This window comes from Gallinula chloropus (assembly GCF_964237585.1).
Source record: "Gallinula chloropus genome assembly, chromosome: 2".
Taxonomy (NCBI): domain Eukaryota; kingdom Metazoa; phylum Chordata; class Aves; order Gruiformes; family Rallidae; genus Gallinula; species Gallinula chloropus.
In genome coordinates, this window is record NC_140086.1 from 116,459,003 (window position 1) to 116,602,707 (window position 143,705).

A 143,705-nucleotide genomic window follows, 5' to 3' on the forward strand; every position below is an offset into this window, starting at 1 on the left:
TTAATGCCTGGGGAGCTCCTGGGTTGGGCCTCCCCCGCTCTCATTTTGCTAAGGGGAAATGATGCACACCCTGCTCACCACTGAAGGGATCTTGCACAGCACAGAAACCCCACTGCGACAACGGAAATCAGTGGGAGGGGAGGACTGGGAAGAGCGATGGTAAGCGAGGTGTGGCAGCTGGTACCACTGCTTGTTGGAGTCATGTACATTTTGAACCCATCACTCAACCTGGCTTGGCTCAGAGGCTGCTACGGGCTGGGTCTTGGCTGTGTCAGCCTCTTCATTTTTGGAGCAAGAAGCTCCAAGTCCATCAGGTCCCCTTTGATGAGCCTCGATGTGCTCTCCACGCGTGTGCGCAGCCTGAGCATCAGCCAGGGCTTCAAACCCAATTAAGGCCGGGCTTAGGAAAAAATGAGCACTTAGGAAAAAATGAGCAGTGCCTCAGGGAAGGATGAGGCATTACCAATTCTGTGTTTCCTGCTGCCAAGCTACTGTTTCCTAATCCAGAGAGGAGGTATTTCAAATGACTCGCTCCTTTCAGGACACTCCTGAGTTAGGCAACTCACAGGCATGACTCTGCCATGGACCGAAAACCCTTCCTAAGAGATCCTGGTGGGTGGGCATGGAGCTGCTCCATCTGCCTGCCAAACTGAGAGCATCTGGTGCTGCTGTGAAGGGCAAGTGTTGCGAAGAGGGGAAATGGGAATATACTGCCATGGTTGCATTTAGGAAAAATGACCATGGATCCCTGCCCCTGGTCAATCCCACCACACCAAGGGGGCTACCACGCATGACATCTGCACGTCCAGGGGTGGGCCAAACAGTGCAACCACCACGCTTTGGGTCTGTTCCCCTGCAGCTCATGAGCAGGGTATCCAGCACCAGGCAAGACTGGCTCCTCTCTGCAAGTCCTCCTGATGCAGGAAGGTTCTCCCTCCCCACCACACAGGCATTTCAGTCACGCTGCTGGCTGGTGGGGATGCAGCATGACATAATCTGACCCGTAGTCTCTAGACTGTGTACATCTATATGTATATAGACACACACACACACCCACACAGACAGATGGGAAAAGCTGTCGCACCACCCCTGCAGAAAGAAATGTTACTTGAAGACACTGGCATGCGAGTTTCTGTTTTCTCACTTAGACATGTGCAACCAAACACATATCCTGTAGGTGGGAAGGTATTCTGTCAGTGTTTTCCTTGTTCTCTGAAGCTGTTTTTAATGTATGGATAAACTATTTTATCCCTGATTCAATATTTGCACTATTGATTTCCTTGCCCTTACCTGTTCTTTTTTTTTTTCCTTTCTGCAGCCCTCGTTTGCTTTAGTTTTCCTCGTACCTTTTCATAGTGTTTGCTTTAGGTGTAGTCTGGGGATATGTGTCCACACTGCAATCAGTCAGTGTGGTCATACATGCACACTCGAAGCTAGTTCATGGGTCAGTGGCAGTAGGGTGGATACGGCCCTGGAGTAACTGCACCCAACCCCTTTGGACCTTTTCCAGGCACACTGCGAGCTGCAGGATTGCCTGGAGGTGGTGGTGGTGGTGGTGGGGTCCTTCTCCCTTATCTTGGGTCCCTTGATGTGGGTGGGATGAAGGTTCAGGGAGCAAGTTAGGCGGCTAGGACCGTTCTGTGTGGAAAAGAGAGAGTGGTGGTTTGTAACGGGCTGAGAAGACCATGAGTTGCATGGAGAAAGTAAGGCAGCATAGCTGTTGACTGTCTCCTCTACCACAAGGATGGGGGCTGCGAGGGAAGCGGCTGGCAATCAGCAGCTTCAAAGCCAGAGAACTTCCTTCTCCTACGGTGCGTCATTTCGCTGAGGAGCCCTTGGCCGTGGGATGCCGCAGATGCTGGCAGCTTCCTCAGGTTCAAAAAAAAGGCTATTTTATTGGAAAAATTAGTGCTGCTGTCTGGTGGAAGTGAAACGGGGGAGGTCCTTTTTGTCACTTCTTACACGAAATCCTCAAGTTTTTGCTGGGAAGCAGAAGGAACTTACTGTGAGTCATTTTAGTCCAGCGTATGGCATAATCTTCTCCCCACTGGAGCATGCTTATTTTGGTGTTGCCAGTGCACCAGTTGTACCAGAGTTAAGGGTCAAGCAGTCATAGTACCAAGTTCAACCTTTACACTTCCTATGTCTGAACTGATTTTGCAACTTTGCTGCTTGCATCTCAGCCAAGGAAAGAGAACGGGATCTCGAAAAATAATCAGAAATATATTTTAACGTGCAACATGAACATCTTAGCATTGCACTGTTTTGGCTTCTTGTTAAAGCAGCCCTCTATTTTTCCAAGATAGCCTGGCCTAAACCCTCCATTTCCTGTGATGAGCACAGGAATTTTCTTTCAGGGCAGGGAACGTGCTGCATGACAGTGTTTTGCCTGAGTAGGGTTTGCAAGGCCAAGAGCCCATATTTGGTGTTCTTGTAGCTGTGGTCTCTGTTTTATCTTTTTGCCTTCTTCAGAAGCAGACTCCCTGGGTGGTGCTGGGTTGGGCACAGAGGCATATGATTTTGATACCTCCTGCTTGTAAATGTCCAAAGCTAATTACTTGCATCCTTAACTTTAGGCCCCAAACCCCTTTTTCAGTGTTAAGTGAGAAGGAAACAATGGAATTTCTGTAATATTTTTATTGGTATCAATCACTTCTCTGGTATTTGCCTGTGAGAAACTCATTACCGGGTAGTTGGGGCCAGATGACTTGGAATCAGTTAAGATCTGGGCTTGGTCATCTTGCATCAACCCTTGACATCCAATTGCCTGCCACAAGTTGGCTCATGTAAGATTAGAAGAGAATCTGCCTGCTGGGAACGTGGGATGCCCATGGGGCATAGCTGACAGGTCCGTGTCATGGCCCACGGTTGGTGCACATGAGTGAGAAGTGATCAGATCAACTCTCCTTTCAGCGTAACAGCAGCACAACATGTCAGGGTCATTACGTGGATGAGACATGTCTCACTAGGAGGAAATTCTTTATGACCAAGATAAAAGCATAATGAAATAGAGAGGGGAGGACTAAGGTAGCACCCTGAATAAGGTCCAGCATGAAAGAGATGGACCAAACCCTCAGCTTTTCTCCATCTGTGTGCTTTCATACTTTTTATCCCCCCCAAAACTTCTCAGACTTATTGTTCCCTAGGTTGTGATTCAGGAAGGACTCAGCAGCTACCAGATGGTACACGTGGGAGCAATCCTGCTGTGGTCAATGGAAGGCACCTTCTCACCACGGTGTCCCTCAGGACCCCAGACACGGGTTATATGTGTCTGTACCTTGGCAGATGCACCACTCACCCCTTGGCACCTTGAAGCAGCTTTGCAGGGCAACTGGAAGGATTAGTTCAGCTTTACAGAGCATCAAAAAGGAATCCTGGGGTGCTTTTGATCTGTTACTCTGACAGGACATATTAAAAATTAAATAAATAAAATGACAAAACAGAAGATGTGTAAGCCTTAGATGATATAAAAAGCACGTTATGGTTATAGGAGGCCTCTTCTTCATAGCAAGACATGAGGTCGCAGGTGAATAAAACTATAAAGCTAAGGACTGGGTTTCACTTCGTGTCCTTCCTACTTGGCATCAGTATCTGTGGGCATGCTCTGGAAGTTTGACTTGTCATTTTTGGAACGCAAAATAAACAAAGCCTGAGACAAAGGGCAAGCTTGTAAACAGGGGAGCAGCCTCTGGGGAATTCTGATTTTTCTTGTTTGCGTTTTATTACCTTATTATGCCAGCTAATAAGGTGACTTACCTTTCAGCTGAGAGATGTAGATAAGACCGATAGCCTCTGGTGTCTGATTTTGCAAGCTGGGAAGTGAGTCGCTGAAGTTAGTGGTAATAGGCTGGAGGCTGCTCCTGAAAAAAAGAGCTCATCCCCTGTTTCTGTTAATTGGAAGAGTAGGGTCTTGTGGGGCAGGTCGAAAGGATGAGCTTTTCTAACCCGTTGGGGAAAGAAAAATTGGGAAGAATTGGTGTCTTTCATGGCTTCAGCAAGGAGAAGGGAAAAAAGCCACTCTGCTGAACCACAGCCGGCCACTCTGGCCAGCCTTGCCAGCAAAGGCAAAAGGAGATTTGCCTGTAGGAAGAGCAGAGTCCACCCATTGACAGCATGAAACAAGCTGAAACTATGCCTTTGAAAAGCGTTCCTGAAGTTTTAAGTCAAAATCCCTTTCCTCAGACCTTGCCAACAGCTGTCTCAGTGGGTATTACAGCTCAGAGGCCTTTCCTGGCAGGGCCAACTTGCATGAGCCAGATGAGGAAACTCATGTGGGCACGCTGTACCCTGTGCCAGGTTTAGCACCCTTGAACTGAGATGCTAAAGCTAAAAAGGAAGGCAGATAGATATTAGATATTAGGGGGAAGTTCTTTACAGAGAGAGTGGTGAGCTGCTGGAACAGGCTGCCCAGAGAGGTGGTGGATGCCCCGTCCCCGGAGGTGTTCAAGGCCAGGTTGGATGGGGCCCTGAGCAATCTTGTATAGATCCAGGCCTGGAGGTTGGTGTCCCTCCCTTGGCAAGAGGGTTGGAACTCTCTGATCCTTGGGGTCCCTTCCAGCCCACACCATTCTATGATTCTATGCTGCCTGTGCATAGAGAAAGATAATGGCAGCAGGCAAGGCTGGCAGCTGCACGAAGTGAAAGGAGAACTGAGAGTTAGATGCTGGCTACTGGCATAAACCAAAAATTCCTGTAGACAGCAAAAAAGGGTGACCATCTTCCAAGGTTCGTGGTAGGGCAGAACCCACACCCATCTAACTTCTACACTCTTTCCTTGAACACTGAAGTTCAAAGTAAGGGTCAGAACATGCACAGTGTTGAAACCAGCCTTTTGCAAGACCCTATAAGACTGGAAATGTGACTGTCCCTGGTGAATGCTTGCCCTGCCTCCAGTGATGACTCTGTAGCACGCACCTACACAGAATTTTTTTCAGGAATAACGCATTACCAACATCAACCCGTTCCTGTCTGCAGAAATCTGTAGGTTTTGCTGTGGGACGACTACATCAACACAATTAAAGCTGCCTCCAGCCAAGCATGAATGATAGATAAGTACAGCAGGTTGAGACTGGACTAGAAAGCTACTCTTGGAGCCTCCAGATGAAGTGGATTACTCTACAATTGAATAGAAACTGGCAATATACGTTGTTAATGTACCGATTACATGTATTATCGGTTATGTTATTGTACCAAACATTCCACGTATACTTTACTTCATCTCATGCTGGTTCTAAACAAACAAGTCTTTCACCTTCCAGGAGGAAAGAAATGCAGCGCAAAAGGAACGCTGAAAGGTAAATCGGGGTTGTAGTGGTTCTTTTCTCAATAGTGAAATATGTCCTTGCCAGCACATTGTCTGGTGCTGAATGGTGAGTGATGCTCCATCTGCTGAGAACATTGGCGGTTCTAGACGTTCATACAGATGTCCTGCGAGATTATGGATGTGTACTGAACCCTCCGTGCCCTGGGATGCGCTAGTCATGCTCTCAAGTAAGGACACCCAACATACACCTGCCAGCAAGCAGGGACATGCCCGAAGGGTGGGATCTGCTAACGCAGCACCTGGCTTGCACTGACATTTCAGCACCAAATGAAACAGTGCTCCTGAGGTGAATCCCAGCTACCCGAAGTGATGGAGAAATGCTGGTGCCTTTGAAGGTTTCCACAGGGAGATCTTGTTTCGGGGGTGCCTACATTTCAATGGCTGAATCCCACCTTGCTGAACCTTGGGCTGCTGCCATCAAGGGAGGCAGTGGGGGACGGGTCCCGCAGCTGAGTCACCTCTTCACATTCAGGTGTTTAGGGACACCTCTTTGGCTCATGTCATCATTGACCAGTGACACCAGCTCTCCCCGCTGTGGGGTAGACTCATGCCTCCATCTTTGGTCACCCCAAGGACCAAGATGGCAGTGAGACCCATGGCATCGAGCCGACCCCTGGGCAGAACCTTTGATACAGCGATCAGCAAAGAGCAGCCAGCGAATGGCTTCTGATCTACCTACCACATTTCTTGCTCCTTCTAGAGATGGCCTGTTTCCCTGTTTCTTCTCATTCCCAGCCAGTGCTCCCACTGGGATATCACTCCTGGCCCTGCGGCAAATGGGCCAGCACCAGGGCCCTTGGGCATTCCAACCTGCACATGTAAATGCTGGAATTTAGCCCAGATCTTAAAGTGCTTCTGTCCTAAACACAACGACAAACATCTCATTGACCTCAAAGGCAGTTAGAAGGGTCCTGATGAGGAACTCCCTTTCCCTAAGGTTTACAAGTTTGTGTGCTGCCTTGTAAAGCTAGCCCTTGAGCTGCAGTCCCAGTAACCTGGATGTTAGGGCATAGGTGCATTCCTGTTACTCATCCAGCCCATGATTTTACTGTTTGTCAGTGAAGGGTCTGTCCACTTGTCATCTGATTGTGCAAATCCACCTTCCATGTGAGGCGGGATTTAGTGTCACTGTTTTCAGGCAGGGTCTGACTATGTGCAGAGGGAGTTGTAACCTTCCTTCTTTTTTTTTTTTTTTTTTTTTTTTTTTTTTTTTTTTTTTTCCACGGGAACTTCCTTTCTCTAAACACCACCCCTTGGCAGTGGACCTGCTGACACCTCAGAGCAAGCCACCGATAAAAAGGGCAGCTCGTCTTCCTTCTCCATGCTCAGGAGCAAGTGGCTCAGGCTACTGAGGAGCTCAGAAGCTACTGGCAGCAGAGGCATCTCGGGTCGAAACGCTGACAAGAACCATGAGTGGCAACGCTGGTGAGTTTGTAACGCTCGATGCGGTAGCCTGTGTGTTAGATGTGTGGGTTGGCAGGTCTCCTGTGGGGAGGATGGCAGGTCTCCTGTGGGGAGGATGGCAGCTCCAGCAGAGGTGGAGGGTTTCTTCTCCAATCACTGTGGGTGATGCCGTGGGGAAAGGTGTTTCAGTGCCACCAGGGACAGGTTTGCCCTGGCTGTGCGAATTCCGGGTTTGATCGGTCGGTAAACCAACTGGAAAGTGCAGCCTGCTTTTCATCACTCTTCATCAGCCTGTAGATAACTGGCTCTGTCAGTGGTAATAGGGAAGAAATGCAGCTTTTCTGAAGTTCTTCTGTGCCAAGGAGAAAGCGGTGTCATCCTTTCAGGCTATCTAATCATGTAGATTATTGCTTTGTAGTGATGGCTGACACCATCTGACGGAAGCTTCAAAATAACTGAAAAGGGATGTATTTGGACTTGATCTTCATCCCACGGGTGTCCTGCCTGCCCCATTGTCAGAAGATCCTGTACCTAGCTAGAAAGGTGCCTGAGTCACTCCTGTAGCAGCTGCTGAACCACCACTGCTGGCGGTGCTCCTGGGGCCAGCCCAACCCCAGGATGCCCCAAAGCCTTGCGGCTTTGGGGTGTAGCTGTGTGTGGGGGCTGGTGGTGCCTGCACTGGGGCTAGGAGCAGGTCTCCACAGCCATCAGGAGGGGAAGGGTGTCCTAACAACACTCTGAGCCCCTCCGCTTCACACTTCTGTATTCTGCATGTGAATGAGCTGAAATTTTCCAGGAAGCTTTGGACAGCAGCATCTCTGGGATGTGATCTCACATCTTCAGGAGGCTGGAGGAGTAAATGCAGGTGTCCAAATTTTGCTCTATCTTGAAAAGCTGCAGTTCCCATCCCACTTCCCCCCAGCCCTTATTCCCACTGAAGCCAGGTGTGCTATAAACATTCTGCTCTGCATTAGTTGTAGAAGTTTTATAAGCTGCATCACCTCATCCTCATGGAAAAAAGGCCCCAGGTCCTTATCGGTTTTATTCTGGTCAATTGCTGTGCTCTCAAAGCCCTGAATACCTTCCAAGGAAGGTACCATGCAATGGGGTCAGCAGGCCAGCTTAGGAAGGAGCTCTAGAGAGGGTAAATCATGGAACAACTGGGAGATAAAGTAAAAAACACTGCCTTGAAGCTTCTTCCAAAATAAAATTTAAAAAATCATCTGGCAATACTGGGGTTTGTGTCTGGCCTGTCCCAGGAGCGAGCACAGCCAACGCTACCTGGGGGGCTGGACTCGAATGATGTTTTGAGGTCCCTTCCAGCCTCTGTGATTCTGTGATACCTGTTGCAGCCCGAGCCTCCCATCCCACCAGCGGGAGCATCGTTGGTGTGCTCAGCTCTGCTCTAAACCATTAATTCCCATGACAAGCTGGGGTGCCTGCAGGCAGCTGGGCACAGGACACGCGGGCAGCTGGCCCCAGGCCTGGGCAGGAGGCAGAGCAGGATGCCGAAAGCGGCGCACAGGGGCTGCCCGGGGAGGGCGGGCTGCAGTCAGACTCCCTCAGATGCGGTGATGGGCAGGCTGCCAGCCCACATGTCTTGGCGTGGGACACTGCACCAGCCGGATCACAGGGTATCACAGATGTGTTTGCACAGGAATAAGCACAGTAAGACTGACAGGCAGCGTCGCCGCGCTGTCAGGGTGTATTCCGAGGCATCTGCTCACTGATGGTTTTCTCTGTGCGTCCGCAACACCAGTGATTTCCAGAAGCATGGGGTGGAAATGCAGTCCTTGAGCTAGAAAATGCAGGAAGGACAGATTCTCCAGGGCCCTTTCCCACAGCCATCCTATGCATTCAGGTCCCACATCCTTCCAAAGCCCTCTCCCATCACCAGGACTAGCTTCTCAGCCTGGCACAGGGGTTTCTGGAAAGGACCAAGGTCGAGCAGCTTTGGCAGCTGGAGATTTGTTAACATTGAGGGAGGCACACTTTCCCTCCATCCTTCCCAAAGGGGTGAAGCAATTTCAGCTGAAACTTTTTGCCACGCACCGTTGCGCAAAGCGTCAGCCTGATGTTGGCATCTGGCAGGCAGCAATCAAACAAAAAGCACTCAAAAATGAAATCAGTGAACGAGAGGTGATTGTCAATTTTAAATCCATTTACTGTACCACTGATAGCTGTTATGCAATTAAGATAAATACGGTTTATATAGTTAGTAAGAAGAAACAGACGGAAGTAGTAATCTGGTGGGGATCCATGGGCGGCCAGTTCAGTTTACTCAAGGCTGTAGTCGCTGCCTGGCACAGGGCTCTGTGGGAAGCGTGCCACTGATTTCGTCTTGCCCTGGTCCCGGCCATGCTTGTGGCATCTCTCGTGCCACAGCAGCTACCAGAAGATTTCAGTTTCTTTAATACTAGGGATGGCTCTTGTTGATGCTCAGGTTATCACAGTTGCCTGGTACCGTGTGAATCTGTCAAGGCGTTTTGTGAACTAATCCCTTCAACCATTATGCCTTTGACTCGCTAATTTCTAATTTACCATAAGCGGTTTTAAATTTCCTGACTCTCCCATATCTCTGACTGAATCACTCATGAGCCAGGTGCTTTTGAGGTATTGTTACTCCGTACTGTTTACTCGGAATTTATCCTCTAAGGATACTTAATGGGCAGGTAAGGAGACGTTGCCGCGTTCTGGCATGCTCCGTCTTCCCCTGTCACGCCTGGGCAGCCCGCCAAAGCCTGACACAGTAACCCCCCCAAAATCCCCGTCTCTATTGAAAGCTGAGGGCTTGCTTTATGCTCAAGCTTTGCTGAAAAGGTGCTCTGCTCTGCTCAAGCGTAGGGCTGAGCTGTCCCTCCCACAGCCCCGCACCCTTTCACCCGGCCCCGTTTCTGCCCGGAGTTGCAGGAAGGGGGAGCAGTCCAGAATACAGGGGGTTTAAATGACGTGGACTACAAAATCAGCTGCAGTGTTGGGAATGAAGGGGAGGGAGGCACCTGGCAGGGTCTCTTCCAGGAGTCCAAAGCTGCACTGAATTTGATCAGCAAAAGCAGCATGAAGAGGAACAAGGTGCTGCCCACCCAACACATTTAGCATCCCCCCCCGGACAGGTAGCATCTCTGCAGCACAGGTGGCTCCCAGCCCCAGCCCTTCCTTTGGTACTTGGGTTGTAGGAGAAACCAAGTCCTCAAAAAAATAGGAAACCCACAAAACAATCTTGCAAAGATTCACATGTGCTGACTTCTGTAAGGGGCTGATTGCCGGCAATTGTATTATTTAGGACTAATTTTTGAGGGGAAAATACAAAAAACCCAATTTGAGAGTCTTGCAGAATCCCATTTCCAAGGCTTATGGCATCCCAGAGACAGTGGTAACCTCAGCAATGGAGGAAAGCCAAATTTCAGCACGTCCGCTTCCAGCTTGACTGAGCATGCTACATTTTATTAGTAAAAAATATTGCTAAATATTTAAATTGCTAAATATTGACAGTTAAAGCCACTATAGTTACTAGTTGATAACACGAAGGATGTGTTTGATGCTAATATAAGGCCAGTCTTTGACCAGAAAGAAGCCTCCTGAGATAAAATCCTGACAGCAAGGTTTAATTTTTAAGCTTCCTCATGTTGGCTGGGGACTGCCTGGGCATCACCTCTGAGCGTGCCTTGGCAAGCAGTGCTCTCTTCACCGGTCTGCATTGATACTACTACCACTGCTGCTACTATTACTAGTACTACTGTTGTATAAGACCTGGAACAGCAAAGAAACATTCGTCATGCTCAAGGAGCTGATGCGCTGTGCAATCAAACAGGAGTTGCTGTCACAGCCTTGACTTGGGGTGCCAACCAGCAAAGCAGCTGAGCAGATGGGGGCAGGGAGGAGAGGGCTCAGAGGCATGACAGGACCATGGGGATGCTGCGGTGTTCAGGACCTTTGGTGGGCTCCCTTGCGAGATGCTCAGGGGAAGATCAGGAGCTGTGGTGATGGGATACAGATGTGCTGTGCCCACTGCACTTTCGAGGAGCAAGCAAGACTTTTGCAGAGGAAAGACTTTCACTATTGCAACAAAACTTGCAGTCATGCTGTCTTCCTGGCCCATGGCAGGCTGTAGAGCTGGCTCATGGCTGCTGGTCCCCCAGCCAGCTGGCAGCATGTAAGTGCAGGCAATGGGCCAGCAGACATGGATTTCCAAACCAGTGACATCCCATTTGCAGCCTTTTGGCTGCTGAGGAAGCAGCCCCAGGGGCATGCGGGGGTCAGCTGCCCATGCGCAGAGGTGCCGGGATGCTGGCTGGATGCCTGTCTGCCAGCAGACACCCCCACACTACAAACATCCCCATACTACATCTCCTGCTGCTCCTGCCTCCCTCGAGCTGCTCATTCCTCACTCACCCAGGGCCACCTCAGAGGTCAAACATCCCTCAGACCCCCTGGGTGGGGAGGGAGCAAGGCAGAGGCATGTCCTAGCAACCCAGGGCCAAATAATTGGAGGACAAAGCAGATGTTTGTCCCTGATATGGGCAGATTGTTGCAGCACACTCACCACCACCAGCCTCCATAACCCATCACAACAATATGACTCTATACCGCAATATATATATACACTAAGTATTTATATTTATTATATTACATTATATTACATTATTAATATATTATATATGTGATACTATGCTATAGTTTTTACACACACACATATATATAAAACCCCAGTTGTACCATCCATCAGCTTTGGTGATCTTTGGTGTGATTCCCTGTGCTGGATCACTGGACAACTCAGTGGTTTGATGACCCACAGGGCTCCACTAAGAAGAAGAAAACTGTCTTTCCTGAGCAACGTACCATCAACCCCCTTTTCTTCTTTCTTTCTTTCTCCTTTGCTGCCAACGACTTCCCAGGGAGCGACCTGCAGGTCACTGGGATTGACTTTCTCAAGAGCGAGAACACCCGCCAGCACCACACGGATGGGTACAACATCAACAACCTGGTGGTGCGGCGTGGGCAGGCCTTTCAGCTGCAGCTCAGCCTCAGCAGGGAGCTGAAGGCCGCTGACAAGCTGCAGCTGCGTTTCGGCATCGGTAAGCAGGTTGTCCCTCTGCCACCATGGGGCGATGCGGGAGAGCCCTGGCTGCCTGTGCCCGCCGCCCGGCACTGTGCCCATCACTGCAGACCTGTGCAACCCTCCTGCATCTCATGTTGGGTTTGTTTCCAGGTGAAAAGCCAATGAAAATCAGGGAGACCCTGATGTCGCTGAACCCAAGGCGGGAGCAGGACCTCGGCGGGTGGCACATCACCATTGTCAAGAACAACGGCAAAGAGGTAGAACCCGTGCGCATGGGGCAGTGGTGGAGGGCGACAACACTGAGCTCATTGGGAGTGCAGAGCAAATCCTCATACCCCTGCTTTTCTGTGTTCCCATAGCCCTGTAATTTTAGGTGGGCAGCAGCCTTGCCCTGTTTAATTCATTGCTCCCCCACTGCACACCCAGAATGCACCCCATCCCTCTTCTGCCAGAGCATAGCCACCACCTTCAGTGCTTGCGCTGTCCTTATGCCATGCCCCTGGCCATGGTTCATCGTGCCATCTCTCCTTGTCACCTCCCCAGTGCCTGCTGTCTGTCACCAGCTCTCCCAGGGCCCCAGTGGGAATATACACCCTGAACGTGAAGACTGGGACTAACATTTACAAGCCGGAAAACAATGCTATCTACCTGTTGTTCAACCCTTGGTGTGAAGGTGAGTGGTCCCACAACTGGGGGTCATAATTACAGCTGCCAGTGATTGTCCCTTGGAGAGCTTCTCCTCACATTTTTCCTCCTCTCTTTCCCACACACATCACTTTTTCTCCCTAAACCACCACAAGCCGCATCCTCGCGGAGCCGGCAGGAAGCTGGGCAGTAGCAATGAGCCAGCTCCTCACCAGGGACCACCCAGTACGAGGTTAAGGGATGTCTCTCTCTGTCACCTCTTTCTCACCTCTGTGTCACCCCTTGCTGTTCCCCTGGGCTGCTGCAAAGGTTAGCTGGGTTGTCTTAAAATCCAGCCTAAAAAAAAATAACCAGACACCAAAACCCTGCGTGTATTGGTTGGCATCAGTTGCCCAGTTCTGTCTGCTGTCTGCCCAGTCCACTGAAGTGTTTGTTCAGAAAGATGTGTTTAGCTAAAATAAAACAGTGGTCATATAGCAACAGACCTACAGGGGTAAAATAAAGCTTTGTCTTAGGAAGTTCTTCTGTAATAGGAAAAAAACCCCATCTTAGTGCTTCAGTCATCATTTGGTGTGAATTTGTAGACCACCAGCTCCCCCAGTTTAGCGTTCCAAGGAAAATTTTGTATAGCAAGTGTGCAAACCACCTGACACCTGAGGGATGGGGTTGCTTTTTGTTCCAGGTGATGTTGTCTTCCTGCCTGATGAGGCACAGAGGAAGGAGTATGTGCTCAATGATACCGGCTGCATCTATGTTGGATCGGCATACAACATATACGATAGACCCTGGAATTTTGGGCAGGTAAAGCACAGTGTCTTGTTGGTGCTACTCTCCTTATCCATTCTTCCTTCTCTCAGCGTTCATTCCAGGCATAAAACCAGTTTATGTCTGTGAGTAGCTCAGAGCAACTGAGTAATCCTGCCAGCTCCACTGCGGGGAAGGGGGGGGGGAGGGATGTCACCTGCCTAGAGTAATCTGCGTACTCACGTGTTTTCCCCAGCCACAGCTTTAGAACAGGGTTTTATCACATGTTTATAACCAGATCATGAGACCCCTGGCATGGGATGTGGAAATATGGGGTTCTGGTTGAAAAGGTTCCCGTAAGGAGCCCACACACAACTGTCGGTAACATGAGCCATGGAGAGGGCTGATGGAGAAAAAAAAAACCCCATCCAATTATTTACCTATTCCATCACAATCAGGAAAGAAATAGGGGGAAAGCACCGGTAGAGGTTGTCATTGTTCAGGTGGTGCCTTCACTGGCTGCGAGGTGAAGTGCTGGGTGCAGGACACAATCAGCCCGCCCTCTCAGGAAGGGTGTTCCTCCACGCTGCCTCTGAGATAACTCCAGTGAAGTGGAACGACAAACTTCTCTGAGCTAGAGATAAGAGGTGGATGCCAGAGCAGGTTTATTTGCACCCTGTAGAAAGCATACAAGCACCCAAATGGAGCATCCTGCATCTTATCCTGACAGAATTTCCCAACAAAACATGTTGGAATTTGTTTTGGGATTGGGGTTTTTTTTTTTTTGGCTTTGGTTTGTTTTGTAAGTCCGCAGCTTCAAGCTGCCAGATGCAGCTAGCCCAGCAGAGGTGCTCATGCTGATGCCTTTGCCACAAAGGGGCCAAAGGGCTGTTCCTGTCCTAATATTTATTCTGCCATTAAGCAATGAGAATTGGTATTGATATTCTGCCAGACTTTGTTGGATCGGATGTTTGACATCTCTGGGTATTGGACCTCAGGCAGCTTTATCAGCAGTTGCTTATTATGAAACTTTTGCAGTAATAATCTGCATCTCTGTACCTTTTTTCCCCCCAGAGTTCATTTTGCACCTATGTCAATAGACTGAGTATCTGCAGCGCTCTTAAATATTCATTACTTCTGTGAGTAATTTGCAGGGCTGCAGGGAGATGACGCAGGTGACTTAGAACTGCTCCACAGGAGTAAAGATTGCTGGGTCAGGGTCCAACTGTGTTTGCAAGACACACGAGACAGGCTTTTGTCTTCTAAGGTGTGTTTCCATTTCAGCCCTTCTTTGACGAGAACAGCCCCACAGGCTGAAGAATTCAATACCATAAGGAAGTTCAGGAGTTAGGACTAGTCAGAGAGTATTCTCTGAGTTGTTAGATAGACTTTGTAGTGCTTGAGCAAATTCTGTTTTAGGGCGGTGTATACAAATGTCTCCATTTTCTCTCCAAAACAGTTTGAAGAATTCGTCTTGGATGCCTGCATGTATCTGCTGGACAAAAGTAATCTCAAGCTGAGCAATAGAAGAGATCCTGTGTTTGTGTCCAGAGCCATGTCTGCTTTGGTACGCCTCTCTCAGAGAAGTGCTTTGCCCCTCAAGCTTCCCCTCCTCCTTTTTACTTGCTCTTCTTTTCCCGGGGCCTTAAACACTGTTTCAGGATGCATCTGAAATGGGTTCCTTTGGGAACCTTAAGGAAAGGGCCAGAGGCATTGGGGGTAGAGGGAAGAGGTGATTGAATTGCAACATCTCCCCACATCTGGGGGAGCTTGCAGATGCCTTGGTGGCTGCCCTTCCTCAGCAATTGTGTCAGCCAGGTCAACACAAGCGTTGTGTTTCAGGGGGCAACTGCTCTCTCTGGTGGGACCCTTCTTGCAGCGCTGAGGTTTAAGATAACAAGATGCAGAGTGTATTTTGGCTGCCCCAAGCAACAGTGCCACCTCCCTTTAAATATCCAGGTGGAGGTTTTCCAACCAGAAGAGCCCCCATCCAGCACCAGGAATCTCTCTGGGTGCCACAGGGCTGTGGAGCACCTGGGGAGCCACAGTGTGGGCAGAGACCCCAGGGTTTAAGCCTCATTTGGCCTCATGGCTGTGTTTTTCTCCTTTCCACGTGTGTGTGGCTGCAGGTTAATGCCAATGATGACAACGGCGTGCTGCTGGGGAACTGGTCAGGGAATTACAAGAACGGGACCTCTCCCATGGATTGGATCGGGAGCGTCTCCATTTTGCAGAAGTATTACAAAACAAAGAAGCCAGTCTCCTATGGTCAATGTTGGGTCTTCGCAGGAGTCCTCACCACAGGTAAACAGGGAACTGCCTCCCTTCGCTGATACCCTCCTTTTACCATGGTAGAAAGACAAATCACCGTGCCTCTGAGCACTGGAGGTGGCAGGGTCTGTTGTGTAAGGAGAGGCTGAGGGAGCCAGGACTGCTCAGCCTGGAGAGGAGAAGGCTCAGGGGGTCTTAGCCATGTGTATAAACACCCAACGGGAGGGAGTTGGGCAAAGAGAGAGAGGTTCTTCTCAGTAGTGCCCAGTGACAGGACTGGAGGGGATGGGCACAGCCTGAAACTCTTCTGTCCTGATTTTCACTGTGAAGGTGACCGAATACAAGTTGCCCAGAGAGGTTGTGGAGTCTCCACCCTTGGAGATACTCAAAAGCTGTCTGGACACTGTCTTGGGCACCTGATCTAGAGAGCCCTGGGTGGACAGAGGAGTCAGAGACGAGGTGTCTGCCAACCTGAGTGATTTTGTGACTCTGTGTCTTGTCTGTCTGTGCCACAGTCATGCGCTGCCTGGGAATCCCATCCCGCTGCGTGAGCAACTTCAACTCAGCACACGATACAGAGGAGAACCTGAGAGTTGACGTTTACCTGAACGAACGTGGGGAGAAGATGAACTCAATGTCCCTCGACTCCGTCTGGTACTGCCAAGGGGGTCCCAATGCTTCCTACCCCCCACACCGTGTTTCCCAGCCCCAACAGCCTTTCCTTTGAGAATTTCCCTAGCACTTCAGGTTTGCTGCCCAGGAGAGAGAGAGAAAGCCTGGGGTTTCACAGGGTTACACGCAAATCTCCATTAAACCTGCCCTTACTTAGGGATTAAGAGAGGAGATGGTGACTCTTCTGGCTCTAACAGCTCACTCTTTTTCTTTCCAACCTAAATGCATGCAGGAACTTTCATGTGTGGAATGATGTCTGGATGAAGCGGGAGGATCTGCCAGGGGGATTTCATGGCTGGCAGGCAATCGATTCAACCCCTCAGGAGCAAAGTCAAGGTAGGATTTGCTAGAAAGGCTCTTCTGCAGCTCCCAAGGGAGGCAGGGACATTTTGAATGAAAACCAAAGCACAAACTCCCCAGGCACATCACCAAACACCTGGACAGAGGTTAGAGCACACAGATGGAAATCAGAGCTGATTTCTCTTTCCATTATCCTCTGATTTCTTTGGTGAAGCTGAGGACTCCAAGCAGTCTGTAGTGAGAGGTGCTATTGTTTTCCCAGTAAAGATGCTTTGTGTAGAGCTTTTCTGAGGAAGTCATGAGCCCATTCATTGGTAAATGAGGAGTGACTGCCAAAATTGGCAACTACCCTCCCTGCACAGATGCAGGAAAAGAAAACATTATTCCTCAAGTCTCTGCTGAAGGTGGGGTATGGCCAGGAGATAGAACACAGGTTGCTGGACTCAGTTGACTCCATCACTGAGCCATGACTTCAAAACCTTAAAATTATTTAAGTGAGGTGAAACACCTAAAAGCTCTTACAAGTCCTTGGTTGTCTATAAAAAAAGCCCAAACAGTTATGGGATATATGAGAGGTTTTAGAGTTGGAGGAATATTTACTACTAAGAGTCATCTTGGCCAGAGATTCCTGCTTGGGCAGGTCTAAGAGTCAAAGAAAAATCGGATGCCCTGTTTGTATTTGGAAAAGCAAATGGGATTGAATGTGTTTTCCAGGTGCTTTCCAGTGTGGCCCGTGCTCGCTGAAGGCCATCCGAGAAGGGGATGTGTACCTGCCCTTCGACGGCAAGTTTGTGTACGCGGAGGTGAACGCTGACAAAGTCTACTGGCTTGTCAAGAAGGTGAACGGCAGGGACAAGTTCATCAGGCTCAGCACCGAGACCCAGGGCATCGGCGTGAACATGAGCACGAAAGCCGTGGGGGAGAACAAGCGGGAGGACGTCACCTTGCAGTACAAGTTCCCTGAAGGTGACTACCACCACAGAATCATAGAATCATAGGGTGGCATGGGTTGGAAGGGACCCCAAGGATCATAGAGCTCCAACCCCCCCTGGCACAGGCAGGGCCACCAACCTCAGGCCTGGATCTACACAAGGTTGCACCATGATCGAAAGTAGTGCCAAAGAGGAGATTTTTTCCCCCCCGGCCATGTAGGTCATCCCACAACACGTTTTCTCCAGGAGAAAACTGCAAGGGTAGCAGCAGTAGCAAACTCCATGGACGGCCTGGAGGCCTGGGGGAGGCAGCAGAGCTCCTGGGCATCTCCGTGCCCGCAGTGACACCTGTAGGCTGCTCTTTAGGGACAGGCACAAGCAGGCTTGCAGGCAGTGGCAGAAACGTGCAAAGCAGCCAGCCTCGTGGTTGGGCTCACCATTACTGTGTTTCTTCATTCTGCTTTTTGTCTTTCCGTCCCCCAGACCGTATTCAAAACAAAAAATCCCCACGTTCCCCCCTCCACAGTTCCCAGATCCAGCCATGTTGTGCTACACTGTTAGACCCTTCCCAGTGAGAAAGGGAAAATTTTAGGCTGAAAAATATAAGAGCATCCATCTTCTAAAAGTGTCTCTTCCCATCCAAAATGCTAGAGTCATAATCCTAGAACAACTGAGGTTGGAAACAACCTTGAAGATCACTGAGTCTAGTGGTTGACCTAACACTGTCAAGTCCACCACTAAACCTCGTCCCTAAACACCACATCTACAGTCTTTTCAATACCTCCAGGGATGGTGACTTAACCACTCCCCTGGGCTTTGGTGAAGAATTTTTTCCTAACATCCAATCTAAATCTCCCCTGGCGCAACTGGAGGCCATTTCCTCTTGTCCTGTCACTTGCTACTTGGGAGAAGAGACCAACACTCACCTCCTTTCATGTAGTTGTAGACAGTAAGGTCTCTCCCCAGCCTCCCTTTCTCCCGGCTAGACAACCCTAGTTCTGAGCCTCAGCCACTTCTCCTAAGACTTGTTCTTGGTTGGATCTGCCAGTTGTGTAAACCAAGAGATGCTGGAGGCATCCTGACATCCTCTCTGCTCAGCAGCAGAGGCATAAATAGAGGGAAGGTGGCTCTGCTATCACCATCTTTTTTTCTTCATCCAGGCTCTCCAGAGGAAAGGAAGTCCATGCAGACCGCTTCCTCCTTCATACGGCCTTCTGGATTGATACCTCGATCACACTTTGCTGCAAGTGTGACCATGGATAATGTGGACTCCAAGCTTGAGGTCCTGCATGAGACAGTCTCCAAGACTGGGCTCCACCTTGAGATAACCAAAAAAGCAGCTTTGTATCCTGGCAACCCTCTTGAACTGGCCATCACAGTGAAGACCGCTGCTCCTGGGAACTGGACCATTGATTTTACTGGCTCCTGCCAGCTGCAGTCCTACACTGGGAAAGTTAAGGCCAACCTTGGGCATATCAAGAAGACCATCAATCTTGACGGCGCATCTGGTAGGCACAGAAAGCTTGCTGTGCTCCATGGGCTGTTCGCTGCAGCAGCCTGGGGTTTCGCTTGAGCTGGTTGGTAACAGCTCCTCTGTAGGTCAGGGCATGGCTCCGTATGGTGTGCAGAGCAGAAATTGCTGCCTGCTACCTTCCTCTCCTCTCACTGCTTTTGGGAGTCTCAGTTATGGACTGGGATCCCACCATAGCAGGCACCAAACCCTGAAGGCCCTGGTCCTGCTGCAGCTCCAGCGAGGTGGTTAGGAGTACCTCGGTGGTGCGGGCAGACAGATGTTTTCACCATGCAAGCGAGGTGTGTGGGGGCAGCTCCCTCCTGTACTCACCACATGTAAACCAAAGATGCTGCCACAGATTTTGGGTGCATCTGTATGTGTCAGATCCTGTACAGGATTTAGGTGGCTGGAAATTTCAGCCTCTTGTTTTTTTCTTCTGTGCTTGCCACTGACATCCATCAGTTGGGTGGTGATGCTGGTGAGTGTTACTTTCTGATTTCTTTGCCCCCAGGCAAATTTCAAGCTCATGGCCGCCCGCCTGGGGGATCCCCAGAGCTGTGTGCTGCTCAGTGCCTATCTTTGAGCAACCCAGATAGCACTTCTGATCCCCAGCAGTAACGTGACTGAAATCTGCTAAATGAGAGCCTAATGAGTGATGAATAATTAAGAGCACTTGCTTATGCCAAGCAGGAGGTACTCTAGCAAAGAAACCATCTCTGCTGATGGTGATCACAGAGTGTCCTCACACGCATGCTGTGGCTGTCACAATGTGGCAGGATAGGACAGAAGGGTGGCCACAGGCATTTAGAGATAAGGATGAGCTTTAGACAAGCTTTTTTTTTTTTTAGGATTCCCAGAAGCTCAGGCTCCAGTGATGCTGACTCTGGGGCTTTTCCCAAGTCACTGCAAGTTTGTCCAGGCAATTACGGATAAAATCTGAAAGCAGCTAATTTTATAGCACGTGGTGGCTCCGAGAAACCCCAGGGAATGCAGGCTTAAATGTACCCAACCTCCAGCTCTTCAGCCTCCTCCTGAGTGCTGGGGCAGCCAGGGATGAGCCCTGCTGAGACGCTGGACAGGAACCAGAGCCAGCAGCTGGCTTGGTGGGAAGGTGGTGTGGGCTCCACCGCAATTCCCATGGGCTGCGTGTGCTGGGTACCACTCATGGAGCTGGGGTGCCCCTGCACAGGGCCCTCAGGTCTGGCCAAAGGGAGGATGGGCTTGGTAAATACACCTTATTCTGCACCATGGGGGACCAGCCACCAGAGCCAAACTTGCCACCTGGTTTGTGGGTATGTGATGAAGAAACAAGTTGTGTTTTCTCTCCCACAGAGATAGAGGTCCCTCTGAATATTGCACCTGATGCCTACATGAATACGCTGTCCACAGTGGAAGATGAAGTGTACATCCTCATCACTGCCATTGCTGAGGTCCAGGGAATGAATGACAAACTCACCAAGGAGACGACAATGAGCTTTGAGTACCCCCCCATCACCGTCCAGGTGAGGCAGCCGCCAGCCCAGGCTCCTCAGGGACAAGGGTTAAAGCACTGCTCACTGTAACACCAAGGTGGTCTTCAGGGTGGGGGGGTCTCCCAGACAGCTATCTCCTGGGAATTTCAGTCCCTAGTGTTTTATTTGGCTTTTCAACCTCTATTTGAGGCTGAAAGCAGCCATGAAATGAAGATTTTATTGCCCCATCTAAAATGAGCAGGCGGGGGCTGCTGGAGGGAAGGGATGGAAGAGAATGGTTTGTATAGGACGCATCTCTGACCCCATGATTCCACCTCCCAGCAGAAAAAAAGTGTTGAGAAACCAGAGAGAAGACCTGGGAAAACAGACAGTGGGACAGAGCACCTGGTGCTGTAGAAGGGTGGAAAAGATTGGGGAGGGGAGAGGGTTGTCCCCCACCATGCCAGTGGTGAGGAGCAAACTGGCAGCAGCTCTGGTGTCTTTATGACCTCTCTGATCCCCAGCATTTGGGTTTTCCTCTTTTCTCCTCTGCCAGATGCCAGAAACAGCCAGACTGAACGAGGACTTCACCTGTGCCTTCATCTTCAAGAACAAGCTGAACATGCCCCTGGACAACTGCAAGCTGCGAGTGGAGGGCTTGGGCATATTTAAGATGTCGACATTTGATCAGGGGTAAGGAGATGAGCCCAGTACGAAGTGAGCTTGGTGGGACTCTGCTTTGTTCCTTTGTCTTTTTTGGGGGACGGTCCACACAGGAGAAAGACCCACATAGAGGCGGGCATGCTCAGGGCATCTGGGCACAACAGCTCTCCCTGTGCTCCTGCTGTGATGCTGGGTGCTCCCTCTAGAGCCAAATTTATTGTCTCAGCAGCATGAGGGAGTCTGGAAAAGGTTCCCTGGGATCGCCAGGACCACCAGCCAGTGCCACTGTGCCAAGCCCTGCTTGCTGCACGTTGGTCACAGGAGGGGGGAAACACCCACCCTAAACACATGCAGTGGCTATTTCATTAAGCAGAGCGATTCAGAAGTGGCAAATGAGACCTGTCACTCATACTGGGGCTGTTTGGGGTCTTTTCCTTTCTCCTTAGGGATGTAAAGCCTGGCAGGATCATGAAGTCTGAAATAATATGCACTCCGACGAGGCTAGGAGAGAAGAAGATAGTAGCCAAGCTGACCTCGACCCAGATCAAAGGGATCTCTGTGGAGAAGGGCATCACCATCGTGGAGTAGGATCGCCGCCCCGGCGGGGTGTGAATGATGGCCCGGCTAAACACCGGGCACCACTGTGTATCTGGGGCTCTTCTCCCCTCCTTGACTGCTGGATAGTAATCGCAAAGTAGAGAGCAAAAATCCCATTAAGCTAAGGGAATCAAACTGACTTAAAGGGCACAGCTATGTTGATTGCAGTTAATTGTGATTCAATAAAGGTGTTAAAATCAACTGGCACGACTGGGTTGTGTGGTATGTATGGGTTGGGATGGCTTTGAGCCCACAGGGGGGCAGGGGGGTGCTCCCACCTCAGGCCAGGGCCCGGAGCTCACAAAGCTGTGGGCTCCAGACAGTGATGGCTGTGAGCCTGGGAACTGCTTGGCCGCCCAGGCTGTGGTCCCACCTGAGAGGCCACCTAGAGACCTCATCGCACCACAGATCAGGAAAGGTGTCAAACAAATTCCTCCTGGGCCATTCCCTCTCCCTCCCCGCTGGGGAGCATACTGGTGTACACTGGTTTTTGCCTTTTTTTAGGCAACAGAAATAGCAAACCCGGTACAGCCTCCCCAAACACCACTTTTCATACCTCTCCCTTTCCTCCCACCTCATTTCTTTTTGGGGGCTTTGAGCGTTTTTGGAAGAAGTACCATTTCCAGCACCATTACCAGTGCTTCCCTGGAAATGTACAACCCCTATCCTTCCTCTTCCACTCTGAACGCTGCTGGATTACGCATTGGACCCCAATGTTGATGTACATCTGAAGCTCTTCCAGCCATAGTCACATCGAAGCAGATGACAGCTGTGCACAGCTGGAGCCTCCCCTCTCCCCTCAAACCACTGAGCTGCACACTCCAGCACCTCCTAACCCCACCAGTTGCAAGGGGTGGCTCTGGTCCGCAGCACTGCTCTGCCATGGCCAGCGGCAGCCAGGCACTGGGGTTTCCAGCGTTTCCATGAGGAAAGAGGAAATCGAGCCACGTGGTAGCACAGGGCTTCATTTATTTGCTTAATTAAAAGGCAAAATGCTCAAGCATTAGGGCTGCAGTGTGAGAAGTGGCAACTGCACCTGGTTATGTGCCAGCCCATTAAAAGGGATGGGAGGGGGGAAAAGGGGTGGGGCGGGGGGGGCGGGGAAGGGAGGAAAAAAAATAAAGGGGGGAGGGGCAGAAAAGAGGAAATAGGAAAAAGACAGGGAAAAAAGGTTTTGACAATCTTTGTACATTGAGGCAACACCCTGAGGAGCACCCAGGCGGCAGCTGGGCCACAAAAGGAGGTAAGGCTTCCCAGCCCCTGCCACCCCTCTGCCTGCAGTGTCCCTGTGCCCCACGGCAGCGCCAGGTCCCAGCCTCTGGTGGTGGCATGGCCGGGAGCAGGAGCCCTTCTCCCGAGGCAGAGAGGGCGCAGAGTCCACGCACGGTGACGGCAGGGAAGACAGGAGCCAGAGGTCCTTGGCCAATGAATTATTAGTTCTTTAATAAGTAGAACAGTGACCAGAGGCACGGAAAGGAGTTCCAAACAACAAAACAGATGCATTTTTTCCAAGAGGTGTGAATTCTTTACTTGCATAGAAAACCTGCTGCAGAAGACACCAGGTAAGAAGTAGGAGAGCGCTTCCCACAGCTGCAGCGACTGTGGCTGTCACACATCGGCGCCTCACACCAGAGCAGCGACGGGCTCCCCAGGAGAATCCCGCACGCTGAGCACTCCCGAGGAGTGCCTTCCCCAGGACCAGAGAGCTGCGCTGCGTGGCAATGATGAAGGCACGAGTGAACAATGAGGCAAGCGGTGCACAGAGGGAAGGGAAAGAAGATGTTTGGTTTGGTGTCGATTTCATGGAAAATCACATTTGGTCTCCAGCTACTCTTACCTTTCCTCCTTCAACATCCCCATGGGGAATCCCTTACAGATCTGTGTACATCCCTGATGTCCCTTTCCTGGGGGAGCCTGACAGAGAAGAACGTAGGCTGGTGGCGCAGGAGCGGGAGAGCATCTTCCCTCCCAATCACACTGCTGCACAGAGCAATGACGTTCAAGACTGTGTCTAAATGACATGAGGACATCTCAATCCCCACCGCCTGCCCTGCCAAACATTTCCCTTTACTGAAAAGGTTTCTATAAATACACAGGTCCTAACAATTTTTTTGGTAAATCACTTTTCCAACAGAAACATTCAGAGAGCATAGGGGATGGGACAACTCTTTGGGAATACCCCCTGGGTTTTAGCCAAGCCATGCTTCCAATGGTTATGGAACTCTGTTCCCAGGCCCTTTGCCAGAAAAAAGGACTTCTGTTGCAGAGGACAAGTCCAGGGGAGAATCTCATGCCTCCCCAGTAGCCCTGAATGTCCCACCATTAATACATATTAAGATGGGTTTGGGTTTTTTTTTGGGGGGGGAGGGGTGGAGAAAAAATCCCTCATACAACTTCTATTTCGTGTTGCTTCTATAAATAATAAAAACGTCATCTGGGTCTTTCACAATACCATGCTTTCATCCCCAAAACTACTCCTTCTTACTTTCGAGAGGAAGCAAGCAATTATCTTTGGTCCATGTTACAGGGGAGGAGGAGATGACAAAGTCAAGCACATCCTCTGCGGGAAAACTAGGAGCACATCTCCAATACCCTTCAAAATTTATTGACAATTAAGCTAAGAGTGGCAACAAGAAGAAAAAAATAAATTAAAAAGGGTCTAGATTAAAAGGACACAAAGTGATGCCTGGAGCATGTCAGGTGTTTGTGGCATGTTTGAACACAGCAGCTGGCATCACCTCTGCGTGACTCTGATGCCACTGCTGGCACCTGCAGCGATGCCTGCCTTGAGTGCATCCCTTAGACTAATAGGACAATGTTAAACCCTGGTGAGATTAAGAAGCAATATTCATTCTCAACTAACTATGGCTATGGGGGTGGGGGTGGGAAGAGAAAGAATGAGACCTGTAAATGAGGCAAGTAGGATGGAGAGAGCCAGTACCTCCCTCAGCAGGGTGCTCACGCCTCTCTCTCTTCTTTGACTGCATAAATTCCCCCACTGCCTGGTCTCAACCTGCTTTCTGGGCCGCCAAGTTTGGCCAGGCAGCTCCTGCCCTGCGTGCCCTACATGCTAACGAACCACAGCCCCTGGGTGAAAGCCTCCCCCCACCAGCACCCACTTTTGGCTGCACCCAGCCCCACCAGCAGCTCACTGGCCCTGATGCCGCTCAGCCCAGCGCCACCAAGCTTGGGTAGCCCCATGAGCGCATTGGGTTAAAACTTAGCCCCTTATATTTTGGGGTTCGAAGGAATTACACCCAGGGTGAGCTCACCCATCTTCTGTGTCTGTAGCCCGGTACCCCACCTCTGCTGAGACCTGAACACCAGCAGCTTTCCTAAACCAGAGGCAGCATCCATGGGATGAGCTACGAAGGATGCATTTTTCAAGAAAAACTAATCTGGGCTGATCTGGCCATTGCACAGGGCTTGTCCCTTAGCCCTCCAAAAGGCTCTAAGAACAAAAGATGAGCCAGGCTCCTTCGGACTGCACATTTCCAGGAGCTGGGACCCACCTATCCCACAACTACAAACCTTCCTCAAAGGCTGAGTAAGAAAAGCTCAACAGAGCAGTTGTCGTAGGTCCAAAAAGGAGCTTATGAACCTCATCGCTTACAAAGCTTCCTCTGGAGATTTGTGTTGCTTCTGCTAGTGCTGTACCTGGCTCCCAGATAAATAATCCTGAACTTTTAAATGCACCAAAAGCATGTTAAAAAACAACCCCTTAAATCTCCAGAACAGGTAATTATTTTAAAAAAGAAACAAACTGAAAGCTGCTCTTTACATCCTGGAGCAGGCTTTGCTTATTCATGTAACACTTGGACGGCAACATCTCGAGCGAGAAACTGCTCGATTTCTTCTTGGGTCATTATTTCAGACACGGGAGCTGCCGCCACGGCTTCGGCCGGCGCTGGGCTCTTGCAGTCCAGGTTCGAAAAGGGATTGAACCAACCCAAGGAGAAGGCACCACCGAATGCCAGCTTCATTCCTTCCCAGCCACTGATCTTCTCCCAGGTTGGCTTCTGATTTTTAAGGCGCTCAATACCCTGCAAGAAGAGAAGAGTTTTGGGTTGTCTCACATTTACCGCAGGTATTTGTGCACCAACCGCCACAGCACGTGCAAAACTGCCTGCCTACAGCCAGGACGCGATGCGAGTTTTAGATAAGGATGGAGGTGTTTACAAAAAGAGTAGGTGTTGTACTTGGTGACATGGTCTAGTGTTGGACCTAGTAGGGCTGGATAGATGGTTGGACTCGATGATCTTGAAGATCTTTTCCAACCAAAACCATTCTATGGTTCTGTGAAGCCAGATGACCTGCGCTCCTGAGAGTGGCATCCCTGAATTTAACAACAAAAGCCCAGACCCAGTTCACACCCATGGGCAACCTGAATCTTGGTGACTTATGTTGGTACAAGTTGCTATCAACCTTTGTGGTAAAGGGATGGATTCTAAAAAGCTCTTGCAAACACGACTCTCTTATCCAGATGCTTTTTGAATCCCTTCAAGTAGTAATAAAATAAAACAAAACGTAATAAAATTTCACCTTATTTGGGCACTGTTACAGTAGCTCAGGTAAAGGCAAATTACCACAGCTTTTTCCAGAGATCAGGAATTTACCATGGCCACATCTAGGCTTGTCACTAGAAGCTGACATAAGAACAAGCTTACTCTGCACCAATTAAGAGCCGATATTTAAGAACACAATTTCCATTTAACAAACTGTCACAAGACTGATCACAGTGCAAAGCAGGTACCCGCCAGGAGGTGAAGAAATCTGGAGAGCTGGAAGAAGAGGTCTCAAAGCAGGGCTGGAGCCTTGGTCAGTCAATATTCTGATTCATTCTCCCTTGAAGAGCATTGCTTTTAGTTAAGCAAGCATTTTGATTGCATTTAAATAACAGGTCCATCAAATTTAGGCAGAGGTCTTCTTTCTCCATGTAGAAAGAAGGAACTATGATTTTTTAAAAATTTAATTTAATCTTTTTTATGGGTCCTGCTGTATGAACCAGGACACTATTTTTAATACCCATCTTCTGTACCATGTAAGGAAGGAGTCAGGTCTACAGCTGTGCATGATATGCTCAGGACGATGTTAGAAGTGACCACGTAGAAACTGTCCTTAGAGAAGCAAGAACACCGGATCCAAGTTTTGAGACACTCAAGGGAAGGAAAAATGAGGAAATACAGTTAAGAGGATTTAGAAGAGCAGGCTTAGATGGGATAGATGAAAAGCACACCTTGTACATTGTAATTATACAGACTTTCCCTAACGCCCCACAAAACGTCTCGAAGTGGGGAGGGGGAAATGAATCCACACAACAGCTCAGCGGCACCACAGCGGCACTCGCGGTTGGCCTCATAAATAACCCACCATTTCAATAGAGCAGCAGCTTGGCTTTGCAATAACATTGAGTCAGTATGAGCAGGCCTCCTGGGAGAAAACAGACCAGAGACCGAAGAATTGCGTGCAAAGCTTTTTGTGAGCTTCATTTACGCCACGTTTCTCATGCTGGTTTAGAAGCAATCCAGCAGCAAACGTGCAGAAAGGAAGGACATGATGAAGCATTCAGGGTTGCAGTTTTGGGGGAAATTCAAGCCCTGAAGCACAATCACACATCTTGCAACACTGAGCACAGGCACACTCCCCTTCACTCTGCTCACTTGCAAACCCCTGGCCTCAGCTGTTCCAAGGAAAATCCCTTGCAACCTCCAGCCCCTTGGGATGAGGCACTTGGTGTTGTGGTGGACAGTGTCCGTCCTTCCCTCCCTATGCAGTGGTCCAGGAGGGTGGCAGTGCTCACACAGGGCAGAGCCTTACAAAGCGTTTTCACACTGACACACACTTTTCCAGCAGGATACTCGGGTTCCACTGCCTCACAGCCGCGCAACCACAGAGCAAGGAGACACTTCTGCAGTTTAAAACTGCAGAAACCCTTTGGTTGTGGGCTGCTCCTAAGGAAACTGCAGAGGTTTCTAATGCAATGGTAACAAACCATCACGGTGTCTGCAGCGTTTGTTGAGCAGGTATCCACACAGAAGGAAAGCAAGTAGCACAGGGCAGGAGGAGAGGCATATGCCAGGCCTCGAAACCCTCCCCCAGCAGCACAAACTGTAATCCTACCCTTGACCACGTGTGTAATCCAGTTCAATCCAGTCTAAATCAGGAATAAGGATTGTTGAACATTTCTGGGCAGAAACCCTTCTCTTGCCTCTCTCCCCCTCCCCCAGAAAAAATAATCCCCACCATGGTTGACCAGCTCTTGAACGGTATCTGCTAACCAAGGCGATAAACAAGGTCAGGCTGAGGTCGTACTAATGCCAGATTAGGGAGCAGTTAATCGGAGCAGTCAGGGGCACACTTTCGCTCTCCCAACCCAACCTCACTAATCCCTTCAGGGCACGTATGGCAAATGAGCAGTTTTAAAAATTGTATCCTGGTCTAATTTTGGTTGCCTGCCCCACAGTCAGTAGGGCACAAGGGTTTTGCCTTAAAAAAAAATAAAAAAAAAATTAAGGGAGAAGGAAGGAAAGCATAACTACTTTGTGTTTAATCATTTTTTTTAAAGTATATTTACCCCAAATCTCTCACCATTATTTTATAAAGTGAGAATTTTTCATTCAAATTAAACAGGTATTTCCTCTTCCAATAACGTAGCTATTTCATTTTTTAAAGAAGAAACTAGTTCTCCAAAAGCACCACCCATCGTTATTCCAAATCAGGTAATTTTGAACAAATTACCAAAAAGAGAATACATAGGTAAATATAAAATGCTGGACACTCCCATCTCAGTAAGAGGCACAACTTTGCAAATGCGGGGACAGTAAGACAAAGTTGAGCTGTTCCTGCTGGGGTGGATGCTGTAGAAAGCAAGCAGTTTGCCTGAAAATATCAGTACCATACATTACTGTTCAACAATTTGCATTTGTCTGAAACAAGGAAAAAAAGGAGAATTATACATATTTTTTACCCCCACAATGGTCAAAACCCCAGAACAACGTAACCCATCTCCCTCCAAAATGCGGAGTGAGTAAGGGTAATTCAAATCAACCCAAACTGGAATGCACACCACTGGAATTTACAATCAAGCAAACTAATAAAGCAGTGAACTGTACAAAGAGATGCATTCTTTTGTTAATTGCCCAGAAGACTAAAATCTCCTTCCCTGTTTGATTTTGCCTCAAGACATTTTCTTCTCTGTCCAACTGAAAAGGGAAGTGATAGGCCTACTTCGGTGGGCATCTGGCCTCCAGCCAGGCCTAAACCACCACAACATTTTTAGGGACATATTTCTCTCCCAGTTCCAAGCTACCACCTGCACATTGTCTCCAAAGCACAGAATCACTAGGTTAGAAAAGACCTTTAAGATCATCGAGTCCAAGCGTTCCGATCCTATGCTAAACCATATGCCTAAGTACCTGATCTACCCTTTTTTTAAACACATCCAGGGATGGTGACCCAGCCACCTCCCTGGGCAGCCTGTTCCAGGCCCTGACAACTCTTTCAGTGAAAAATTTTTTCCTAACATGTAATCTGAACCTGCCCTGGCACAGCTTTGCACATTTTCCCCTTGTCCCATCTCCTGTCACCTGGCTGAAGAGACCATCGCCCACTTCTCTACAACCTCCTCTCAGGTAATTGTAGGTGGTGATAAGGCCTCCCCTCAGCCTCCTCTTCTCCAAGCTAAACATCCCCAGCTCCCTCAGCCGCTCCTCATATGATTTGCCCTCCAGCCCCTTCACCAGGCTGGTTGCCCTTCTCTCGACATGGTTGAGGACCTCAATGTCCTTTTTATGGTGAGGAGCCCAGAACAGCACTTGAGGTGCGGCCTCACCAATGCCAAGTACAGAGGCAAAAAGCTCCAGCCCTTAAGTTTTAAGCTGGAAGCCTTCTCTGAAAAACACCACTGCACACTAAAATCAAAGCTACATATTTATGTAGAAAAGCTTTCCACTGCTGGCACTATAAACCCAAAACCTAACCTTTGCTTAAACTTTTTTTTCATTAAGGAAATGTGCAGGCAAAGGCCGCGTTTCCTTTGCAGAGCCTCTCCACTGAGCTACGAGTGCGGCCTGCAGTTCCCTCCACGCAGTCCCGCAGTGGACACCGCAACCTAACACTGCCGGTGATGGAACCCCAGGCAAGCAGGATTGCAGGAACAGCCTGACACACAGCAGAGCAGTTACTGACAGCCACCTCCCAGTGGGGAAATAAAAGCCACCAATTATTACTGATTAACTCCTTTTTAACCTCAAAAGTGGAGCATTCGGTCAATAAACCTTTAGATGCTTCTGCCTGCTTGCATACAGAAGTGAAAGGTCAGAAAGCCACCACAGCATTGTTTTCCCCAGCCTCTGAAGTGAAGAAAGAAAATCAGAGCAGCAAAGTTTTTGGAAAAGTTTTATTGCATTTGTTTTCCATATGGAAGCATTGACAGATTGAAAAGATGCAGCATTCACATTACTTCCAAAACGAGACAACCATTAAATTTCTTCTTCCCTGATTGCCTTCCCTTCCCCCCATGGCTTTGAAGCAATCTAAACAGGTCATTTAAAAAAAAAAAAAACAAACAAAAAAACAAAACAGAAAACTAAAACAAAGAAAAAAAACCAAACCAACCAACCAACCAACCAAAAAAACCCCACGCAGCAAAACCAACCCATTTTATTTTGAACCAAGGAAAGAAAAGATTCCTTGGAAGTCCTGGGCACAGCTGACTTGCATTTTTCCCTTGTTTGCAATTCATCTGAGGAGCCCATGGGAGTTATGATCCAAAAATCTACTAAAATCCCTGCCTGGACACGAGATGTCAATGGTTTAGCTCTACCAATTTCTGGAATGCCTTCTGTCCCTCCCACCTGCATCCCCACACAGTTCGTAACGGCATGGGTGCTCCTTACCACCAGTATTTCCCACTTTAAGTCACTTACATGCACATGTGTGCTTTACACACACACACAGATGCAGAAGTATGAGAAATGATTTACAAAGCTCTAAGCCAGGGCAATGCTAAGAGCATAGAATCAATCACCCTGGGAACATCTACACACCCCGTCAGTATTAGTCTTTTGAGTAGTCCAGGCATTCATGTCAGTTTTCCATGTTAACACTGCTCAGCAGGCATCGCTCTAACAACTCATTTACCAAAACACACGTGAACAAGATGATTCTGCTATTCTAAACACTGGAAAAAATCAGATTTCTTTCTTTCTTGCAAGTGTAAGGCATTTAATAATCCAACAAGTCTTCTAAATCTGCCACACTTACCCTAAAAGGGCAACAATTTCCTGCCCAGGAGGGAGGGAACAGACAAAATAATGCCAGAAAGATGGAATCAGTGGCTGGAAGGAAAAAGGAGGGTGAGGTGCGAATTGGTGTTGGCAACATTTGTTTTAAGTACTTTAAGTGATCACCAGGTCAACTGGCTCTCTTGCTGTGTCGCGTTCTTTGTCTTGCACCTTTAGGTAGGTGAAGTGTCTGCTTCCCCATTCAAGTTCACTTATGAAAGAGCAACGTGCTCTTTCAGGAAGTCCAAAGGTGTCTGTGTAGGGCTGTTGGCACTCATATGTCTTCCACAGAGCTCATCATCACAGTCAGGAGACAGCATGAGAATCTACTCAGAAGAGGTGGGTCACAACAGAGAAAAGAAGATCCCCCTTCACATTAGTTATGCCATACAGGAAGCGGAGAGGAACAAAGGCCAGTGAAGTTAACAAGATTAAAAAAAAAATTTAAAAATAAAGAAAAAAGAAAAAAAAGAAAAAGAAAAGAAAAAAAAAAGCAGCAGCAGTGTCAGCCAGAGATATAGAATTATCTAAAACTGTGGAATACAGGGCTTTTTTTTTTCTCTGCAATTATCAGCCATTTGATAGACATAAAAAAAGTTTGTTTTGCTTTTTGCTTTAAACATTCATGGAAAATTTGTAACAGTAGTGCTGTAATATGGTTCTATTTTAGTGGAAATGCTGGTCAAGAACTCCTCAGACCACATACTGGTACGGGTCTGCTTTTCCTTGGTCTGGTGTTGCGAATGGGCTAAGCCATGCTATAGAGAACGGATGCCCAAATACTGCTTTCATGTTCATCCATTTTGTTTTTTTAGCCCATCTTCTCTCTTCCTTTTTCAACTGTTCTATTCCCTGAAAACAGAAATATTAGATTTTCAGTCAAACACTCAGACTTTGTAGTTCTGGATTTGGGGGTAAGGTTTACCCTCAGTTACTCCTTTTCCAAAGGGTGGAGTGAAAAAAATAAAAATGTATCTATACTGCATTTCTTTTCCTTCTCACAGTTTTAAACTAAAAAAACTAAATAAATATTTAACAATAGAAAGTATTCCTTGGGAAGAAAATTACTTTCATATTGACCAGGCCTACATATTTCATAAATCTTTTAAGACCTGCCCTCCAATTGCTTCCTACATCAATTAAAAAAAAACCCCACCACCTAAAACCAAACAAAAAGCATGTGCTTTAATGGCTGAAAGCATTATGTGCTAACCAGATGGAAAAGCTTTAGGAGAAAACCATTGTCAGCTTGCAGACAAAAAACCCAACCAACCAACCCATGAACCCAGAGATGATCTCTATAACACTCCCAGATTCACCAAGCAAGTTCAGGAGGTGCCCATGGCTCAGTGTAGCTGAGTCTACCCGGTGCCTCTTCATGTTTTCATTAGAATCACCACTAAAACATGCGTGGGCTGACAGCGGGGGAGAAAGGGTTAAACAAGATACTGATTTGAGAGAAATTGTTGGCATTGTTTAGTAAAGGTTAGAGGGAGAACAAAAATAAGCCATCAAGCAATCAATCAGCTGAAACATTCACTAGTCGATCATTAAACAAAACAAGAAAAAACAGAAAAAAGAAAAAAAAAAAAAGAATCTGTATTGTGTGTGTAAAACCCACAAAGTGAATTTGGGCTTTCAGGAAAGCTACCCCTGGCTGCCACCGAAGCAGAAAGGATGAGTGCAGTCACCAGAGAGCATTACTCTGCCATGGACAGGCTGATGTCTCTGTTCTTTAACTTTGGATCTTTTGCAAAGTAAGCTGCTCCTGACCTGCACGTCCCTCCCGTGCTATGGATTAACACAGTGTGGTGCATCTGCGTGTCTCAAATTACTGATGCTGGGAGCTCTGCAGAACACGACCTGGGGCAGCTGCAAGAGCTGTGCTGATCCCTGCTAAGTGTCACCTCCAGAGATGGCATCAAAATACTGGGGTTCTGAGTCCCTTCAGGCAGAAAGGGACCATCCCGGTGGGACAGCATACACAAGACGGGGAATTAAAGTCTCCCAGCGTCTGGAAGAGGAAGGTGAGAAAGGGACAGATGGCTCTAAAAGTAAAACACTGCAAGAGACTGCACCAGGAAGAATTTCACCTGCAAGTATTCCTCTGCTCCACACAGCTTGCTTGCCAGATACAGCTAGCTCAGTGCTAGCAAATCAACAAAAGGCGTTCCACAGAGCAAAATCCTTACTGGTACATACAAAACCACCCAAAATTTAACCCCCCCTGACTGAACAGGGAGAGATCATATTTCATTTTTTATTTCAGATCTGGCATTGTTCCTGTAACATCTGTGAATTCCCAGAATTTGAGGGGAAGGGAAAATCAGGGGACTTACTTGGGTGCCCAGCTGTAGGAAGCAGCTCCTCAACATTCTTGAAAGATTTCAAAGATTGAGAAATTCAGGTGATGATTTCAGAGGCAGCATTGCTAATTTAGGCACATATAGATAAACTCAAGCTCAGCAGGTTCTTGTCCTATACAACCCTGTACTTCTTCCAGGGACTCTCCCCAGCAGAAAAAAACCCCAACCAGCTGAAGTCTCCCTCTGAACACAGAACAGCCACAGTGTGAACATCAGCAGCCTCTTGCAGAAGCCAAATATTGAGGGAAAAAACGTATGGCAAAAACAACTCGGGAGCAATGGGTTCTTACAGACCCATAGCCAGCCATAGCTCTCCAACAGCAGCAAAAACACATATTCCAGCTCCTACTGGCCATGGGCAAACAAGCGAAGGGGAAAGAAAACTAAAGGAGGCAGGGGAAGAAAAAGAGTCGCTGCTCTTTTAAGACTATAATTTCTCTTCAACCACTCCAGTTAATTCAGGTATCTGAGCATGCTTGGTGAAGGCCAGCAGTGTTCACAAGTGTGGGGGCATCCCCAGGAGTCACCAGCTCCCATTTTACAGACAAACACAGTGTAGGTGATGGACTGCAACATAACCTCTATGATGCCATCTTGGAACTGGGTGGCTTTGCAGCAGACTGTACCCAACAGGTTTCCATAAGCCTATTCCATTCCCTTTTCCTTCTCCCTCTGGCAAGAGTCTTTGAACTGTTTAACAAACAGCTACAACTGGGAATCTTCTAGACCAAAACAAGAGTGGTGTGTATATAGATAGATGTGTATGTTTCCCCCACTTACTCATCTTGTCTTTCCAGCGCATAAAGCTGTCAACAGTGACATCAGGGGACACACTGCTGAATTTCAGATAACATCAATGTAAAAACACTTAATTAAAGAAAAGAGGTTCTCAAATCCACGGGGACAAATACTCTCCACAGAGATACTGTCAGCGAAGCACCCTAGCTGAAACACAGGTGTAACCTACTTCCCAGAGTAACCTTCAGAGAGCACAGCCCAGCACTGTACCAGGCTGGTTTACTCCACGGTGTCTTTCCTCAGCGGGCACATATACACCAACTCCCCGTGCACTGAGGTAAAGCCCTTCGCTGTTCATAGGAAGGGTGAGAGCGCCGGGGTAAAGGAGAGAACGTGTGAGACACCCACCGTTTCGTCAGTGCAGATGGAGTGTACTTGGGTCCCAAACATAACTGAGGTGAAGATGAGAAACAGGAGAGCCTCGAAACACAAGAGGATGAGAAGAATCACTGTAGTTGGTGGAGAGAAGGAACTGCATTCTGTGAAGACAAAACAGGGAGGTTGGAGGGGGAGCGGACAGGTAATGCAGCGTCTGCAAAACACCTCCTAAGCCACGAGACTTCCACACTCAAACTGTCAGAGTAAGTTACATGATCACCATTCTCAAAAAGGTACACAGGCAAGCTCTGACATTCTTGAGGGTAGTCAGCAATAAAGTGATTGTTCCTGCAAGTTTAGAAAAGTAATAAAACCAAAAAAGCCCTACGACACTTCAAGAACGCAACTTTCTCTTCCACTTGGGTGTTTCCCCAGCACACCAGCTAGGGCTTCACTCCATTTCACCTGCAGCTCCTCTCTTAAACCTTAGCAATCTCCACAGGGATAAAGTCCCATTAGAAATCTCAAGCTGGTGGTCAGTACACAAGGTTCATTATAAAACCAGCGTATGTTTCCATTCATAACTGCTCTAAAGCATAACATAAAGAAGGGCAGGTTAAGGCAAATTCTTATTTTTCCTCATACTCTACAGTGCAAACCCAGGCAAGAGCTGAAAAAAAACATCTGAGGATTTTGTATCTGGGGATTTGAGAGAGGAACAGAAAAAAGAAGGTGGAAAATGTTATAGGGTAAAAATCAGTGTTGAGTGTCAGACCATCTCCAGTTTTTCTGTGAAATCCAGGAACAAGTATCACTGAAAACCCCTATTTTTGTCATGACATATAAAGCTTTAACAGATACACCATAATGGGGTTGCTAACACAGTCAGTACAAATCCAAGACAGCTGGAACAAGAGATCCATCTCATCTAACTCTTCTGCTCTGCCACCTGAACATGGGACAGCTTGGGACAGTGCTTCCCCCACAGATACAGGCACTGAGAAAGCTGGCAGAGGAAACTATCTTTTGAAGTATCCTTGCCCTACTGCCCTGGCAACTGCAGTCACTGAGAACACCTGGACTTGACAGTTGGCAGCAGGTTTACAAAGTTCTGAACTGCAGAACAACCTTGTCAAATTCAGTTCATAGTGTAAGCGTACCCATCCTATTCAGTATGATAAAATAAAACCCCTCATTACACTGAATGACACAACTGAAATTCCAAGAAAAACAAAGGCTAATACTCTTCCAAAAAATCCACAAGCACCATGTAGATCTGTATATTTGTTTGTTAACAGCTTGCTGCTTGACTCAGCATTACCTAGAGGATTTCCTATATCTATTTGTGTTTTTAAAGAACCCTTCTCAACTGGCTTTGTGAAAACGCACTCCCTGGCTGCTCCACAGCGAGGGCTGGGATTTTCTGTTTGGTTGTTTGTGGGTATTTTTTTTCTGTGGAAAGGAATTGTTTGTTCTTGTGAGGGTGGATTTTTTGGATCTGAGTTAGCATGTTTTCCTGGCAGTCTTGCAAGAATGATTCACATTACCCTTTCAAAAAAGCATACACATTCTTTTTATCTTGCACTGGCATTCAGGAAATTAGTGCTGCGTTCATGTCAACAGTAGATTACTGTACACATATTATCTAGGTCTCTTTACATCTTAGCTTCTCCCTAGGTAGTGTCAGGCTTAAGCTGAAACAGGAACCTTCAGGACAGAGATCCCAGCAGGTCAAAAAGAACTATGAAGTTCCAGGATTAATTTAAAAAAACAAACAAACAAACAAAAAAACCCTACAAAAAATCCCAGAGATAGCACAGCAGAGCCCTTATAGCTTTCTTCTGAAACCCCAGCAAAAAAAGGTGTTGCCTTACAAGCAACTACATGATAAAGTCTTATTCCATAGGTTAATCTGATATTTCAATGAGATATTTTGTTAGTACTCACTTGTCCAGTCTTCTTCAAAGCAATACAAAAAGTGAAATCCCACCATGATTAGAGCATGCAGGGAAATCAGTGCTATATACATCTGAAAAATAAAGGATGTAATATAGGTATCAGGTAAGTTTAAAGACCAAATGCTACATCTTCCAAATCCTTGAAACAAAGCAAATTATTAACACATAAAAAAACCCCCCAAACCCCAAACAAAAAAACCCCAACACTCAAAAACCAAAATGCCAAACCCAAAACACCCCCAGCAGTCCCATCCCCCCCAAACCAGAACCCTGAAGCTAACAAACGCTAAGACTACACAGACTTACTCTGTCCTTAATAACAGCTCTGAGGGCACAGGACAGAGGCTGTTTAATTCAAAGCCAGCTGGACAAAAACCCTGGCCTCCTGTGCCCCAGCGTGCCCTTCCACACAGCTTACTGTCCTTTTCTCCCCTGAGCACAGCACAACTTTCAGAGGACAGCAACTCCCTGACATCGTGCTGTCAAAGCTTACATCTTTGCTCTTGAGAGCACTACAGGCTCCCAGAGAAACAACAGCTAACTTGTTTTAACCACAAAAAGCACTTTATCTATTTTCCAGCATGACTTTCAGGAAAAAAATGTTATATTTAAAGTAAGTATCTTTCCCTGAGGCAGACACAGGCATGGAAAGCTTCTCTCAAGCTTTAGCACTTTGTATTTCATCCTTTTTGTTTTAAATTAGGTCTTAGCTTTGTAACAAAAAGCTTTAAGGTATATGCAATGCTACACATATACTATAAATTACCAATACAGGGCTAAAAAGACAACCTTCCTGAACCTACACTTTGACAAAGGTTGGCAGATTCTGGAAGTGAGAGAGATTTTGTCACAAAATCCCCTGTGGGAGCAGTAAAAGGTGACAGGATTTAGTTTTTTCCTTGCAAGCTGAGCATGTTGCTGTGTTCTTTCACCTCCCCAGGTCCAAAAAGAGTAGCCAAGAACAAACTCAGCAGCTCTTATTTTGTTTCTCTCTCAACTACCATAAGTGTTTAATACAGTCTGCTTGGAAGTAGATCATAGAATCATCGAATGGTCTGGGTTAGAAGGGACCCCAAGGGTCATATAGTTCCAACCCCCCTGCCACAGGCAGGGCCATCAACCTCCAGGCCTGCATCTACACAAAGCTGCCCAGGGCCACATCCAACCTGGCCTTGAACACCTCCAGGGATGGGGCGTTTACCACCTCTCTGGGCAGCCCATTCCAGCACCTCACACACTCTCTGTAAAGAACTCTACCCTAACATCTAATCTAACCCCTCCTTTAGTTTTAATCCATCCCCCCTTGTCCTGCCATTATCTATCCTTTCAAAAAGTTGATTTCCCCTTCCGTTTGTATGCTCCCTTCAGGTACTGGAAGGCTGCAATGAGGTCCCCCCACAGCCTTCTCTTCCCTAGGCTGAACAAGCCCAGCTCCCTCAGCCTCTCTTCATAGGGGAAGTGCTCCATTCCTCTAATCATCTTTGTGGCCTCCTCTGAACCCTCTCCAACATTTCCATGTCTTCCTTGTACTGGAGGCCCCAGATCTGGACACAGCACTCCAGATGGGGCCTCACAAGGGCAGAGTAGAGAGAGACAATCACCTCACCTGTCCTGCTGGCCACCCCTCTTCTGATGGAGCCCAGGATACCATTGGCTTTGCGAGCTGCTAGAGCACACTGCTGGCTCATGTTAAGTTTCTCATCCACCAGAACCCCCAGGTCCTTCTCAGCAGGGCTACTCTCAAGGGGCTCTTCTCCCAGTCTGTATCTATGTCTGGGATTCTTCTGGCCCAAGCGCAACACCTTACACTTCACAGGGTTGAATCTCATTAAGTTCACCCAGGCCCACCTTTGAAGCCTGGGATGTCAGTTCTAACAGAAACAGAAATGCTTTTTATAGAATTAAAACACCTAGCTCGCTCCTCACGGTGAAAAAAACCCTTGCTCAAGGGAAAGCATCAAGATTTGTTTTAATCCACCTTGTACTGAAGTACCTACACCACAGAAGTTTAGCAGTAAGCCTTTCTGTTTAGCTGAAAGCCTCCCCCTTTTTACTTGGGAATATGAGAACATTTTTCCTTGAACCTACAGATGTCTCAAGAGATTTATTAATAAAACAGAGCATCACTGAAACTCAGCCTTGTCACGCTACTCCCACAGGATACTTGCAGTCTGCTTTGATGAAACAGATTTCAACCCTTCCATAAATACATAGTATTTGAGTTTGCACTCCCGTTCTGTTACTCACGATGCCTCAGATATAGTACAAAAAGTCAAACACCTCCTTGGCTTCCAGGTACAGAAATAAACCACTTGGAAGTGAAAGGGGAGTAACTCTCGCCAAAGGGGAGGCAAACTTCCTTAAGATGTTATACGATCCCACACAGGTGGCATCCCATACAACAACATTTAGGAACCCTGCATGCAGCCTGGGACCTTACCAGTCACAGTATGGCGTAAAAGGATGGCCCAGGCCTCAAAGAGCTCAGCACCACAGTGAACTACTTATGTTATGAAATAACATGCTGAACAACCGTCAACACAACCCTCACAAACCCCTGGCAAATAGCTCCCCTGGTGCCTTTTCCCGCGTGGCTGTGTGGTGTGTCATGGTTTTGCCAAACCCAGGACAATGTATTTCACCTCATTAGCAAAACAAAGTCTGCAACAGTTCCCTGAAGTAAGATATTTTAAAAAAACCCCAAACAAAGCAAAAAAATACCCCAAACCAAGCCAGCCTTTGGAACTGCTTCATACACAGCATTTCAGTGTTGCTCACTGGACAACCTCAAGCACCACTTGCAAAATACTTACTGTAAACAGTACAAAGTACTTCTGGTTATTCTCTCCTACACAGTTATTGACCCACGGGCAGTGATGGTCCATTTTCCGAATACACCTCTTGCAAACACTGAAAGAATACAGGTCTTTGTTTACAGCACATCTCATTCCAGGAACACAAGATTTCACAGGGGTTTGGGGGGGCACAGAAATTAAAGGAAAGAATCAAGAGGTAAAATCTGAACCTAAATACATTTACTGGTCACCATGTTTATATTTGTGGTTTGCTCACTTGACTGCATCTGTTCAAAATGAACCACACAATAGCACATCACCCCTGTAAAAAATTAATGCCACAACAGACACAGCAGCACAACATTCACATCAGTGGTTCTGCCAAAATATGGCTTGAACAATACATTCAGGCAGACAAAAAAAAAAAAAAAATCTGTGATTCAGTTTTGTTTTGACCTATTTGGTCTGGGAAAACATCCACAGATATAAAAACCAAACAAAACCCAGGAAGACACGAAAAGCAGCAATGGATAGAGGAATTTTTTCAGAGTTGCTAATAACAGACTAAAGGTTTATTTACTAACATCAGCTGGCAGCAGGGACTTGTAAAAAAAAAAAAAAAAGGAAGATGAAATAAAGCATTAGTAAAAGTTTCTTGACATCAAGGAAAGCCACATACCAGCATAAAAAGAGCTGTGGCAGTCGGTCAGGAACACAGTACCACAATATACATTCAAGGAAAAATGATAAAGCACTTCACAAAACCAGACTAATAAAAATCAAATTTCAAATTCTTGCCAGCATGGACGTTGTGGCTACAATTCAAATAATTAAAAGATTATTACTTTGACTGAACATCATTCTCTTGCTTAGTCAGTAACAGCTTCGACTCACATAATAAAGGAAGTCTTTTTCTCTGCCGCTTTCTCATATGATGGGAGACGAAAGGCAGCCTCCTGATACCACATTGCACAAACAAGCACAGAAATCAAATATGAAAAAACACAAAACCCCCAAAAACAAATGAACAATGGACCCAGAAAGGAAACAGCCGCTCCAGAACAATTCTGGCAGCGAGGAAACAGAAAGGATCGAGGGCTCTGCTCATTTTATTTTCCTTCTTCTAACAGAATAATATCTTGACCTTAATATAAACAATAAACTTCCAACGCCTAAATGTTTAAGGGAAGCTCAAACAAAACCATGAGCACGTTCTTATGAGCATGTATGAATAAATAATGGAAAACCTCTCCATCAGAACAGCCTTGCACTCACTCTTCAGGGTAGGAGGGGGTAATCCCCAAGGATACATGCCGAGCCTGAAAAACAAATGGCTTGCTACAGCCCTGATCCTAAATGAGAGGCTGGTCAGGCAGACCCCAGACAGATGAAGAGCTGCTCTGCTCAGGCAGGCACCAGTACCCCGTTACCTGCCAGCCCCAGGAGCATTGGACAACAGGAAAAGCCTCATTCTGCTAAAATAAGCAGCTTGAAATTATTTTTGAGCTACGTGAGGCCTAAAATCAGCTGTCAGGGTAAAACCAAATTTATCTGCCAGGTAACATCACACTTCATACAAGTGTTGATTACTGGTTTTAAAAAAAAGAGGGAGGGGGAAGGCGGGGCAGGTGGTGTAAGGCAGGAGTATGCCTCCCTGTGGTATAATTTACTTCGTGCAGATAAGCACGCACTTCCCTTGGGTTCTGAAACGAGTAAGTGCCAGAGCAACCTCCTCCATCGCTCCTAGGTCCTACTTCCCCAGAAAGACAAGCTGAAGCAGCCAAGCCAAAGACAGCCTCTGAAAAGGAGGTAGTAGAGGCTGAAAGGGCAGTTTCTACTCCATGTATACATACCAAAAGCAGCTGAATGAGAGGCAGAATGTGAAACTAGCTGGTGGAAAAGGAAACTCAGGAATGTGAAACTAGCTGGTGAAAAGGGAAACTCAGAAACTGAGACTAAAACCTATAGGCAACAAGGACTGCCCATACCCTGACATGCTCCCCGCTGCTCAATCAGCCAGATTCCAAATGCTGGAAGGAGTAGTTTGCTGGGAATGGGGGACTTACAGAATAGCATATGAATCAAAAAGCTCGCTAGTCCCTCAGGCATACAGCTAGCCTTACCTTCTGCTGGTGCATAATCTCAACCTCGATGTGTCAAGTCCAATAAAACCCCCTACCCAACAAAAAATTGACTGAGTGAAGATGCTCAATAGCATCAGTGCTCAGTTTCTCAAATCTCATTGTCTATGAAGTTATCCTAAAGCATAGAAACAAGGACCATGGAGAAGAAGTTGTGTGTTTAGTGAAAGAGTCTTTTTCATTTACCTGATCTGTGAGTCATCAAGACAGCATTTTAGATGTAAAGTTCATTCATAATTGAAGAAGTGTCAGAGGGTATTTTACGGTAACATTACCAAGTGATGGGGACGATCACATTGCTCCCTCTAAATAACCAACCCCTGGTTTTTATTAAAATTTTAAAAAACTAACAGCATTTTTTTTCAAAGGAAAGGGCTGAAAATTAAGTATGAAAAGAGCAAACAGCAGAACAAGTTTGTTCAGCTCAGTACCACGTCTTCCCCTCCCAGACCCTGGCATGAATCAGCAGTAACCATGATAAGAGTTCTCTCAGTACGCACTGGTTTTTGAGTAGGTAAGGAAGGGACACCAGTGAAAACTCATTAACTGCTTACTGGAAAGCAGGTTCACTTGTTTTCACAGCAGGAGGGAATTTCAGGAAGTAGTTATTTTTCTGCTCACTGCCTTTAGTACGAAAATCTTCACTCCCAGGTTATTTCCTTCAGGGAAGTTTATCCCACCAGAAAAAGAAAGGACATGACCAATCAGTAGGCATACTGATCTAGCACAACACAAAGTCACAGGACTCACAGCAAATGTGTAGGTTGGAGCACTTTAAAAATACATACAGTTACCTGAACTTCAATTTTAACATTACTTTTAATAAAATCTACAGTTAGACAAATGCACCTGTGAATAGAACAGAAAAAATCAGAAGGACACCAATCTTCTGAGAGACATTACATTTCATGGATTTCTATGCATCCTGGTATATAATGTCTCTTTTTAAGTCACATTTACATGAAAATTTATGAATGTCAGCTACAGGTTTGATGTGAGGCCGCATTCATTTGAAGCACTTCTCACTTTCAATAAGTAGCCCCAGCCTGTTACAGATGAAAACTTGTCAGAAAAGGCCTGAAAGTTTTTCCAGAGAAGCTTTAAGTGTCTTGTGCTATTTGCAACAGACTTTGGATGCTGGTATCTCAATTTAATCACTCAAGTCTCTGATTCCAGTAACAATTTGGATCAACACTGGCTAATTCTTGAGGTCTTGATAAAAGAGCGATCCGCAGAGGAAACTTTACCTGCAGTGATGTGCTCTGTCAGGTTTGATGCTACAACACTTTGGGCACTTGTAAACCACCTGTCCTGGCTTTAACTGTAAACTCTCGATGAACTCCTTTGTGGCATTACCTTTGGGTACAGCACCCTGCAGAAAAAGAAACAAACCACAAGATTAACCTGTGGACATTAAAAGTGCTATGAACAATAGAAGGACTTAAAACCATGGGAGGGGAGGGAAGAGAAAGAAATAAAAACTTCCTTAAGATCAAGAGAGTTTCAGGAAGAGCAAGGAGATTCAGGAAAAAAAAAAAAGTAAAATGAGGTCCCAATATATGAAACCACAAACTTACATGTAAATTTGGTGGCTTCTGCTTTTTTAAACATCAGCACATCCTCACTTCAGCAATGAGTCTTTTGTAATTCTATTATAACCTCAAAGTACTTAAGAATTCTCCTCCCTCTCTTCACTTCTATCAACAAATTTATCATTCCAGTGTCTCATACCACAAACTGGAAACCACAGGAGGAGCTACTTGTGAAGTATCACTGTGTACATTAAGAGTTGCTGGTAAATGCCCCATGTATTCATAGCTACGCTCCCATTTTGTATTTGTCATTTAAATCAGGGTTAAACATTCCAATAGTAAACATTAAGAATCCTCCCACCTGAATAACACTAGGCAAAACATTTTTAACAGTGCAATTTCCACTTTAAAATATGTGTCTTCAAACAGGTAATGTATGGCTGCCGCAGGAGCCTCAGTTCAAGAGTTTCCAGCTTTTCTAGGGTCCAAACCCCTCCTCCCTCCCCCAAACCGGTCATGAAACATGCTGTATGAAATCAATGCTGGTACACTGGCATATATCCTCTGTGAGTATAAGGCTTCTATACTTAAATAGAAACAGGGATGTGATATTTTAACAGATTTCCAATAGAACAGCCTCTTTTAAACACATCTATACCACCTCCCAACAGCAATAAGCAGGAACTGCACGTTAATACAGTACTGTAAGGACTTCCTGCGCTGTCTTTGGGCTTTTCCACAGGCACCTCCCAACAGGTCTGACCAATTTAAAAATTACAAGACCAACTCCCACAACATGGCACAACCCACATACTCTCTCTCTCTCTCGTGCACAGCTAAGTTGAAAACCTTAGGAATGTTTTTTAGCAAGAACCCACACCACGCAGTTTCTAAAAAGCATGACATGCGCCATCAATTCTGAAGGATGCGGGTGTTCATTTATTTCTAATAAGGATTCTGTTTGCTTCAGCAGTTCTTTCTGTTTCTGATCCCAGGCTGCCCCTGGTTCTCCATATCCTGGCAGCTTCCTTCATCCTCAACTCCCACTCTTTGCCAGATGTTGCTGCATCTTCATCCCCTCACTTTGTTTTCCCACCTCCATTCTGTTTAGCTGATTTCCTTATTAAAAAAACCAAAACAACAACCCAAGAGACTCCCACTGGCTGTAGCCATCCACTCAGAAAAATCCTACCACACATGGATAATTAACATCTCTTTTCCCCAGCTACTCTGCACAGAGATTTTATCTGCTCCTCCAACACTGCCTGCCCAGCCTGCTTCAAAATACTGCTTTTGTTTCAGAAGAGTTCCTGCTAACTCTGCAAAATAATTCCGGTGACCTGAAGGTCTCCAGGCATTAAAGCCACACAACATACAATAATTAACAACAACAACAACCACCCCTAGGATATATAAACTATATAACAAATTGATGCAACCTTCTATTCCAGAGTCCAATGACCAGATGTTTCAGAGCCTCAACTACTGCTCACAGTTCTGCCCAGCAGCAGCAGCACACAATGCATCACTTACTATAAACAGTGAAATTACCCCAAATGAAGCTATTTCTGCAGTGCTGTGGCTTCTGGGAGAGCTGGAGGCTAAGAAATAGAGATTTAAAACTGAAGTTTTAATCGCAGCTAACAAGGTTTCAAGTAGGAAATGACATCTGGAAGGAATACATAGCACATCAGAGTCTCATTGCCATTCTCAGCAGCAATAAGACCACTCAGGAGTAAGGGGCCAAGAGGACTCTAATCTTGCTTTTCCTTCCACTCATCAGTGGAGAAGGGATGTTGTGGTTTTTTTTTCATTGAAACTGTTCATAAGTTATTAAGCAAAATAAACCACCACAGGCCACTCAGAATAAGCATCATGGTAACTAAACTCTTGTTTTCACGCTAGCTGAAAGACAAGACAGGAGACCAGATCTCCCATAAAGCAACATCCTATGGAGACATACAAGAGGGTCTAACCATTCTGAGACTTCCTGCCTGCCTAAGATGTGTCAGCTCTTAGCATGCTCACATAGTATTTATTTCAGGGCGGTTCAATAAATCCAACAGGCTCACTAGTACGAGACATTGTAACATGGCTTTTCAAAACAAGGCACCCTCTGCTCCATTCTGCAATTACTTGCCAAGGCAGACAATCAAAACCAGCTTTTCCAGCTTTCCTGTTTGTCAAGAAACAACAAGCCACAAACACAAGATCTGCCATTGGGGAGAAAACGGCGTCAGAGAGAAACACCCTCCTTCTTTCCCAGTGTAAAGAAAAAAGGAGCTGCTCACACAACGGGAATCTAAAGCTGGGTCCTCAACTTTGCGTCTGACTTGAGTGGGACGAGAAATTAGCATACCCACATCAGCAGCCTCACTCAGCAGGCTGACACACACAAGTTATTTAAATCTGCCACTCACTCAGCAACCAAGTTACCCAACATCTAGCAGACAAGAAAAACACCGCCTGTTTCTTTCCGAGACGTACAGAAGAGAGATATACTTACTGGGTCTGTCAGCATAGCACGAAAATGTGAAGCCAAAGCGAGGAAAGCCAAGGTGTTGAACAGTGTGCCATTGATGACACTATAAACATAATCTCTCGATGGAACTAGCATGACAAGGAGGACTACAAAGTCGGCATAGAACACCAGCATCCAGGTAACGACAGCACATGCAATACCACAGCCATCTCGAATAAACCACATTGTTCCCAGGGAAGTGCGGCTAGGAGGTGGAACACACTTTTCTGGCTGGAGGTATTCAGGTTTCCTTTCAATATCTCTGTAACGGTGGACTGGAGTAATCATCGTAGGCTATTATGTCCATACTTGCATCTGAAAGAGAGGCAGAAACAGCGGTCACCGCTTTGCAAGACACACAGAGGTCTGTTCACATAATGGCGTAAGGATCACGTGGGGAATTCCAAATTGCAGGAAGGGAGTTGAAAAAGTAAAAAAAAAAAAGATAAATAAATCAAGCACGAAATAATGGGTTTAGAAACCAGACTCTTGCGCTTATCAGAACACTTCTTACTCAGAAGACTCTCTAAGTGCTTTTAAAACTTGCTTAATTAGACATTAAACCCACTGGTGTGCCACCTCCACCCCCCAGAAGAAAGGCGATGAGTGTTTTCAGAGAACAGCGATCAGGCAGGTGCCAATGGGAACAGTCACAGCACAAACCCAAGCAAGAACTGGAAGAGTTTTCCTGTCTCCTTATCCACAGACTCAAGAGTGTTTGGGTAGAACTGGAAAAACGAACCATGGTGAAGTTGCAGTGGCAGGAACTGCTGAAGCAGCAGGCAAAGGTCTTGATAGGAATTCCTAGCCTTGCAGGGAGGATGCCCTTCCCAAACAAGAGCTGTCTCCCACTCTCACCTCCTCCTTTGGTGTTACGTCCCTCTTAAGTCTAGTGCTTTGCCATCCTTCTCTCACCACCCTTCATCCATCGCTCAGCACCATTCATTTTACCTCCCCTTTAGCATTCCCAGCTAAGTCCACTCCGTGCCAATAAGGGCACTAACACGACATTCGCTGCCACTGCCTGACACGTCCTCTCCGCCCCTGCGAGCATATCATCTACCCAAAGGGTAAGGTCCATTTTGGAGCCGGAAACAGTACTATCCCAGGTATGCACGGCGCTGACTGTACTCTCAATGTAACTCCCACAAAAGGTGGAAACAAAAAAGGTGCTCCTAAGACTTTGGCAGGGGATCAATCAGTCTGCACTGCGAACGTACACCACTCGATGTCAGAGCACACCTGGAGTGCTGCGCTCTCAAAGTGGCTCTTCATACACCCAGAAACTTCATCCAAAGGCGCCTCTGAACAGAGTATTTACACAACACTCTCAACACTCTAAACTCTACAGTGCATACAGAGAGAGCCACCTTCTACAACAATGGACACCGTCGTTTTGCTACCGAATTGCATATACCACATCAGAAGGGTCCAGCCTCCCCCTATTTCAACACGTAAAGATTATTCTCATTTCTTTGTAAGAAAAATAGAGTGCACTTTTCCATTTTAGTTCAGAGAAAGTGAGACAATGCTCACCATTAATTACATTTTCTGCCAAAAAAATGTTCACACTGAAGCTATTTTGGTGTTTAACTGTTAAAAAAGTGATACTGTTGCCTAGACAAAATGGATAAATTTTAGAGAAAACAAGAAGGTGGTCACAAAAATATCCAAGACCTTGAATTCCCCTCTGAGATTTTATGGCTAAGTTCTGCCAGGTACAAAGGGAAAGCTTTACTTTGCATAATACTGATCTAAATGGAGCCACCATTGCCCCCACCTAGGCAGGAAAGGAGATGGTAGCTTGCTCTTCTAGTTGTTATTTCACGAGGACCAAATTTGTAAGAGGACAATTAGTCCCTCTCAGCCAAAGGTTAAGGCTATTAATGAGCAGGATGATTAATTAAATCCAAGCACAGAACTGACAAGCTTGCGCATGTTAGTGCAAGCGACATGGAAGAGAGGTGACTGAACTCCTACTGCCACAGCTAGAGGGAAAAGCCAGGATCACAAAGTTTCTAGTGCACAGGAGCAGGTGAACCAGACCATTCACAATACTGATTTTCTAATAGATTTGGTGTAAATAAAATAGGATTAGATATTTTCTTACACTTTTGCTTGTAGCATTTACCATGCTTCCAAGCTGGAGGTTTTAAGATGTTTCATGAATCTGGAGAAAGTTGCTCAGATTAATGCTAAAGCATGTAAGTCATATTTACCTATACATCACACAGAACAAGAAAAATCAAGATAAAAATGTGCATGTGTGGATATAATTCACTTTGGCAAGGAAAACCCCATAAAAACCCTCTCCTCATTCACAAAATTCATATACCGCATCGTAATTACTTTGTATTTTAACCACAGCTATAATTTAGCCTCATGACTCCAGATACTTAGGGAGACAAGCCATATAATTTTCTGAAACAGTAATTACACAAACAATCTGGTGGTCTAAGTTCAGATAAACCTATGCCTACTGGTAAATCCACACCTTTTCCCCAGTTTTCCCACTATTTCTGTAAGGTTTATTTATTTACACAGACTTCATGAGTATTTTAAAAACTCAATCCCTCCCCCAAAGAAACAGGTTAATGTTCATTGCATTATTTAATAAAATTGTTATGCTGGTTTGCTAGCTCAAAATAAACGTGATATAATTAGGGACTCATGCCTGACTACAATGTTTAGATGTCAGTAACATCATACTGCATTAAAAAAGGGAAAGGAAATAGTAATTTAGGTGTTTGATTTTCAAACGGAGATTTCAGACGTGACACATCAGCTACAGTAACAAACCAGGACAGCCCTGAACACAGACTTTCAGGATTTTTTTTATCCAGACTCTCAGCTGAGATTTTGTTTCCCAAAGCAGAGGAATTAAATGGTCACAGAGAAAGTAAACTATATAACGGAGGAATTAGTTTGGCAAGTCACCTGAAGGTCACTATTAGTAGCGACTGACTAGAAGCTGGACATATACACAATGATTACAAAATTGTGGGTTTAGCCCCAAACAGTACACTTCAGCAGTCAAAAAAAACAACATAAAATAAAAATCACCTCATCCACAAATGCACACAGGATGTGGTTTCATTTGAGTAAGGGTTCTACAGCTTGCTCTCTCAAAAGCATTACTAAGCTAAACCGGACAAAACCCAGCTACTGCTGTGGAAATGTCTCAGTAGGAACTGGAAGGAGCCTTTGAGGCACCTCAGCCAAAGTGTGGGGATTCATTTCTGCAGCGTTGTGAGGAAGCGCTTAAGAGGACACAGCTCATGCTTCCAATTCTGACTTCTGGCTGGAGGACAAATCTGTTATTTAATGCACTTTGTTATTCGATGCTTGCTCTAGAGGCATCATCAGGCAACAAAATGAAAAACTGGTCTTCAGTACATAAACACCATTCATTATTTCAGAAATACACAAGTGTTTTAGTGTACATTACCTTAAGGGTCAAGCTACAGGAGCTTAAGAGTCTCAGCTTCTCTTCTACGTGACCCAGTCAGTTGGGCTTTTTAATTTCTTGTTCTTGCATACACAAACATGTTTTTGTTTATGTTGTCCAACCTGGTATTTTCATATAAACAATACCCCCCACAAAAAAAAGATCCTAGGGGAGGAAGCAGTAACTTGCCCTAACTGGTCTGCCCTTGAATCACACTGTGTATGAACTTAATTTATAACACACAGATGGAGTGTGTCAGTTCCTCCTGCTCTGGAGCAACCGATATGTCAACAATGAAGGCAGAGGGCTTAAGGACTTAATCAGGGTGTCAGACTACAAGAGAGGCCACTAGGTAAGCCTGAGACACAATGACAACACAGACATCAATTTAGCTTAAGGACATGTCAGAGGGAAGACCTTTTCTTTTTTATCTGGAAGGCATTTGGCATTACAGGAACAATGAAAGAACACATGTAATCTACACCTTCGAAATGCAAATAAAACACATTAAATTCCACTTACTGCACAATGAACATTAAAAATATGCTATTACACCCTACATAAATTAAGTAACTGCCTTTTGAATTGCCATAAACCGTGTCAAAAATATACTCTTTAAATGGTCTGTGACCACCAAAGAATGCATTAGGAATGCACTAATAAATGACGTACCCGAAATCTACCTGAGGTTCTGATGTTATAAAGCTTACACCAAGCTCAACACGATCACCATCACCCAACTGATTTTCATGCAATTACTCATGCTAGTAAAGTCAAGCACATGGATATGACTTGCAAAACTACAGCATTACTATGCACATTACAACCATTTCCTCTATTAGAAACCCATTAACATTAAACTTTGGGAAGAGGTTACTTTTTGTCATATGAACCAACTGAAATTCAAGTTCTACCAGTTACATTAAAATGATTCTAGAAAAGAAAAAGAGGAGGAATAAAATACAAGTAATAAAATAATAATAATAAAAATAAAATAAAATAGGAGGGCAGATCATGTGCATTCTTTAAGGTTTTCAGTTTGAGTTTTTACGTACTTTAAAGACAAACAGCTTTTATGACACACACAGAACCAGAGTTTATTGAAAGCATTTTGAAAGCTGACAACACGGAAGTTAACTTTTTGTCACCATCAGAAGGAAGGAAATCTACATTACTAGTCATGCTACACCCACGACAGCTAAACTAGGGATTTAGATCCACAGGACAGGATGTCCCTTTAAATAAAACCAACAAGCCCCAGAAACATACAAAGATAGAAAGTGCAAGAGAGCCAATTTTGAAGTTTATTTCATTTTTCTGTACTTAAAACTGCACTGATTAAAACACTGCAATTTAATCTTCCTTTGCAACAGACATGAGAAAAAGTGTGTTTACAAACTGACAGCATATTTACCTTCGCTTCTCCTGCCACGCTTTCACACAGCTCAAATCCAACAACAGGCCTGTCAAAACTTGCCAAAGCAAGTTCTAGCAGGAATAATAAGGAAATATCAGTATTCTTTTTTTGTTTGTTTTCCCCAGTGGCTTTTAAAAGGCCTAAAAAACTTTATCTGATCAGCAGGAGTGGAAGAAAACAGCCCAGATATGCTGAGAATTTTTGGCAGTCTCCTGTAGATTCACCCTGATATTCATGAGGATGGCAGTTTCCAACCCCCGGTTTACAAAACCATGGAGGGTCAATGGGACATTTCTAACAGGTCTGTGAAAGGCAGCTAAAAAAAGCAAGCCTATTATTAGCAGGCTTGAATTTGCTATAGAGAGTTGCACTTCCATTGCAATATTTCTGGGACTCCACACATGGTTAAGAAACAAAACACCAAAAAAAAAAACCCACCCCAAAACAAAGCAACCCCCAATCCAAAAGCCCCAGTGGGTCAAAACCTACACCTCTTGCATTAACATGGTAAAAGCCATAGCAGAGAATGAGGCACAGGGCTTAACACTACACTGACGGGACACCCAAGGACTCCGAGCAAAATGTCACAGAGCCGAGTCAGCACTGCTAGCCCTACTCCAGTCACCCCAGGAGCAGGGAACAGGATTATGCCTAATGCACATTATTTTTCATTTTTCTTCTGGAAATTCAGGCTATACTAAGTGGTACAGTTTCAGCCCAAGTACTGTGTTACCATTTACATGTTTCCTTTCAGCAAGAGGCTTACAATCACCTCAGTTCAACCTGAACCCTGTGGCTTCTTAAGCCAGGCAATCAATTTCAGCAGTTTCAGTTCCCATGCTGAAGAAAAATGCCATAAAGAAATCTGAATGTGAATTACATTAAATCCAATTAAAATAATCTGTAAAAAAAAATTACAAAGCTTAAAACGGACTTGAGTTTTCTGAGGCTGAATGCACAGGCTTGGATTACCTACAGCTTGGAAAGAGGGAATGAGAGCACACAAAACCAGATGGTAACCCAGTTATAACATTTTTCTATATACACAAAGCAACTAATCCTCTATACTACAACACTGCTTTATAGTCGCGGTTTAGAAATGGGTTTACATCGTTAAAAATTTATGAGTCATCAAAATAGTTATTCATTTACTTACTATTTTGAAGAGGCCATGTGTGAACAAGGCCTTAGTAAAAAATGGACCACAGTAAAATCACACTTTTGTTGTGTTTTCTTTTTAGAAGCACCTCATTACAGGGGAAGATTCAATTAATTGAAGTTGTGCCTTTCTGAAATATACATTCAGACAGGAGTTCAGAGGGAGCTGGAAATCACCCCAAAGACATCTGTCTGATCTAAAAACTGTGTCCTGAGGATCGGACCTCCCTGGATCGAGCTGAGACTGATGGGCTCAAGAGAGATGCCACCACAGAAGGCTCAAACCCTACGGTTCTCCTCTCGTTCACGTCAGTGCAAACAAGAAGCAGCTTCAGCAGTGCCAGGGGAATTCCATCACAAGAACTGAACAGAAAATAAGGCCACGTTTTCTCAATTAAAACCTCGGGTTTCTCCTATGCTAATGCTTGTGGTACGTAATCTCTCGGGACACATGGTAACAGCTTCCTGGTTAATGTCTGTATCGTTTCTGTTAAACTAATGGATGAGTATTGTATAAATAAATTATAATGCAATAAAGACGGACATAAGAGTCTGAGTTATCTGGTGATTGCATTCCCACCTCCACGGCCTGTCAGCTGCCAGCCTGTGCAAAGCAGAGGAGACAAAGACACTGTCCACAGTACACAGGCACTGGGCCACGAAGGGTCAGCGACAAAATTGGGGCAAGGTCAAGGCACCGGACTCAAGTCCTGTGGCATGAGGGTAAACAGAGACCAAGGTCAGGCTAGGACATGACTTGGGCTCATCACAGGGTTAGCGATCTCGAACTTTTGTTCAGAAGGCCGCAGAAACGGAAGGTGTTCCATAAAACTGTCATTAAGTACGAACCATTATGAAATAACCTATGGCTATCAGGGCTGCAAGGGCATCAGAGAAATTCTGTCCCTTCAACCTTACGTGTTCCTGACAGACTAAATACACACAAGCTACTTAACCTATGCAAAAAGAGAAATATTAATCCTGAACACACAAATACAAACCAGCTTTGTGGCATTGCCACCTATCTGGAGCAAGTATTGGAAGGAAAGAGCAATCTTGTGGCAAGGCCTACACTGAGAAGCAGAAATCAACAAACAGGGGTTGTCATGCTTTCCCACAGCACTGGAGTTATTCTGAATAGACAGCCTTGTGGGAGACAAAACATGAGAAGCTGTCCTGGTCTTCTAGACAGCTTTGCAGTTTCGATGGTGACTCAGGACTTAGAACAGCAAGCCACTGGGATTAAGGAAATTTAAATTCTCAGTTTTTCCTGTATCAACATTTAAAAAAATTGAAGAAAAAAGCTAAAGGGGAAAAAAAATGTCTATACAAGTGGTATTACTTTTAGCATCTATTTTAAAAACTACACTGCTTTCATGGCATAAGGAATCTATTTTCCAGAGAAGCAGAATAATGTTGCAGCTTTAAAGCTTAATCATAATAAAGAGCTGGCACAACCATCCTAGTCTAAAAAAAAAATAATAATCTGAGTATTATCTTTCAAGGCAGAAAGAACACCTTAACTATCAGACATACTTTCTCACCCAGATGATCTACCCCAGCGTTTGGCTCTCACTTGCTTTTACATAGCCCTCCTTCACAAGCATGACCAAGTCACCCAGTCGCTCTGTAATTATTCCCCCACTTGTAGTCCACACTTGTTCCCTACCCCTCTAAGGTATGAAAGTGGTATTTAGATTTTAAACCTAAATACTACACCTAAGCAGATATCTAAATCAAATATAGAAAGACACAGGCCATGTATCAAAATAGTGCATTAATTAATCAGGGACCGAAAAGTTATCACCTCTATCTTGAAAATGCCTGAAGTTGTAATCACGATTGTGATGATCCATCTTTGTGTTGTTAAGAGTGAGCCTGGAAGAAACCTAAGCTGCTACTTCAGAGAACCAGAAAAACCTGCAGGTTACAAGTTGCTGTATGTTAAAGCTTTTGAAACGTAATAAAGATCTTCTGAATTGGCAAACTAAGTATTTCTTGTTTTGCTCACTGTTCGTGGCATTTGCAAGCACAAATGATCCCTCCCTTCACAATAAGCACGATTTCTGTGTGCAAACATTAATTCTGTTATCCTTCGAAATACTGAGAGTTGAAGAGCAGAATACGTAGGATATTGCTTATCTATTCAACACGATATCAGACATCAGTGATTCAAGTAGTCATTGTGAAAAACAAAGATGTATATCACATTGCTATCTCCTTTTATCATCCTCTGGTCTTTCTGTATCAATGTTATGGTACTACTGCCTTCCCACTAGGACTCAAAGCATTTCATTGTAATTACTTTTTTTTTTTAAACGTATTTTCCATAGCACAGTACTCCACACCACCTTTATTCACTCGAGCCCATTTGGTTTAACTTCTGCATGCTGCACCACCTTCCAGATTGGTCACCCCTGTCAGTTCTGCATTATTGCAAAACTCCCAGCTGAACCTCACCAACACGCCATCCACACTGGGCGAGCAGCAAAAACATCAACATGGGCCTTGTGTTTCCTCCCATTCAACATTCCTCTCTTGTCCAAGGCTATTAACACTGACTTTTCTGCGTCCTTGTTTTACTTGCTGTTGCAGCCTGTGGAACTGCTATTCCCAATGCTTTTCCAGCTGAACCCCACTGCTGTAGCCTTCCTTCTCATTTCTGTACTTTCCCCCTCCCCATCCTCTGCTTTTCTGTTGCTGTTGGTTTTTTCCTTCTTCCTTAGACTCCTACCATTTCTCCCAAAATGCCACCAGTTCTGCATGGTCACATTGTGGGGTGAAGCGCTATGGGGTTACAAACCTAGAGAGATCTCTGGCCTCCAGAAGCCCTCCCAAGCACCCCTAGCCACACCACCACCCTGGGGGCTCAGCCAGAGGCAAGCGAAAGGAATTAACCTGCCAGTGCTCCTGCAGACTAGGAGCCAGTACCACACCTTGCACCTCACTAGCTGGGAACGGCTGCTGTACCAGGCCTCTGGCACCCACGGCCTGCAGAGGCATGCTGGCTCGCTCTTCTGGACTCCCTCTCAAAAGAGACAATGTGCAAGAAGTGTTACTGGCAGACTTGCTGCACTGCAGTTCCAGTCAAGATACAGGCTTTTTTTTTTTTTTTTTCTTTCTTTCTTTTTCTTATTGTCTGCACAACTCAGGAAATGCGCAGCTCTAACTTGGAAAGCTTTAACTTCTCTTTTTCTCTAACGCAACCTGAAGTTTCAGATCAGTTACACGCACAAGTCAAATACAATGCTCTGGGTACCATCACGCACATTTTGTTTCCCTCAATCAGCTCAGGAAAGCAGAAAAACTATTCCAGAATACCGCCTGAAACAAAAGGTCGTGTCTACGCTGCAGAAGGATGAGAGAAAACCACAAATTCAGTCAATCAACATCTGCAGAGACTGGCTGAGCTACAGCCAAGTCATATTCAGACTGACACCACTGTGGATGCCCATCACCTACCCTGTAGTCTACTCTACAGGACAGAGATCCCCTTTACAGACACGTGGGAAATGTTTGCACGAGCAAGTTTCCCTGAAACAATGCGACACACAGGCTTAAACTGCACTGACTACGCGACACTGCCAGCTCCTGTTCTGTGTGAGATGCACAGCAACCTGGCTATAAAGAAAAGTAAATTAAGATTAGATAAGAAAAAGAGATTCACCAAAGCTGAGCTAACATTGCCCAGGCTACATGCATACTGTCAGACTATCAGCTGTTCCCTTTTGCTGACGCGAAAGAAACCACCCAGAAGAGACGTAACTACCTGGGCACAGCAGACCTGCATCTGCTGAAGAATTAAGCATTCATCTCCTTGAAACTTGGTCCCCACAGCTGAATTTAATTACATTTTGATATTTTTGTCTACGACCAAACCAGCAGTTTCAAACAGAAACACTTGCTCTGTCTGTGCGTACAATACTTGGAAAGAACACTTAAAAGGAAGCAGAAATGTATGCAAAAACACCCAGGAGGTTTTAAATGTTGCAACAAACATTTTAGCTTCCAGGCAGACCTTACATTTGTCCTTCCATAAACCTGTAACCGCACATAGAGCTTCTGGTTGCGCCTTCTAAATCTCAATGGGCGTTCAGTCACACACAACTTAACTACCACAAGCAGCTCCCATTGGTATGACAACTACTATTGCATCAGTGAGACAGCACTCAGAGCTACCCTGACAGAGTAGTCTCGTTTGAAGGACGGGATCTTTATTGCATTTTTGAAAAACACAAGTTACTGCCTAGTTCCCCTTAGAACGACTCTTACCACGGAAATGCCTGTAACACCGTATGCAAGAATTGTCTGTTGCTTTTGCTAAGCAAAGAGAAACACAGCGCTCACTAAAGCCTTGCTGTCTACACCACCGGGCATTGGAGGCAGTCACCTCACAGCACGCCATCAGACCCTTCTCTGTGATTCCAACGTATCAGAAACTCCATCCAAATTTAGGCTCCTTTTCCTACAGATCTGACATCGTGCACTTTTGCTGCATTAGGAGTCCGGGACTCTATCCCTCTCTTGCACGCTGAAAAATGGATTTTACCTTTTCTGAATCAGGATTAAAAATAAGGCATCTGAACGAGCTCTGATGTCCACCCGGAATCCCTCACTGGCACACAGGCAGCGGGAGAGAGCATCAGAGGCCAGACAGCTGCCTCTTCGTCCCCTTGTGTCTATGTTTTCCTGAAGGTATTTTTTTTTAATGAGCCATTGCAAGTACTTGCTTCTTCCTAAAAATGACTCTTCAGAAGTACTACAGCAATACTTCGAAGCCACTGCTCAAAACCAGTCCAGATTGCTTCCTACTAAAAACATATCCCGCCATCCATTTCGACTAAAGGCGGCACGGCACAGCACCATGGTTTCAGCACGGGTTACTCCCGATGATGAAGTCCCAAACACCCCACGGTCCCGGTGGGCAGCCGCAGGCAAACACTGTGTGACCAAGGGGGCCACCTTGAAGGGAGAGGGTCCGCTCTGCTCTACAGCCGCTGGCCGACGGACACGCTTCATCGCTGCGGCTCACGGACACATCACCAGGACCCCGCTTCACCCCTGCGATCCGGTAACAGAGTACCGGACGAAACTGCTGGAGGCTCCGAGTTTCAGCCTCCTGCCGAGGGGATGTTACGCTGCTCTGAAGGGACACCGGGGGCGACCACCGGAGCACAGCTAAGGCGCGCCTGTAGCCCGGTATTATTTAACGCCTTCAACCTGGCGGCAGAGAAAGCCCAGCGCTGGGAGCCGGCTGAGCAGCGGGGCGGCCAGTAGCCCACCCCCCACCCCTTTCCCCCGACCGATGCCAACAGCTTCAGGAGACGCCGCCGCTGCGGGACGCGACGCGACACGACCCGCCGCCCTGAGCGCCCAGCCCCTGCTCGGGGCGGCCCCGGCGGAGGGAAGCGGGACACCGAGCGGCCCTCGGCCGGCCGCGCCGCCATCCCACCCGCAACCCACCCCCCCGCGGCTCCTGCAGGGTTGCGCGGGGAGCTAAGCGCACCGGGCAGGGCCGAGGGGCGGGCGCGGCCCCCGCCTCAACCCCGGCGGTGGAGGTGGCCGCGCCGCGCCCCTCCGCGGGCCGGCGGTGGGCCGCTCCCGCCCCGCTTCGCCAGCGCACACCTGCCCGCGCGGGCGCGGTGCGGCGGGCCGCCCTCCCGCCTCCCTCCCCACACCACCCTCCCCCCCCCCCGTCGCTGTCAGTCGCACCACCTACCCCACAGGCCGCCGCGGGTCCGGCGCGCGCCCCGCCGCCCCCACGCCGCGCGCGCACGCCGCCAACGCCGCCACGCAGCGCCGCGCCGCGCCCCACCGGCCAAGGCTGCCCCGCGCGGCGCCGCGCCCCATCCGCCCCGCCGCACCGGGGAGCCCGCGCGCGGCGCCGGCACGGCCCTTCTCCCCCGCCCCCTCCCTCCCCCACCGCCCCTTACGCTGGCTCGGCGAGGAGGTGGGGCGGCCGCCGGGAGGAACCAGGAAGTGAGCGGCGGCAGGCAGCGAGCGCCCCCCTGCCCTTCCCTTCCCTTCCCCGCCCCGCCGCCGGGCGCGGCGCGGGGGGCTCCCCGGCACGGACGGGCACCGGCGCCGCGCCCGGCGGAGCTCGGCCCAGCCCCCGGGGTGCCGCAGGGCCCCGTGTGGCCGAAGCGCGCCTGTGCCTAGTGAGAGCTCGCGTCTCGGCCGTGCGGGGGGAGAATGCGGGTTTTTGTGAGGGGAAAAGCCGCCTTTTTTCCTTACCCCCTCTTTTTTTACTTCCCCTTCCTCCCACCTTTGTCCTCCCTCCCCTTCTTTTCCTTTTACACGGGGAGCAGGCGAGCTTCCCCGCGCACCTCGGCAGGCTTGGCTTTTACCCCAGCAGCGCCCAGGGGTTACGGCTGCAGGTGGCACCGCGTCCAGACACTGGCGACCAGCGGTCACGCCAGCTTGTCGCTTGCCGTTTCGAGACGCTGCCTCCAGCGCTTACAGCCTCGCCAGGCGCCCATCGTGGGGGTGAGAATTCTTCTGTGGCAGGTGGACTCCCTCAGGCCGGCTTTATTTCAGCCAGCACCTGTCACCTGTTGACTGTAATGAGGTTAGAGGAAAAGCCGTTGCTTTGCCCTTGCTTAAAAGAATAAAACCACCACCAAATACAAAACAACTGCCCTCCTTTCTGCCTCATAACCTTCGCTGTCGCCTTGCATTGGGGACGGGCATGGGAATGTGTTAGGGCATGCTCTTCAGAGCAAAAGGATGCTCCTGCCATCCCAGAGGAAAACCAAGGCAGTCCTGTACTTCTCCAGCCCTTAGAAAACTGTAAATCGAGCCACGGTGCTATGCAAGGGTCTCACTCATGTTACATGGACTCTGGGGTGGCATGGCAGAGGCAGGGGAGGAAGAAAAATGGAATCACTCCTTCCTTGCAGTTGGTGCCGTTAGCTGCTGTGGGCCAAGCTGCCAGACAGGCAGGACAGGGAGCCAGAATCTTGCTGGGAACCAGGGGATGCACCTGCACCGATGTTGTATTTCAGATCAGGGATTTGCTTCTACAAGGGAGTTTCTAATACCTCCTTGGTTGAAGTTGCTCGTGCTGTGGCATGTGAGGACGCAAGAATTGTGCTGTGGGGTCAAAGGGTCCATCTATGCCAGACAGCAGCATTGGCAGATGCTGTTCAGGGATAGCGTAGGAACCAGGCCCCTTTGTGGCGCTCCCAGCACCCAGGAAGGAGGTGTGGCTGGGGTCACCAGGAGGGGCGGCCAGAAGGGCAAACTACCCAAGCCTTGGCTCCCAGTTCAGTCAGGCTCTGCTGATGGCTCTCCCTGCTGAGGTCCCCACACAGCAATCCTGGCACGCAGAAGCTTGGCTCCTTTTGGATGCAGTGAAGCCGTGGGGGTACATCCCAGAAATGCATGTGCTCTGCTCTACTCTGACTGCTAGCAGATGGGCAGCCCACTAATGGGACTGGTTCAGCACTAGCCCAATGTAAAAACTCCGTAACATCTCTTGTTCTTAAGATTTGTTTGTGTCGCCTGATCAAATAGGTGCAGCCAGAAATGTTCTGTACGTTTGATTAGAGAAAGGAGTCTGGGAGAGCTGCAAACACCTGCATAAATGCGGAGTATGCTATGTAATCCTTATAAGCCACAGGCCATTCTTGCCCAAGCATCAGTGTGAAGTCAGATAGCAACTTTTAAAACAGTATCAAAGTTACACACAAGAGCTATGCAAAACAATTAACTGTACTACGGTAACTGCTCGTTATGAAACTTTAAATTAAGGCTGTCACAAAAAAAAAAACAACAACCAAACCAAAACCCTCTTAATTATTGTTTTAATACATAGCATGAGTTTTTAATTACATTTCCCATGCTGCTTTCCCAGGGAGGTCTGGCGCAGGGCCCGCAGCACTTCTCTGCTGAGAGCGCGTCCCGGCTCCTGTGCCGCCCTGCCCCGTGTGCTGTCCCTCCTCGGACCTGTCTCCGAGGTAAAACCCTCTGCGTTTCCTCACGCGTCTTGCGGGTTTTACCAGCGAACAAGCCCTTCCCCTGCTCGGATATTCCTCACAGGCTCCTTCCAGGAGCTTTTTGGCAAGGGAGCGGGCACAGCCCCTTTGGTTCACCCCAAGTGCCAGCCTCTTGGAGGGGGCGTTTTTCGGGGTGCAGGGTGTCCGACCAGCAGCACGAAAGAATTTTGCGGGAAAGCAGGGCTGCACGCCCCGCCGTGCCGCTGAGAAAGGCAACGCGCCCGCCCTGAGTGCGGACGCCAATAATGGCGACCAGAGAGCCCGCAGTGCACAGGCGCAGGGTCCACCTCAGGCGCCAGCCCCGCCCGCCGCCAGGCGTCAGGCGAGGGCAGGGATGGTGCGCGCCTCCCCGCCCCTTCCCGCTGGGGTAACGTCGGTCGTCGGCAGCCGCGGCGGTGGCGGTGCGCGGGCGCCGGAAGCGGAAGTGCCCCGCGGCAGGGAGCCATGGCGTCCGCGGTGCTGAGCGAGCCGGAGAAGATCTACATTTTGCATGGCGTCCAGGTAGCGGCGACGGGCTCTTCGCGGGAGGTCCCGCTAGCTCGGGGCGGCGTGGAGGCCGGGCCTCCTCCCCGGGGGAGCGGGAAGTCGTTCGGGCCGGCTCGGCCGTACTTGTGGCCAGTGCGAGCGCTGCTGTGGGAGGCGTGGGGCAGGGAAGCGCCTTGTGCCTCCGGGCTCTCTCCCTGGGATGAGTGCGGGGCGGCATGAGGGAGGCTGCTTTCCACTGCCTTGTGTCTGGGGGGGTAAAGCCCAGGGGCGATCACCCAAGCACACCGGGAGCAGGACGCCTGAACGGGCGGCAGGCTGAGGACGGGGCGTGAATGTGGTCTTTTCGGTTTTGGTCTCCTCTTCGCCTCCCATCGCTCGTTCTCAAGCCTTTGCCGTTGTATGGGGTCGTAGGCTGTCGTTGAGGTAAGGAACAGCGAGCGGAGCTAGAACGAAGACTGAAGGATCTGTGTGGGAGAAACGTCAAAGATAAAGGACTGCGCATGGCAAAGTATTTCACTGCAAAACCCCCTACTTTAGTGGGGATAAACTCGCTTCTGAGGGTGTATGATACCTGGTTTTGATACACAAACAGATGAAAGCGTTTTAGAACGCTGTTGGTTATTTTTGTATGCTGCATCCTAATTGCATATGTAAAAGTGCAGCACGTGAGTGTCCTGAGATAGATACCTGCTGTGTTGGGTAAAGTGCCTTTTAAAGCCAAGACCTTTACGCTTTCGTAGTCTGAAGCTGCCTGTTGAAACAGGGTGGAAGTAGTGCAGGAGTTCAGGTCTGTCTGCAGAGAGCTCGTTGCCAGCTCTAGATAAATGAGAGGTGAATGGAAAAGCACAGTTGGTTCTGTTGTGCTCTTAAATGAAAGTGAGCGATGAAACTGGGAGTTGTTGCTTTTATATTAATTTTACCGTTGTGTTTGATGTAGGAAAAGGAAACTTGAAAGTCACGGATTCTTTATTTTCTTTAACTTCTCATTACTGATTCCCTGAAGCACAGTGTATTGTCATACTTAGGAGGACCTTCGTGTAGACGGCCGTGGCTGTGAAGACTACAGATGTGCAGAAGTAGAAACAGATGTTGTGTCAAACACAAGTGGATCTGCAAGAGTAAAGCTGGTAGGTAAATTTCTGAGGGATCGTGTGTCTTCCTGATGAAACTTCTGGTTTAGGTGACTAGTTTTAATGTAAGCCGGGGCTATTTGTAGGTGGGTTTGCACTTGTCATAAAACGTGTGTATACATAGCGGTTACTGAAACTGTGGGTTAAGGAAGTAATGACAGGATATATAATTCTCTGGCTTAACCTCCTCAAGCTAGATTTACAGTGAATTACCCTAAAAGCCTTCAATCTGAACTAATCTCCCATTTAATCTTGAAAAATGAAATTTCTGTTGTGCCTCATCACTAGAAAAAACAATTCCACTCCTTTAGAGTGAAGCAAAACTGTATCTGGCATGTGTTCACTGTAAAGATGATGAACACACTGCAATATAATAAAGCTTCTGCAGATATAGTCGTTTCCAGAACCAAAATAATAGGAGAAATCATGGATGTGAACTGTCCTTTTAATCTAGAGAAAGCTGATATGCATGGTAATTGCTTGGAAATTCTTAGGTTTAATGTTGTTCTTCTGAAGCCTTTCCTTTAAAAAACCCCCTAAAACCTATCATGATTTTAAGTTCACTGTCATAGAGTAACTAGTGCAGATAATTGAAAGGTAGAAATGTGTTCTTATCATAGGCATTTAAGTTAACCAAGTAGTTTTGTGAATATAATTCTAGTTGTGTGGTATGTTTTTGTTTTAACAGGGGCACACTGACATTTTGGTAGGTGTAAAAGCTGAAATGGGAACGCCAAAGTTGGAGAAACCAGATGAAGGTTACCTGGAATTCTTTGTTGACTGGTTAGTATACTAGAAGAGAAAGAAACAGATACATTTGGAATAAATGAAACAGATACATTTGGAATAAATGAAACAGATACATTTGGAATAAATGAAATATCAGATCTTACCAATCTTTGGGGGTTTATACCTTTATTTCTCTAACCTCCCATAAGGGTGTGAGTAATAGAAACAAGTTATTCACCATTATTGAAACAGTAAAATCTCCAGAACTTTCTGCTGGTTCTTTAGACCCAAAATAAGAAAAAAAAAAAAAAAAGTTAAAGGATGAAATCAGGTTAAAGAAATCCCAGATTGCATAGTATCACTGCAGTTGAAATGACTAACAGTTCAGTTGCACATACATTTAATATGACTTTCTGATTACAGTGCCAGTTGTCTTTTTTATAGTTACAGAAATAATATATTTCAAAAATAAAGTATTCCAGAAGAAAATAATTTCTGGATGCAGACTGTACTTTGCCTGTTACTTAATCGATTTTGCTTATGTTGTCTTTGAAAGCCACAGAAAAGGTTTGAAGTGTGTTCTGTACAAACCCATTTGATTTACAAAAAATCCTCACTGTAAACTTCAGATGCAAAATCTAATTAGAAAATATAGTTATATTTATCAGTGAATCAGTATTATGTTAGCTAAAATGCTGTTCCCTTTTAATCCCCTTTCTGGCTTTGTGCTACAAGTGGACTATTGTTGATCCTTACAGTCTTACATGTGCTTGAATTAGAAGGAAGCAAGAAGAAAACTGGAAGCTCTTGTTTTTGGATTGTTCTGAGCTAGCATACTGACATGTCAAAGTTATTCCAGACTCTCTGCCCTCTGAAGCTCCAGTATCCATGTCTTGCAGGCTTCCTAAAGCTGTACTTGATGAAGTAATGTACTTTGGGAACCTCTCAGAAAAGCCTTGCCACTGTCAAGGGAGCTGTTTTGCAGGCAACCTTTATTAAAAACTATTGCTACTCTGATGTTAAACCAATATACTATTAGTAAAGCTAAGATATGAGAGCTACTAAGTGTGTATCTGTTAATCTTTCTGACCCAAGTGGCTGTATCTGCCTTAACATTTGTATCCCTCTCATATTATGCAGCCTTTTCTAAGACCAAACCTCTATACATCACGGTGTCAAACTGTGGAAGCTTACAGCTTGCAGAGGGAAGGATTCGCTTTTGAATTAATGGTTTGTCTATGATTACTGTTTAAAAAATGTCAGACAGAAAGGTGATCTTCTCAAATGTGGTCCTGCCAGCAGAGGGGATCTGAGCTTGACTGCTTTATAAAACTCATGTATGAAATAACCTAAATAGCAACTGCTTTGTTCTGGTGGCTTCTATCTGAAGGGAGCCCAGTGAGAGCAGGGACATTTCCTGGAGTATTGCCTTACTACAGCAAGTGGTCTTTGGGGATGTTGCAATTATGTGACACTTCTTTCATATGCATGTAAACGTTAGTAAAACTCTATTAGATTATTGTGAGGTGCACTTTCTAACTGTGAGTCTCTGCTTCATAAGAAGAAGGGAGGGAGATGCACAGCACTATTGTGCAAGATGGATCTTGTCAGTTCTAGAAACACATAATCCTTACTTTCTGCGACAAACCAGACCAAAAGTCTAACTTTCAGAGAAGTATAGTCACTTCTCACATGTTTGTGGCACTGGGGAGAGGTGACCTCCACCCTCCAGAAAGATCCAAAAGACAAAATGTGAGGTAGGAGCTGCTTGTTCTCTGTGAAGGGAAATGGGATGCTCTGAGTACTCTTGATGCTTTTTCAGGCTGCCACTGGGTGGTAGTAACTGAGCGTAGTTTGATATACCGCATGGCGTGATGATGTTCCTGTGTGTTCTACTTGCCTCTTATAGTGTTGAAACTAGTAATAAAAGCCTCAGAGTGCAGCGTTTGCTATCTTAAAATGTTTATTTCCAGAAACTTTAATGGCTTCTCGTACTGCTGAAAATAATCACTTGCTGGATCGTGTATGTATTTTCCTGCCCTAGTATTCTGTTTCTCTTCATTCTGCTCTGAGTCCTTAACCTAAAATCTGAGAAGCATTTTGAGACAGACTTTAATGCTAGTCTCTGGAAGAGATGACTTTTGAGGCACTGATTTTTGATACTAGAAATTATCATAGAACAAGTCTGTGCACTATATGATATCCTTTCTGCCCATCAGCACTGTAGATGACACCCACCCTGGCTGTTAATGCTGGAAGACTGACCAGGCAGTGACCTCAGTTAGTAAATCAATGTTGGCAGAGTTGCCGTTTTGATTAGACTGAGTCCAGACCCTTGGTAGTCCACATCTTTGTAGAGTCATAAGCTTGAATATCATCATAATCATGTTAACACAGGCAGCACTTGGACCTGAATTCATAGAATGTGTTGGGATGGAAGGGACCTTTAAAGGTCATCTAGTCCAACCCCCCAGCAGTGAGCAGAGACATCCTCACTAGATCAGGTTGCTCAGAGCCTGACCTTGAATATCTCCAGGGATAGGGCCTCCACCCCCTCTCTGGGCAACCTGTTCCAGTGATCTACCAATTCAGGTCTATCTATTTCTGGGACTGCTTTGTCAGTTCAGATGTGTCATAAATATGGTATCTTCTGGCTACTCCCTGGAAGGGTAGAATATTAGTGAAGTGGTTAATTTCCTGCTGGTTCTAAAACAGCGAGTCTGTCTTCATGTTTTAAATTATTGTAGGCTTCTTTTGGTGCAAGAATAGAAATCTGATTTTGGTTGCTTGAAGTAAATACGGCTTTAAGAATATCCTCTCAGCAATGATAGCCCTTGTATACTAGGAAAATACCTGTAAGCTTTTGTTTAACTAACTGTTTTCTCTCTGCTATAATTACTTACTTTGTAGATTATAGTATTAATGGCCTGAGCAACAGATGGGAAGTATTTAACTACTGTGAGAAGAAGGTTTTCACTAGTAACAGCAGGGAGCTTGGAAGTAGAGATCTGTTAAAAGCATCTGTATGCTGTAGGAGTCTTGATTGTTTTGTGACACTGAAGTGGTTTTAAAAGTCTTTAACATCACATCCTCTTCAGGAGTAGAAATTCTGTGCTCTACTTGGCCGCTACCTGTGCTCTGTAAAAGAAAACGCCAAAAAGCTTGTTTTATTCGTGTTAGCCCTTTTTTGTATTTTAACCAGTACTGCAATAGTCTGTGAACGTTGGGTGGCAGTATTTACCACAGAGCAGGGTACTATGATAATAACTTATTTATTTCACTAATTACTTTTTTATTTCACTTTGATAGCAAGGAATTGATGTATTAAAATAATAATGGAATTAAAGCACAGCAAAACTTGCAGTAATATCCCAATTGAGTCTTACGTTCCTCTTACTATAAAAGCAGCCATTTATAATTAAAAGCTATAATATTTGATAAATCTTCATGTTTAGAAATACTGATGAGGTATAGAGTGAGGTTTCTATGGTTCTCTTCAACTTAGTGTAAGACTCATGCTGCTTGCATAACCATACTTGTAAACAGAATGGGTTGAACAGAGCAACCTAGTTGTGTGAAAGCTTCTTCCATGGATAAAATGCTTGTTCAATACAGTGGAAAGGCCTGACCCAATGTATTTCCCAAATTAGCTTCTACTTAGATGTGATTGTATCCTACAAACTTGGTGTCCAGTGTTAAGGCAACTGTTAATAATATACTACGTTGCACTTGCAGTGCTTACTCAAGTTCCAGATGTAATTTGGAAGCATAGGTCAGTGCTTGCTTTGCAGTAATTTATTTATTTCTTTTATGCATGAATAGTGCTACCTGGCTATAGAAGCAGCAGATGGCTTCTACAAAATTCAGTAGCTTTTCCTGGTGTTCTGAGTTTCCCTCAGTTCTGCAAAAGAACAAGCTGAGAGAATTACTGTGAGGGAAGGATTTCCTTTATAGGCGCTGCAGTCTTGCTGATACAGCTCACTTGATAGTTTAAGTCATATCTAGGTAGTGTGAATCTTTAGTTACTGGGTTTTTAAAGGTGAAGGGATTATATTCCAAGCCTTTGTTTTCTTTTGAATGCTTGCCTGATCTGAAGAGTTTGTATCAATCATATGGAAGCAAAACATATGTGAGAAATTGGCACTCAGAGGTCCCCAGGAGGAAGAATGCAAGGCTTTGCTATTACAGATTTGGAACAAATCTGAGTAATTCTGTGGGACCATCTCCTTTCCTGTGTGCTGCAATGAGAAATTAGTTTGGAGAGGGGTCTAACTAGTTTATTTAAAACCCATCTGCAATATGTGCCACAGCACTGCTGCTTGAGAATGGTCTTGCCCTCTCTGTAAACCAGAGGTTGGGTTCAGAATATTTATTTTGCTGTTTATGCTTCTCTGGATGTTTCTGCTTGGTTTCATTGTAACTTGGAGGTGGAGGTTTATTTGCTTGGTGCTTTTTTTTTTGTTTGTTTGTTTTCTGTGTGTTGTTTCTTTTTGTAGGCCTGTTTTATTGTTAGAATTTTGTTCTTAGCTGTGTACAAGGCTGCAGCACCCAAGGACTTTCTTGCGTGACTGCTCGTAAACAAATTTTGTTCTGTTGGAATCAGGGGAGTGAAGACCACACACTTTTGCAGAGTCCTTCTGGAAAAAAATATCCTTTAGATGTTGATCTCCATAAGCTGCATTGGATGAAAGTAATGAGCTGTTACCTGTAAGTGACTTGATAGCAGAGAGTATACTCAGCAGAGAAATTACCAATTAAGGTCAGGCAGTCATATCATTTAAAAAACCCACCCCAAACATATTCTACTTGTCATATTGTTATATTTTTCTCTTCATAGCCACTCTCTTATCGTGTTAATTTAACATTCAACTCCAGTAGGCTGTCGTTAGCCCCTTCTGGACTTAGTACTGATTTCTTTGGCTTTTTTATTTTTGAAAGGGTTGAGCTGATAGAAGATGAGAGTACTTAAGAAATAATCCCTGAGAGGATTCACCAGCTTTAAGACTGTAACGTCTGGAATGGAAGATGGTAGTGGAATTTAATTAGTGTCATAGTTTGTAGCAAAATGTAGGTGTATTATCTGCATCAAGACATTTTCTTATGCAAAATGGAAATAATATATAGATAGGAAGCTTATTCTTGTACAAATAAATCCTTAGATATTTCTAATGCTTTATATTTAAGAAATTTTCTTTGGGTATTGGTTGATTCAGAAGTGAAAGTGTTTTGGTTTTTTCTTTCTTTCTTTATCTAGTTCTGCAAATGCTACTCCTGAATTTGAAGGCCGAGGTGGAGAAGAACTTGGTTCAGAGTTAGCAAATACCCTCTACAGAGTATTTAGCAGTGATAAAACCATAGACTTGAAATTGCTTTGTATTAATCCCAGAGAGAACTGCTGGATTCTCTATGTTGATGTATTGGTAAGTATGGAAATGAAAACTAAGATTCAAGGATGTTTTTCAAGGCCCTGACAGACTTAGCATAACTATGGCTATTTTCCTGTAAAAAAAAGTTTCTCATAATGTGATACAGTGCTTCAGGATGTATCACAGAGTAGGATTGACATTTGCTTGTGAATCTAGCTGTAATAGTTAATCACTGCTTCCAGCTTGCTCTTTTTCTGCTCTCGTTGATGCCACTGCTCTACTGCAGACCTCGCTGAATACTCCCAAATCTGTCTGATAGAAATCAGTGATTTTATATTGATAAGGAAATAGCCATTAAGGAAGGCTAAAGCATTTTCCAAGGTAGACATAACAATAAACGTATCATTCTGATCAGTGTAAGCCAGCATGGGTGTATGTTAGCCCTGACATAACTATCCATCCTGTCTACCTCTTTGCACTGTTATCCCTGCTCATTCAGTGGAGTAAAATAGAGACTTTTCTGGTAAAAGTTACGTTTGGTCTAGGCATTTTTGATGAAAGTGGTGTACATATATTTAATGTAGAAGAGAAACCAAGTATTTCTTCCCATTAAAACATGGAAATTGAATTTTATGCATATAAGTTTTGTGCATGAATCAGCTCATTTTCCAAAGTATTCTGTATTTACAGCATTCTGACATGGGAATTTAATAGAAGCCTGCAAGTCAGACTCTCCTGAGCATTATTTCCAATTCTTAACAGTCCAAAGTTGAATTTCTGTTTGTCAAATTATAACTGAAAATATGTTGGGGGATCTTATGCACAGGAATTCATCAGTGTCTATGAAATTACTTGCAAAATGTCATCCCATGCTGCAAAAAAACCCACCAAACAAACAAGCTTTTGTTAAACAAACCAAGGACGTTCAGACCAAGACCTTAATAAATGTGAAATTTAGTCCATTAGGTGTTTCAAAAGCAACAGCATTAGCCTAATTTTAGTAGATATGGTACATACCGTGACTTGGCCCACATTCAGAATGATCAAATATGTACCAGTGCAGAGTGCTTTAACAGTCCCAGTCACTGGCTTGTTGGAGCTTGGCATAGTTAATAGGGAATGAAGTGTTAGTTCTGAGAAATCACGTTGGGGCCTTTAGTGACTAGGTAATTACAGGCAGAGGTACAGATTATTAAATGTTGTGCTTATTTAAGCAATGTACTGCCTAACTTTGCATAAACACTGCATAAACAACGATTCTCATAAAGCTGACTGCTGCCTAAGTAGTTCTGTATAGCTTTTGTAGGAGGTATAACTGGTCATTATCTGATTCTTCCTGGACAAGTTTGTTCATTGTCCAGAGCTGCAGAGAAAAACAGCCTTGGATTTCTTATGCTACTAGCTGTGCCAGAATTACAAAGGTGAAGACCTATGTTATATGATGAATTTTACATTTAGTTTTATTTACAATGCCAATGAAGAATTAGGAAAATTAGGTTCCTAATTAGGACTCTAACATTAAGGACCCTTTTTAATGTCTTAGCAGTGATTTTGTATCTGAGCCATTGAAGAGCTGCTGGTATATTTAGATCAAGATACAGTCAACATTCACCCCTTATTCTGTTCCTCCTCCATTTTTTTTTCCATCCTATTCCTCTGTATTTTCACATTTTTGAGGTATTTGTATCATTTCCCCTTCTAAATAGCAGACATGTGATAGTTTATAGTTGATGTAGGCGCTTGATACCTACAGGTTTTCCTGAAGCTGCTCTTGCTACGTTAGTCTTACAGAGTTGTATTTTACTGGTACGTGGTGAAAATATGACACTTGTGCTAGTATAAGGCACTACGAGTCACATTGTTCATCAATTGAGGGAGGCAGATTCTAAATATAATAACAATGCTTATTAAGAGACCTTTGTATGATGTTTTCCTTCAGAATTCCTGGAAATAGTTCACATCAGCGTTTGTGTTGCATAGTTAAGTTGGAGGGAAAATAAGCCTTAAATCTGTCAGAAGCCTGAAACTACTGGTACCTTGTGGCCAGGTGGGAAGGGACTTGTTTTCAAGTTTCTCATTCCAAAAGACACAAACCCAGAAGGAACATTGTGAACCCAGAGATACTTTGTTGCTGTGGAATTCAGCCATCTGTGTTTTGATCAAAGCATCTGTATTTGGGTCCTGCCTCTCAACAGAATTGGAGATATGCAAAGTTGAAGGAGAGAAAATGGCATATTTTGCAGATTCATGCAGAGTTCATCAATTAAAACCTCATCTCAAACGTTTTCTGATGGTCACTGTGCTTGAGAGGTGCTGCAGTTGTGTGCAGACAGACTAGAAAGAAACTGACTATGCACACTACAAAGATGCAGACATATGGACGCAGATGTGGGTGAGAGGTCAGTAATACATACTTTGCCCTTTCAAAATCTGTGCATTCTCTTTTGATAATAGAAGGCATTCAGCTTCTGAAGAGTAGCTTCTGAATGCGGAGAATCCACAGTACTGTGAAACTGTAAGCCTGCTCTCACCCTCCCTGACTTTCCCTCAATTTCTTTCACCTTCCTCATCACTGATGTCAGAAATAAGCTTCTAGACATTTTTGAGGGTTTTTTGGATACATGTATAGCCCTCCCCACATAATGTGCTCCAGTAGCCTGCAGGGCAGAGAAAGAAGAATCCAAGTCTGCCATCTCTTTGCCTTCCCTACCAATCACAGTATATTGTGTGTTGGGGGGGGAGCTGTGCATTTGCTTCAGTTGAAATTTTAGCAGTTCAGTACTGAGCATCCCTTGAAGGCTTTCCTCATCTTTTACCTTCTCCATTTGGGGGAAAAAAAAGAAAACCAACCAAAAAAACCCCCCAACTTAGAAATCTGTCCTTTTGGAGGAAACACTTCCTTGAATAAGGCAAAGTCTACAATGTTTCCACTTTTTTCCCACCCCAGTTTTTCATGTCTATATCAGCAAAATAAACCCAGTCCTTTCTAAAGGCTCCTTTGCTTCCAACAACTCACAGTTGGGCAGAGTTCTTTAGTCCTTTGGGGAGGCAGGTGGGGAATAAAAATGGGGGGATCCCAGTGCAAGGTGTTCATTTTTTGTAGCTGAAAAGCAGTGTTCATTTTTTCATGGAGGAATTGTCCTACCGTGCTGGATGCAAGCTGCGTTCCTGGCCTCTTGGTGCCACTGTCTAAGGCTCTAGAACAGCAGCCTGAACATAAGCCTAGCAACAGTACAGGCACATCCCAGTGTTGTGTTTTAATAACAAAGATATTGTGGGGCTTATTGTGTTACCCAGTAAAATCCAATAATGACTGAAAGTGGCAAGTTAACCTCTCTGTATCCAGCAGCTGTTTGCAAGGAGATAATTCGATCGCCTTTGTATTTAGCTTCCTATGCCAACTTTTTGTCATTCTTTTTACACGGTTCAGTCTGTCTTCATAAAAATAAACTGTCTTTCCAGAATATCTGATTTATGATTTGCTTCCAGTGCAGGAGTTTATCTCATTCTTAAATAGATTTTGAAGAACAATCAATGCAATCAGCGTCGCAAAACTTGTTTTGCTCTCATCGTACGGCACAGATTGATGTAGTGGAGAAGCACTCAGATGCTCTTGCAGAAGTAGTTTCAAGTGCTTGCTGAGGATGTGTGTGTTGGTAGAACAGTAGTGGCAGCTCAGGGTGGAGCTTGTCAGAGAACTAACAGTAGACTACAGCCTAATAAACCTTTGAGTTGTTTGTCAGCCAGAAGAAGGTATTACAGGTTAAGGAAGCCCTGCTTTTTCCTGTAGTATGCAGTGCTGTTGTTCTCCTGATCTTCATGGGAAGAAACTCAACTAGACTCCCTCCATGCACTTTAATTCAAATTAGTGTTATCAAGAAGTAGACATTAGGATTTCCTTAGATCCTTTTCAGCTATAAAACAACCTGCTGTTGACTCCTTTTCCACAGAGACTAAATCAGTGTGCCTTGATAACTTCTGTAACTAGCTTTTCATAACGTGTTCTGAGTGACAATTTATGTTGCTTTTTTGAAAACAGTTCTACCAGTTGGGTTTGTCCAGCTGATATTTAAAAAAAGACTTGTCTTTGAAATGAATTATAGAAAGTGGATTGGTTTGATGTAGCATTAAAGAACAAATGTTATGTTTATAAAAAGTATTCTGGTTATAGTCTAGTTCAGAGCCTTAGCCCAAGAAAAATAAGAACGGTGGTTTCATTTCACCTTCTATTATTACATTTTATCATTAATTTTATTACGAAGTGCATTAACTCTTCTGTTTTGTATGTATAATGCAGTTAGCTGAAACCTTAACTTCCCATCTGTTGGTTCTTTTCATAGATAAGCTTTAAAGGCAACTTTGTTTTCTAAAAACCTGTTCTGGTTCTTAATTTTGTGCTTTTTCAAGTAGGTTTAAGTAAAATGAAGAGTTGGTTCAGCCTGATTTTTTCTTTTAAAGAGATTCTTTTTTTCTTCCCCAGTTATTGGAATGTGGTGGGAACCTCTTTGATGCCATCTCTCTCGCAGTGAAGGCAGCTCTTTTTAACACAAGGTAAAGCACAGATCTCATTCCATGTGAATGGAAGCGGAAGAGAAGGGCTCTCTGCGAACTAAGGATTTTTAACACTTAACTACTTAAATAAGAAATAACTAGGGCAAGTTGCATTCAGATACAAGGCAGTCCATTTGCATGCAAGTAACATGACTTTAATTCGGTTTCTAACCAAGTGTTATATTGCATTGCCTGCACAGACAGGCTCACAATATAGCTTTTGTTCTGGAGCCAGATCCAGAAAAAACTGTCCTGATAGAAAGTTTTTGTTGCAAGTACTTGGAGGTCTTTGTGTTGGTGCCTTGGGAGTTTAAAATAAGAAGTATTTACTGATAGGTGATGATCCTGAATGAGAAGTTCTCTGTCAGTGTCACTGTCGATTTGTAGTTAGCCCTGTCTTCCCACTTCTGATGTTCTTTCTCATAAACTGTTAGTCCAAAGGTCCTTTTAAAACTAAGAGGCAAAAATAGTGGTGAGAGACTGTGGAGAGTATGAAATGATACATCTTTAAAAGAACTTTGCCCCATATATTTTAATTCAGAAAATGGAAGAAGAAAACGTAGTAGAATGAATGTATTGTAATGATTACATTCAATAATATTTTTCTAATGTTCTTATCTTCTTTATAGATGAAAGGGAATACAGAGTTGTAGAACCCTTGAGAAAGAAACTAGTGAACAGCTTTGCTAAAATCTTATGTAGCAAAAGAAGCTGGAAGAGGTGCAAAAGTTAGACTCACGCAGGCATAAATGTTTTGAAAGTGGATCTCAAATTGATCTTCAGCTGTAAATTAGAGATCTGCTAAAATCACTCACGTAGTTCTGGCTTATTCATCAGGGAATGAGCACACAGTGCTGGAGCTGGGAAGGTATGTGCAAGACGAGGACAATGCACTGTTGAAGGCAGGCACCATGTCAGGATTTAAACACTTTGAAAGGGGCTGAGGGAAGATTCCATCTAGTTCTACAGTATCGTTGTATTGCTGAGAAATTTCCCTTGTGAATCAAGTTCTCAGTGGTAACTTTCAGCAGTAGATTGTTTTGCAGCATTAAGAAATACTGTCACAAATGTAGTGGCTCATGGAAGGAGTTGACGACAGCATGTTGAAGGGAAGAAATCCTTGTGTCTTTGTGTGTGAGATGCAAAAGTCTTAGGGTTAAAACAGGTGCTTCCATGTGAGTTGGTTTGCAGATCCAAGGCACGTACTTTATTTACGAGATAACTAAGTCTTTTTTTTTCTTACTTCAACCAGAATCCTAGTTCTCAATTAAAAGGGAAGATCATCTAAAAAGTAAAAAAAACCCTTTTGCTTTGGGAACACAGGCAACGTGGGGAGTGTAATGTTTCTGCTTTGTTCTCTTGAAACCCATATCTTTCATGTAGTTTTTAATTTGTGGGCCAGCATCCACAGTCTTGTGAAAGTTGTCTATCAAATCAAAATGTGGTACAGTATGACACAGTGCAGAGATTCTTGATTTTTGGCCTGTGAAAACCCTGTCTTATTGATTTGAGTGGGGAAAGCGAGTACATCTAATCTCATACGAGCTCAGTAAGTCAAGAGCTGAGATTCTAAGGGAAAACCTGTTAAAACCTGTTGTCCTCATTCACTAGTCCTCTCCCTTTCCTTTGGTACCTACAAAGTTTTGTTTGGATTGCCACAAGGTTGTTCAGAGTAGCTGCCCACTCTCCATAAAATATTATTGTCCCAGCGAGACAAGATGTCAGGTTGAAGATCGCTCCAGATTAAGTGTTCTGAACTTCCCTTGATGTGTGTGTCCCTCTTTGAGGCTTACTTGCCTTTTCATAATCTGTTTACAACCAGGTTTTTGTTATAAGTGTTTTCAGATCTTTGTCAGCCCTGACTGCAGCCTTGGAACAAGAGCTCAGGCTGCTGATTCTTTTTTCTTTGAAGCTACAAATTTTTAGATGTTCAGATAGGTGTTTGAAAACCTCAGCTTCATCCTTAAAATCTTACTCTAACCATTTCTTTAGTAGCTGTGGACACATTTTTCTTTAGGGCTAGTAAATGCAAAATTGTGATTTAAATAATTTTGTGCAAGAATTGTGGGATTTGAATTGTTTGTATGTCTGTCCTGACTCATCATATCCCCTTCGGGCATGGAACAATGACAATACAACTGTTTTGGGAAGGGGGGGTGGGGACGGGGGACATTTACTCCTTGGAATTTTGTACTGTTTGCTATGTTCTAAAAACTGTATCAAGATCACGTGCAAAAGATAGCAGATAACAAACTTTCTTAACTGTGTCTCCAAAGTGCTTAAGGCTGGACTTACCCAGGATACCGCAAAATGTACCAGTAGCTACTGTGTCAGGACGTAGCATTACACTTCATCTTGTGGGACAAAAAAGCTAGGGAGTTTAGCCTCTAGCTAAACAGAGCTAGAGACAGCATGGTAGAGGCAGAACTGATGCCTGCTTGCAAGGGTGGAACTGGTTTTACAGTTTGTTATGTGACTCCAGTCCTGCTGTACAGATTTCTTCCCTGATTAGTTGCAGAAATCAAAACAGAAAAATAAAAGTTGCAAAGTAAACATGCACAGCTAGTTCTTAAAGAGAAATCTCTACAAGCAAGTAGAGGAAATCTCCAGCTTTCTGGAAATGCATTGTGCTACGGTCTCTTTGCCTAGATTTTGTGTGTATGTGTACCCCCTTTTATGCACCTACAGTGCTTGTGCCTGATCAACTATCTTTTTGCCTCTGCAGTTGTTCTGATTTGTACCTCTCTCGTCTGTTCTTGGCCAAAACAGCTCCTTGCAGGCATTTTTCAGGTATTAATTCTGGCAACTACTTCTTGCAGACTAAACATTGCTCTGGTTTCGTAGCTATTTTGGGATGGAGTTAAAATTGCTCAATCTCACAGATTTTCTTGAAATCTTCCTTCTTTTAAACACTGCTCTGGCACACACATTTCTTGTCTAGGCTCTTGTCCAGTGTTGTCCATTGTCCTGTGTAGCTGGAGGGTTAGTCACCTTGTGACTTTATTCCATCTATTTTTAATGGAATATTTTTAACCTCAGAATAGGCTTTGATGCATTTCCAGTGAGTTGTTATGTAACTCTGCAAAGCATTTTGAGTTTCATTTCAGGATAAAGCACTCATGGCAGCTCTGCTTACTGGAAGCTTGAGTTTTAGCTTGGATCAGGCCAATGTTCTCCTAGGGAATTTGTTGTTCAGGGTTGGCTGTTGCACATAGCTGTAGGACAAATAACACAAATAACTAAAATACTCTTCCAGGGAACAACAGAAATCACTTTGCATTGGTAGGGGGGGAAAAGCAGTCCATATGTCCTCCCTCTTTTAAAAAAAGATGTTTGATACAGAATACATAAAATAATGTAACCTCCAGAGGATAGTTATAAGACACAATGCTACTGTAAAAGTACTAATACAAAAACAGAATCATTGTAGGGGTTGGAAGGGACCTCAAGACATCACCGAGTCCGAAACAGGTTGCGGTCACAATCTGTGTGGTTACTGAAGTTTGCTTTCTAGGGACATCTTGAAAGTGGAAGTGTGTGAAAGTGAGAGCAGTATGGTTAAGCTATGTCTAGGTTTTACTGGCCAGTTAAGACTTTGCTTAACTGGCCAGTCCTGCATCCCAGTGGGAGCTAGCATAAATCAGGGTATATAAAACAGCAAACTTCTTGGCCTCTTGAGATACCATCTTCTACTAAATTGTTTTAAATAACTTTATTAATTGTGGTAAGAAAGCTGCATTAAATCATCCTGTAAAACCAACGTTAAATAGCTCTAACAAATACAATGTAAGTATCGCTGATAAGGAGACTGTCTACTTCATTTGTGAGAGCTCATCACTCACAATGGAGGAGAAAGCCTTTCTTGGACTTCTGCCCAGGATTTTATCCCTGGTCATTGCTTTTGTAAAGCTGTCCTTAGAACAGAAGAGTCTTCTGACTTCTTAAAGAATGAGAATATCTCGCCAGTCTTCCCATCTTGCTAAAGAGAAAGGGATCGACTGATGTCATCTTTACCCCAAGTCTCCTTAGTTTAGTGTCATCCTTTCCTGAACAGCTTTACTACTAGTATTTGCTACTGATGCCACAGCTTTGCCAAGCTGTAGTTGTTGTCTGCAAGCTTTGGACCCACAGCACAGGAGGATCCACGGATCCTGGATGAAAGTAAGAGTGTTTGGGGAATGAAGAGCTTCCCTCTAGTTGAGGTAGGGGTGGTTCTCAAAGGGATTAATGCACACAAATCCATGGACCCGGGCAGGATGCATCCACGTGTGCTGAGGGAGCTGGCGGAAGTGATTGCGGAGCTGCTCTCTATCATCGACAGGTCTTGGAGGACAGGAGAAATGCCTGAGGACTGGAGGATAGCCAATGTCACTCCAGCCTTTAAAAAGGGCAAGAAGGAGGATCCCAGCAACTATAGACCAGTCAGCCTCACTTCTGTCCCCGGAAAGGTGATGGAACAGCTTGTTCTGGATGCCATCTCCAAGCTTGGAAGAGAAGAAGGTAATGAGGAGCAGTCAGCATGGATTCACCAAGGGGAGATTGTGCTCAACCAATCTTATATCCTTCTATGATCTCATCACAAGCTGGGTGGATGGAGGAAGAGCAGTGGATGTCATCTACCTTGACTTCAGCAAGGCTTTGATACTGTCTCCCATGACATCCTGATAGCTGAGAGAGCACGGGATAGATGAGTGGGCAGTGGGGTGGGTTGAGAATTGGCTGTCAGACCGAGCTCAGAGAGTGGAGATCAGTGGAGCAGAATCTGACTGGAGACCTGTGACTAGTGGTGTTCCCCAGGGCTCAGTGTTGGGTCCAGTCTTGTTTAATATCTTCATTGACGACCTTGGTGAGGGAACAGCACCCACCCCCAGCAAGTACCTGATGATACAAAGCTGGGAGGAGTGGCTGACACACAGGAACACTGCACTGCCATCCAGAGAGACCTGGACAGGTTGGAGAGCTGGGCAGGGAGAAACTAGATGAAATTCAACAAAAGAAAGTGCAGAGTCTTGCACCTGGGGAGGAATAACCATCTGTATCAGTACAGGCTGGGGGATGACCTGCTGGAGAAGAGCTCAGTGGAGAAGGACCTGGGAGTCTTGGTGGATGACAGGTTGGCAATGAGCCAGCAGTGTGCCCTGGTGGCTAAGAGAGCCAATGGGATCCTGGGGTGCATCCAGAGGAGTGTGGCCAGCAGGTCAAAGGAGGTGATCTTCCCCCTCTAATCTGCCCTGGTCAGGCCCCACCAGGAGTATTGTGTCCAGTTCTGGGCTCCCTGGTATAAAAAGGACAGGGATCTCCTGGAGAGAGTCCAGAGAAGGGCTACGAAGATGATTAAGGGCCTGGAGCATCTCCCCTATGAGGAGAGGCTGAGTGAGCTGGGACTTTTCAGCCTTGAGAAGAGAAGACTAAGGGAGGACCTAATTAATATTTATAAATATCTTATGTATGGGATGCAGGGGGAATTGGCCAGCCTGTTTTCAGTGGTCTGTGGGGACAGGACAAGGGGCAGTGGCTGCAAGTTGGAGCACAGGAAGTTCCGCACCAACATGCGGAAGAACTTTTTCACTGTGGACGACAGAGCCCTGGGACAGGCTGCCCAGGGAGGTGGTGGAGTCTCCATCTCTGGAGATATTCAAGACACGCCTGGACACCTATCTGAGTGATATGTCCTAGGGAGCTGCTTTGGCAGGGGGGTTGGACCCGATGATCTCTTGAGGTCCCTTCCAACCCCTATGATTCTGTGATTCAGTCTTGATGATTTCTCTCCTGTACTTCCAGACAAAGAATTGTTCAGAATTGCACTGTGCAAATTCCAAAAGGGTCGCTCCCCATACATTAATGTAAAAACCTGTTCACACTCTAATGGCTTGAATGATGTAAATATATGGCTTGAATAATGTAAATTATGATCTTATCGTAATTATCTTCCTTCTTACAATGTTTTCTTCCTAGTTACAGTGAGTGAGTTGGTAATACTTTGGTAATGTTCTGGTTGGGTTTTTTTCTCAACATTTAGCCTCATTTAGAGGAAAGGGCATGTCCTGGGGTTGAGACTTTGACACCTGCATTTGTTATCTGATCTGGCAGTGATTTTTCATGTTTTGTCTCCACAGAATCCCCAAAGTGCGTGTTCTGGAGGATGAAGAAGGCTCTAAAGAGATCGAGCTGTCTGATGACCCTTATGATTGTATTCGACTTAACGTGGATGATGTGCCCTGCATAGTCACGTTAAACAAAGTAAGCCTGACAAATTTCTGACCTTCTACCTAGAGATTGGAGTTTCTATTAACTCCACCTGCTGTTTGTTTTTTCCCTAGAGGTGAAACCTATGTTACCAAAATGGTTGGTGTCTGCTACGTTTGTTCATCCCTGGCCTCCAAATTAAGGAGAACTTTTACCAAATAAGGCTCATGTTTTTCCATCTCTCACAGATTTCCACTTGATGGATTCTTAAACACACTTTCTTGCATGCTGAAGACTTGTTTATTTATCTCCTCCATATTCAACAGCCAGAGCAGCAGATACTTAATATGTTAAAATAAACAGGTATTGTGAGGCACAGAGGTTGTGTGATCTGCCTGGAGTTACACAATGAGTATGTGTGGCTGGGGACAGAACTCTGTTTTCGTGGGCACAGTACTGTCCTTTCCTTTCAAGCAGGTTTTAGTTTTCCATATATAGCCCATGGCTAATGCTGGATTTGCTGGATGCTGCATTTTCCAGTGCAGGAAATTACCTTAGTTACCTGGAATTTTGTCTGACAAATCTTTGAAGCTTAAGTTTCATAAATCGTCAAACGGCCCCCACTGAAGTGGGAGCTTACCTAAGTCTCAGCATGTGTAATTTTCACCTTTTAGGAAGGAAAATCCATGCTTGGAGTCTGGGGAACAGGGGGACTCTGGACTTTCATATAGGTGAAAGGATGTTGAGAGAGGAAAACACTGTGAAATGGTGACATGTTTATCTCACCTATGTTATGCACGTACACTTAATCTGGGGTCAGAGGCTGTTTCAGTACTGTGCTGTCAAGTCAGTCAGCTGATGTTAGGGAGGGAGGCTGTAGCTAGCCAGGAGAGCTACTGCTCACAGTTTAACGTCTTAATAAAAAGCTTGGACAACTGCTAACTCAAATGTTTCCTTGTCACTAACTTACAGATTGGATGTAGGCATGTGGTGGATGCTACCCTGGAGGAAGAAGCCTGTTCCTTGGCCAGCCTGCTTGTTTCTGTGACCAGTAAAGGTGCCCTCACTTCTTTGAGGAAAGTGGGGAAAGGCAGCCTAGATCCTGAGAGCATTTTTGAAATGATGGAGGTAAGGAGTTTTGAGCAGTTAGTTATTGATGGTCCTGAATGATACTGGCACTTGAATATGTGAACAGCTTCAGTAAGGACTTTGAGAGCAGAAATCTTGATGCTTTTATTAGGTGCCCAAGGGACATCCTGAAGGTCCTTTGAAACACCATCTGAAATTAACAGAAGTTATCTAAAACTTTTAGATGCCCGAAATGTATGATACTCCCAGTTGTTTCACAGCTGTAAGATTCTAAAGCTGAAGTTGATAAACTTTTGAGAGTATTTTTAGAGACCACATTCCCTCTCAGTGTTTCCCTTAAAAGACTGAAAGAGCAAAACTTCCAACATGGCAAATTCCCTATGGAAGTAGCAATGGAACTTTGAATTGCTGGTGCTTGGTGTTCTAGCACAACTCATTTGTTTGGTGATAAGCCTACTCTTCTCATCTTACTGTTGTTTTTCTTTGTCCCTTTATTTGGTTTCTGCTCTGCCCCTACTCCACAAAAATACTAGTATCTGGATGTTGTTTGTAAGAATTCCATTTTAAACCTTTCTTCAGGCTCTTAAAACCCTCTTCCAGTGTAAATTCTCATGCCTGGGGTTAGCCTCTAGCATGAGACAGAACTGGGGTTTGAACTTGGAGTCAGAATGAGAATTAAATACTTCGAGCTGGCTCCGTTTCCTAGAGCTCCAGAACTAATCTCAGCGTGGCTGAAGTGAGGAATGCAGAACTTGGAGCCAAGTTTGAAAACAGTTGGTCCCAAGCAGAAAATGCATATGCTGAGTATATATGGCACTTCATAGCTTCATGGTGTCGTGCCAGAGTGCTAATCTTGGTGGTACTGGTGGGCTTTTTATTTGCATCCAAAGAGGTCACTTATCCCCCTTATCATCTGTGTAGATGTGCAGAGGGGGGAGTTATCTCTACCTTGGCATCCTAAAGAAACTTCTTATGGACATCTGATGTGTCTTCCTTGGAAGAAGTAACTCCTGGGTGGTGAGCAGTTTGATGGAGTGAGGATTAAAGATGACCAGAGGAAACCAGGATGTTTTCTGGGAGATCAGAAGTTATTTGGCCCTGCCTCAAACTCAGCAGCCTGATTAGGAGACCAAGAAAAAAAGCCAAAAAGGCCCAGGAATGTCAAGTGGAGGAGCTGCATAACCTTTGCTTGACGCCTCCATTCCCTAATGATTTGGCTGCTGGTCAGAGCATTCAGCTTGCCCTGCCAGTGGTAGGGAATAGATATTCCTAGGACATATCTCATAGGAAGGCAGTTTCGTGGGAAAGTTCTGTGAAGCTGCCAGCATTAGGCTTTTTTTAACTGAGTGTATGACCTGACCTGTAAGAAAGGCAAGCAGGAATAAGATGTCAACAATATTGTGCTGTTGTACTAGTACCAAACCTCTGCACAGTTCCTATTCACTTTGATCTGGTGTAAGTGATGCCATCCTACGTTTAAAGGAGAAGAAGGTACAGTGTATCACCCCTCAGGACTCCAGGCTGCTCCTGTGGTCTTTGTCCCAGTGTGGAGCTGTAGAATTCCTGTGTGCGCCCCGCTTCGTTTAGCGTGACTCCTGCTGTCTGGGATTGACAGCTACCCTGCTGCAGCAAAACTTCTCCCAAATTTCCTCTGATACTATGGGCCATATTTTGTCACCAGTAGGTGAAAGAGAGCTTTGTGGTCAGTTGTATGGCAGGCATAGGCTTTGTTGCATTGATCAGGAGCAAATAAACTCAGTTTAATCTGCCTTTGGCTCTTCTGGGACCAATGGGCTTTCTTTGTCCCTGTGTGGAGTCAATATTTCAGGTCATTTGGAGAAAACCTGGGAAAGCTCTAATAGGTACCACTACCTTAAGATCTTTTATTTTAGCATTGCCCAATGTTTCCCCATCCTGCAGCTTCCACCATACCTCTGTGCACGTGGGAAGAGCAGAGGCTGCTATCAGAGCTAATCCTGGTGGTTTTACACTGCTGGAGTTTTATTTCTGTAAAGAAAACCTTCTGTTAACTCCTTTAAGGTCCTTGCACAGTACAGAATTGCACATCAGAATGAAGAATCTGCCCACAGACTGATTTGGCAACGCAGGCAGTCTGCATTTTGGGCTTCTCTGGCCATATGACAGGATGTTGAGCTGGGCTAAATTCAGGCTGCTGGTTCTGAGCACATTGAACTTTGTATAAGCAGGCTGCTTCCCTGCTCAAGTATCTCTGGTTGCCTGTCAGCTAGAATATTGCATGTGCTGGCCAATTTGAATGTGTGCTTGTGCCTGATGTGAATTTAATTTGTGCTCATGGGTGATCCAGCTGTGCACAGGTCTGGTGTTAACGATCTTGGAATGCTTCTCTGATGAATGGGAGCACTGCCTTTTTATGTGTACATTTTCCCAAAACTTAATCAGATTAAACTGAAGCTTCCACCACCACTATTTTTCTTAACTAAAACCATGTGTTTATGGTACCAGTTGGCATATATTAATCATTTAAGGGAAAATATTTGTCAAAAGGAGGTGTTCTGTGAGAGTTGTCTTCCTGTTAAACAGCATATGTCTCAGATCTGTTTTGCTTTCTTTGCATTGCAGACAGGAAAAAGAGTAGGCAAGGCCTTGCACGCTGCCCTTCAGAAGATTCTGGATGAAGAAGAGAGTTTGGGGACGTCACGGGAGAAAGTTGGATTTCTGGGATGAGTTTTTATTAAATGTCCAAAACTGTTTTTAATTGATTGTGCAATCTTGTCAGTTTGTATATAGGAAAAGGTTATATATTTTTTGTTGTTGTTCCAGTACCTTTGTCCTTCTGGCTGAGAGCTTTAAAAATGGTACTAAGCATAAAGACAGCTGCAGTTAAAGGCAAATAAGTAAATTTGAGATGTTTTCCATACAGGTAACCTCCACACCTAGGAAGAGCACCAGGAAAAATTGGTGCAATGGCCTGGGAAGTGCTTGAACCTGTTTTTAAGTGTGACTGGTGTGGGTTCTATTTAATCCTGCATGTGTTCCACTTCTGCAGACTAGCTGCTGTGTTCTAGAGTGTATATGGGGGTGTCCTCCGTATAGTGCAAGCCAGGTTTTGGGCCAAAACCTGGCCTCTTGACTTACCAAGATGAGAGCAGCGCTCAGTGAAGTCCTCCTTCAAATTATCTTATTTCTCTTTGAATAAAAAGTGGTTAGATTTTGCTATAAACACAACATGGTCCCAAGTTGCCAATTCTTATTTGAAATCATGACTTCTTCGCTTACTAGAGCTCTCCCAATCCCCTCTTGCCAACAGGTACAATAGTAACTTTGCCAAAACTTCTCACTGTGGCTAAGGAGAAGGGGCATGGCTAAGGTAGAAGGGAACATAATTTTTAAGAGTTTGATTCAGATGGAAAAGTGTAGTGGCTGTGAGTAACAGTCCTTTACAGGGAAAGGCGGAAGATGGCAGGTCAGGTGTGCAGTCAGGTTGTATCACCAGGTCTTCAAAGCAGTGGATTCCCTTCCTGCATCAGTTGTCTGGCCCAGTGAAGAGTAAGAGCTATTGATTTGGCAGGACAGGAAAAGACAACAGATGGAAGAAGTCAGAGGAATAAAGCTGATTTTCAAGAAGCTGTATTTCAGCTGTAAGTGTTAGAAGAACAGCTTTGAACAAACATTATGGCAAAAGTTACTACAATAATACAGGAATTATTTTAGCTCTTACTCAAGCAGCATTTCCTGTTTTAATTTCCTAATACCAAATTAAAAACGTTCTCTTGAGTGAAATGTGCCTGATGGGAAGAAGGGGGGAGGCTTTTTGCTGAGGAGACCTATAGATAGAGGACAAAACATTATTACAGCTCACACTAATAACCACGGTCACATGGAAAGATAGGGTGTACTTAAGGTCCCTGGATCCCTTCAGCCCTTTTCCTAGAGCTCACTCACATAATTATCCAAGGTGACCACAGTGCTACTGTGAGTTTCAGATGTGTGTAGCCACTACTATCACAAGCAGGAAAAGGAAGAGGAAAACCAGTTAAGTTTTCACACACAGTTTGCCCAAGATGAGGAGATTTTTTCAGTACTGTAAGTAATGGGTTAGGTTGGTTATGATAGTGCTACATAGCAGTACAGGCACTAGTACTCTAGAAGGGTTATTCTGTGTGAAGCAAAGACTAACCTGACATCAGCTTTGCAGTTGCTGTGACCCATTCCTTGCCATGCAGAGCTATTTGTAAGAACATAGAAAGAAAGAAAACTGAAGGGAGAAAAACCCATTTACAGTACCGTACTTAGGCTTAGCCCAGGCAGGGGGGGGTTTGGTCCTGTATTGTTTCAGGAAATGGTTAATCTAAATGAGGCTCACAAGTCTGAAACCACAGCTGCCCTCTGTTGCCTGTTTTACTACAGATTTGTGGCTGGCTATCTAAAGCCTGCCCAGAGTTAATTCCAGGGTGAGTTTTGTAACGTGGTAATGATAGTGTGTTTCTACATAGGCTTCCAGTTGCAGGATCTCCCAAGTGTTTTGCAAGTTACATCATTTAAAATGCTTCTTGTCCCTTCCCCAAATCCTTTTAATTTTAAATTGATTGTGAGAGCTGGACCAGGGGGAAGAAAGCTCACTGTGCTTCAAGCACATTAACTGACACCTCTGTGGAGTTGAAGATATTTGCATTCCCTCTTCACTTTGTACTAAGGACAGCAGCTATTTAGCCCAGCTGAGGTCTGGGGTGTGTGCTCTAGATACCTGAGAAGCAAACTTGCAACCTGAGCATCTGTGTCCACTGCTAGCACAGGGAATCCTGTGGAACACCAGTGCATACAAAACTGTCTACCCTCATCACAAAACACTTGGTACCAAGAACTTTCCAAAAGCACAAGAGTAGACTAACATGGTGCAGGTATCTGCAGTGCTTCCTCTAACCACGCACATCCTCCCCCCAGAGCACCTGTACATGTGTAAGCAGCCACCAAATGAATGAACCAGGGATCTGCAAGGGGCTCTACTCTTTCCACACACGCTACCTCCCATCTGTTGGCACTGAAAACCAGTGGGGTGGAGCGTGGTCCCAGTTCAGACTGGGGCTGCCTCTACCCCTGAGATACAAATAATGAAGTTGACCAGAAATACTATGCAGCTGCTAGTTGGTCTCAGCTGTCCCTGGAGATTTGCTGCTACCAACTAATATCCCAAATGGATAAACAAAGCTCTGACAGGGGTAAAAGGGCCTGCAGCTCTCCCACTTGATACAGGGTCTGCCAAGAAATCTTTGAGACTGTGGTTCTCAGGCATGCTGAGGGCTATGCTGCCCATTTGTTTTCTTAGCTCTCTTTAACCCCTCCCTTCCATCCCAAGCAAAAATAGCAGTTAGACTTAATAGAGGCTCCAACTGAGACTGCTCCTGTTCCCATCTGGGCTGGTGGAAAGTTCCATGTGTTGCTGTGCAGATATTGCCACGTTTTCATTGACTCCAGTCCAGTAGAACTAAGAGGAAACATCTGTGAAGTGGGATAGCTCTCTGTTTGTCCCAGAAATTAATTGCTTCTGCTGGGAGTGTCGAGAGGCTGAAAGCTGTGTACTGGAGATGAGGACTCTAGCAATTCCTGCTAGGCTTTTACTTGTGATGCCTGAAGTGCATCCAGACACAATCTACCTTTCCACCCGCTGCCACGTATCCCAGTCCTGTTTGGCAGGGAGGGTCCCCTTGAAGCAGGAGTGGGCAAGGCTGTAGGACCTGGTTGGTTTTCTTCTCGTGTTCCTCCAGATCTGTGTTTGTGCTCAGGGTGATGCACAGCAGATGAACCAAGCCCAGGAATCCCATCAGCCAACGTGTCACAGCTACAGTAATGGTTGAACATTTCAACTCTGTAGTTTGTGGGGGAGAAAGGAGCTTGTTCTGCCCTGGGGGTGGGCACTGGGGCAGTGGGGAGGAGAGGGGATATGCCACCTACTGTTAGGCTTTGGGACAACTTGCCTCAGCCCAGCCTGATGTAAAGACAAGTTGGTGGGAGTCAGAACTCACTTGTGGCCCCTGGAAGACTGGAGTGTGCATGTCTCTTTTTGTGGGACTTAGCACCTTGATCCAATGTAGACAATATGTCAGGGACCATCTGCATTTTCTCTGTAAATGGTAATTAACTGGGATTTGCCACCTTCTCTAGGACTGCCTCCAACCTTTGTTCCAAACTCCAGCAGATGCCACTGCCCTCCTCAGCAGAGGGGTGCTCCCCAGCCCTGCTGTGCCGCTGGAGACCTTTCCTGTGATAAGCAGCTGGGGAGCCCCAGAGAGGGGGGTAGAAGTCAGCACGACTTGGTAAGACCTGAGAGGAGAGCGCTCTGGTCCTTTCCTCAGGGCCTGGTTCCTGCCTTTCCTTTAACACGCTTGAGGAGGCCTGCAGCTGGGACCGAAGCTCCTCAGCTGCCAGCCTCCCTGCTGTAGTTCCTCCCTGCTCCCCAGCCCCTCCTCATCTCCGAGTGTGTCCCTGCTGGTTTGCACTCCCTGCTGGTGTGAGGCAGCTGTTCCCTGGGAGGTAAAACGTGGATGCTCCAGTTAGCTGTGCCTCGCTGAGGCCGGTGTCAGTGTCTGGTTTCAGGCCGGCACTTCCAACGCCTGATCCCTCCATCCTTTTCCATCAGCCACCCAGTCATAGCGCTTGGCCACGCCAGGGCACTTCGGTACTCATCTCCCCATGGAGACACCACAACTCCTTGCTTCTTCCTCGGGTCAGCTGCATCTCTTGCTATCCAGCAACAAAGACCTCATACTGTTCCTGCAGAACAACGCTGGGATCTTAAATGTTCTGCTGTTAAGGACTCCCAGGTGATGGTTCCAACCTTGGTTTCATCAACTGGAATGCTTTTTAATAAGGCTGTGGGTATCTTGCAGGCTCTATGAACATGGCTGGTGGTATTCTGTCTTAAGGTCAGGGTGGGATTAGCAACACGGTCACCCCTGAGTTTTCACGTCCATTTGTAGATGAGATTTGATCTCCCTGGTCTAGACAGAAGGTCATAGTTATGGCGGCCCCTGAGCTAATACCTTGAGGAGGGGAAGGGGAGTGACATCTCAGCTGCTTGCTGACCTTAGAGGGGCCCTCTTCCACCCGGTGGGGACAGCAAGCTGTGTGTTTGGGCATTGCAGGCCGGCCGAGCCAGTGCCCAGCAGACCCTCCCTTCCAGAGGAGCGCGCTCGCCGCACGTTCTCGCTGTGTTTTGGCAAACGGCAAGTTCAGGGTTGGAAACCTGCAGGTTGAAAGGTGACAATTTAAGTCCTACCTCTCTCCTTTTCCCCCAGATTGGGCCCAGTTTTAATCTGGAGCTTTTCAAGGGCATGGATTGCTTTCTTCCTGCTGGCTGATCACAAAACCTTTTTTCCTAAATAGAGAAAATGAAGACATCTGAAAGGCTGATTCTGGATTTGTCTTAACATCCCTTATTCAGCATCCATAGCCACAGAGAAGCAAACCAGTCACTCAGAAGGTGAGAACAACATGCAAGAAGCTCCTAAGCTGGCAGAACTGCTGTCTGCCTGCCAGCCCTGAAGCTCTGACTTTCATTTCAACACTGACTTAACTTCAGCTGGTGCCGAGACGGTCGGTTTCGTGCAGTCTGCTCGGCAATTCTACACAGCTAGGAATTTCTCCAGAGTTTGGGTGTTAGATTTAGATGCTTGACTACAGTTTTCCTTTGGCTGGTTGGACTCTGGCACCTGTATAATGGGCAGAAAAGCAAAGCAGTGAAGATTTAATTTACCCCTAGCCTACAGGAGCCACGTGCTCCAAGCAGAAAGGAGAGCGAGTTCTTTGGTGCAAACTCCTATTGGAAACAGGAGGATTTTGAGCAACTGACAGCAATTGAACTCAAGTTCGTCACCTTTGGGTCAGGTTTAAGGCCCAGGATATCCTTTAGCACAAATCCTTCTGTCCTATGACCCTTGGTGAATGTGGGGTAGGGATGTGAGCTGTGCTTGCCATGGGATGTGATGGGAAAGGTCCCTCCTTAGGCTTGGAGCCAGTTTCCTAAAGTTGGGGCTGGGGATAACGCTTTGGCAAAGTGCTGACTCCTTGGCTTTCCCCGTCATTGTCCTTTATGAAAACCGCCCTTTCCTGAACCATTATCGCATTTCTTCTCCATTGCTCTCACAAACAATGATCCATAGACTCGGCTCTTTCCATTTGAACCTGCTCTGATGTTTGTGCTGGTGCAGTCAGGACCGATGCCAGCCTGAGGTCGGGCAGCGGCTAATTAATAACCAGAGATTTTCTCCTGCTAGCCCCTCTCCCTCGCAGCACGTCTCTCGCTGCCCAGCACTGCTTCTCTCCTGTTCTTCTCTGAGGTTCCTGGGGTGCTGCTGAGACGCAGGTCCTCCCCCTGCAGAGTGGATTTGGGTGAAGGCAGCGGTGGTACAGAACCCTGCCTGCTGCCCCAGCCACGGGCCAAGCCACTGAGCTGCACTGCCCTGCGTGTAAAGATGCTTTCGGGTCTCCCCCTGCTGACAGCGCTGGCAGGGGAGGTGGGAGCCTTCCTGGAGGAGATGGGGGGCTGCAGGCAAAGAGTGAGAGTCGTTCAGCGTTGTGGTGGCCTGCCTTTGAACCTGTACCTTAGCCCTGAAAAGCCAGGGCTGGTAGTTGCCTATCTTGATAATAGCCGTGTGAATAGGGCTCTCTAGTCCACCCTTCCACCTTCCAGCCATTGTGCCGTGGCACTGCCTCACCTCTTGGCTGGGCAATGCTTGCTCATTTCCTAGGAGCCGAGTCAAAATAGCCTCTGATCTCGCTGCCCGTTTCCTTGCCTAGCTGGGCACAAAATCACAGGTCTGCACCACTGCCAGGAGCATCCAGCTTCCTTCCATGGGCTTATTCCAGCCACTGTTTTGCTAACTGAAAGCCTTCCAAGTTCAGCATCTCAGACTGCTTATTGGGTTTTCCAAAGCCACGTAAACTTTTTCTGACTGCTTTCTTGCAGCCTTGGGATGGTTTCCATAAGCATACGTTCTTCTGCCCTCTTCTATTTCATCTCAAAGCAGTTTCCTTGCAGCTAACAAGAACCACTGTCAGTGTGACCCGGCGATGGGGCTTGAAACCAGGGAGTGAAGTGTTTTTACTGGGAATTAAGTTCCATAATTGTACAGATTGAAAAAAATCATGGGCAAAACCCGGGTTTCTTGGCATAATTACAGCCTTTCTCCTTCTCACTAACCCTTCCATCAACCTGCCTGTGCTCTCTTTCCCCTGCTGCCCGCTCCCATGCTCTCTGAGGGGCTGTACGTGCCTCCCGAGCCTCCCGGCTGCTGCTCCTCAGCTCTGACATTCACCACTCACTTTCAGCCCCGAAGGGGAAGGGTTCCAGTGGCCAAAGCCTGGGCCGGTGCCTTCCAGTTCTGTTAGTTCATCTAATGAAAAGGATTACCTCTACCCACCTCCCACGCCTCCCTTTACATAAGCAGCATGAATCATCGGGATCTCCAAAGCATGGTATCTGCCTGAAGAGCCCAGGCTTAGAAAGGACCATCAATAGCTCCCTTATTTAATGGGAACTGCAGCCTCTGCCTTTGGCAGGAGCTAAGGCACGAGGGGTGGGGGGATGGGGGGATGCTCTGTGCCTGGTAGCACCCCTGCTCTGCACCCCTGCTCTGCACCCATGGCAGCAGCACTTTGCCCTGCTCCTGTCAGGTGGGTTCATGAGCTTTTACAGCATCGGGGATTTATCTTTACAGCTCACACAAGGCAGAATTGCAAGAGAGTCCCCTGCAAATAGGTGTTACAGCCAGGGACAAGCTTTTTAACTCTACTTCTTTTCATTTTTCTCTTTTCCAAGAAAATTTCGAGTGGCATAAGGCACAGGACCTACTTGCTGGCACAGGGAGAAGCCCTCCCCCCCTTGGTTGCAGACCTTAAGTATGGGGACGTTCATGCTCAGAGAGGAGCTGACCTCCCTCCCTTCTCATTTCAACTGGGGAAATGAGAGAAATGCAATCCTCCTGCAGGTCCCAGCTACCCAGAAACCTGTGATTTGGGATTAACATGAGGCTCCCCATCAGAGCTGTCTGTTTCACTCACAGCAGCAATGGGAGTATTTTGAGTTTTTCCCCCCTCAGCATGGCAGGACATGAATCAAAGCAAAGGCAGGCAAGCAAATCTGGAGCCAAGGAAAACTGGGAGGTGCTGAGTTACCATAAAAAGTGTTCTGGATAGGTCACTGCTACTGGAGTGTCAAAGGAAGGGAACATACATGTGCATGCAGGTGTGTGGCACCTCTTGGGCTCCATCCCATTTTGGAATAGCTCCGGCAGGAGAACTGCAAATCCCCAAAACACATATCCTCTGGCATAAATCAGAGTGGGTCTGTGTGTGTGGTTAACAGGGAGTTGAAAACCAAACCTGTTCTTCCTTGGCTTCAAAAGTTGGAATGCAGAGGAGCTCTTTAAAGCAGTCACAGCCAAACTAAATCAATGGCAGCTCTCTTTCCAGCCACACCCCTCTTTATCTTGGACCTTTTATGTGCCTGTGACTTCAGGGGCTCACACTGTGCTGGGTGGCATCTCGCCTTAATTTTTCAGAAAAGATTTAAGGTGAATGGCTGATGCCCAGAGCTCTTTGTTCTTTAGAATACCTGTCTGTCCTTTCCCCTCTCCACACAAATTTCCTCCACTTGCTCCTGTTTCTTCTGCAGGACAGGCTCACCCGCTCATGCTGGAGCTGCTGGACAAGCCCAGCACCCAAAAAATGAGGCAGTGGTTTTGCTTTAGCTTGCCAGGCTGCTCTTGGAGCAGCTGGGCTGGGCTGAGGTCAGGCTGGGACCCTGCTGGGCGCAAATGGATTTCTGTGGAATGTGTTCCCCCCATCCCAAATCCAGATTATCACAGTCATCTCTTACAGTGCTGGGCTATTTAGAAGCCTGCACATTCCCAAAACTGAATAAAGACCCGAACTTCTAGTTGGTTTTGATTGCCTTACCACATGGCTGGCCATAGTGAAGATCCCCCGCACATACTCAACCCGACTCCAGACGGATGGGTACGAAGCATCAACCGTGCCTGATGAATCATCTCAGTGCTGTGACACTGAGATACTTTGGATTATCAAATGGCCACGAGATACTTTGGATTATCAGCTCTGGTGTGTGCCAGGTTTGTCAAGTGCAAAGAGCACCTTAAGGTCATGACTGTCCTAAGTGTGAGCGCTGCCAGAGGGAGGAGGCGGAGCGGCCCCGCATCAGGCTGACACAATGCACTTGGCAGAGAGATGGAGCCACGTTCCTCTGAGTGGGACATCTGTAGTAAACAGGTGGAACATCTTCCCAGCTTTCTCCTTCCACACTTCTGCACAGGCCTGATAAAAGAAAGTCCCAGGGAACAGTATGGCCAATGCAGCAGTCCTCACCCACCCCCGAGGACAGTGATTTACGCTGGAACTGCCCCAGAACCAGCAATTTGAGCCCAGGACTGGGAGCTGCCTTCCAACTGTCCCCAAATGGGACCTGCCCTGGTCAGGCCCCACCTGGAGAATTGTGTCCAGTTCTGGGATCCATGGTGTAAAAAAAGACAGGGATCTCCTGGGAAGAGTCCAGCGGAGGGCTACAAAGATAATTAAAGGCCTGGAGCATCTTCCCTATGAGGAAAGGCTGAGTGAGCTGGGGCTGTTCAGCCTTGAGAAAAGATCTGATTAGTGTGTATAAATATCTGAAGTGTGGGACACATGGGGAAATAGCCAGCCTCTTTTCAGTGGTCTGTGGAGACAGGACAAGGGGCAATGGCTGCAAGTTGGAGCACAGGAAGTTCCGCACCAACATGCGGAAGAGCTTTTACACATTGAGGGTGACAGAGCCCTGGGACAGGCTGCCCAGGGAGGTGGTGGAGTCTCCTTCTCTGGAGATATTCAAGACCCGTCTGGATGCCTCCCTGTGCGACCTGTCCTAGGGAACCTGCTTTGGCAGGGGGTCTCATAACTGGGGGTTGAGGAGGGGAGGCACCACCAAGGTGCTCTGCATGGGCACAGAACAAACATAAATTTGGGAGAACTTGCCAGAAACCTCCATACAGGGCATCCATCATGTCATGGTGGGCACTGGGGTGCTCAGGCACCCCCCGCACACTCCCTCCACCACTGCTGCATCCCTTGCAGGCAGCCCCACAGGATGGCTCTCTGCTATTCCCTCAGCCACCCAAACTCTATTTCACCCCTCACATCGTCACTGGTGCTGCTGACCCACGGCATTTTGCTAAAACCCATAGGAAATCGTTCCACAGCTCTGCCTCATGCACTCTTTCGGTAGGTTCATTCCCCCATTTATATGGGTTTTTTTTTTAAGTGAAACCAAGCAGCCTGCTAAGAAATGCAAACCCGCTGAGATGTTTTCAACCTTGGCTGGAGCTCCCGGAGCACCCCCCCCCTCCCACCCCCCTCCTGCCGGGGCCGGGAGGCTGCCTCTGGCTGGGGCTCAGCAGGCGGCTGTCTGGGACAGCCATTTCTGGTGTTAAGCCGGCTGGCTGAGGGCAGAGCGGAGCCTTTCCACCTCTGTTCAGCACCGGCATGGCGCTCCGGGGAGCCTGCCTGCTCCTCTGCCTCCTCTCCCTCGCCCATGTCTCCAGCCAGCAAAACTCCAAAGTCCGGCAAAAGCCGGCGGCGTCCAAAAAAGGTAAGGAAGGAGCATCAGCACCTTCTCAGCAGGGCTTGGGGTGGGGAGGGGGGCAGGGGGAGGATGGATGAATGCAATTAGTTCGGTGGTTTGGGCAGTTAATAGAGATTTAATGACTTTTTTGTTTAAAAAGCATCTGAAAATCGAATAGTCTTCCCCCGACTCCCTCCGCCCTCCCTCCATGGGAATGACTGTGTAGCCTGCCTGTGAAACAGCAAGGCTATTGAACTGTTTTGGTGGGTCCATACCTGGAATCAGTTTGATGGGGCAGCTCAGTCTGAACTTCAGAGGGACAACATATTTTCTGTCTTACCACTAAAGTTCACCCCAAACTTTTCCTCTATTGAACTCTCCCTTTCTGTGACCCCTCTTTCCCTCCCACCCTTATTTATTCATTCATTTCCCAAAAGCAAGTGGCAGATGACCGGCGGCTGCTGTAGAACCAGAGACAAGAGTAGGCAGATAATACATAATCCATTAAATACCAGCATCAGTCTTCATTTCCTAGTGCTTGCCCCGGGTGTATGTCAAGCTCTACACATGCTGTGGCTGCTCAGTCTTACCAGAGGGCAACACACAGAAAAAGATGCCTAAATTTTCTTTTCCCCCATGCTTTCCCCCCCCTTTCTCCCCCCACATCCCTCCTCCCTCTGACTCAATGCTCATTAATTCTAGGAGAAAACAGGTAAGGAAGGCTCCGGTGGTGTGAGCCTGCCTGCCTGACGTGTCCGACTGTAGCCTGCTTCTGGCGGGCACTCAGCTGCTTGGAAGGGAGCAGGGAGCCGAGGAAGAAGCATCCCAGGAATTCACTTGGCCTGGCTGCTCACTGCACTCAGCTGGTGGCTGTTTCCATCAGATCCCATCCTTGAGAAATGTCACCTTTTCTTCCCATGACACCTTCCCGTGGAATCACCATATGGATGCATATTCCACATCTCTGGCCTGTGGCTGTTTTCCAGAGCAAAGGTTCCCCCTTGGGCTGGTATAGGGTACATAGGTACCAGCAGAGATGGAAATGAGTTTCTTAGAAATCTTATTTTCCTCTCTGTGTCACTTGGAGCCGCTGTAGGTAACCCATTGGTGATGAGAAGGTGGGAGAAAAATCGCCTTTTTGACAGGAAAATCGGGCTGTGATTTAAAAACATTTTTCAGAGTGGAGTAATTTTTTTCCTCCCTGAAAATCAAGCCCTTTGGAACAGCCAGTGACACTTTTTCTCAAGAGCTTTGGGGTTTCTTTTCAAAGCCCCACTATGGGTCAGCTACCCCACCTTAACTGGAAACTTCCACCATGTCTTGGTTAACTTTTCTCTGATTTTCATCAGTGCCAGGTGGTAGGGAAAGAGGGCGCGGGAAGCCCTAAACCCCCCACTCCTTTTTTCCCCCAGCCCCTCCCCACATCCAAGTGTGCCTGCCCACCCGCTGCAGGGGCTTGGGGATTGGCCACTCCTGCCTTGCAAGGGTAGGATGCCTGAATCTCCATCCCAAGCCCCCAGTCGTTCTGCACCCACCCCCACCCCCCCTCCCCGATCCCAGCTCACCCCCTGCCCTTTGTCTGAGAGTGTTGTGCAGGGTGAAGCCACGGGAGGGTTGGGGTGTGTGGCTGTGTTCTTTCCATTTTTAAATCCCTGCAGCCAAACCACAAATGTTAGAAAAGAAAACGATAATTTGAGACAAGCTTTTTCTTTCTTTCTTTTTTTTCCCCTTTTGTTTCCTCTTCTTTGTTGTAATTGCTACTTGTATTTGGACCTGCTTCAGAAAAAAATGTTGCTGTTTCAATGTGAACCCCCCCATTTTATTTAGAAAACGCTGAGACAGCGTGTTCGCTTTGCCTGCTTTGGCTTGGGGTTTTTTTTTTCCCCCTTGAATTGCTCCCCAGTGATTTTTCCAGATGTGGTGGATCAGCAAACTCTTCCCTCAACCCTGATGTCTTGGGATTTGCCTCCTCCTATGGCCGTCATTGGGGCTCGCCCAGAAGGGTGCTCAGGGGAGGCAGGAGACATTGCAGGCAATGGAAGCCCCCAACTCCCCAGCTCAGGGGTAGAGGTTGTGGATCCACCAGCCCTGGGAGAGCTCCCCTCAGTCACAACTGCAGCAGGATGCTGGAGGCATGGGAGGGAGCATCTTTACATAGCTCTTGTGTAATTTTAAGGTAATTTGAGCCAGCCAACAGAATCTGGATGCTTTAATCGAGTGGGTAGCGGCTGACGCGGGCAGTGCTCCTGAGGCTCCCAAAATTCCTGTGTAATCTTGGAGACAGATTGCTCTTCCCAGAAAACACCTGTGAACATTTACACTGACATCAGCCCTGCGCCAGCATGTTCAGTTTGCTCCTCTGGACCAGGGGCCAACTGCAAGGCACAGCGAAGCACCCTGGACACTCAGCCAAATTTCATGCAGGGGCAGTTAAATAATCGAAGTGGAGCTCAGAGGGGTCCTGTGGTTGTTCAGCACATAACTGGAACAAAATAAAATGGGCAAGAGCTCCCAATTTGCAGCATCAAATACATTACTGGGCCAGGCTTTCAAACCACATCCTTCTGTGAATCTCCTTTTCACCTCCTCTCTGCCCACGCTGGGTCCCGCTGCTCATGGTTAGGCACCCAAGGACCTGCTCCAGCTCCCATGGGCAGCATTGGCATTGGCTTCAGTCAAACCCAAACCCAGACTCTAACAGCCTTGACCATGGGCTCCAGGGGGCCAGGCTTGAGGAAATGACAGTGCAGGGGCAAAAACCTCTGGCAGTAAAACGGAGCACTCGGTGTTTATTGACTTGGCTGAAGCACAAATTAACAGCTCCCCATTCTCTCTGATGGACACGCTGCTGCAGGAACATCTTGTGGCCCCGGGCTTGGAAACTAGGTGGTGAAAAGGGATGGGGGGGGTGTTAAGTATTTATCAAGGAGATATGTCCACCTTGGGTGACAGGGCACTCTAGATGGAATCCCACCAGTAAAACTGGGCTGGAACAACGCAAGGACCTGCTCCAGGAAGGCTCATTGGCAGGGTCCTGCCGTGGCCCTTGGATGTTACTTAAACCTAAGGGACATCTGTTGCAAGAGAGGCTTGCATGGGGGTGAAGGGGTGGGGAGGGGGATGCAAAGAAGCGTGTTAATTAGCTGTTTCCCACAAATTGTTTTCATCAAAGGCACCAAAATAATTAGTGCCTCAGCACTAAGTGAACCTGGAAATTGGGCAACAAGTAAAGCAGCTTAATGCCCTCCTCCTGATGTACCTGGCTTTTTGTATTCAAGGCACCATGTGATCTTTCAGTGGTGGTTTTGCTCTGCATCCGAGCTGCTCCCCCACTTCCCTGGCTTGGTGCCCCAGCTTCACATCTCCCTGAGCTTTGAGGAAACCTGTCCTACTGCAATTGTGGGCAAATTGTGTGTGTGTCCCCCCCACCTTTCAGCCCATGAGGACTACCAGATGCTTATGCTAGGCAAGGTAAAGCAATGGGAGCAGCAGAGAAAGTGTAAGGAATTAAAAAAACCCCAATGCCTCATCTCCTGCCACCTCAGAGGCACAATGGTCCTTTTGCTCCATAATAGAAGAAATCCAAGTACCCATTAATAGCTGGCCGGAGCTGTTGCAGAAACAGCACATCTAGCACGACTTGGCTTTATTAGCAGGCTGCAAACAGTTCCTCAGGCAAGGAGGTGTCTTCTTCTCGCAGCAGGAGGCCAGGTTTTTGGGTAACTGCACTGAAGGCGGAGGCAGAGCAGAGGCCTGAGAGATGGTGTGGTTGGTGGGCTGAGGGATGGGGTAGCTGGCAGTACAGGGGCAGGTCTGGTGGAGGTACTGCAGCCCTCCCAGCCCCTTCCTGCTGAGTGTCAGCCTGGTGAGCAAGGTGCTTTCCTGCCAAAGTGCCCATGAGAGCAAGCTTATGTGGGGGCACAGCAAGGAGTGCATATAGAGAAGATCATGCATTAGGGTGTTTAAGGAAGCCCAGGAAGGTGTGCAGTGACAGTGAAGAGAGAGAGGGAGAGGGAACATGTTTTTTTAAGAGTTAAAAAGACCCAAACCCCACAATAAATCCTATTCAGCAGCAGCTTTAAGTTCCCCACAAACCCCTTGTGTGCAGCAGGACTCCTGCTCAGGAAGGGCAGCATCATATGGTGCCCTTCTGCATTTTGGGAGCTTGACCCTAGTGCAGCACCACCCTTGATGAGAGCCCTACACAGGGGCTTCCAGAGACAAGCCTGCACCTCGTGATGTTCATGCATGTGACCCACACACCGGCACTGCAGCAGCAGCCCATGGGGACACCACCTCCCCACAAAGCCCCACAGGGTGCAAACCCCAGAAACCCAAACTGGGAAAATTGGGTTGCTGATGGAACCAGACTTGAGAGCAAATGCTCACTCTGATGGATGTGCAAGGGAACAGATGGTGACTTTGTGGATCCCTTTGTTTGTCTTTCTCTGAGGGCAGAGAAGCAGTGAGTTTTGATGGTAGGAACAGCTTTGGCTGCCTCCCCAGGTGACACAGCCGATGTTTATGCTCTTCCCTTGGTTTCTCCAACAGATGGTGTGAGCCTCAAAATGATTGAAGACCTGAAGGCCATGATTGACAACATCTCTCAGGAGGTTGCTCTGCTTAAGGAAAAGCAAGCGCTCCAGACAGGTAAAGAACTTGCTCAAGAGGGCACGGCTTTTGCTTTGAGAAAGGAGCTGCTTATAAAGGTCTACAATTGCTCCTCATGCTTTAACAAGAGATCCCCAAGTGTCCTGTGACAAGGAGTCCACCGTGGGGACAGAGCTTGGGGAATCAAAGTGTGGGCTTGCTAGAGTTCCTCCAGGCGGATGAAGGTCCTCAAGCAGTTAGTGACATGAGTTGTACAGAGTGTGGCCTCCCTCTTCATGTGCCAGAGCTTCCCATTTGTAAAGCTGTGGGTATTTCTATGACACTATGGCAAATGTTCATTTTTCTTTATGAATCAGAGGATTGGTACTTCAGTCAAATGTAGCTGTCTGAATCCTGGTGACATGGTGCTCTGGTCTCTTGCATGTACCATAAAATTGCCCTGGGAAAGTCCCAGAGGTCAGTCCCACCATGCTTCATTGAACACATGCAGAGGGTCTCTAAAATGTCCATCTTCTGACGATGCTCGGTGATTACTCTGTGCAATACTCCACTGACACTGATAAGAGAGAGATTTGCCAAACACGAAACAGAAATGAGATGAAAATGCTAGTCAAGGAGAATTTGCTTCTAAAAAGAAAGGGAACACAAGCAAAATCAAGGCTTTAGTTCCAAGCTCACTGGTTTGGATATTATTCCCTGTCTCTGATTAGTTATTGTTTAGCTACAGTACCCTGAACTCCCAGGGTTTAGAGCATTTAAAAAAATAATAATTCCTATTCTTAACAATATAATCAGAGGCAAATAGAAATTTCCTCTGAAGACCTCAAGCTATGCAAGCACAACACTTCTGATCAATGCCTATTAAAGACGTTTTTTCCCTCATGCTTGCATAATGAAGGTGGTTGAATTGAAATAGCAGGCTGTTTCCCAAAAACACGCCAACACCCGGCAGCGCCCATCACAAACCTTTACCTCCATCCAGCTCCCCAGGGAAAGCAAAGCAGCAGGTGGGGCAGAGTGAGGCCAAGGGAAGGATTAGGAGGACCATGCTGTGCCTCTGCTCCGGCAGCAGCAAAGCCTGGGAGGGTCACAGGGCCACCCCCAGGTCTGTTTTTCCTGATGGTCTGCAGAGTGGGAACACCTTCCCCGCAGCTTTTGCCTTGCATAGGAGGGACTCCCATGCTGCTGGGAGTCTCCACGCAGCCTAAGAAATGAAGTTTGCAGTTTGGCCGCTGCGTTTGTTGCTACTGCCTCTTCCTGGTCACTGATTTTTAAACCCAGTTCCTTTTCTGTCTTTCTGTTCTGTTCCTGCCATAACTCCTCAGTTTGCCTGAAAGGCACCAAAATTCATCAGAAATGCTTTCTTGCATTTTCGGAGACCAAGACGTACCACGAGGCCAGTGAAAACTGCATCTCGCAGGGCGGCACCCTCAGCAGCCCTCAGAACGGGGAGGAGAACGACGCCCTCTACGACTACATGCGCAAGAGCATCGGCTCCGAGGTAGAGATCTGGCTGGGCCTCAACGACATGGCGGCCGAGGGCAAGTGGGTCGACATGACGGGCGGCCCCATCCGCTACAAGAACTGGGAGACTGAAATCACCACCCAGCCCGATGGCGGGAAGCTGGAAAACTGCGCGGCCTTGTCCGGGGCCGCCATCGGCAAGTGGTTCGACAAGCGGTGCAAGGACCAGCTGCCCTACGTCTGCCAGTTCATGATTGTGTAGCAGCGGGGGCCTCCCCGCCTCTCTCTGCCCACCCGCAACCTGGGCCTTCCCCCTTTGGCAGCAGGATTATAAAGCTATGGGTATGTGTATGTTGTACACGTATACGCACGCACGCGCGCACCTGATCAAGTAGCGTCACTCTTTGCAAAGACAGTTGTCCACGGCTCGGTATCGGGTTAGAGAGCGTTAGAGCACTTTGTCTGGCTACACCCAGCCCTGTTAGCAGCTGCATTGTTCTCACTATGGCACGAGTTATAGATATATTTTTGTACACAGGGAATTTATTAGGGCGGCCCGGTTGTTTCAGCAAAGAACCGCTGCAGCAGTCCAGCCCTGGCAAACAGCCGCCTCAGCTGCCCAGGGCTGTCTCTTTGCAATGGATGATGTCCTTTCCCATCTTGCTGAGCTTCGTTGGGATGCTGGTGTAGCGAGTTCCTGCTTTCTTCTCATGTTTTGCTTCCCCTGACAGCAAGGGACGTGGGAGTGACCCTCTCAGTGCCCTGATTCAGGCTCCTGCAGATCAAGATCCTGGCTCGATGAGTAGAGGGAGTTACTCCCGCTTGTAATGGAGATACACAGTTGGGCTTTTTGGCTGAGTACCAGCTGCTCAGCGGGTTATCTGACTCGTCCTGCTGTGTGCACGATGGGACTAGCAAGTAACGAGGCATGGGTTGGCTTACTGAGAAGGGCATTTCTCTTTCCAGAAACATTCCCTCTTTTGTCAGTCCTTTCCTCATCAATCAGAAGCCAGTTCCACTGATTTCAGTGGGAGATCTGCCAGATCTTTAAAAAAAATAGATTTAAAATAAAGCCCATCAGAAGTTTTATTTATGGTCCAGCGTCATGGGGAAAGCAGCAGTGATTTACAGCATAGTCGGTCAAGGGTATTCTCAGAAATAGAAGGTGAAAGTTATACAGAAATGTAATGTTGATAGGGGTAAAAGCCAAGCCCATAGAAAACAAACCCCAAGAAGACTCACTTCAGTGGCATTAGGAATCCTACACCCTGCTCTGGGGATAGAAACCCAGCTGAAATACTTCAGTCTTTGTTGGTCCAAGCACAGCCCTCAGCAAACGTAAATCTGCCGAGTACTTTTTGTGCCAACAAAGTCATGCCACACTGAAGGTCTGACCTCTGCAGTTTTTTACTGAGAGAAAATTCATAAAAAAAACCCCCAACCAAGCCCAAAAATAAACAGCAATGATGGGAAAGTGCAGACCATCATGGTAGCTTCACAGAGCTTTGCTGGCTGTTGGCTGAAAGGTTTCAGCGGTTCTTTGCAGTTCAGAGTTTGTACCATCACCCTTCAGGTTTGGATCATGTCCCCTGCGCTGCCATGTTGGGTGTGTCAAGCCATGATGCTCTCAGGGAGCTCACAGGAGAGGTATTTCAGTTTGGTGCTTGCTTTGAAAACAGCGTGACGGTGGTGGGGCTTCTGAGGCGTCGGGTGGGAGAGCCAAGCTGGAGGGGTTGATGCACACACACACACACAGAGTGCACACTTTGAGGCTGTCACTATTGCCAAACTCCCCGCTGTTTAAATGATTACCAAATAAATAAATGTATATATATATAGCTTGCTGAAGGAACAGAGTCGCGTCGTCGTGATTGGAGTGCATGTTTCTCCTTGCATTTCTCTTCAGAGCAGCTCCAGAGACCTGTCAGAGGGTCCATGATATCAAAGGCAGAGGGGATAAGCGGAAAGCATGAGCCTCCCACCCTGGGATATGGTTTATAGGATTTCAACCTCCCCTCTTATCATCCCAGTCACATGCCACATGCCGGATACAGGCAGGGAATCCTTTCACAGGCAAACAAGATTTCCTTCCTCCCCTTCTTTTGCTGCTGGGAAAAGTTACTCCCAAGTATGAGCCAACCCAGAAGAAAGGTCCTTCCCTCACCTCCATTTGGCAGCAGTAGCGGTGCTGGAGGAGGTGGCACCTTAGCTCCTAGTGCAGAGCCAGTGCTTCCACAGGCTGCCTCCCAGCATCCTGCGATGGAGAGAAGACCATGCATGAAGAAAACAGTGCTCCACGCCAGTCTGGGAGAGTTCAACTGCTGCAGAACCGCGCATGAAATTAGGTCTACTCTGCACAAGAGGACAGCTTTTCACTGAGCTTTACTCTGGACCCTACTCCTGAAGGTTTCCAAGGCTCCTTGATAGGTCATAGTTATGCCCTACAATCCAGATTGTCTTGATATAAACCCTCTAGTTCCCTTGTCAGACAACCCCCACACACATGTTTTGAGATAGACACAAATGCGAAGGAGCGAAGTCGGCAGCATTGCTGGCTTTGGTCCTGACTGGTCATAAACCACAAGGTCTTAAAACACGAATGTGTGGTCAGAGAAATAAACAGAGGGGTTTTATGGGAGACCAGGACCTAAAGAGGGAGGATGTGAAAGCTGTGGACTCTTGTGGTGCTGAGCTTCGAGGGAGATGCAGGCACTGTAGCTGGACCATCTCTGTGTGGAGCGTGAATCTGAAAAGCAGCCATGGAGCTGTGTGCCAAAGGATATTCCCAGAGAGGACATCAAAGAGTCAATCTGTCAAAATCTAGAGAATAACAAGTTGCTGGTATCGCTCTTCCTATTTCCAGAGAGTTACACTTCTGCCAGCACCATTCTTTAGGGATACTTTGCTCTCAGGAAGCTGGGAGGAGCACAGGGAAGGGTAGCTTTGCTCCTGCCCCATTTGTTGGACCCAGGAGGCCAAACCTGACCTTGCAGTTTCAGGGTGGCATTTATGACTGTAATATTATTCTACATGTTGCTGCTTAGTGTACATTATGAACTACAAGATTTCTTTTAAAAGCCAAAGAAAGATAAATTCTAGATTCTTGCCCTCACTTACTACAGCACTGGGTGGGTTATTTTTTTGTTTTTCATGGCCAACCCTGTGTTTTGTGCTCACAGTGAATACTGGGGTGGAGGGGTTCAACGGGGGACACTGGCTGCCTCCTCTCCAGCATGGCCTGATGGGAACTGCCTGGAGCAGATGGGGTCCATCTGCTGGGGGCTGGGACAAGCATCACTTTTTTGATCCTCCATTAGATCTTTTTGGCACTTGAGCCAGAGAGGAACATCTGCTGTCCACAAAGCACGGTCTCAAGGCATGTGGACTAACAGGAAGAAACCTCAGCTTTCCCCCAAGGAAAAGAAATGTGGAAGAGATCATGTCTGAAACGGTGTACTGTGGTGCCTGGCATCTCGAGTGAACCTCGTCTTACTAAAACAGGAGACGTTGTGTAAGATCTTGTGCCACTGATCGCGCCGCTCAGCTGCGGGCGACTGTAATACGTCAGAGGAAAGATGAAGCATGCAGTGAGTGTATATTTATACAAACAAAAGAAAAGAAGTGACTGGGTGAGCCCCCAGAGAGCATTACCCCAGCAGTACTCCATCCGCAGTTGACTCCAGTAGAGCTAATTTACTCAATTGATTGCCCCGACCCAAATTCACCAAGGTCCTGAAGAACAGGCAAAGGACCAAATGGCTGGAAGTAAAAGGGTAATTACTGCCTTCCTGAAGAATCCCTCTGAGCAAATGCCAGAACTTCATGCTATTAACACATGTCAAAACCCCAGCTAGCAGCCAGGTTGCTTTTGGCTTTGGTCAGTAAGAGGGACAGTAAGGCAAAGGTGGGTAAGAATTTGGGAGTCACAAGCCAAAAAAGGCTGAGTGAACTGGGGCTGTTCAGCCTTGAGAAAAGAAGACTGAGACGAGATCTGATTAGTGTGTATAAATATCTAAAGTGTGAGACACAGGGGGAAATGACCAGCCCCTTTTCAGTGGTCTGTGGGGACAGGACAAGGGGCAATGGCTGCAAGTTGGAGCACAGAAAGTTCCACACCAACATGCAGAAGAACTTTTTCCCAGTGAGGGTGACAGAGCCCTGGGACAGGCTGCCCAGGGCGTTGTGGAGTCTCTTTCTCTGAAGATGATACTCAAGACCCATCTGGACACCTGCCTGTGCATCCTGTCCTAAGGAACCTGCTTTGGCAGGGGGGTTGGGCCCAATGATCTCTGGAGGTCCCTTCCGACCCCTACGATTCTGTGATTCTGTGAAAAGCTTGTTTTGAACCTTGAACACTGTTGTGGGACTTGGTCCTTGGCAGTGCTGGGTGAATTCAGATCAAGAGCATTCAGTGACATTGGAGAAGGATCCCAAGCAGGCAGAGGAAGATTCACAGGCAAAACAAGCAACCCAACCCCACACCTCTGCTCCTTGTGCCTGTCTGCCCTAGCCTGAGGATTACTCAGACCAAAGCCTCTCACTGTGGCTGATGTAGCCTCTCCATTGTCTTTTGCAAGGAACAGGAACCTTTCCCCTAGCAAGGGAAAGGCACTTCCCACCTCTGGCTGTGGCACAAGACCATTGGTAGGACGCTACTCAAAAGGGAAGGCGCACCCCCACCCCCACCCCACTGAGCCTTGTTATACCTGTAGACTCCACTGTTTGGACCTGCTCCTGCGTAAGCACTGGAACCCGCTTCAGTGCCTGGACTCTCATCTCTCCTTTGGCAAATAAAATAAAAAAACTAAATTAAAGTTACATTTCTTCAGCTCAGAAGCCTTCGTAGGCAGGGAAGAAACACAGATCTGTGAAGATCAGCAGACAAGGGTAAGCAAAACAACCACTGGGAGCATAAATATAAAACAGTTGGGGGTCACTACACTGATGGAGAGCATAAAAATAATCTCCTTGGGGGCAGAAGATAAAGCAGTGGATGAGAGAATGTTAGACTATTGTGTACAGGGTGAAAAAATAGTGCTTTATCCCTTTTATCTCCAGTAAAGAAGCACCCCGAGGGAGTCCAAAGGTAACAGCTGGGGACTGTTGCAAATACAGCTGAAAACAAAATTACAAACATCTAAGGCATGACTCACAGCCAGCAGCCTCGCTGCTCCGTCCTGCTCTGTGCAAGCAGGTCGGGGGCTAAAGCACCTTCCCCCAGCCTCCTGCACACACACTCACGACAGAAGCTTGGGGTATCAGTGCTGGTGGCGACTGTAAGGCACCCAGCCCTTGTACCCTCAACACCTAGCATCACCCCGGGAAGGAGACGAAACCCCACAGGTGACCGCGCTGCCGAGAGGTGAGGCCACCCGTGAATCGCAGAAACCTCTTGCTTTCCTTTCAAGCTCTGTCAAAACCTAACCCTGAGCCTGTTGAAGAGAACAAAGCACATGTGCCCCTCTCTAACCTTTCTGGCTGCCCACAAAGAGCACGTCTCAAGAAGCTGTGTGTAGAAAGCGCTGTTTGGAGAGCGCTACATCTTATCCAAGGAAATTCAAGAGGGGAAATAAAACCTACACCACCTACGGCTTTGTAGCAATGCCTTAGTTCCCTTCTGCAGTAACAGGAACGCTACTCATTGCTGTGACACCTATGAGCAGGGTTCCCAAAAGCAAGGTCTCTTGTTCTTCAATACTGCATCCCCATTTCTGTGCTTCTCTGGACCGGTGAGGCCACATCTGGAGTGCCAGGTCCAATTTTGGGCTTCCCAGCGCATGGGGGACACAAATCTACTGGAGTGAGCATGGTGAAGGGCCACAAAGATGATGAAGGGATTGGAGTGAGTGTTGTGTGGAGTGGGGACTGGTCAGCCTGGAAAAGAAATGGCTCAGGGAGTCCTGGCTGTGTGTTTAAACACATGGTGGGAGCCGGTAGAGAAGACAGCGGCATGGGCACAAACTGAAATACAGAAAATCCTGTTAAAACAGAAGAGAAATCTCTTTCTCTGTGGGGGTGGTTAGAGCCTGGCACAGGTTGCCCAGTGAGGCTGTGGAGTTTCCATCCTTGGAGATACTCCAAACCCAACCGGACGTGGTCCTGGACAACCTGCTCCAGGAGCCCTTGTTCTGAGCAGGAGGCAGGACCTGGCAGTCTCCAGACATCCCTGCTGACCTCAGCTAGTCTGTGGAGACACAGATATGGACACTGAGCAAGGGATCCTCTTCCTGAGTGCTCTTCTAGTCACAGGGGAGAAATTGGCATTTCAGGGAGAGACTGATGACCTTGAACAACTGATGGATGAGCTGTCATGTAAAATCCTTCCTACAGAGAATGATTATCACCCCCATAAAATAATCTCCTGTGGGGTGTGATGTCTACACCATAATGTTGCCAGAGCTCTAGACACTAAGTCTTGCTTCTCAGCCAAGTGCGATCAAGAAGACAAGAGGCGAAACATCACCTAGTATTTCAACTGAAAGGAAACCGAAAAAGCTCCACCAAAACACCAAACAAGAAGCATTTTTACATTAAACGGTCAGTCTGAACACACAATTCACAAGTGGGTTGATGATCAGCTCAACCACAGTGACAGATCCGCTTTGCTGTTAGATCAGGATGGTCCACGGGCAGCTTGAATTTCACCCAGATTGATGTGCAACCTGGACCCTGCCTCCATCACTGGGAAGCCTTGGATCCAAATGCCAGGAGGATGGGAGATGCCACAGATCCCACCTGCCTGTGCACCAGCACAGAGGCGCTGCAAGATACAACCACAGAGATTGGCTTTGTTCTATAATATATCAGAGCAGAAAGCCAAGTCCTCAAGCAGGCAGACCTTAAAGCAGTCAACCTTTAGGAAACGCTCTAGTAATAGCACTTGTTACAAATGCAGCTAAACAAGTGGCTCCACTGAGGAGTGAGGACTTGGAAGTCACTGTGTGGGTGGGATGCTATGTACCTACAGCAAGGGGGCAACAGTTTCCTACACAACCTAGAAACTGAGCTTGCTTTGAAAAGAGAAGCAGAACAACAATCAGTGCTTTTAATTCCTAAATTAAAATGCACATGCCAAAAAGGGATGCAAACCCAGTGAGTAATTGTGGTGTATTGCTGAAGAAAGATAAGCAAACTTGGAAGCGTGATACTGGGGAAAAAAAACCCCACACCTAACATAGAAAATGTGGAAAGCTTGAAAACAAACAAAAATAATGGTTACTGAGAATGTTTTCCTTCTCTCCAACATTCACAGGAATTGTTATGTTGCCCAACAGAATCAGCCTATTTTTAAGCCTGCAGATGTAGGTCGTGTCCACAGCCACATACAAACCCACCTCGCTTATTTTTTAATCAAGAGATTAAAAAGAGATCAGACAGCTCTGGAGGCCAAACTGCAGTGAGCAGTGCATGCACCCAGTGGCAAAGGCTGAGCCTTTGGTTCACATGCTCATGATGGGGCCCAGATGACTGTCCTGGTTGTGGCACAATGAACCTGTAGGTCCCTAGAAAATCATGGTCTTGAGTCTCCGGCACTGGCTGGATCAGGGGCAAGACAGTTTTCTTGCTTCTCTCCTGTATTGGGATGAATGAGAGAGATATCCATAAGCTGCCAGGCACTCCTGGGACATCTACTTCTTGGTTTCTTCCTTTATCAGTTCTGGAATGATGGAGCAAGCTGAAATCCCTGGAGGAAAACTGAGAAACCAACCCACCTCCCTCCCCCCAGCTCTGGGCAGAAGGACACAGAGGTGGCAGCTATCTTGCTTTAACTCATACAAAAGTCTGAGGCACAGCTCAAGGTGTCAAGATGCCACCTTTTGTTCACCAATCCTCTGACCTCCCTCTGTGGAGAGCCAGCGTCTGCCAGCCGTGGAGCTGAGGCCACTCCTCCTTTCCCGCTCTCCTTCCCCTTTCCCAGTGCCCTGAATCCAGGGCAGGGTTTTTCCCAAGCACAGGGACTTGAAGTTGCATAAATGTTGTCTATTAAAAATACCTCCCCCCTTTCCCCCCCAAACGCCCTTCCATCTGAGTGCGTGTCAGTTACCCAGCTGCACCTTTTCCGCACACACCGTATTTTGCAGCCACCCCACAGCTTCCTCAGCAGCACGGAGCAGGCTGGGGTACTGAGCAGCGTTGAGGCACAGTGCTGGGATTTCAGCTAGCCTGAGTAACAAGGAGTTGCAGGTGCCTGCAGTCATTAGTCATACTTGTACCAGGAACCTGGTTCTCAGTTAAGTTCAAGCCTTCTTCCCAGACAGATAAGACAGGCTGAGACCACAGCAGCCAGCCTCTCTCACCTCCTGCCCATCACGTGTACAGGTTCCCATCGACCTGCTCCCTCAGCTGCTCGTAGCAGAGCTGCAGGGAAAACCCAGCTTCATCAAAAGAAAGGGGAAATTTGAAAGGCTACAAGGCCGTAACATCTGTGTTCCAGCCCTTTGCCATTGTTACATCCCAGGGACACCAATACTTTTTTTTATTCAACAGGAAAGGTGCTTGGGCTGTGCGAGCATCGCTGATGGGGCCTGGTTTAGAGGCACAGGCTGGGACAGGGACAGGATTCCAGGACCCAGGCGCCATGTGGCCCCAGAGACATCTGCATGAAGGCTGCAATCACGGCGCAGAGGGCACCTGAGTGATAGGGACATTGCAGTTACAGGACCTCAGGTTTGGATCCTGCACAGTGAAAGACAACGTACACACAAAGCAAGAGATAACCAAGTTGTAAAGCTCTGGTCCTTAAAGTAATCAGGAAAGTGTGAAAATTAAGGTCACCTGGAAACCCTGATTCAACACCCTTCTTCCATTATATCATCATGCATTAGCTGTACCAGTAATTTCATAGTAGGGTTAGTACATTTACTGCAAGCCTAACAGCAGCAGTAACTGCAGCAAATGCTATTAACAGCAGTAGCACTGAGGAAAAAGATGAAATTCAGGCAGAAACATGCCCTCTGGCTGTGGAGGAGGGCTTCTCCTCCTCACTTTCCCCAGCTGTGACCTAGATGTGACCAGTTTCTTAGCCAAAACCCAAAGGACAAACGGTTCAGTCATTCAGTTCCTCCACAAGCCTGGCTTTGAGAGAAGCTAATTTAATTTTTCCCTGCCCCATCCTAAGTGGAGTTTCAAATTTAAGATCCATTCTTTCCTCCTACATTAGTCAGGTGGCATCCAACTGATGGGCATTCACACACAATTTTATTTCTATTTAGTAGAAATAAATCAAAGAAATGAACTACTAAAAACTGCCTCTGTATCTAGGGAAGGAAGGTGAGGTGCTCCCTTTGTGGGTGGTGGTCTTTTTCCCAGCTTTGCAAGGCAAAGGGTGAGGACAAGCATAAAGCCTAACCTCACACTGACCCTCAAGAAAAAGTTTAAATCTCAGTAGGATACAGGAAAATGCCCACCTATTACAGTTCACCCTAATGCTTAGAGTTCGGATTGGCATCTAAGCCTCAATTCTCACTATTTCTAAGGCAAAGGGGTGTATTATTCCCATAATCTTTTTCTACTTTGAGGTAGCAGAAAAGGGAATGTCTCCTCTGCATTGTTCTTTGGTGGAAGAACCCCACGGAGGTATCACCACTGCAGCACCTAAAGCAAAGTGTGAATTGGTGGGGACATCTTTACTATGGCAATGACCTCTCTCTAATAGCAAAGCAATTACAGACTTTGTAAACCATATCTTGGTTACTGTTAGAGACACGATTCATTGCACCATTCATGGACCTGGCTTTCCATTCTGCTTTGGTGTCTAAATGGATATTACTCATACAAGAGGTCATTCACGTCAAGAGAAGTGATAGTTTCCAGGATAATCTGACTTTTTCCTACCTCTGTCAATGTTTTCACAAGTACTCCTCCAGCTATTTGAGGTGTAAAAATTTACTTTAAGTACTGTCACCTCATTCAACTCTGAAGTAGCTTTGTAACAGCAAAACCTGGGGGCCTACCTGTAGTAAATCTCACCCAGTAGCTTTCCTGAAATCTCTCCAGCCAGAGGGAACGGAAGTGAGATAGCAGAAGCATTTTTATCTCAAGTAAACCAAGCAGGTTCAGGTGTGGTGAGAGGAAAAAGAAATATGTAGACAGACGCTAAAAATATTTCACCCCAGCATTTGTTGCTTGATGTAAATCTTACCTTAAAAAAAATAAGGAGCCTTCTGTCTTGAATATGTCTGACCAGGAGCATAGAGAGAGAGGAAAAGAAGACATGAAAATACGGCAGTAGGAAAAGAAAAGGAGATGATGACAAAAATTCACCCCCTCAGTCAGCACTCGGAGCAACTTAAAGTGACAGAGGATTCAACCTCTCCAGGTTGAGTTGCCTTGCTTCCAGCTGTGACTGCTTTCCTTCTGAACCCCAGGCACAAGGTATACCATGAGCGGTATCAGGAAGTCTTGGCATAGAAACCCAGCATCTCCCTTCAGCTGAAGCTGTGTCTCACCCTTTCACCCAGATGGGTGGCCACAAGAACCTGAGGAGACCATGTGGAAATTTGGCCTGCAGAACTAGTCAGCCAGAAATCAAGTGTCAGAAAACAGAAGTATATAGGAAATTGCCCATTGTCTTAAAAGGTTTGACTGACAAGGAAAAACATTAAATTATCTTCTAGGATATCAGACATATCTGTGAACCCATATACTTTCCTAGGCAGGTTAATGATGTTTAGAAACTTGTTCTCCATTAACCCGAAGACAATAAATTAAAGGAAGACATAATAAGGGCTTGATACTTCTTTTTTATTATTATTTTTATATGGTTCTGAAAGACTAAGCTATGAAACAGTCATAGGGCAGTTACACTAGATTTCACTATGTGTTTGCACACTTTTTAGGTTAACCACTTATCATCAGGAAGATTATAGGAAAGCATATGTACCTTTTGAAGCTCTTGAATGGACAAAGCATTAAGCTGTGGAAGTAATTAGCAAGTGTTTAAACAGGCTTGATTTGGAAGAGTGTAGAACAGGTTTGTTTTATGGAAATGTGAAGTCTGTAAAGATTCAAGCTGTTGGGCTTGAAAAAGATTATTGTTGTACAAAAATGTCCCTGCATTTCTCTTTAGGGTCCTCGCTTTTGAAGAGGTCAGGAGCTGCTTTATTTATAAAAGTAGTGTAACTTAACTGAAAGCTTCTCCAGCATGGGAAGGTACTGGTGGATGTGTTGGTCCCCACAGCTGAAAGAAACAATCAATCACAGAAGATTTAAGGTTGGAAAAGACCTCTAAGATCAAGTCCAAACGTCTGTCAAATACCACATGTCAACTGAACCATGTCCCAATGTGCCACATCTGCCTGTTTTTTGAACGCCTCCAGGGATGGTGCCTCCACCACCTCTCTAGGCAAAAAGAGCCTCATGCACTTTGCCCAAGTGCAAATGTGCAGTTTAGTATGCACACAACTCTATTTAGCAGCTTAAACTGTAAAGCACTCATTTTTACCTCATTACAAATAGTTATTCAGCTTCACATTTCATTCTATAACAACAAAACAACACTTATGCATATTTGTTTTCAGATCAATTTTTCCAGAATCCAGCAATTAAAAGTAGCACTTTGAGAGAAAAACACACCATTCATTTGCTTCTACTTTAATTTAAACCCCTCAACCTTTTAAATAGAAAGCATTTGTGATGATGAATTTGAAGCAGATACTAAAACAATTAGGCTTTAGGAGCCCGTCTTTCATACTCCTGAGACCAAGCAGTGAATCACACTTAAGGCCAGGTTTTTCTGTGTGGAAAATTGGATTTATACACATGTACAACCTCTCTGGGCAATGTTACCCTCACAGTGAAGAAGTTTTCCCTCATATGCAGGTGGGATTTCCTGTGGTTTAGTTTGTGCTCATTGCTCCTTCTCTGGGCACCGCTGAAAAGAGCCTGAGCCTATCCTCTTGACACCCACACTTTAAATACTTACAAGCATTTATGAGATCCCCTCTCAGTCTTCTCTTCTCCAGGGTAAACAGACACAGCTGTCTCAGCCTTTCCTCACAGAAGAGATGCTCCACTCCCCAAAACATCTTTGTAGCTCTCCACTGGACTCTCGCCCGCTTGTCTTGAACCAAGGAGCCCAGAACTGGACACAGCACTCCAGATGTGGCCTCACCAAGGCAGAGCTGATGGGGAGGATAACCTGCCTGGACCTACTGGACACAGTCTTCTTGATGCACCTTGTCTAAAAAGGTGCTGTGTGCTGATGCAGAATTGCTCTGTTAGAGCATCTTTGACAGGATGCATCGTGGCGCATTTTCTACAGCTATGTAAGAGACTGTAGCAGTCGTACCAGGACAAAGAAACTACCACATGTCTATAAACAAAATAACACACACAAATGTAGAAAGAAACAGAGCAGTTCCTTCAGCTTTTGAAGATTCATCTTGCCCAGAAGTGTGCTGCACACAAGCAAGGCATTAATGCAGCAATTCTTTAACACAAGAGATGGATGCAGCCCAAACTACCCACAAAAAAAAAAATCCTTTTATGTATGTAAACAATTTGCCATGCTTCATTTATGCTGCTGAAACCACATGCCACAAGCTTTTAAGTCCCTGTAAAAGGACTGTCCTTTCCTCCGGGGTGGATCAGTTACCCACACCAGAATTCCTCAAAGAAAATCAGGTAATCCATGCTCACTTAATTGGTGGGAAGCTATACTTCATAAAAAATAAGCCAATCATCAAGTCAGATGTAGAAAGCCACTTACAGCAAATGTATCCTGATTTTTTTTTCCTCCCCCCAGTTTCTATCTTCAGAGTTTTGGAGGGGACAGATGTGCTCCTTTCTGTGTACAGCACAGCCCACAGCAAAACACTGGCTGGTGAAGATGTGCCCATGGACAAGGGTTATTCAACATTCTGCTTCCTCCCTGTCCCCCAAAAGCATTCACATACTTGAATTTTATCTCTGTCACAGGTATCCAGGATAGTTTAATTCAGAGTAACATGATTACTGCTGTACACCTTTTGCTCTAATCCAAAGACCAGTAGCTTGGCTCTTGATTTATCTGGAAGTTGCACTAGGCTATTCATATACATACTTAAGATAAAACAAGTAGTCAGTATTTTGATAGATCGAACCTTACAGAGTCAAGCCCAAGAAGCAAGAACTATCTTCTCAGCTTCACTGCTTTGGCCATGGAACCCTTCTGCCTCTCCCTGCTTTTCAAAATCAAATTACATTCTGGCCAGGACTTTCTGAGCCACCATCCTCCTGTAGACTCCCATCTCTTAATTAGTGGTTAAAGAGACTTGGAGATTTTAATATTTAAATATGAATATCAGATATTGGCCAATCCTTGCAGAGTTTCCTATGCCTTCCAAGAGTACATCTGACTAATCCAACCCAGGATCCTTTTCCAACAATTACTGGGATCCTCAACAGTAAGGATTTCAAACATAAATTTCTGTGTATTAAGACTTGCATCTAATTAAATAAATAAATAACCTCCCCTAAGAAAGCAGTTAGTATGTACTGATTACATGCACTTTAATTTAGGAAACAAAAAAAAAAGGCTTCACACATTTTCCTAAGGGTCTCTTCTGGGCTGAAGGACTAGTCCTACCATGTACTTTTATGCTGTTATCCCTGAAAAGAAATTAACTCTGAATTCAATTGTATGTGTTGGTTGGGTGTGAGAATAAATTACAAATATCATGACCCTATCGAGAAACTGCTGAGTATTTTACAATCCTTCTCCCCTACTATCTAAACACATGCCCTTAAAAACAGCAATTAATAGCATATCACTGGCCACACAAGAAAAGGTAAGGCACAGTCAGCAGTATAATATCCCAGAGAACTAGTTTCTGTAGAAACCTGTTGCTATCATCTGGGGTGACGGCACAACTACCAACAGTCAGACATCAAAATACTCAAGGCTCGGTTTATACACACACAAAAAGACACCGATTACTCCAGCTAGTAGTATCATTATATTTTATTTGTTTTTTAAAAAAATTAAGCCAGAACTTTCTGCTAATGAAAAATGGACTGGAATTTGTGCCTGGACTTTTACTTTAAACATACCAAAGTAAGCATAATGGAAGTCAACCTCACACTGGAAACAACTGTAAACTATGGTTTATATTGACGTACCAAAAATGAGTTAAAACAGAACAAATAAAAAAACCAAACCTCAGCCAACAAGAACAAATTCTTCTCTAAGGATTGAGAGGTTGTGAAGAAAAGCCCAACCTTCATCATGTTTCCTTTATTTGGTTAGAAAGGACGTGAAATAAAAAAATATCATCTAGGCAACTGCAGAAACAGAGTTTCTTACAGACTTCTCATCCACTTTTAATAAAAGGGAAGTGAGAAACACGATGAACACACAACTGGACTACTATGGTACAAATGTATTGTGGCAATTCAGTTACCTGAGAAAGTTATCAGTAGTGCAGAAGTTGTTTAAAGTTCTCAAATGGCATTAAAATGACCCCGTATGCTTTGAAATATGTGATCCCAGTGACAAGCCAGAGATCTTGGAATACACATTTCAGTATTAAAAGTGATAAACATAAGCAGGAAAATACCTGCAACAATTAAAAGGTACTTTTAGCTGTCACATCCTTTGCTATGCGCTATAGAAAGCGGAGTCAGATAAGACACTACAGGCATTACACTGAATCTTGTAGTTCTCCAAGCAGAATTACAGCATACACTGATAAATACACACACTTGACACAGTCAACTTGCAAGGCCAGCATAGTTAACAGAGGAAGAAATCCACTTTTTTTTTTAAATGTAAACAGTAAGGTTTCTAGTAAAGACATTTTCATTTTAGACATGATGTTTAACATTATTGCGCGTAACACAATATGAGTTATGGCACCTAGATGTATCCTTAGGCAACAAACAGTCGTGGTAAGACATTTAGGGAGAAGTTCTCCAGTCATTTGGTCTAGTGTTGCATGCAAAATTGCAAACGTCCTCAGTGACTGCACACCTGGACAAGCCAGATGTTTGTATACAAAAGGCAACTTTACTCATATACCCGTAGTTCTCTGCATGGAGATCAGAGTCTTGAGTTTTAAGAGGCACAGAAACTGAGGAGCACACTAACTATAGCACTTAAAATATGAGACCTCTTATTTTACCTGATTCCAGAGGTGGCTTTCAAAGGCAGCTAGACAACTGAAGTGTAAGTCCCACCAGAAATCAAGAGCTGTCTCCACCATCATTTCAACATGGCTGTTTAACTCAGACATTGGAAAAAAAATATCTAGGCTTTCCTTATGGATTTACTCTCATCCTCTGCATATTGGAGAAATCACCTGCTGGAAACAAACCATTCTCTTTCACCTTTTTTTTTTTTAAAAAAAAAATCCTTATTAAAGTACTTTGTTTTTACCAAGCACTTCTAACAGGTAAAGTGAGAAGCGTTAGTAAACAGACGGATTATCGCATAATTATTTCTTCATTGAATCCTAACTCTTATTGGAACCAAAAGCACGAGATGTTAGTAAAATGTGAATACTACAGGCACCTGAAGAGCAGCACAGATTAGTTTAGGCTTTTGAAACTGTTTTTGTAAGAAACAAAGAAAATACAGCCTTTGGTGTAGGCTTGGCACAGTATAACAACATTGGTTGGAGATCAGGAGAAAACCCATAGCCTTACTTCCGAACTAGAAGAGCCCAAGCTCAAGTGTTCACACTGGTTACGTACACAGTGCTCTTCCAGGTGAGTTACATGGTCTTTCACTACACTTGCACAGCCATCAGCATGCCAAGCACAATGAATTTTCAAGCAGCAAGGGCTGGAAATGATAGTGCCCACTCCTCTGCTCAGACATTGCTCAGGCAACTGTGCAGCCTGGGGCTGTCTTGAGAATGGTGGTGTAGCCTACGCCTTCAGGAGTCACCAACCAACACTCGGGGACAAGGGACTTGAGAGAGTAGGAGATACTGGACAAAACTCTCCCTGCTCTATTTAAGCTGGCAGTTAGGGATTCAGCTTCCTGATGTCTTTATAAGAAAAGCACGACTGTACCTTTGCCACCTGTTTCACAACCAGAAGCGCATGCAGTCCTGGAGTGTCTCAACTGTTTTTGAGTTTGCTAGATGTTCACTCAAACAGAAAGATATCAACAGCTAAAGTTTAAAAAAAACCAAGACACACACACACAAAATAAAACAATATCAAAACACGTTTGATAATAACCGTGTTTTTTCCTAGACCCCTGTCTTTACAGACACCTGTATTTCCACAGGAAACTGCTGTTTACCTAGTGTAAAATTACTCCACTAAACCATCCTGTTCCTTATTTTCCAGCAAGGACACGCTTGTATCCCCATTATTCTTTTCAGTTGCATCTCCATTGTCCTTCAATTGCCCAGATGTCTGATGAGCAAATGTGTAAGTGTCATGGTCTGTGTCAGTCAGAGGTAGAGGTTCCTCAGTGTTAGAAAGGCGTTTAGTGTCTTTTCGGAAGGAGAAGGGAGGTGGAGAAGGGGGTAAGCTACCAACGGGTCCATCAAAAGGCCGGTACACATCAACTTCTGGATTGACTGAGCCATTGGATTCCTTCAGCAAGTGCCCATAGACCACAGCATCATCAATAACTGCATAGACATGAGACTCGTTGTTTTTCCTCCCTTTTGTGAACAAGTTTCGTTTTCCCGGCATCTGGGTATTCACGTTATCATTGTACACTCCCACCATGGGTTTCTTGTTTTTCTTCTTCCTGTTGCAGATTGGAAATTGTTAAGAGGTCAGAGACAATACATAACTGGTGCATCTGAACTCAGTAACAGCAGCTTCTGTTTACCCATCCCAGCCACCCAGGCCCAGACAGCCTGCACTAAAGCCTTCAATCCAGGTAATCTTAAAAAAAACACACCTCATGAGTCTAGACATGGGATTTAGGCAAAGAAGAAAATAACTTCCCATTAGTTGGTTACCTACTACTGTTCTGCTGGCCCCAAAGTTCCCAAGATTAACACCAATGCCTCCCCCCAAGTACAGGGGTGCCAGGTGTGCAGTGTGCAGAGTCTCCCAACATCCACAGACACTAGTAGGGCCCAGAGGCCATCAGTTCCTCATAAAACAAGCCTGAGAGTTGCTAAAGGCCAGTGGGTCCTCTATGAAAGTCAAATGAGCTGCCCTTGATTGAACTTTCTGGAGCAACTGTCCCCAAGGTAGGAAGACCAAATAGAGGTTGAACTGAAGATTTTCAAGCCTGTATTTTTAAAGTCTTTCCCATGCCCATAACTACTCCAGTCGTCATATTGCACACCTTCATTCCAGCTCTATAGCCTCAGGACCCAACCACCCTGCCAGCACTGAGCATACACGTATCAGAAACCCCAAGCTACGGATGACTTCAGACTCTGCTGACACGAATAACACTATGCATGTTTGCTTTGCACAGCCTTATTCTCTCCAGGGGCTCATTTCATACAGATGCTCCCACTTGATGTGCAAACACCTGAAGAAGTTGTTGGAGGTCATGTAGATAAGAAAGCTCTTAGCATATCTGAGTGAGTTTACAGCTTGTTTGGACAAAGCCTGGTCCAGAGCCACAGGCGCAGCAGCCGCATTCACTGCAATGTCATCTCACCAGAACTGCTGATGAAATCCAACCAATACCTGACTCCCAGCACAGACAGAAGCCTGTGATAAGTAAGGCCAAGGCAGGCAATGGACTGGGGGTGGAAGCAGTGCAACTCCAGGAACAGTGCTCTACTCTTGAAAGTCAACCAAACTAAAGCAGCATCCTTGGAGGCGCACTACTCCAACCACCAGCACATCGCCTGCCTCATGCTTCTGACCATGGCTCAAGGGATCTATATCAACACACAATACAGAGGCCCCAGCAGCTCTTCTGAAGTGCCTTTTGGAACTGTTAAGTTACACGTGCCAAATTAAGAACTTACTTCTTCTTAACGCAGCACACAGTGAGTCCAATAGCCAAGAGAACTACAGCCCCAGCCACCACAGCGAGTATCACTCCTAGGTCTAGAGAGAGACAAGGTACAAGGACACTGAGTGAGAGGAAAACATTCAGCTTTCTCCTAAAAGCCATCTGGGCTTGAACGTCCTCAAAAGGAGTTTTTAAGCAAACTAGCTGCCTGCAGAGCAGGAGTTTCCAAGCTGTGCTCATCACAGGGTAACAAGCCATTTTCAAGAGGTATCAAGCCAATCAATACCCAAAAATCCCAACCAAGCCACCACCCCCAGGGATTCAGTACAGTTCATGGGCTGCTAAACTCACCTGCAACATCTCATGTGCCTCTGGCTGAATAGGCAGGGAAGAAAAAGAAGAGCAGAGAGAGAGAGAAAGATATTCAACAAAGGAAACCATGGCATTTCATCAACTTCCCCTAAATGCACCTTTCAGAGGAAGGGATTATAAGTTGTGCGTTTGTTGACCTGGAGTTTTCTAAGAGTCATAAAATTGATCAAGGAAGTCCACATGCAAGGAAAGAATAATGCTGCCTGTTTTGAAAGAACTATAAATTACAAAAGCGAAAAAGAACAGAGGAAAAGACTAGAAATTAATTTGATACTGTTTCAGTCCTAGTTTGTGTAGCCAGTGCTTCTACAGGCACCGGTCTCCCACAGATGAAGTAAAAAAGTGAGGCAAACTTACATGAGCAAAGCCTACCCTAAAAATGACTTTTTTTTTGTTTAATTATTTATGTTTCAGGGAGATGAAAGACACCAAGAATGCAGATTTTGCTGTTAGCAGTCAGTACACTCTTCACTAAATGGTCAGAACCGCCCCAGGGATGATTTCTCGCACATGTGAACACAGAGACCGCTTGAACTGCTAACACGAAGTAAAAACTACTTGGATGGATACATCTGCATAATCAAATCCCAAGTTGTTCACTGGGTCTGTGACCCTGTTTGGGAAAATACATCACTTGATCTTCTTATGGTTTCTGGCTGTGATTTCCAATTTAAAAAGCTAAATTAAATAAAGAAAATAAAGTCCAGTCTTACTCCCCAAGCCCTACAATCCCAACTCACAAAAAAAACCCCTCACATTCCTCCACAGTCTCTTGAAGTACCCAGCTGTAACTGAAGAGGTTTTTGAGGGACAGGCATTTCTAAAGGTAAGGGTCTCATAAAACCCAGACCTAAGGTGGGCCAGCATCCAGTACTGTTCCCCACAAATGAAAGCAAGGAAACAGGAGTAAAGCAAGCCACCACAACCTTACGGGGACTCACCTATCTGCTTGTCAGCAAAAGTCACCCAGAACTGCAAGGTCAGCTGTGTCTTATCCACGGGTTTGCAGTTGGAGACATTTACCCAGAAGTTGTGATACATATTTCGGGGCTCGGGCAGCAGCTCATCCTCACGGCGCACGGTTTCCTCTGCCCCTGATGTCTCTTCCTTTACGTTGACGTAGGCACGGCCCGTCTCACAAGCAATGCCCATGCGGTCCTTGGAGAACCCTAAGCGGGCAACTTGCTTGCTGGGCACGATGACTTGCCAGGATATGGAGACGTAAGGAGGTAGGCCATATGGGCAGTTGGGAGTCTGCAAGTAAACTTTATCTTTTGGATCTGGGGTCACAATGAAAATGCACTCATCTGTATTAAGAGAAAGGAATAAAAAGCTTAGTTTTGATACTTTCTTTTTTTAAAGCTTTCTCTTTCAGCATATAAAGTTATATGGTCTTTCTTCTCCATAACAAGAAAGTGTTACACCCATGGCTAGCAAATTTGCACAGCCAAATGTACCTCAATACCAGCAGCACAACTCACCTATCGCTCCTTCCGTATCAGTAATTATCAAAATTAGCAGAAATGTGTCTGCAGAATTTCCCACAGCTATCTACACAGAGAACAAAGGTCCTTCCTTCTACCAGGAATAAGCCACCTCATTGTTTCAGATAAAGATCAATACTAGCAATGGCTCCAGAACTAGACTCTGAAGAACTGAACTCTCAGATGCATACTGACAGGTCCAACACCATACAACAAAGTAGCACAAACCACTACCTTACCTTTAATATGGGGCACAAAAGACATTTTCAGATCCTGATGGTTAGAGTCATTGAGGAATCCTTTACCAAAAGTTTGTAAGGATATAGTAACGTTATTTCTCATCTGAATCTTCTCTATGGATCCACCAGGGCAGAACACTCCAACGTTCAACTCCGTCTCCGAAGTGGCACTAATAATGCCGTAACTGTAGCTCGTGTTGCACTTCTGCTCTGGGATGTGCTGCTGAAGTTTTAAGGACGGAGATGTAATTTCTATGTTGATCAGATCGGCAGCCAAGAGCTTCCAAATGAACTTGTGCAGTCGGACCGGCAACTGGGTAACAACGTTGGGCACCGAAAGGGAATAGACCTTCCTCTGACACTGCCGGAGATCAACACAGCCTGCGGTCACAAAAACAAGCCACAGAATCATAGAATGGTCTGGGTTGGAAGGGACCCCAAGGATCAGAGAGTTCCAACCCCCCTGCCACAGGCAGGGACACCCTGAGGGTTGTATTTTTCTTGCAGAGGAAATATTTAGGAAAAGCGAGTTTTCCTGCATACTAAGCTACACGTACCCAGAGTACTGTCAGTTTTGTGATACAGACACAGATAAGCATTTACATGAGAAAATACCCTCTCTTAGTAACCTTTACCCAAACATGTATCATTTTTAGTTGAAGATCTTTTCTTAGAAGGGCACAGGACACCCAACAAGCCAACAGGTGACAACATACTCAAAATCCCTGACTCAAGATACTCCTTTTGCTATATTTCTGGCTGACTGGGCCACAATTACAGACAAGCTGAAGTTCAGGTATATACTTTAGAACTCTCTCTCTACTGGTAGTTGAAAACATTGGGAAAACCCTGCACCAAGCAGAGAAGCAAGCGGCACAAAACGCATTCCTGGTGGCCACCTTGATCCTGCATGTTCATGGGCAGATTTATGGCTCTCCTGTTTCCTTACTTTACAGTTTGCAGCATGAAGATTCTTAGATGCTGTATGTCCTTTCCCTTCTACGAACAGCTACACAGTTTCTATTTTTAAAGGTCAAATGAGGTAGGGAACAACAAGGTCACCTCCAGATTCACTGTACCCACCTCCCAAGCTGGCCAACACCTGGTTTCCCACCAAGCTCTATTTAAAGCCCAAGCAAGAGAGAAGATTTGGATGACCACTGGGGAAAAGCACACAAAAAAGCCCATTCCCTTGGAAACAACATTAAGTCACTTTTGTCATACTTATGCCTTTTTCAGCTGTGATCCTCAGGCGGTACAAGTCCTTGCACAGAAAGGAGATCTTGTAGACAGCGCCAGACACTAAGGTCAGGACGCGGTCGCAGGTGCGAGGGTCCTTGCAGATCAGGCATATGGGTTCAGACATCAGCGGGGTGGTGCTGGGCCACCCCTCGGAGTGTATCGTTACAGTCATGTTCCATTCCTTCCTCAGGTCAACCAAGTGGGTGACATCTGCAACAGACAACACTCCAGGGTAATTACTTGGAAGAAGCAGAACTACTTTTGCCTTTTCTCAGCCCGTTAGATGAGCAGCTGCTGTAGCTATCTCTATATTAGCTAAAACACATTATTTAAGCAGCTGCTGTAGCTATCTCTGTATTAGCTAAAACACATTATTTACTGCTTTCCATCAGTGATAACACAAAGCCAAAGGTTTGAAAGACTCAACTCAAAGATCTGATTAAGGCGGCATTTACTGAGGCCAAAACTGTATCGTACCACTCTTCTTATTTAGAAGTTTGAGCCTTTCCACACACAAAACCCAGTTTCCAGCTCTAACAGGGTAAAATGTATGCTAACCTCTTCTGGACAGGTCAGGCTATAACATAAGAAGCTCAACAGCTATGCTAGATTTGATTTGTTTTCCCTAAGAGTTTTCTTGCATTTCTTTTAAACTCAGTTCTACTAATCACACAACAGTTGATCAGGGAAGAAAAAAAAAGAAAAAAAAAAAAGGAGTCCTTCCTTCTCAGATGTTGTATTTATTGCAAGATTGCCCTCTCAGCTAACTTTTTGTTAGTTTTTCAGAGCCAAACAGAAGAAAATTTTTCAAAGTCAGTAATTAAGCACATCTGGAGTCAGTTAAACTAATTTAAATGCAAGTACCAATATGGTTCAGAAGGGAAAAAACTGCCAAGTACTGTACTTCAGCAGAAGTGTTGGCAGTCATCACCAAGGTCACTGGAGCCTTCAAAGATGCTTCCTGAAAAGCCTCTTTTGTTTGGCAGTTAAAAACATAGAGAGATGCCACAAATTATCAAAGGCTGTCACCATGCCAGTGGGAAGGACCAAGCCTTGCTTGACTGCTTGGTTTTCTTCAACAACATGACTGAGCTACCAGACTGCCCTTCCATTTAATTGCTCAAAATTGTTCTTCCAGAAATATTTTCTGTAAAAAAGAAACCTGAGAGCTGGCAGAGGTAACACTGAAAAGTAAAAAGCACCTTTCCCAATTTCTCCACAGTAGCCTCCTCTTGCAGCCCATTCCCCATAGCCCACCATACACCAGCTATAACATCCCCTGAGCTTGCAGGTTCTGAGGTGCCCAGGCGCATCCAGCAACTGATGTTCCTGGCACCCTCTCTCAGAGAGATTCAACTCAAAGATCTGATTAAGGAGGCATGAACTGAGGCCAAAACTGCTTAATATTTCAGATAGAGGGCTCCCTCAGCAAATTTGCAAGAGTAGGGCTGGAAAACAGCTTTGGAAAAAAATGTGAGAGTCCTGGTGGACACCAAGCAGAACATGAGCCAGCAGCACGCTGCTGCGGCAAAGGTGGCCATGGCCAGGAGTTTCCCAGGCTATGCTAGAAAGCATCAGCATTAGGCTGAGTGAAGTGACTCTCCCCCTCTGCTAAAGCACTGGTGAGACATCTAAGTGTTGGGTCAATTTCTAGGCTCCCCAGTACAAGAGAGACATGGTTGTCCTGGAATAAGGCCAATGAACAACAGAGATGCTTAAGGGATTGAAGCGTCTTTCTAGGACACTCAGTTCCATAAGGACATAGAACTCCTTGAAAGAGTCCAGTGCAGGGCCAATAAGATGACTAATGGAGTGGAACACCTTCCTTATGAGGAGAGGCTGAGGGAGCTGGGCCTGTTTAGCTCTGAGGAGACCGAAGGATGACCTTATTAATGCTTATAAAGATGTAAAGGACGACAGTCAGGAGGACAGACCCAGGCTCTTCTTAGTGATGGCCAGCGATAGGACAAGGGGCAACGGATGCAAGCTGGAGCAAGTAAGTTCCATGTGAAAATAAGGAGGAACTTTTTCACTGTGAGGGTGGCAGAGCACTGGAACAGACTGTTCAGAGAGGTTGTGGAGTCTCCTTCTCTGGAGACATTCAAAACCTGCCTGGACATGTTCCTCTGTGATTTAGTCTAAGTGATTCTGCTCTGGCAGGGGTGTTGGACTAGATGATCTTTCAAGGTCCCTTCCAACTCCTAATGTTCTGTGTGATTCTGTGATCTTTCATATGAAAGGAGACCAAAAGAGCTGAGACCATTTAGCTGAAGAAGGTGGCTCAGGGGATGTGTGTGTGTGTGTGTGTGTGTGTGTGTGTGTGTGTGTGTGTGTAAACAATATGGTGTCAGACTCTTCTCAACAGTGCCCAGTGACAAGGCAAGAGGCACAAATCAAAAAACTTCTGCTTAATCACAAAAACACACCTCAAAAATAATGCAAGTGTGGTCAAACGCTGCTACAGGCTCCCCAGAGAAGCTGGGAAGTCTGGAGATACTAAAAGCCCAACTGGACATAGTCCTAGGCAACATACTCTACCTGACCCTAAGTGAGCAGGAGGATAAACTAGATGATCTCCTGAAGTCTCTGCCAACCTCAGCCATTCTATGAGTCTATGATTTCCTAGATGACTTGTTATGGCAAGTCAAAGTAACAGGAGTAATCAGGGAAACTAGATCTCTGATGCACACAGCAACCTTCTGCTGTTAACAAGGTATGAGGGTCTGATGTCAAAAAAAGGACAGGTTAAAAAGAAAATACATATATATATATATATATATACACACACACACACACACACACTTATTACTCTTGATTTTGTTTTCATCTATTGGATCCCAAACGCATAAATACATGGTGAATAAGCCAGCTTTCTTCAATATGAGAAATCAGAAACCAGAGAAAGGCAGGAGGTCAAGCAGAAGTCTCCAAGTCATTGCCACAACCAAACATTGGTGGGAACCTTGTTTTCCCACCACAGGGTCATTCCTTCTTCAGAGGGTTTTTTAGGTTTTGAGCGGGGGGCAGGGAGGCGTTGTGGCAGCTAAACTTAGAGAGGGTTAGATCAAGAAACTGTTTTGATTGGGAAAAGCTATGTTTTCCTCTTCTGTAATGATAAGCACCTCAGAGAGCTGTGGAATATCCAAATGTTTGGGAAGCTTTGAGAACATGTAGATACCAATGCATTTTTAGTAACAGCCATGGCTAGTTTGCACATTGCAGACAGCATTTTTTGGGTTTTGTGTTGTGCAGGGGTTTTTTTTAAGTAAAAGTTTTAATACCATCCTGAAGGCTGAATATGAATCTTTGATGGAACTTATATAGCTACAAAACCAACCCTGAAATCCTGTGAAATCCAATTAGTTTATTACTTGCATTTCATTCAATAAAGGACAACCTTTATTTTTTTTGGTGTTTATCTTGTCTACTGGCCATGAATATATTAAAATTCCTCTTTGCTTTCCAAAGTATAAGGGAGATAAAGCCGATTAACTGAACACAATGATCTCACTCTGTCTGGCTTCCAAGGTGCAACACAAAATAAATGCAAGCAAACACGATTAGACAAAGAACTGAGGATTACAGTGGTGAGATGCTACAGGCCCTTTCTGGATATGTGACTTCAAAGTATGGGCCATTCAAACTCCATTCGCTCTAAAGTAGCTTAGAAAGCCCCTAAACAGCTCCAGCTGCATTGGAAGACTAGAGTGAGGACTTCTCTCCACCTGCTCCTCTGCAGGAAAGGCACCTTGACTGTTAACATCCACCATAAACTGAGGTCAGAGCTAAGCCACCAGAGGATAAATCACAGAATCATAGGGATTGGAAGGGACCTCAAGAGATCGAGTCCAACCCCTCTGCCAAAGCATGTTCCCTAGAACATATTGCACAGGCAGACATCCAGACTGGTCTTGAATATCTCCAGAGAAGGAGACTCCACAAGCCCCTGGGCAGCCTGTCCCAGGGCTCTGTCACCCTCACTGTGAAAAAGTTCTTCCGCATGTTGGTGCGGAACTTCCTGTGCTCCAACTTGCAGCCATTGCCCCTTGTCCTGTCTCCACAGACCAGTGAAAAGAGGCTGGCTATTTCCCCCTGTGTCCCACACTTCAGATATTTATAAACATTAATCAGATACCCTCTCAGTCTTCTTTTCTCAAGGCTGAACAGCCCCAGTTCTTTCAGTTTATCATCGTAGGGAAGATGGTCCAGTCCTTTAATTATCTTTGTAGACCTCTGCTGGACTCTCTCCAGGAGATCCCTGTCTTTTTTTATACCAGGGAGCCCAGAACTGGATACAGTACTCCAGGTGGGGGCTTGACCAGGGCAGAGTAGAGAGGGAGGATCACCTCCGTTGACCTGCTGGCAATGCTCCTTTTGGTGCACCCCAGGATCCCATTGGCTCTCTTAGCCACCAGGGCACACTGCTGGCTCATGGCCAACCTGTCATCCACCAGAATCCCCAGGTCCTCCTCCACAGATCTCATGTCCAGCAGGTCATCCCCCAGCCTTATTTCATAGATCATTACCTAGCCAGGTTTTTTTTTTATTTCTGGGTTTTGATAGATGCTGTGGTATTACAAGTCACTGAGTTAAGCTTATCTGAGTTTGGTGCAAGAAAAGCGAAAAAAAATTAGCGTGGCACCAAGAAACCTAAACAACATCCAAATACATATGAGATATTATCATTGGAGTATCTTATTGACAGCTTCTACATTTAGAGTCAAGAAGTTCTTGAGCACTAGAAAATGTTCAACCTACCCTAGAAAGCAAAACTAAGCTTAGAGGAAAGAGGAAATTAAGGAAAGAAATGCATATTGATGCCATTAGTAGCATGAAGACAGTTTTACACCTCCAACTCATGCTATGGATCCTGACCAGCCGTGATGGCAGGTTTCACCTGGCCAAGCACAACTGCTTATGTACAGAACAGAAACCCGGGCTCACGTTTTCAGAATTACCTTTAGAACACTGAATCTTACAGCTGAAAATAAAGCTGTCTGAATAAGCATAAACTCAATTTCTGTACCAGAGAAGAGGCAGCAACACATGAGCCCAGAAAGTTCCAATCAAGCTGTTACGGTCCATGCCCAACAGCTGGACCAGCCCCCTGCCCCGAGGGAGTACAGTTGCAAGGAAGAGCTGCCAAGTGCTTAGTTTAGTTTGTACAACATGTAAGACCTGATACCACAGGTGTACAACTCATTTTTCAATTACATAATGTGAGCACTAGAAAGGGAGATTAATTTTCCAAATACAAGCCAACTTATTAGATGTACAATGGAGCGTTGCACTCCACTGCACATTACATATTTCAGCATCTCCATCTGCCTTGCTGTAATGGTGACCGGTGGTACCCAGGGCAGCAAAACAGGCCTCAACACCTTACCAAAATTCCAGAAAAACAGAAAAAACCCACCCAGAATTTATCTTCTTGTGCTGCTCAGCCTAGGCATCTGTAAGCAAAAGTGGAAGGTGGAGGCAGGTACTCACTCTCATCGAGCTGTGGGTGCTGAACAACGACTTGGAAGAGCAAGCGGAGGATGCCCGGGTTCTGAGCATCCTGATCACAGCCCTGCAGGGACAAGTTGAAACTGCCAGCGATGTTGGCAGGCTGGATGTCACTCAGCTTGAACACCTCTGGGTTGCTGAGGGAGCCGGGGATGTAGTACTCCACCCTCTCCTCTTTCCTTTCGCAGTTGGAGAGGTTGTAGCTGTGGAAGAAGACGCTTGCTCTCATGTTGGAAGGAATCACAAACTGCCATGTCATGAGTTCATCTTCTGGAAAGCCCAGAGGGTAATTTGGGGACATCAGGGTGATGGAGGACTCCCCACTCAAAATGGACTCAATAATGCACAACCCTAAAACACAGGCGAAGAAAACCATACAAAAGAAGTCACAGTTAAAGGAGACACATTGGCACATGTAGCATCCTGGCAGCAGAGTATTTCTATTTTTATGGTGAGATCATCCACTTCAGCTACAGGTTATGTTAATAACAGGTTATGGTAACTCTTAGACTGAAGCATAGTCTAAGTCAATGCTTTTGTCTTCAATTACAGAAAAGGTAAGGGTTATATTCGTGCTGTACTTCCAGTGCAGTGGGTTCAACTTTTAAGGTGGTGAACAGCCTTTATGTTTTTTGAAAGGAAAGATACTAGTTCCTACTTCTGCTCCTGGCTTTACAAGAGCAAACATGCAACCTGACAACTGGCTTCTGCTTCACTGGGCTTCAGGAAACAAAGAGACTTGAGATTTTAAGCCACCGTGGGCTCTCTGTCCAAAAATCTCCCAGATCTAACAAAAGCACACCAGCAAAGAGCCTCAAATATGCATGATAAAACATGAATGCAAAACATGGAGACCATGTAAGACACTTCATGCTTGAATGACTCTTGGCAGCCTAAAGCTGGTGCACAGGGACTACAGTCCCACTCTAGGACTCCAGTGATGATACGCAACTGCGACGAGTAGCAGGAGTTACAAAAACTCGTACTCAAGAAGCTTGAACCTGGACTAGATCCCTTCTACATCTGATGGCAACAGCTCCTCCAGAATTTAAGTAAAGAGCAAAAACCTCTCTTTCTCTCTCTCAGAGAGGGCTTGTCACAAGATCACAAGGTAACCCACTGATTGCTATATAGTATTCCAGGTATTTTAAGAAGATTATTACACAACGATTTACGTTACAGCTATGTGTTTCAACCTGCACAGCACTTAAGCAGCCCCACGTGCCTCCCAGGCACTGTTTCCCTTTTTCCTAGCTGCTCTCCCAAAGAGATGCACTGCTCTGACATTCCAGCAACTTCAGGAAGTTTTATTTAAAAACAAACTCACTCAGCTACACACTTCCATCCACAAATAGCTCTCTTAGATCATTCTAGTCAGGCTATCTAGTCTCACCCAGCTGAAAACACAAGACCAAACAGAGTGGGTATGTTTAAGTTTTAGGTAAAGCCAATCAAAAGTGAGTAACGGGGACCAAAAGCAGCAAGACAGTACTTTTCATGATTAGTAACTAATCAAACCAAGATATTTTTGACCCCAGAAGAGCTACCAAACTAACGAAACCACACAACAGCTGCTTTTGGAAAACATGAAGTGGAAGGGAATGAGGAGTACCAGCACCAAAACTAGAAGGTTAGTGGAGAAGAAAGAACGGTGCCTCAGTCTGCATGAGGTGATTACAGGTGAGGGAATGCTACTCCACACTTACGTTTTATGGAAGCCCTGTTGGCGATGTTGAAGCCCGAGGTGGTGAGCGTGGAGTTCCATGGGAGGTGCAGAGACATGATGACTCCTCCCAGCAGCTTGACGCGAGACACCGAGCCGTTCCGGCAGAACGTGCCGATGTTGACTATGGCCAGATCGATGGAGCTGTTGATGATGTAGCTAACGGAATCCGGGCACGTCTCTCCTGGTTCAATCTGTCTTAGCCACGGGGTAGAAAACTTCAGTTCGAGTCCAGCCTTGGGGCTCGCCTTCACGTCCCAGATGAAAGTCCTGTCAAGGCGAGGTAGCCCCAGCGGGTAAAGATGCACATCTCCAAAGGGACATGGGCCAGACACACAGTCTAAATGCAGAGAGAGAACAGTCATGACATGCTCTGGAAAGCTTTCAAGTAAACAAGGAATTTGGCACTTTCCTTGTTCATTGCTATTTTCCTAACTTTTAGGTGACACTGAACTTCTCTTCTACATAGACTAAAAGACACTTCTATATGATGGTCACATGCTAACTCTAAACAGGAGTCCTAGCCCACAGAGTAGACAGGATAAACCTGCTTTAGACAGGTTGACTAATGGAAGGGATTGTCTCTAGCATTCTGGCCTTTTGTTTGCTGAAGAATTTAGAAGGCATTTAGTGAATAGGGCAGAGCGCTGAATGTGCAGAAGGGAGAAATGCTATGTCAGGAGAGCTAGAAGCCATGGATGTAGAAAATCAACTTCTATCCTCCCATCTCGCTCAGAGAACTCCTGGCAAATCATTCATCTATGATTTTTCCACTGCTTGCCATGGACCATATCTTTGTTTCCTTGGTGCCCTGATGAAGAACCCAAGCTCCATATTTCGCAGAGGTGATGAATAAAAACAACTGCCACTGTATGATTCTGGGAAGAACTTACAAAAAATTTGCTGAAAAATCCAAATTACTGGTTTTTCAAGCTGGACATACTTCAAGCTATGCCTAGGCACCTGCTTAGAAGAAAAAATATCACAAGTACTCTCTAATGGCATGAATGCATGCTGCTTCTCGACAAGGTTCCAAACTTCATTGGTCTTTGGGAAGTTTGAGTTTTATTGATAAGACTGTAAGGTGCACGTGTGATACTTCCTTGAAGGAAATGTTGTGAACATTACTACTTGCACAAATCTTATCAATAAAACTCAAAAAAAGAAAATAAAGAAAATAAAGAAGAGAACTATTCTTGATCACCACCCAGAAAAATAACAGAAACCTTCCCAAAGACTAAATGCCCAGTGAAGTTTGGAATCTTCTTGAGAAGTAACACACATTCATGCCATTAAAGAGTACAACAACATACATACACCAGGGAGAACATCCAAAGCAAGCAAAGTACTAGTTACAACATTTGCATATTTTCAGTGTCTGTATTTCAATGTTTGTTAAATATAAGGAAACACGTGCGTGTCTTCAATGCTTCTGTTGCCCTCAGACACAAACAAGCTGTTTGACAATAATGTGGCTAATATATCATTATCTGTGCTCAGAGGCTTCTGATGGGAAAGAAGATTCTATGAGGGGTTTATAAACTGTAGGAAAAAGGCAGGCAGAAAGGAATCAATGCAACAAGCTATCATTTAACTGATTACAAAACACCCAAGTTAACATTAGTTCTGCAAAACATGATACAGACTTCTTTAACTTGCATGGTTTCAGTAATTTGTGGTTATTTATCAGTGTTCAAAGATTTCTTCTCACCCAAGATTATAGGGGATTCCTCCAGTAAAAATGTTACTCTATTAAGGTAAATTACCACTGGGGGACCACCCCCCTCCTTCCCTCTCCCCAACCCCCCCTCCCCCCCTCCCCGCCCCTCTTACCAATATTATTCTGAATTTCCATGATGAAATACTTCTCTGGAGTAATACAGGTGAAGGCAAAAGTCACAGTCTCCCCAGACTTTATCTTGAGTTCAGTCCTGAATAAGTTTTTAACGCGAATTTGGCATCTTGGTGGAAACCCAGGTCTTGGTTTAATCATAACTGTTACGTTGTCCAACTTATGAAGAGTGATTGAAAAGGTAGCTATGAAAGAAAAAAAAAAAAAAAGGTGTTTTGTCACTAGCATGTACAAGTATCACCAGCCTCTCCTCACATCCCATTGATGCCACGTTGCCAGATGAAGTATTTGCATCTGCATTCTCAAAAGTCTCTGGTTTTGGAAGTACAGAAAATGCCTTGGCTCTTCCAGCCCAGCACAAATGATACAGAAATATGCTCCCTACCTGTTCCTGGAGGAAGGTATACATAGAATTTATGTAGGACCACTTCTGCTCCGATTTACCTTCACCGGTGTTATTTCACATTTAAAAAGTATGCCAGCTACTCCTTTCAAATTTACACCACTCCAGTTTTGGTTTTCAGTCTGTTAGGTCTATTACAGAGCCTGCTTTATTTCTGTAGGCTCCCACAAAGCCATGAGTCAATTCAGGAAGTTTTTTCAGCAACCAAACAACAAAGCAAGCCTCAACTTCATTTGCACCCAATGGTAACAGGTGAATGTGTGGGTACATCTCAAATATTACTGCAGGGCAGGCAAGGTACTGCAGCACCATCAGAAGCATGTACCAACAGACACTCAGGAGTTTCAGCAGTCCCTAGTTATTAACACAGCATTAGCCACTGCACAGTTTGGTTTGCTCTATGAGAAAGCTTTCCTGTCCTCAAGAAAAGGAAGAAACAAGAACAAGATATCTTCCTACACATGACAGCTTCGGACAAGAGAGCATTAGCTGATACATACATGCCATCATCGAGCTCTCCCACCCTCCTCACCTTTTACAACTCATTCCCTGGTGGTACAGAGCATCTGTGTGTTGCCCCTCAGCATCACAGATTGGATCTGCGGCCTGGGACAGACTGTGTGTGCTTGGATACCTCTTCTCCACCCCCAACATGATCATCATAGACTTAACTTTTGGGAAGTACATAAAATCTGCAGGTATTTCAAACCATCCTCTAGCACTACCAAAATGCAGAGGCAGCTCTCACGGGACCTGGTTGATGAATAATCTTCTCCTATTCAATGGGGAGTGTTTTATCAACAAACCCCACCTGAATGTCTTCTAAAAGCATGCACACAGTATAAGACACCAAGGAGAACCACTTGGACATTCAAGATGACTAGAAAATTTATTAGCTTATTATTGGATGCTTAGCAGAGATCGAGCCCTGTCCTGGCTGACATGAATACAGTTTGAAGTCAACCGTATCCCAGCTCCAGGTGAAAATCTGAGAACACACTAGTTAGTAAGTTTCCTGACATTTGTTTTCACTACTCTCCCTTTCTCATGGAGCATAGTTGTAGGAAGAGACAACCACAGCATCTACAGGTCTGGTGCCTCTCGTGTTTACGGAAACAAGTGTTACGTACATATATAAAAAGCCAAGAGAACTAGAAATAAGGGTACCTCAAGGTCTGTTGAAAAACACCCGTTCCTTGAGATCAGACCATCTGTTCTATTCAAGGCCAGGTTGGATGGGGCCCTGGGCAACCTTGTGTAGATCCAGGCCTGGAGGTTGGTGGCCCTGCCTGTGGCAGGGGGTTGGAACTCTATGACCCTTGGGGTCCCTTCCAACGCAGACCATTTTATGATTCTATGAGTGGGAACACATGCAGTGCTGCAAGACAAAGCTCTATCACATGAGTTCTGCCCATATGCCAGGTTGGGAATCCTCTTGCTCATAAATCCCAATAAAGATATATTTACCCTAATGAACCCAATTAACCTGGGAGAGCCCCTGCAACCATTCCCATTGCCAAGCAGTGTGCCAGGAAGGTGTGAAAGCAGCTGGCTCAGAAATGCCCATCTGCAGAGTGCCCTGGGCTCTGCCTGACCACACACCTTCCCTTGAGCACCCAAGCATACAGCATGGCCCATGCCAGTTGCTACCACCACAGTGACAGTAATGCGGCTGGACAAAGCCCAGAGACACAGACATTCACCTGATGAGGCCTGCAGGGCAGAGTACACCTCAGGAATCCTAGAGTCCTCATATGGCAGATGAGCACACCAGAGACCCGCAACCAACATACCCACCCAAGTCAAAACCTTTGCTGTCACAGCTGCAGAGAGAAGCGTACAGCATCAGCGACCCAGGTTCCCACAAAACAGACTCACAGCATGTTAAGAGTTGGAAGGAACCTCTGGAGATCATGTAGTCCGACCACGCTGCCAGAGTAGGATCAACTCGAGCAGGCTGCACAGGACAGCATCTAGGCAGGTTTTCAATGTCTCCAGAGATGGAGACTCCACAACCCTTCTGGGCAGCCTGTGACAGTACTCTGCCACCGTTATAGTAAAGAAGTTCCTCCTCCTGTTTAGGTGGAACTTCTACATTCAAGCTTCTGCCCACTGCCTCTTATCCTATCACTGGACACCACTGAAGAAAGACTGACCCCATCCTCCTGACACCCCACCTGGCCTATTTTTAAACCTCCCTTTTAAAATCTCCTGTTTTTTACAGCCACTTCATGGCTTGCAAGGCCTGACTTTCATCACATTTTGCGAAAGCCCTGGGGATCAAGCAGCCACTGTGGGCCAGTGTCCTTCCCTGCCACTGGGAACAGTGTAGCTCCAGGTTGGCAAATCCCAGGCATCAAAAAAAGTCTGACTGGTAGCTGGAGCAGGGCAGAAGAGAGCACTCTGAGATAACCCATCACGCTTTCATTTGAGTTATGCTCATCTTGAGCCTTTTTACAATCTTTCTAGCTTTTCTACACAGTCTTGGAGTCAAAAGACTTAGCAAGCCCTTGAAACCACCTTCCCTGTTTGCCTCTGGGATCAAAGGCTGTAAACAAAAACCTGAAACACCACAAGCCTGCCAAACTTACACACACACACTCGTAACAATGAGTTTAGTAAATCCTCTTTACTGCCAGTAAGGACCTGGTCATTCAATAACTTTCCTACAGCTTGCACGTGACAGGACAGCCCTGAGCTCCTACACTGAATTTCCTCGCCTCTTCCAATGGCTGGCACTACTTGGCATCTGCACTTCTGCTTTAGAAATGCTTTCCTAGAGGTTTTTGATCCACTTTTCCCTGGGGGGAGGGGAAAAACAAGTAACAAAAATATGACTAAAAATAGAAAAGAATAGAAAATAAAGAAAATATTACCATACAAGCTAAGAACGGTCTTATACAATGACCTTCCAGCAGACAGGGAACAATCCCTGGGGCAATGTCCAATGGGTGGGGAAAAGAAAGAAAGTAAAGCAAAGCCAGTAACCAGAGCTGCTCCTCCTCCTCAGACTTCAGGAGGAAGCAGCTTTCAGAACAGAAAATAAAACATGTACTTCCAGCCTAGCCCAGAGTTTCATCTTCCATACTGCTGGGCGCTTTTATGAATTCTTTGGGCTTTTTATCTGTCACATTTAATGCACAAAATATCCTTTGACCACAACAGTAATAATTCTTCTGATGTTTATGTCATCCAGTTGTGAAGCATTAATAGCATCATACCAATAATTAATAACTACAGACAAAAAAGACTTTCCTCTTGCATATGGTAATTGTCACGCTCACCTACAGTTTGCAAGCAGGACTGAAAAGCCTTTTCCTCACTTTCTCATCAAATGGTTATCACTGCTCCTTCTCTCACCCCTGGGACACTACAGCAGCACGGCACACGTGGCACGACAGAGAAGTGCTGCAGGGTCACTAATATACAGCACTGCAGTGCTAAATGCTTCTGCACAGCTCAAAGGCCATTTTTAGTCACGAGGATTAAGCTTAAGCACAACCTTAAGCACATGACTAGCTTTAAAATAAAACAAATACCACACCCTTAGCTGAAACCAAGGAACGTAAGTTTTCAACACGTTGTGGAACAGGCAAAGCCTTCCTGAGAGTGTCAAACAGAGCATCATAGTCCCAAGGCCTTGGAAGACCTGACTTCTTTCTGTTGCCTGGGATTTTTGCTGCCCGCTCCACACCACCACCCCCTGCTTCGTGACCATGTAGTTATTCATTTGATCACAGTGCAAGATTGATCACCCTGCAAGAATACCAAATCCTTGTCAGCTCAGTATCGCTTTCCAGCATGGATATGGTCAATGCTTCAGCTTTCTCTAACAGGACCTGCCCAAAATTGCAGAACTGCTGCAATAATCAATGTATCGGCATCCCAGTCGGCAACAAGGCTGTAGATCATAGAGACAAACAGGCTCAGCGAAGCTGCCTGCTAGAAGCCTGCACAAGGACAGACACCAAGCTAGATTATAGCATAAACAAACAACTTGCTGAGAGGAAACTCCACAATCACTTTGGTCAAAGAGAGCACAGTGCAGTCATGTCAACAGCTGCCAGCTCCTAGAGACGAGCTATGCAACATCACAAAGTCAAATCTCATCTTCAGGGGAAAGAAAGGAAATAAAAAGAAGTCTATTCAGCGATCCTAAAGTCACTAAACATGTCTAAATGGCTAAAAGCCCCAAAACATAGCCACCACCCCCAGCACAATGGAGAAACTACTGAAAAGTGACCTCTGTCGCAGAGCTTTTATAAACATTAGTGAGTCTGTCTGTGACTCACGCTGATGTGTCATTGCCTACAATTCCCACTGCATGCCTTGTTAGGATTACCAGTAACTGCACACGTTTCTTGTACAAAAGGAATTTTCATGCCTCCTTAGTACCGCACAAGGATGACACACAGGATATCCAAACCAACAAGAGGAAACATTGCCAAAGCTGGAATTATTCTCTGTCTATACAACAATGAAATTGCTGGGCTAGGTGATGTCAGACATGAAGCCTCCGGTCCTGATCTGGTTCACAGGCCGACATAGACATCTGACCTCACCCTAAATTTTTTCCACAGAATCACAGAACATTAGGAGTCAGAAGGGGCCTCGAAAGATCATTTAGTCCAACCATCCTCCCTGAGCAGGATCATGTAGACTAAATTACACAAGAACATACCCAGGCAGGTTTTGAATGTCTCCAGAGAAGGAGACTGCACAACCTCTCCAGGCAGTCTGTTCCAGTGCTCTGCCACCCTCACAGTGAAAAAGTTCCTCCTGATTTTCACATGGAGCTTCCTATGCTCCAGCTTGCACCCGTTTTCCTCTAAGCAATTAAGAGTTTTGCAGCCTCCCTCAGCTATTCCTTCAACTGCTCCAGTTTTGGTCTGCATCTTCCCTGCTGCAACTGGATTTCACTACCACTTGCCCTCATTTAAGCCTGTGCCTTCACGACAGGCTTTGGAACAGGATGCCCAGGGAGGGGGTTGAGTCACCGACCCTGGATGTATTTAAAAGACAGGTAGATGAGGTGCTTAGGGATATGGTTTAGTAGAGGACAGGTGAGGACTTGATGATCCCAAAGATCTTTTCCAACCTCGTGATTCTGTGACAGTTGTCTCATCGCAGCATCCCGTTATCACTAACGTTCCTCTCTGAGCAAACACACCTTGGCTGGCTTTTCTCTCTCAACAGTATGATTTTCCCCCAAGCTTTTAACCAATTTTATTGCTCAGAGCTCTCCTACCCAAGTTAGGAACAAGTGTGAACGGTGTGAGCCAAGCTGGATTACTCCACAGAATTCAGCCTAAATCTACATACCGTGGATGCACCTGACACCAACCTCCTAGTATTTTTAAATATGTATACATAAATGTCAAAAGGACATTATTCCTGTATGAGAGGAGGGTGGAGTGTAGCAGAACCAGCGGTGCTCACTGACAGTGTGCATACATACGTAATGTACAAGGAAAGGACTTGGCAGGACGGCAACTTTTATTGCTTTTGTGCAATGCTTTGCTCAACAAAGCAGGACTGAGAACAGAGTCCAACTGGTTTTGGCTAGAGGGCTGCATTTTATTGCAGCAATTTATCCAGAATAATCTATAGATTATTTTTTCTTCACGTGACTTCACCAGATGAATTAAAACAATCAAAAACAAGACAGACCAAGAAACCAAAGCCCACAAGTTACCAACAAAAAATCATCCCAGATGTTACTTTATCCCAAAATAACATACAAAAACTGTTGGCTTGCTTATTCTCATTAAATTATGGGCTTGCTCCCCTGCAGCCATTTTTAATAAAAGCCAGTTAGTTGGGGCTGACTCAGATACCGCTCATGAGCCGGCGGCAGCTGGAGGAAACGGGTTACTGCAGGACACAAGGAGCAGCAACACTCATTCCGGATATGAAGTACCTGGATCCAAATCCCTGTTCTGCCCGAGGGGGATTTGGACCCATACAACCAACACTCCTCCCCAGAGAATGGGCTCATCCACCTCAGCACTTCATGCCAGCACCTAGGGATGGAGGTAGTACCGCAGCACTGTTTGGATCTACAGTTCAGCAGGCTCTACCTGGGAAGCTCACCACCTCTTCTTAAGCCTTGCAGGGATGCCAGCGTGTTCATAGCCTGATGACATTGTTCTACTAAACATACTCTACTGAAAGGTCATGGCAAGACAGTGGGAAGCAAGGATGACAACTCAAGAACGCAGCGTTCCAGCCATAAGCTGAAAGATTTCCATTTCAAGCTGTAGCAAACTCCTGTTTCTGATCTAATGGTGAGTCCCAGTGCAGGAGACTGCAGCATCAGGAGGACACATTCCAAGTAATCCATTGAAAACACACACCTCTCTGTCTTCTGCATGGAGACTGCAGGCTCCAGCTCCCACATCCCGAATGAATGTCCCAAGGCTCAGCTGAAAGACACAGCAACAGCTACGCCTGATCACCCATTTCCCCATCATCTCCAACACAGCTGACTCAAATTTGCCAAAAAACAGGCCAAAAAATATTCAAAAGACCAAGCGTTTGCCCACTCTGCTAACTCAAATGTTCTGTACCTGCCTTACTGAATCTTTGGCAGTCCAACTAGAGAGTTGGACTACAGCACCCAGCTGCCCTGAGCACTGTCACTCCTCCAGTTCTACCTCCAATGCCCACCCAGGTAATTTCCTTCACATTCTTCAAGACCTCAGCAAAGTTAGTCAGGGACCCACACACCATTTATACTCTTCTCACCTACTAAACAGTGCTGTGAGCTCAGAGACCACAAGCACACTCACAAACTACAACTGACCTTGCTTGCTGCAGGCTGCTGAAAGTCCTGTTGGACTTTACAAAGCAAACAGGTTTTCTGTTTACATTTAAAACGTAAGCTAACTGCTTTCTATACTGCTCAATTACCTCTTTATGTTTGGATCTGTCATCTAATACCATGTTTGCTTGGGATGTGAGGCCCATATTTTGTGAAAGGATTCCTTTCAGGGAACAATCCAGAAAATTAAAGCTTAAAACCTGCAAAGCCTTAGAAGATAGACACTGCCGATGATGATGTCAGTGTAGCCATCCATACCTCAGGGGAGGGCACCTGGGAGAACATCCATTCCTCCACCACCACAGTACAACAGCCTAATCTCCACTGATAGCTGAAAGTGATAGCCAGGATAGGATGGGGATAGGAAGCAGGCAAGATGTCACGCACCCTATTCTCCTCCCCTTTGGGGAAGAAGGCTGGACATTTCTGGGGCAGCAATGTTAAAAGCCAACACAGTTCAGCAGAGCAGGTCTGTCAGTGCCTTGGGCCAGTGGGGGCTGATTATTCAAAAGTTGTTAATTCATTATGTTAATTTTTAACACCTCACAGGATAAAGTGCCTTCAGGGTATTTAAAACCAAAAATTTACAAGTTTCAGTTCTTCTACCCCTTTCTCTAAAATCTTTTTAGAAGGGTAATTAAGACATTCACATAACTTATATAGAAGACATTTTTAAGAGAAGCTTTTTTCACCAAAAGCAGGGAAAAAAGCATACTTTGGTACTTGGAAAGCTCAGCTGTCAATAAGGAAGGGAGAACGTTGGCTGCCTTAATGATTATTTTACAGGTATGAAGTTTGGTCTTTTGTAGAAGTGAGATACAGAGCTGTGTGAATGTTGTCTGCAGGCTGACTGCCAACCAGAGCACAACAGCAGGATGTAAGCTATGACTTGTCTGTGCAACATGTTGAGAAAAATGTTGCACTGGCACGCATCATAGAATGGTTTGGGCTGGAAGGGACCTTAAAGATCATTAAGTTCCACTCCCCTGCCATGGGCAGGGACACCTCTCACTAGATCAGGCTGTTCAAGGCCCCATACAACCTGGTCCATCACACTGCCAGGAAAAGGGCATTCACTACCTCCATGGGCAACTTGTTCCAGTGCCTCACCACCCTCATAGTGAAGAGCTTCTCCTTGACACCTAATCTAACCTCTCAATTTAAAACCATTCCCCCTTATCTTATCACTACATGCCCTTCTACAAACTCCCTCCCCAGCTTTCCTGTAGGCCTCCTTCAGGTACTGGACAACCACTATAAGATCTCACCTCTCTCTTCTCCAGGCTGAACAAGCCCAACTCTCCCAGCCTGTCTTCATATGAGAGGTGCTCTACGCCTCTAATTATCTTTGTGGCCCTCCTCTGGACCCATTCCAACAGTTCTATGTCCTTCTCATGATAGGGATGCCAGAACTGGACACAGTACCCCAGGTGAGGTCTCACAAGAGTGAAGTAGAGGGGGAGAATCACTTCGCTCGACCTGCTGGCCATGCTCCTTTTGATGAAGCCCAAGATACAGTTGGCCTTCTGGGCTGCAAGCATGCATTGTCGGCTCACATTGAGCTAGGCAAAGAACACTAAGACACCACTCAAGTTGCTGCAGGAGCCTCCTGTGACTGAAAGGGTGTTTGCTCACACAGTTTATCCCTACCTTGATGCAAGCCAGTGAGAAGACAGCATCAGGAAGCATGTCTGAGCAGCTCTTCAATCTTGGCTCTCGTTAACAAAGGTGGAAAAACGCATTTCACAATCAGTGGTCCCTCCCATGCCAAACATCCTGCCGACAGCTTTGTCTCTCACTTCTGAGGAACTTCAGATCATCCATTTTCACCCCTCAGAGTTTTCTGTCTCTGTACACTAATCTTTCAGCTCCACCCAGGAACCCAGAAGAGTCAGGGCTGACTCTGAAACATTAGCATGATCCTACCTCTCAAAACAAAACATTTTCTCTGACAGAAACCGGTGTCAGATTAGAGTTCTGGACTTGAGGGGTGGTGACCAGGCTCCATTGACTGAATCCTCCTAAAAGGCCACCAAAGGTCACCAGGTGCTCTAGTGGAATCGGTTTATGCTTTGGCTCCAACAGATCAACAACACTGTGCTGCGGTGGGTGTGTGCATTCATCTATTGCCAGCCACAACTCAAAAAAGCTCCCGTTTAGCCATCAGCAATTACAAAAAACAAATGAAAAATCAACACAGGAAAAATGGTGAAGAAAAAGAGTTAGTCACCCATGATCTACACTCATGTGTAAATGCATCGTATCCCTGTCACCTACAGCTGTAGCAGACAACGCTGCTAAGGCCAAAAGCATTTTGACTTTGCTCTCAGCACAGTACAGCTCCACGTGCTGTTTCTAATCTGGCACAAATTAAGCACCAAGTTGTTCAGCCAGTACTTAAGACTAAGGTTTTGCTAGTTGTGTATTGCAAAGCTTTTTATTTAACATATATACATGTATAAAGATACTCAAGCTGGGTGGTAAGGGCTATATCATGCTGCCACATGCTTCAAAAAGTCAAAACTTAATTTTTTTCAGTAGCTTTCCTCCTACTTTCTTTTCTATCTAATATTATGTACAGGTAAGGTTAATTTATTTAAGTATTTAACAAGCCTGAACACAACTGACCCAAATGATACCTGATATCAGATAGGGAAAAGGTTCCTCCTTTGTTTCATAAAGCCCTGATTCCTGCCTAGGAACTCCTGTTATGTAGGTACACACATGGGTCAGAATTAAAATGAGAGGAGGGCAATCCTCTAGCTAAAGAATGATTTCCTCCATGCCACAAGTCAATGGTGGTACTATGGACATGAGCTTCAGCAGCCTCCAACCCTTCCAAGCCCTGTGGAAAGTTAAGCACCAGAACTGAGACACAGGACACGTAATTCACTATACATGCATTATTTTCCAGAGAGTAGAAACTAAGCACTCCAGATCAGTAACAGCATAAGGCAAACACAACAAAAAAAGAGAAAAAAAAAGGTACAACCAAATAATCACACACATTTGTGGTGGCTTTAAAAGCAGAGGTCTCAATAGAGCACGCAAAACAGCAACTGAGAAGGGAAATAGCCCGGCTTCCACCAGCTTTCTGAGAAGCATAAACAGGGCAGTCAGTTAAACTCTGTCAGAACACCAGAAAGACCCTTTTAACAGCTTGTTGGGTTTTTTTCATTTTATTAAAAGCAACAGCTTTACATGTTAAGACTGCCATATGACTCAAATCAGTCAGTCGCCAAGGAAAAGTTAACTGGAGGGTAGGGCAAGAAACAAGGCGGCTTCGCTGGTGAATTCACTCATAACAGCAATGACATTTTAAAGACAAACCCCACAATATGCATGCAGACTTTATTACATAAGGACATGTTAAATCTGAAATATTTGTTTCATAGATGTCACGAGAGCCTGAGTAACTTCATTATTGGTGTTTCAGAGAAACATGTTTTGTTTTAGCTGGAAAACACATTTTCAAGAGTCAGGTACGCAACACTTTGTTCATGCTCCCAGGTTTGCATGCAGTGATCACACCAAATACGTCTTTCTGCAGCTTTTCACCATCAAGTTAATCAATGTTTCATTTGGTAATACAATAGACAGACTTTGGTGGGCATCTGGCCTCCAGCCAGGCCTAAACCACCACTTAGCCATAGCGTTGCATCTGGAAAAGAACCACAAGCTCCTCTCTGAAGACAACGTGACCAGGCATGCTTCACCCACAGGTTTTTACAGTACAGTAAGGACAGCATTATAATACTGTGCCCACTGGAAAAGGGTGGAGGGAGAAAGAGAAAGGTCTTCATCAAGAATGACACGAGACAGCTTGAGAGATAGGTGCACTGAGATTTGTAGCCATCCCACCAGACCTGAGAAGAAGGACGTATACCTCATGGCCACCTCTTGCGTGGTTCCCGCACACCCAACCTAAGCCTGGCCTCGCGGGAAGGGAGATTGCTGCAACTTGCAGCCGAAACGCAGCAACAGCAGAGCCAGTACCAACGTCAGCCCCAGGGAAACTCCTTAAGAATTACAAACTACACAGGGGTGCGGGGGAAAAATCTTAACGTTAACTATCTTGGGTTCTCAGGACAAACCTTTCCCCAAGCAAATGTTGCAAATACAGTTTTGGTTGTGAAACTTTCACTGGGATGAAGGACACACCAGGCCTGCAACATCTGCCAAACACCCTGGGAAGGCACTGTTCCCCTCTCTGGTCCCACTTGCACCATTGCAACCTTCAGCCTGCCAACTCATGCCAATAACAAAGCCAAGGCTGAGCCACCTCTCTTTTTGTGAGGCTGGAGGTACTCAAAGAAGAGGAGGGTGCAGTGATAGAGAGTTTGACAGGATGACAGAGGGCCTGGCACACAGGAGGGGTGTCACTTGTGTGGGAGAGGGAAAAGTGGACAGAAGGACATAGAAAAGGTTTGCACAGTATCTTTACAAGTTTGTTTCCTTTGAAAACAGCACACAGCCACAGCATAGCCTTTAATTTTCCTTTGAAGAGGCTTAGAGAGGCAAATAGCTCTCGCTCACTTGACTCCGAGGCAGTGCATTAAATGCAATGTTTTATTTAAAAGGTTACATAGCTTGAAATGTAAACCCCAGCGCTGTCACATTTCACAGTCAGTGTTTAGCCTGTACTGCTTATAATAACAATGTCTGAAAGCCATGCTACAGCATAGCCAGCGTGCTGGAGTGTAACGGAAACATTAAAAAGGCACTAATTTCACATCAGGCACTTTAGGTTATTCACAGGCACAGCCAATAACAATGCAATTATTTTTTATAGAATCATGGAATGGTCCGTGTTGGAAGGTACCCCAAGGATCATAGAGCTCCAATCCCCCACCACAGGCAGGGCCACCAACCTCCAGGCCTGGATCTACACAAGGTTCATCCAACCTGGCCTTGAACACCTCCAGGGATGGGGCATCCACCCCCTCTCTGGGCAGCCGGTTCCAGCACCTCACCACTCTCTCTGTGAAATACTTCCCCCTAATATCTAATCTAACCCTTCCCTCCTTTAGCTTTAATCCATTCCCCTTGTCCTGCCATTATCCACCCTTTTAAAAAGTTGATTCCCCTCCTGTTTGTATGCTCCCTTCAGGTACTGGAAGGCTGCAATGAGGTCCCCCTGCAGCCTTTGACTCATACCTCAAGAGTCTTTAACAGTACTAATAACTATAACCAGACTGTTTAGATTTGAAGACAGGGTTTTGGGGGTTTTTTTTCGCAATCTGGCAGCTTTGGAAAATGAGGAAAAGTCCATCTAGAGTCTCTGTGTTCATAACCGGAATTCTTTTGGGGTCACATACAGGATTTAAACAAATTATTCATGTTTTCCATACGCAGGATTGCATCAAGCATCCAGGAACGTTCGAGAGAGATGCAGAGTTTTCGGTAAGGAGGGGTTTCCCACTAAACTCTCTGCCCCTGGCTGGGCGCACCGGCCACCCATCGCCCTGTACGCACAGTCCATCCCTGTCTCCGTGCGAGTAATCCCTGTCTCTCCGGCTAAACGCTTACACGGCTGCTCCTCGCCGGTGACTCGGCTGCCCCCGCGGCACGCCGGGGGATGGGTTTTGTGGCACCGCCAGCACCCCGGCAGGCGAGGAGGCAAGGAGCGAACAGCCTGCCGGGGCTGTGTTCGCTCCTCAGAGGGAGAACACGTCCGAAGGAGAGCGTGTCCCTGTTCCAACACCGTTTTTAAGCGACCCTGAGCACCCCGGCGGCACCGCGCGCCTTTTGCGGGTCTCTTCCCGCCTCCCGGGGACGCGGAGCCCGGCAGAGCCGCGCTGAACTTTCGCTCCGGGAAGAGGACCGACTCCACTCACACGCCAGCCCCGGGGCTTCCTCACCCCGCCGCCCGCACGGCAGCAAGGCTGCCCGCACTCGCCCCTCCCGCGGGCACCGGGACTGCCGGACGGCACCGTGTGAACGCTGCGGATGCCAACCTGCCCCTGTTCCGCCACACCCCTCTCCCCCCCACAGCAGTTACCAAACGAGCGGCAGCAGACGGATACATCAGAGCCGCCGGGCTCCCGCCTGCGGTGCGGCGAGGAGAAGCGAGGCAGGGATCAGCCGCACGCCGGGCTGCCCCGTTCCACCCCCCCTGCCCGGGCAGCCCCAGCCCGAGGCGAGGGGAGGCCGCCCCGGCGCAGCCCCCGCCGCCCCGTCCCCATCTCCCCATCCCTACCTTCCCGCTGGGAGAACTGCGCCGAGGCTGTGGCCAGGAGCGCGGCCAGGAGCGCGGCCAGCGCCCGGCCCGCCGCCATCTCCCCGCGTGGGCCCGGCGCCGAGGCGGGCGCGGGTCCCCTCCGGCGGCACCGCCGCTTCCTGCTCCACCTCGCACCTGGCAGGGCGGGACGGGGCAGGTGAAGTCCTTCCTCTTCCTCCTGGGCCGCTAAGGGATGGGCTGGGCTGGGCTGGGCTGGGCTAGGCTAGGCTGGGATGGGATGGGCTGGGGGCGGGGCTGGGCTGGGCTGAGATGGGATGGGATGGGATGGGATGGGATGGGATGGGATGGGATGGGATGGGATGGGATGGGATGGGATGGGATGTTATGTTATGGCATGGCATGGCATGGCATGGCATGGCATGGCGACGGCCCCAGCCACTGCCACCATCCCAGCGCGGCAGGCTGGAGCCAGCTCGGTGGGATCACCAGTGGCAGGGGGTCTGCATCCATTGCTGACAGGTGAGGTGTTGCTGATGAGTGTTATTTCTGCTGTTACACCTTGCCCTGATGCTCTCCCCATCCCATTCCCAACACTATTAACTGCCACCAAAAGAGTTTGGAATTGTTTTAGGGTGCGGGTGGTGAAACACTGGCTGCCCAGAGACATTTTAGACGCCCCATCCCAGGAAACATTTACAGTCAGGTAGGATGGGGCTCTAGGAAACCCAGTCAAGTGAAAGATGTCCCTGCTCATTGCGGGAGGGTTGGAAGAGACCTTTAAAGGTCACCTAGTCCAATCCAAACCATTCTGTGATTATGTTTGGAAGTGCCACATTTCACACAGAAATAGGTTCCTCCCAGGGAGCAGCATTTTTTTATCCTGCTTTTTCAGTGTTTGGGGACTTTAAAATAAAATAAAGAAACCCACAAACAACTCTGAGCAGAAACCATCATGAAGCAGTCAGGAGTAGATGTTTGCCCAGCTTACTAATGTGGGACAGTCGTTGCTTTGCAGCCTTTGTTTGGCAATATTGGTACCAAAAAAAACCCCATTACATTTATACTAGCCCCTGTTACAAAAATGTACATGGGAAGGTTCATGTTCAAAGTAGGAGAAAAGTCAAAATTACATCAGAAGTTCAAGACTTTTTACAGGGTTCAAGACCAAGTTTTAGAGAAGACCAAAGACCCCTTTGTCTCACTGATTCCAGATGGCAACAGTACACTCAGCTCTCCAGGGAGATTTTGGCACCTCTTTTATAAGTAAGTCTCCTCTTCAGTGGTCTTCTTTGTAGTATGGCTTTTTACTCTTCTTAAGGAGGAGTACCTGATTAAAAGAAAATGTGGTTGGCAAAAAAATCAGTCTTTAGGAATGGATATTGCAAAGTAATTGTTATCAAGCTGTTAATAAGGAAGTAATTCACTGGTTATCTGGCTGCAGAGAAGTGAATGGATGGGAGTGTTGCAGCCATATGGGGCGGAACAGAATGATTTCTTAGGCTCAAATCAGTTCTGATGCCACTTCATCAATGTAAGGAAGGACTAGGGTGTTTGCTTTCTCCAGCTGGAGAAACAGGATGGCTTTCAGCCATCTCACAGTTTTTAGTTAATGTTAGTTGTCTCTTATCAACTTTTACATCTTCATAAAGTCCAGTACTTTCCCACTGCAGATAACTCTTGTGTCAGCTTTGTACTACCTTACAGTTCTTTTTTCATTTTTTCCAGATCAAAACATGAAAAAAAGCATAGTTGACTTGCCAAAATAAATGTGGATTTATATCCATTACAGTTCTTAACCCTATTACATCATTTGTAATCCTGAGGCAGGAACACAGACCCAGAAATCACTTGACATCTGGCAGTTCTTCTGTTCTCAGTCGCCCCTCTGGTCACCAGTATTTCCAAATGAACACATCATCATCTAATTACCTTTGTAAGCTCTGTGAACATTAGCTAGCCAGTGTTACACCACCTGTGAGCTAAGTTCAGTTCCCTCTGATTTGGAGGTGATGGACCAAGGGACAGACAGTCCTTATGACTTCCCCAGTGTAACCAGAGACCGAGTGGTCCTCTGTAGACTTGAGAGTGATGGTGTAGTGACAGACTGTCTTGTTATGACAGTCACTTCCTAGTGGATTTTCATATCTACTGTTGCATGAACACCATAGATAGCTGGATTAAGATGCTTAAAATATTCTGCATGGGAAAGCATTCAGAAATGACCACTTTAAAAAAAAAAAACAAAAAAAAAAAACCCAACCAAAACCACTGACTGTGCACATAACTCTAGGGGAAAAAAACCCTAAACAACCATCAGCACAAAGCAAGGGGACTTTCCAATGAATTAAGATTTGCACAGTTGATGGACCTCCTTACTACATTAGCAATCCTGGTTGTTGTAGTCTCAGCTACACTGAAGGAGTAAACCTCCATCAACACCTTTTGACTAGAGATGCCGGGATGCTATAGTGGAGTCCTGAGGGTCAGGAGGGTTAAAGACC

At 46.0% G+C, this 143,705-nt stretch overlaps 5 protein-coding genes across 6 annotated transcripts; 3 read left to right on the top strand and 2 right to left on the bottom strand.

Annotated features, from left to right (window-relative positions):
- Positions 1-6,644: 6,644 nt before the first annotated feature.
- TGM4 (transglutaminase 4) lies at positions 6,645-21,675 on the top strand (the record flags this gene model as incomplete). The annotated part of the gene is given in 15 exon segments (XM_084279982.1): positions 6,645-6,695; positions 6,697-6,748; positions 11,623-11,802; positions 11,937-12,043; positions 12,330-12,459; positions 13,114-13,232; positions 14,635-14,742; positions 15,305-15,479; positions 15,962-16,100; positions 16,351-16,454; positions 17,133-17,384; positions 18,511-18,858; positions 20,196-20,365; positions 20,871-21,007; positions 21,424-21,675. Coding segments are annotated over 15 exon segments (2,214 nt in total). The 3' UTR covers positions 21,566-21,675.
- A 3,613-nt stretch (positions 21,676-25,288) lies between these two features.
- Positions 25,289-45,575, bottom strand: ZDHHC3 (zDHHC palmitoyltransferase 3; the record flags this gene model as incomplete). Of its 2 annotated transcripts, none has more annotated exons than XM_084279929.1 (6): positions 25,289-25,617; positions 34,371-34,501; positions 36,288-36,369; positions 39,112-39,208; positions 42,482-42,606; positions 45,273-45,575. In XM_084279929.1, the coding sequence occupies 6 exons, from the start codon at positions 45,573-45,575 to the stop codon at positions 25,375-25,377; spliced, it is 981 nt and encodes a 326-aa protein (XP_084136055.1). In that variant the 3' UTR covers positions 25,289-25,374. The 2 variants fall into 2 exon arrangements, with proteins under 2 accessions (XP_084136055.1, XP_084136056.1); XM_084279930.1 differs by lacking the exon at positions 25,289-25,617 and adding an exon at positions 29,965-31,710.
- Positions 45,576-59,699: 14,124 nt separating this feature from the next.
- EXOSC7 (exosome component 7) lies at positions 59,700-82,045 on the top strand. Its single transcript, XM_084280197.1, has 8 exons — positions 59,700-59,808; positions 60,819-60,920; positions 61,612-61,706; positions 66,907-67,072; positions 71,499-71,569; positions 77,686-77,809; positions 78,728-78,883; positions 81,446-82,045. The coding sequence occupies exons 1-8, from the start codon at positions 59,752-59,754 to the stop codon at positions 81,548-81,550; spliced, it is 876 nt and encodes a 291-aa protein (XP_084136323.1). The 5' UTR covers positions 59,700-59,751; the 3' UTR covers positions 81,551-82,045.
- Positions 82,046-91,354: 9,309 nt separating this feature from the next.
- On the top strand, positions 91,355-99,349 carry CLEC3B (C-type lectin domain family 3 member B; the record flags this gene model as incomplete). Its single annotated transcript, XM_084260226.1, has 3 exons — positions 91,355-91,460; positions 95,985-96,083; positions 97,370-99,349. 3 exons carry the CDS (start codon positions 91,355-91,357, stop codon positions 97,768-97,770), a joined length of 606 nt encoding a protein of 201 aa, XP_084116352.1. The 3' UTR covers positions 97,771-99,349.
- A 14,401-nt stretch (positions 99,350-113,750) lies between these two features.
- Positions 113,751-141,301, bottom strand: CDCP1 (CUB domain containing protein 1; the record flags this gene model as incomplete). The annotated part of the gene is made up of 9 exons (XM_084260077.1): positions 113,751-114,198; positions 115,391-115,472; positions 116,691-117,056; positions 117,473-117,853; positions 118,697-118,924; positions 124,205-124,573; positions 125,929-126,285; positions 127,779-127,982; positions 141,223-141,301. 9 exons carry the CDS (start codon positions 141,299-141,301, stop codon positions 113,751-113,753), a joined length of 2,514 nt encoding a protein of 837 aa, XP_084116203.1.
- Positions 141,302-143,705: the final 2,404 nt, after the last annotated feature.

Excerpts from the sequence above, each read along its gene's own strand:
- EXOSC7 (XM_084280197.1), top strand. The coding sequence starts at position 59,752 with ATGGCGTCCGCGGTGCTGAGCGAGCCGGAGAAGATCTACATTTTGCAT. Across the intron at positions 59,809-60,818 it reads ACATTTTGCATGGCGTCCAG|GAGGACCTTCGTGTAGACGG; the intron begins GTAGCGGCGACG and ends TGTCATACTTAG. Across the intron at positions 78,884-81,445 it reads GCATTTTTGAAATGATGGAG|ACAGGAAAAAGAGTAGGCAA; the intron begins GTAAGGAGTTTT and ends TTTGCATTGCAG.